This window comes from Hyperoodon ampullatus (genome assembly GCF_949752795.1).
Source record: "Hyperoodon ampullatus genome assembly, chromosome: 5".
Lineage (NCBI taxonomy): Eukaryota > Metazoa > Chordata > Mammalia > Artiodactyla > Ziphiidae > Hyperoodon > Hyperoodon ampullatus.
Genome location: NC_136918.1, coordinates 61,341,516 through 61,485,694, shown reverse-complemented (window position 1 = coordinate 61,485,694; position 144,179 = coordinate 61,341,516). Strand labels below are relative to the sequence as shown.

At 39.4% G+C, this 144,179-nt stretch overlaps 1 protein-coding gene across 2 annotated transcripts; it reads right to left on the bottom strand.

Moving 5' to 3' along the window:
• Positions 1 to 36,480: 36,480 nt before the first annotated feature.
• Positions 36,481 to 111,838, bottom strand: GOLIM4 (golgi integral membrane protein 4; the record flags this gene model as incomplete). Of its 2 annotated transcripts, XM_079704210.1 has the most annotated exons (16): positions 36,481 to 36,829; positions 37,169 to 37,249; positions 44,431 to 44,499; positions 44,825 to 44,992; positions 47,900 to 48,009; positions 49,849 to 49,928; positions 50,399 to 50,640; positions 52,497 to 52,829; positions 55,053 to 55,211; positions 58,627 to 58,710; positions 59,542 to 59,624; positions 63,933 to 64,083; positions 65,655 to 65,708; positions 67,240 to 67,289; positions 68,566 to 68,640; positions 111,652 to 111,838. In XM_079704210.1, the coding sequence occupies 16 exons, from the start codon at positions 111,836 to 111,838 to the stop codon at positions 36,680 to 36,682; spliced, it is 2,076 nt and encodes a 691-aa protein (XP_079560336.1). In that variant the 3' UTR covers positions 36,481 to 36,679. The 2 variants fall into 2 exon arrangements, with proteins under 2 accessions (XP_079560336.1, XP_079560337.1); XM_079704211.1 differs by lacking the exon at positions 58,627 to 58,710.
• Positions 111,839 to 144,179: the final 32,341 nt, after the last annotated feature.

Sequence of the window (144,179 nt, the reverse complement as noted above, 5' to 3'; positions counted from 1 at the left end):
TAGGAATCTGGGTAAATTCTATTTTTATTACCTACTACATATTTATATTTTCTTTTTTTTCTATAATGAACATATATTAGTGTGTTGCTCAAAAAGAAAAGAAGCCCATGATGGACAAAAGACTATGTGATGTGGTAGAAAGAACTCTAGGTTTGATGTCAGGTGACCTGGGTTCTAAACCCAGATCTTCACTAACTTGAGACAGTAGCTTAACTACCCTGGTCCTCCTTTTCTCATCTATAATATCATAGAACTGAACTAAGTGATCTCTAAGGCCTCTTCCAGTACCACACTCAGTCTTCCCCAGGCTCATGTTTCTTTGGATTCTTTGGTGAAGGTTCTACGTGTTGGTACCCTTATGATTTCAACTCAGGGATATGAGGGAACACAAAAAGAACAACTTCTGCACAGTGGCTGTTGGGACATTCCCAACCTGTAACCCTATCTGAACCCTAATTTGGCTTGATCCTGGGCTTGTGGTAGCAGAATGGAGGGATATAGATCAGACATGACTTTGCATTATTTGGTGGCATTGTCCAAGTATCCTAGAAAGAGAGGGACAGTATATAGTAAAAAGAACATGGATGTTGGTGTTTGAATTCCCACTCAAGCACTTACTAATTCTGAGGAGGATTTTCCTCACCAGTTAAAAAGAGACTGTTCTATGTACTTCAAGAGTTCTTGCGAATTCTCAATTCACTAAAGTAGCAAAAGTGCAGAGTACAAAATAGGCAGACACTCGAAAAAAAATAAGTAATTGTTTCCTTTCCTTCTTCCTTTCACAGATGACACATTCTAGAATCAGGCTGATTCCAGGGAAAATGGGAAAAGGGAAGTAAGTTTTCTTCATAACTGTCCTAGGAGCTAGAGGCAATCTTGTTGTTCTACCTAATGATTATATTAGACAGTTAGTAAATTATAGCTTACAATGAATTTGTTATCATAGCAGTAAAAAAAAAAAAAAAGCAAGTTAAGCAATAATAGACAGGAAACAAGGATTTAATTTTGGGATCCAATTTGGAACACAAGTAAGTGATACAGGAGCCTAATATTTCATTCATCTAATAAAATATCTCCAGGCTTGGTAGTGATTAGATGCAGAGTCATTTCCTGGCCCCTGTAGTAGATAATAGCTCTGACACTGTGTCCTTTAACAAAGCACCAGAGGAACAGCTCAATATACTCCAAGAGGAACAAATCACACCTTGTCCAACCTACATGTGTCCTGGATTCTGCCCAGGAAAGCACTGACATAATCTGATCTTATTTTACTCAAGAATTCTCACGGGATCTTAGGGTAAGAGGTTATTGTTTTATCCTGAAAACTATTTATATTCTTTAGAAAGGGAGTTATGCAAACTCATGTTGATGCATAACTGGGAACAAATTATGAGGCCTCTTAGGAACTCAATGAATCTTAGTTTCTCACAGAGAGGAAACCACTTGATTATCCAGAGATGATCTAAATGTTCTGTTCCCTGATCCCACTCTGACTTGTGACTACCTCCTAATTCCCTAAAGCTGCAGTTTCTTAACTGTGCGCCATCTCAAGCTGGCAGAAGATTTATAGGGGAGCTGTGGAATTTTTACACAGTGATACGGAGCATCTGTCAGACAGCCCATGAATGACAAGCTTGAAGTAATTTTCAGACCACACAACATTCCTTTGGATGACATCATCTTTTAGAAGCTGGGGTTCTGTAGCAAGTACTGCAGAAAAATTAATGAGGAACAGGAAGTGAGGATAGTGGGATCCAGTCTGACTCCAAGGTTTGAGAAGTTGTGCGGTACCCAACAGATGCACACCTCCCATTAGGAGGTAATTGTGGTTATTCAAGAATGATATAAAATAATTTTTTCTTTCAATTTATGTGTATTACTTTTTCATGTGGCTACTAAATTGCTAGGACATAAATACTTACGAAGTTGTTTGGATCTAACTACTTACACATTGAACTCTCAGGTACTTATTTTGGCCTAAGGATGCTGTGGAAAAAAAGAAATACTGAGACACTAAGGGCCCATGAATAGAGAAAGTTTGGTAGCCTCTGCCCTGCAGCCCTCTTCCATCTTGTCAATATGGCTCAGGTCAATATTTTATATTCAAAGCCATATCTATCACAATACGCTGCCCGAGGAGGTGGGTGTTCCCTTTCATCGAAGTAGAGAAAGTTAAAATAAATTTTAGGTCATTAAGATCTTGTCAGCCTACTGAGAATGCCTGCTATAGTTCGTGTTAAATATTTATCACCTGAGGACAGCCATCTGTTCTTTCCAATTCTCATTTGGCCTCTGTCTCCTCTCTTCCTGCCAAAAGTATTAGATGCTTGATGGTTTGATTTCCAAAATCAGGATGCTTTGGGGTTGCCCAGTGTATGTGTTTATTTATAGCAATATTTATTCTGTCTGACCTGCTTTCTGCATTTCTCAAAATAAAACATCCACATCTCATAAATGTACTATTAAATTTCTAATCATGTTGCAAGCTACAAGCACTCTAAAATAATTATTTCTCCTTTCTGCTTAAACTGGAAAGCTGGAAAATAAATATTCAGACTTTATCAGTCACACATGTTAGGCACAGAAACTCCAAGTTATAATTGCATATTAGGAATCTGGAGCTTTTCTCTATTTTCTCAATATTCATTCTTTCTGGGAGAACCCCTCTGGCCTTATTGTTACCACAGGATAATATCTGTGAAGATGGCTCCCATATATCTCTCCCTCTTATCCTGTCTTCTGAATTGCAGCCACACATTCTAACTTGCCTAGATATGCCACAGCCCCCTACCAACTTTCCTCTCATACTGCTCTTCTTTCCTCCTTCCTTTGCAACCAACTCGGGCTCAAAATTTTGGTTACCTTTTCCTCCTTATTTCTCCTTCCCAACAACCAAAGGATTTCAAGTCTTAGCAATCTAACTCTTCATCCGTCCTCTACTCCCACGGCAACTTCCCTGGTTTAGGCTTTTATTTCTTCTTACGCCAGTTCATACTCTACAAAGCAGCTAGATCATTTGCTAGATTCAAATCGGCCCGTGTCGATTTTCCCCTGGCTTTATTGAGATACAATTGACATAAAACAGTAGGTAATTTTAAGATGTACAATATAATGATTTTGATATATGTATTTATTGCAAAACGACTACCACAATAAGGTTAATCCACACATATGTCACCTCACATAGTTACAATTTGATGCGCGCGTGTGTCTCTGTGTGTGTGTGTGTGTGTGTGGTGAGAATTTTTTAAATCTATTGTCTGAGCAATTTTCAGTACAGTATAGATAACTATAGTCACCATGCTATACATTACATCTCCAGGACTTAAGTCATCTTATAACTGGAAGTTTGTACCCTTTAACCTTCACCCATTTCCCCCACCCCTTACCCCCTTGCAACCACCAATCTGTTCTTTGTTTCTAGGAGTTCAGTTTTTTTAGATTCCACATATAAGTGATACCATAAAGTATTTATCTTCCTCTGTATGACATTTTATTTAGCATAGTGCCCTCGGACTTCATCCATGTTGTCACAAATGGCAGGATTTCCTTCTTTTTATGGCTGAAAATACTCCACTGTTTATATATACCACATTTTCTTCATTCATTCATTGACAATGGACCCATAAGTTGTTTCCATGTCTTGGCTACTGTAAATAATGCTGTCATGTCACATTTATATTTTAGATTTTCTTGCCTTGATCTTGCAAGATTTGACCCCTGCTTATCTCACATGTTTCATCTCAAACCTCTTATCATCTCCACTAATAACAGCTCTGGCCTTTTTCCAGCTGCTCAAATATTCATCCTCCCAAACTCAGAGTCCATGTAATGATACTCCCTCTACCTAAAAAATTCCTACTTTGTTCTCCCTCACCTTTTCTTTGTGGGATAGTGTTAGATTTAAACTGACCTTTGCTTAAATTCTATCCTCTTCTATAAGAGTTATGGATGCAAGGCAACGTAAATCAGCTCCCATTCACCCACCACTGCCCCACTCCACCTCCAAGAAAGAAAAAGTGCTCTGTTTAAGTTTTGCTCCAGCTTAGTTCAAATTTGGAGGCCACCACAGCTTAAATATAAAGCTCTCGTGGTATAATGACCCGAGTTAGCCACAACAACGATAAACACAAGTGTAGGTTGATTGTAAAAAAAGAAATCTTAAAAGTACTTAAAGAAAACATGAACAAAATCTTTTACTAAGCTTTTAACGGGAAGATCTGCCTTACCATGCTTTGTAACTTAGCAACCAAAGAAGAAAATAACGACACATTGTCTTAGTGAAATATTTGCTTTGAACATATTCTGCAGTATATATTAAAGTATCACCTTATTTATTCATTCATCACCTTATATTACTGAATCTCTACTGTGTTCTAGGCCTTGTGCTGGCTCCAGAGTCAGTTCATTTTGAGGCAAGGGAGCTGGCCCTCTGTATTCTAGTATCAGTCAGTGTGATTGGCTATGGGTTGCCCCAGGGTTGGAAGGCTCAAGTGTAACCTCCCAGACAAGATGCTCTTATATCTCAAAGGTCAGTATTTGGAGAAGGGTGCAGTTTTGAGTGCTTAACAATCCAAGTTCACAACAGCTGTGGGATGAACACACCAGCCTTGTAAAGGTACATGGGACACTAACAGCTTTCACTACAAGGTGTAAATGAAAAAGCTGAAATCTTGGAAGCCCCGAAATGGTACACTTCTGGGGTAGGCATGGGTGTGATTAACATAAGCATTACTGCAGGAGTAAGCAAGGATGTATTATATTGTGCAGAACTAGTTTTAGCTCATTTTAACACAGTGTGGCAGCAACAGAAGAGATGGCATCCCCAAACTTGGGTGAACTGTTTCTATGGTCGTCTCTCCTTGAGACATTTGGAAGTAAATCTGGGTTCCTTAGGTTGGGTAAGCTCCTGGGGTTCTTGATTCATTGGGAAACAATTAGGGATAATAAACTTTTTGAAAACCTATTACATGAGGGTTCAGATGATTTCATTTAAAAAAAGAGAAAGGGTATGAACATACTTGTACTCTTAAGCTAGAGAAGAGTGCTTACAAAATGTGGACTGCAGAGGAGTTAGTTATGGGCAGGTTGCAGGAGACGCCCTCTAAATTTCTGTTTTTCCCTTCCATGTGGGGTAAGAATTAAAAACCTCGGGAAGGAGAAATAGTATCAAGTACCAGGAAGTGTCAATCTTCAGGCCTAGAAATAGGATAGGAAACGCACATGAAAAGGCTCACTAAGATATTTCTCTCCATTTGAGCCAGGATTGTTTACATGTCAAACAAAAACTAATGAATATTTATGTAATTTAGTAAAGATGACGTTAAATATTTCAAAACTAGAAATCTCAGAACCTCTTCAAAATTCTCAGATTTAGGGCTTCCCTGGTGGCGCAGTGGTTGAGAGTCCGCCTGCCGATGCAGGGGACACGGGTTCGTGCCCAGGTCCGGGAAGATCCCACATGCCGCAGAGCGGCTGGGCCTGTGAGCCATGGCCGCTGAGCCTGCGTGTCCGGAGTCTGTGCTCCGCAATGGGAGAGGCCACAACAGTGAGAGGCCCATGTACCGCAAAAAAAAAAAAAAAAAAAAAAAATCTCAGATTTACCTTTTTTTTTTTTTTAGCACTAATAGTAATATTTGAAGTTTAGTGAAAAATACATAATTTTTCTTAGGTTCATTATTCTTGTTCTTGCTGTTACAAAGCCTTGGTTTTGATGTTTAAAACATGTGGTTATTAGATAACAAATAGCATGAACACTTAGATTTTAAATTTTACTTATTTCTAAATAGATAATAAATTCACGTTGTTTTATGTCAACTGTATCTCAATAAAGCCAGTTCAAAATTCAGAAGGTGCAACATGGTAAAGAGTGAAAGGCAGGGTTATGCCGGAGATGGCTCACGCTGAATCACAGGGCTGCTGTTAAGTATCTCCTCCCAACTCTCCATGTATGGACATCACATTAATGTATTGGAGTGGATGCAGTGGGAGTATTTACACTACAGAAATTGGCAAACACTATAAATCGAATCCCCCAACCCCACCTACTTGTTGAACATTCACCAGAACACCAAGGTGAAAGATCTCCCCCCTCCTCAGTTTTCTACCCAGCCTCCTAATTTTGCTCCCCACATACAACTAATATTATTTGGGATTATTGGGATGTCTTCCCAAACATAATTTGGGCATACCAACAATATATTACATGTAATAAATATATACACTTACTTATTTCTCCTTTTGTAACACAAACAGTAACGTTTCCTACATGCTGTTCTACCACTTGATTTTTCACTTAAAGCACATTGGAATCATATTGTAGTGGTGCATACAGTGTTTCCACTCTTTTTTTATGCTAGCAAGGTAATCCACTCTATGGGTGTACCATAATTTTTATTTAACCCAACATATTGCATCTATAGGCATGTGTATTTTAAATTTTGATGGAGAATGCCAAATCATTTTCCACAAATGTTCCAATTTGCACTCGCCTCAGTGGTGTCTGAAGTCTACATTTATAATTAAAATGCATAGCTATCCTGTCATATAGTCATATAAAGGTGCTGTTCTGTGTTAGAGAGAAATACTGTTTTCTGTTATTCCTCAATAATTACAGGATAGATACAGATTGCTATTGTTTCAGTAAGTAAAAAGCCTTCTTTGACTAAAAATCTCTTTTGCGACTTCTTTATTCTCACTGGTAGGGCTTTGTGCAAAATGGCTTCACTAAAGCCCTTAGGAAAAATATTTATAAGATTCGACACAAGAGAAGTCTTTTTTGTGTTCACTTCTCCAAGTGCTTTTTCTATCTTGTATTTCCACACACACAAAAAAGTATGAAATGATGCAGAGAACTTAAGTTAGGCAGTGATTTATCAGAAGGAGCAGAAACACACATTTAAAATGCTCATTTTAAAGTAAAAGAAGGAACAGGTTTTTTAAAATGACTTTACTGTACATCTGACAAAAGAATCAATATCTGGCTTTTGCAGGAGCAATCCCATAGTGAAAATAAAATCACTCACCCTTGTAGCTTTAAACAACAAGCTTCTATGCCTAGGGAGAAAAGGGCATTTTCTAGAGAAGCTTTAAAAAATAATAAGTGGAAATTACTCATGTTCCATTCTTTTAAAAGTCTTGTTTCTTGAAAATGAAGTAATTAATGCGCCATTCCTAATATCCAAGTCCTTAAATAATTCTTCACAAAGTTTACTAAACAGTCAAGACTGAAGTGCATGTTAGCCAAGAAAATTAAGAGAGAAAGTGGGAGAAAGACTGCACTTCATAAAGTATTATTTAACTTGAGGACCTCAAGTGGGCAAAATGCCAATGGAGTTGTTAGAATAAGCTTTTCAAAAGCTACAGGCAGGTAACCAAAGAAAAGATACACAATATTTTCTTAATTGAAATAAGGTGAAATGCAAAGAGGGAGAAGTCAACATTTCACAACCACCAGTAACCTTTAGCTTGTGTCATCTAAGCCTCTGATTCCACCATACTAGGTGCTTTGAAAATCTACAGTAGCTATTAAGATGAAAAAGTAGACAACGATGAGAAGTTATGCAGTACCCAACAGATGCACACTACATAATGATCAAGGGATCAATCCAAGAAGATATAACAATTGTAAACCTTTATGCACCCAACATATGAGCACCTCAATATATAAAGCAAACACTAACAGCCATAAAAGGGGAAATCGATAGCAACACAATAATAGTAGGGGACTTTAACACCCCATTTCACCAATGGACAGACCATCCAAAATGAAAATAAATAAGGAAATACAAGTTTTAAATGGCACATTAAACAAGATGGACTTAAGTGATATTTATAGGACATTCCATCCAAACACAACAGAATACACTTTCTTCTCAAGTGCTCATGGAACACTCTCCAGGATAGACCATATCTTGGCTCACAAACCAAGTCCTGGTAAATTCAAGAAAACTGAAATTGAATCAAGTATCTTTTCTGACCACAACGCTATGAGACTAGATATCAATTACAGGAAAAAATCTGTAGAGAATACAAACACATGGAGGCTAAACAATATGCTACTAAATAACCAGAGATCACTGAAGAAATCAAAGAGGAAATCAAAAATTACCAAGAAACAAATGACAATGAAAACACAATGACCCAGACCCTATGGGATGCAGGAAAAGCAGTTCTAAGAGAGAAGTTTATAGCAATACAATCCTACCTCAAGAAATAAGAAAAATCTCAAATAAATAACCTAACCTTACACCTAAAGCAATTAGAGAAAGAAGAACAAAAAAAACCCCAAAGTTAGCAGAAGGAAAGAAATCATAAAGATCAGATCAGAAATAAATGAAAAAGAAATGAAGGAAACAATAGCCAAGATCAACAAAACTAAAAGCTGGTTCTTTGAGAAGATAAACAAAATTGATAAACCATTAGCAGACTCATCAAGAAAAAAAGGGAGAAGACTCAAATCAACAGAATTAGAAATGAAAAAGGAGAAGTAACAACTGACACTGCAGAAATACAAAAGATCATGAGAGATTACTATAAGCAACTCTATGCCAATAAAATGGACAACCTGGAAGAAATGGACAAATTCTTAGAAAAGCACAACCTTCCAAGACTGAACCACGAAGAAATAGAAAATATAAACAGACCAATCACAAGCACTGAAACTGAGACTGTGATTAAAAATCTTCCAACAAACAAAAGCCCAGGACCAGATGGCTTCACAGGCAAATTCTATCAAACATTTTGAGAAGAGCTAACACCTATCCTTCTCAAACTCTTCCAAAATATAGCAGAGGGAGGAACACTCCCAAACTCACTCTAAGAGGCCACCATCACCCTGATACCAAAACCAGACAAAGATGTCACAAAGAAAGAAAACTACAGGCCAATATCACCGATGAACATAGAAGCAAAAATCCTGAACAAAATACTAGCAAACAGAATCCAACAGCACATTAAAAGGATCATACACCATGATCAAGTGGGGTTTATCCCAGGAATGCAAGGATTCTTCAATATACACAACTCAATCAATGTGATACACCATATTAGCAGATTGAAGGATAAAAACCATATGATCATCTCAATAGATGCAGAAAAAGCTTTTGACAAAATTCAACACCCATTTATGATAAAAAAAAAAACTCTCCAGGAAGTAGGCATAGAGGGAACTTACCTCAACATAATAAAGGCCATATATGACAAACCCACAGCCAATATCATTCTCACTGATGAAAAACTGAAACCATTTCCTCTAAGATCAGGAACAAGACAAGGTTGCCCACTCTCACCACTCTTATTCAACATAGTTTTGGAAGTTTTAGCCACAGAAATCAGAGAAGAAAAAGAAATAAAAGGAATCCAAATCAGAAAAGAAGAAGCAAAACTGTCACTTTTTGCAGATGACATGATACTATACATAGAAAATCCTAAAGATGCTACCAGAAAACTATTAGAGCTAACCAATGAATTTGGTAGAGTAGCCAGATACAAAAGTAATGGACAGAAATCTTTTGCATTCCTATACAGTAATGATGAAAAACCTGAAAGAGAAATTAAGGAAACACTCCCATTTACCATTACAACAAAAAGAATAAAATACATAGGAATAAACCTGGCTAAGGAGACAAAAGACCTGTATGCAGAAAACTATAAGAAACTGATGAAAGAAATTAGAGATGATACAATCAGATGGAGAGATATACCATGTTCTTGGATTGGAAGAATCAACATTGTGAAAATGACTCTACTACCCAAAGCAATCTACAGATTCAAAGCAATCCCTATGAAACTACCAATGGCATTTTTCACAGAACTACAACAAAAAATTGCATAATTTGTATGGAAACACAAAAGACCCCGAATAGCCAAAGCCATCTTGAGAAAGAAAAGCGGAGCTGGAGGAATCAGGTTCCTGGACTTCAGAGTACACTACAAAGCTACAGTAATCAAGACAGTATGGTACTGGCACAAAAACAGAAATATAGATCAATGGAACAGGATAGAAAGCCCAGAGATAAACCCACACACATATGGTCACCTTATCTTTGATAAAGGGCATGAGAGTATACAATGGAGAAAAGACTGCCTCTTCAATAAGTGGTGCTGGGAAAACTGGACAGCTACATGTAAAAGAATGAAATTAGAACACTCCCTAACACCATACACAAAAATAAACTCAAAATGGATTAAAGACCTAAATGTAAGGCCAGACACTATCAAACTCTTAGAGGAAAACATAGGCAGAACACTCTGTGACATAAATCACAGGAAGATCCTTTGTGACCCACCTCCTAGAGAAAGGGAAATAAAAACAAAAATAAACAAATGGAACCTCATGAAACTTAAAAGATTTTGCACAGCAAAGGAAACCATAAACAAGATGAAAAGACAACCCTCAGAATGGGAGAAAATATTTGCAAATGAAGCAACTGACAAAGGATTAATCTCCAAAATATACAAGCAGCTCATGCAGCTCAATATCAAAAAAACAAACAACCCAATCCAAAAATGGGCAGAAGACCTAAATAGACATTTCTCCAAAGAAGATACACAGATTGCCAACAAACACATGAATGAATGCTCAACATCACTAATCATTAGAGAAATGCAAATCAAAACTACAGTGAGGTATCAACTCACACCAGTCAGAATGGCCATCATCAAAAAATCTGCAAACAATAAATGCTGAAGAGGGTGTGGAGAAAAGGGAACACTCTTGCACTGTTGGTGGGAATGTAAATTGATATAGCCACTTTTTTTTTTTTTTTTTTTTTTGTTACGCGGGCCTCTCACTGTTGTGGCCTCTCCCCTTGCAGAGCACAGGCTCCGGACGCACAGGCTCAGTGGCCATGGCTCACGGGCCCAGCCGCTCTGTGGCATGTGGGATCCTCCCGGACCGGGGCACAAACTCGTGTCCCCTGCACCGGCAGGCGGACTCCCAACCACTGCGCCACCAGGGAAGCCCCTGATATAGCCACTTTTAAGAACAGTATGGAGGTTCCTTAAAATCTAAAAATAGAACTACCATATGACCCAGCAATCCCACTACTGGGCATATACCCTGAGAAAACATAATTCAGGAAGAGTCATGTACCGCAATGTTCATTGCAGCTCTATTTACAATAGCCAGGACATGGAACCAACCTAAGTGTCCATCAACAGATGAATGGATAAAGAAGATGTGGCACATATAAACAATGGAATATTACTCAGCTGTAAAAAGAAATGAAACTGAGTTATTTGTAGTGAGGTGGATGGACCTAGAGTCTGTCATACAGAGTGGAGTAAGTCAGAAAGAGAAAAACAAATACCATATGCTAACACATATATATGGAATCTAAGAAGAAAAATTGTTCCAATGAACCTAGGGGCAGGACAGGAATAAAGACACAGACATAGAGAATGGACTTGAGGACACGGGGAGGAGGAAGAGTAAGCTGGGATGAAGTGAGAGAGTTAACACTGACATTTATACACTACCAAATGTAAAATAGCTAGTGGGAAGCAGCTGCATAGCACAGGGATATCAGCTCGGTGCTTTGTGACCACCTAGAGGGTTGGGATAAGGAGGGTGGGAGGGAGACACAAGAGGGAGGCGATATGGGGATATACGTTTGCATATAGCTGATTCACTTTGTTATACAGCAAAAACTAACACAACATTGTAAAGCAATTATACTCCAATAATGATGTTAAAAAAAGAAGTCTAGTTTGAAGATTTCCCATACATTTCCAGTTGGCATATCAATTAGTACCAACTCTGTGGAAGATAATTTGGCAATATTTGACAAATTTTAAAAACATATGGCCTTGAATGGCAATTCTCCCTTTAGGAATTTATACTACAGATACATGAGTTTTTAATGAAATTATTCATTATGGGATTACTTGTAACAGTGAAAATTTGGAAACCACCTAAATGACTATCAATATGACACTGGTTAAATAAAAATTATGGTAAATCATGAATGGAATATAATGAAAGTATGAAAAATAATGATGTGGCTTTTCATGTACTGATTTGTAAAATCTCCATGATATATCTAGAGGGTTACACCAAAACCAATAATACTGATTGACTGTGCAGAGAGGAAAAGGGGAATAATGTTCAGAAGAGGGAGGAAAAATTTTCACCACATATTCTTTTATACTTCTTGACTTTTGAACCATGTGACTGTAAAACCTATAAATAATTTTTTTATATTCAAAAACATTTGTTTAGTTTTTTAAATAAACCTTTTTTTCTAAAAAAAGTGTGTATAAATATTATATAATTTTATTAAAAAATTGCTCCAAGTTGAGGAATTATTTTGGAATATCTACATTCCCCTGAAGCTACGATTGCTTCGGTTTTAATGAGAGAAGAGCCTCAGGGCAAAGAGAAGCAATTATTAATTCCTCAGAATAAGCACTTACTGGTACCAGTTTAATGTTTTTAAAAATGCCATCTCTTTTCATATGGTCAATAGTTGGGCTTTGCATCACTCTTTACTCAGATCTGTGTGTGTTAAGTGTTTCCCCTTAGTTCATCTCAATATTTACGTTAAAACTCTTTCTAAACCTGTCATTCTACAGTTTTTGTAGATCCCACAAATTATATCACTTACATATTAAATGACAGCCACAAGGCAATCTTTTGGTGGTTTTCAGACAATTAATAGCAGCTCTCAGTTTTATAGAGTGTTTAGCATGTACCAAGCAGGCTCTAGACCTTTTGCTATATTTGTTTGTTTAATCGTTACTATAACCCTATTAAGCAAGTACTGTTATTAACTTTTTCCAGATGAGGAAACTGAAGCACAGAGATGTTCACCAAGGTCCCCAAAATAAGAAGTGATGGAAGGAGGATTCAAACCCTAGATCCTGCTCCAATAATGATGATGGTTATGATAACTAATACCTACAGAGCACTAACTATGTATCAGGCACTGTCCTAAAATTTTTTCCATGGATTAATGATGTTTTGAGGAATTAACCAATTTAATCCTTACACCAGTTCTATGGGTGGGTACTGTTACCTTCCCATTAGATATGAGGGCATTGTCTTAGTTCTGGCTTCTATAACAAAACCATAGACTGGGTAGCTTAAACAATCAATATTTATGTCTTTGCGTTCTAGAGGCTGGGAAGTCCAAGATCAAGGTGGAGGCAAATTTGGTGTCTAGCGAGAGCCTGCTTCTTGGTTCACAGATGGAGGTCTTTTCATTGTGTCCTTACATGGTGTGGTGGGGGTGGGCAGGGCATAAACATTCAGTCCATAGCAGGTATCAAGGCACAGAAATTTATCACATCCTTAACCACTATGATACAGTGTTTCATCACAAACAAACCCATGAAGCAAATAAGTTTATCTCCATCTTTCAGTGAAATTTCCTAGTTCGCATATAGTAATGAGTAATGGAGACAGGGTTTGAACCCAGCCCTGTCAGCCTTCTACAATCCGGGCTCTTCCCATGACACCACTGTGCCCTCCCTAAAGAAAGGTCCTTGGTGCCCACAGCAGACCAATGGGGGTCTTGCACCAACCAGCTGTTTGTTTTTTCCACGTTGTCTAACCTCTCTTAGCTTTAATGGGCACAGCTTTGAAAGGAGCGAGGAGAACCAGAAGGTCTCTACAAACACTGACAACCCCAGTTTTGCCACCTGACTTTCCCACTCCATCCCTTCTCTAAGTTTAGAAATTCTATACAAAAACAATCTCCATTAACTTCATACTCTGACACTATGAGACTCAGGGAAAATGAGTTCTGAGCATTTAAGAGCAAAGTTTGAAGTTACAGAACAGAATTAACATTTGGCCCTGGGTTCAAACCCTGATACACCTGTGTATCAGGTGTACCCTACTCAACACCCCTCCACCACCACGGTCCTGGGCCTCTGCTCATGCTGAAACTTCTGCTTCAGGCCTTCTGCCTCCCTTTCTTCTTTGAGGGCCCAAGTCTGTAGGATTCTCCTAGACCCTTTTAATTGTCTCCTCTGTGAATCCTCCCTGTTCTCTCCTCTCTCCATACTGGAAGCAATCTTTCTTGCATCTGGTTTAATTTTCTCTCTAAACACTAATGGAGGTCAAAAGCATAGAGATCACTGCCATTTCATTTATTTTGGGCTACCATTCTAACCCTTCTTCTGGTCAAAAAAAATTTGCATTATCTCAGGTCATTTGGCCTGCTACTCTGGAAGCCCATCTTAATTTTTTACATGTGAAACCTATAACGAGGTTATTTCCTTAACAAGCAAAATAATCCCACTTCCTCTGACCTTTTCTAAAAGGGCATTTTCCCCCTATTAATATCTTGGTTGTCCTCTGCCACTCTCCAACTTTTCTCTCTCCCCCTCCCTCTCAAACCCTCTCTCTCAATCTCTCTCCCTCCCTCCCTTCCTTCTTCCCTGCTACCTCTCCTCCCTCTCAATCTCTCTCTCTCTCCTTCTTCCTCTCTTTCTTTTTAAATCTGTAAATTCAATTAAATTTAGAAAGTATTTGTTGAAGTCCAGCTAGGTATAGGACTCTATTAGTGGTATTAGAAAAATTTAAAAATTTAGAAATCACCTCTCCCCTCGGGGAATTTAACAATCTGCTTGGAAAGAAATATGCAAAAACTAATTATGACACAATACAGTCTAAGACATGTTTGGGGAACTGGAGATTAATCTTGCAAAACAAATAATACAATACACACACAAAAGCCATCTTAAAAACAAGCTAAAGAAATGTATAAAACATTGAAAAATAATTAGTTCTACTAAAAGAGAACTCAAGATACAAATTAGTTATAATTTGAAAGTTCTTCCAACTTTAATAAAACAGAAAACAGGGCTTCCTTGGTGGCGCAGTGGTTGAGAGTCCGCCTGCCGATGCAGGGGACACGGGTTCGTGCCCCAGTCTGGGAAGATCCCACATGCCGCGGAGGGGCTGGGCCCATGAGCCATGGTCGCTGAGCCTGTGCTCCGCAACAGGAGAGGCCACAACAGTGAGAGGCCCTCGTACCGCAAAAAAAAAAAAAAAACCCAGAAGACAAGTCCATTGGTATTGTTAGTTCAAAGAACTAATCAGATAAATTTATATCTAAAAGATAAAGTGCCTTTCTTCCATAGTTATTTAAGCAAAAAATTAGTGTAACTTTCATTTATGGTATAAAATTTCTTTTTTTTTTAGGTTGGCCAGGAATTAAGCAGAATTTTAATGGACCCCAAGTGCTCTATGACTAAGTTCATAGTATAATGTTTGCTTCACATGGAAGGGCTTCCAAGGGAGCAGTACAGTGAAATGGTGAGAAGGTATTTAGCATCCCAGGGAGTCCAGTAGACATTCTTTTTTTTTTTTTTTTTTAAAGAAGTTTAACATCATTCTTTATCTTTTTTTTTCAACTTTATTGGAGTATAATTGCTTCACAATGGTGTATTAGTTTCTGCTTCAGTAGACATTCTTTACTCTAACAGGCCAAAGACTAGCTTATTATTTCCCCAGGTTTGTATTCTCACATTCTAGAACAGGCAACTTTAAAATCTTTGGAATCTAAGCAATGGTAGAGACTTCAGTGACCCATCTTGGCCAGAGCTATGCTCTCATACGTCATATGAACCCTCACTGAGGCTAGTCTCCTTCCCTGGCAGTGCTAAAGGCAATTTCATTCATTTCTTTGTTTCAAATGAGTTCTTCCATATTTTATAACCACCACCACCACCACAAAAAAACAGGTCTTCATACACCTGTTAATATATTAGGTGAATGACATAATCAGTGTATTGATTTACTTTTGTATTGAAGAAATAGAAATAGTCCAAATGACACTGTCTAGCATTTCTAGCAACTGGTATTATAACGTTTGTGTTGTTGTTTTTTGTTACCAAGATCAGAACATGTCTCAAACATTAGACAGTATGCTTACTGAAATAAATCAAAATAATACAAAAATGTGGTTCAAGCACACACATGTAAACATAAATAATTATACACATATATAAGTGGAGAAAGAAGCATCAGAAGAAGAGAGGTGGCCATTCCACTCACCCCTTACTTTACAAACAAAATCCTACTATCGTATTGGCTTACATTTTTTTCTTAGCATAACCAAAAGCCTACATTTAAAAATATCTCACACATTGCAAAGTTACTTAATACAAAACTTAGTGAGCAACTGCCCTACTGAAAACAATTTTGGAAAATGATTGTCACTATACTGGTGTTATTTACCCGTCATGTCAATAACACATATTTATGATGTTCCAATTCATCAGCTTGGAAATTCCAAACAGCATTTAAGTGAAACATAGCAGAGCTCTCACATTATTAACAACAACAGAAAACATAAATATAACCCTCTCTTTCATCCAGGGTGTCCTTAGGAAGATTTGCAATGCATTTTATTATTATATTCACATAACTATGCAAAAGGAAATTTAAAGAAGAATGTAGAGGTTTGATTTATTTCTACTCCTTTTCAACACTGTCTTCCGATGTGGTTTTGAAATAATGAGTAACACTATATTTTAGTCAATAAAACCAATATTTTGTTTTTACGAAATGAATTTTAGAAAATGTAAAAATACTCTAACAACAGAAAAAATAATACATTGGCTGGGAATCTGTGTGAGTTTCAAAAATTCTGTCAACAGCATAAGTATATTTTAGGACTATGACACAAGAAGAATTTTATTTGGCCTATGAATGTATTTTTATCTCTACATGTCTTATTTTGAGGAACATCAATAGAACAGTTTGCTTCAGCCAGAAACTTTTTTAAAGAAAAATAAAGTTTGGGTTTTTCCCTCTTTATAAATGAAAACTGCTAGCTGCAGAAATTTCATATAATACAGAAAAGCAGAAAGAAAAATAATTGCCCATAAAACCACTATTAGTAATATTTTTGGTATATTTCCTTTTGGCTTTTTTAATGAATAATTTTTGGTTTGGTGTTATTTGTCCCCCATGGTTAGAATAATACAATTTGGTATCTTTTTTTTTTTTTAGTTGTTTTAAGTACAAGGAGAGGGACATTAGAATGATATTTAAAATCCCACCTCAATAAGTTCTGCCTCTGACTTATTTTTGTCACCTTGACAAATCACTTAATTCTCTAAGCCTTAGTTTCTCATCTATAAAATGGGGATAATACTGACATTTGTCTGTTGTGATCTGACCTGAGTATATGTCCTCACAATTGTCAGGTTCTTTTTGGTGAATATTGGTAATCGACCATAATTAGAACTCCTCGCCAACATTCTGGCTGTCAAAAGATCTGTAGCAATGAGAGCAAAGCTCAGACTGATTTCTGTCAAACATACGAATATTTCATGACGACCAGGAATACCAGTTCTCTATCTCTTTAGGTAACCTCCCAGCAGTTTTCTTGGAAGTTACACTCCAAGGCAAAGATGTTAACACTATTCTAAGATGAGGATCGACTATCCTTCTAGTGGGATCAGATGATGACATCTAAAACACTACTCCGGAGATGTTAGGCTGCTGGGCTTTCCAGGTTTAATACATCATTCAGGCAAATTTACAGGTGAATATAAAGTATTTCTAACTGATCAACATAGTTGGAACACCACTCATTTCACCCATGAGAAATAAGCACTAATATTTCTTATGTTAACTAATGAACTCTCTAATAAAAAAATCACATAGTGATATCTGAAACCTGGTATAGATACCCCTGCAGTAGAGATTCCTGGTTAACATCTTTCAAATATTACCAATCACCTCTGGATTGTGTATTTCCGATCTGAATATTGAATTGTTGACCAAATGTCTTTGGATTAGAAGTAAAAACCAATATACACACTTACAGTCCACTGTCTAGGATAAAGTATTTTAAAGAAACTTATGGACAATTAAAAACTATCTCATATACTGTCATAAAGATTGAATGAAATCACTTAATAAATACTTACTGAGCTCCTAAAAATGTGCCAGGCACTATTCTCGGCTTTGAGAATATGGAAACAAAGGAGAAAAATTCCACTGTCCTGGATATTATATTGACAATTAGTGCCTAGGCATTGTGTTATTAATAAACTATCTGTAGAATGAATAAATGATTGATATTTTTGTTTTTTGTTGCTATCATGAATATGTTGATGATATTAATAATTTATTATGCACCTATTGTATACATAGTATGACATATGTATATAGATACATATATAGAGATTATATTTAGTAAGAACATATATATTTATTTTAACATGAGCATTTTTTCTAAACACTATTGTTAATTACTACATAATTACTACATAGTATCCCGAAGTCTGAAGGTGCAGCAATTTGCTTAACTATTCTCCTGTCCTTGGCATTTAAGCTGTATTTAATTTTTTATAATAAAACTAGAATTGTTGGACTTCCCTGGTGGCGCAGTGGTTAAGAATCCGCCTGCAGGGGACATGGGTTCGAGCCCCGGTCCAGGAAGATCCCACGTGCCGCGGAGCAACTAAGCCTGTGAGCCACAACTACTGAGCCCGCGTGCTGCAACTACTAAAGCCCATGAGCCTAGAGCCCATGCTCCACAACAAGAGAAGCCACCGCAATGAGAACCCGCGCACCGCAACAAAGAGTAGCTCCTGCTTGCAGAACTAGAGAAAGCCCGTGCGCAGCAACGAGGACACAACGCAGCCAAAAATAAATAAATACATTTAAAAAATGTTAAAAAAAACTAGTATTGTGAGAAACAATAGATTAATTTACTTTTGTTAGATATCCTATGAAAAGCTACTTAATAAAACTACTATAAGTCTTCTTTCTTACTCTCAACCATATTTGAATTGACATACTATTGATGTCTGAGGGCCAAGCAGCTCACCTCTCTGGAAATGTTGTCATGTGTCCATACTAGATTGATATTGCAAATTTTAGTTTGTAAAAGGATAGCTTTGGCAAAGCCATGATGAGGAGTCACATGCATGGACACTTAGAGAAATTAAAAAATATATATATATATATGGTGAGAAACATCTAAGTATAGGATCCTCTTCTGTTGCTCTTCCTCTTCCTACTCATTCTTTTTTTTTTTCTAGGTAGTGTTTCCTTAGAGAAGATTCCCGAACCCTAACTATCTTTTCCCACAGATGGTCCCTCTAATACCAAAGAGGCTCTGGGTGGTGTAGCTCCAGCAGCAGACCTCCTGTACCACAGCCTGGGTCTGCCACAGAAACCTTTGCCGGGCCACGTTTCAATCAGTGCTCGCAGCCTTTTCTGTCACTTGGTAAGTGTGTTAGAATCATTTTTCAACCTTGGAATATACTGCCTCCAGAAGCTGAAGTGGCCTACCAAGCATCACAAATCCTTCTAAATGGGGAGAGGTGCAACATATAACAATTTGTTCTTTATTTCTGAGAGGATATCGCAACATGCCCCAGGCCACTGCAGTCCTGTAACCTACACTGATGAGGACAAGACCCTGAACCTTCATAGGGTTTATTTCCTCTCTACCTTCCTTTTGAGTCTATTCTAGTTTGGAAAGGCAGATAATACGTTTCATTTATTTGAAGATGCGTATATTTTCCATAATTTAATATCTCTAAAATCATCAAGCAGTTTACAGCAGATATGATAGGAAAGCATTGAAAACAGACTGAAACATGCTAAGAATAATATCCAATTAACCACTGGAGGATTAAAGTCTGAGAATGAGGTCAATTTTGGTTTTTATCTTTCCCGAGAAAGCAAAGTCCTTATATCTCTAATGTGCTAGAAACCATTTTTCCTCTAGGGGGTAGAGAGCCATTAAACTCTCATTATCATCTTATAAAATTGGGAACACTTGCTAGAATTATACGAGGGGTACTTCCAGCAACAGGGAAATCTGCACTTAAATGATCTTATACCCATAAATGAATGGGACTTACAATAAACCATTTTCCTGAAACAACCATAAAAGACCCTTAGAATCAAAAGTCACCATGATGAAAATGTAAGCAAAATAGGCAGACTGTTCTAATGATCTTTAGGGACAGACCTAATTTCCTCCTGAGGTATTGTAACATTATTAAAACGTTAATGGGATATCAGTCATCCTTAGAAACCTTTAATCCCAAAGATTTGTATTACACAATTAAGGTCCTCATTAAAGAATTGAACATCATCCATAGGCATTTAAATTGATATAGAAGTGATAATTCCCTCCTTTGGTTTTTATGTAGTTTCTTTTTAAATCTGAATGAGGATGGGGATGCAGAATCCGTTGTTTCTAAGAAAACATTTAAATCCATTTCACAAACATATGTTTTGTTTCATAAAACGTTTCACAAACAGTGGTCCACCTAGACCCTCAATGTGTTCCAAACATTTTTTGCAAATGCTATACACTATCTCCTTCCTAAGCAAATATTTATTATCACCCTAAAGGATCTAATATGACATATAATTAAGTTGGGTGACCATACATTCATGTTTGCCTGGGACAATATTGGACACTTTAGTCCTGTTCTTTTCTTCAGAGCAACTCTAAAAAGCACCTGCAGGAAGTAGATGTGGTAGAAGAAAATGAAGACACATTTAAGTACATAGGAGAAGGATGTAGTGTGCAACCTTTTTCTGGTTGGAGACATTGTGAAACTGTAGCTCTGGAATTATCTGGCCCACCATCCTCCAGCGACTGGTAGAACCTGGCTTATCACAGGTTTCCCAGCTCAGCGGCACCTTAACAAATATACAGAGTGGATGACAGCTACAGCATCATGTATTGCATGCCTTAACCACCTCGATTCACTTCCTCCTTACATATTGCTGGTCAATGCAAAAAAAATGCACTGCCCAACAGCCAGTGGTGGAGTTGCACTCATACAAGATTTATGGTCACTCAGCCTTCATTTTGGTTCCCCTACGAGTCTTGGCTGGATTTGGGGAAGAAAACATTAAAATCAGGGTAATTCAACTGCCCTAGTTCGGTATGTTTTTGTCTGTAGCAGTAGATGTCCAAGGAAGTATAGTTGGTCTGAGAAGTCGATGGCAGTAGAAAATTCCTCTTTAGAGACAAGAACCCATGACCAGGGTATGCTCAAGGTGACTGTCCTATTTTGTCTTATTTCCTATTTCAGTGTTGTTTTTTTTTTAAGTGGGGTAAAAAACAGAAAGTCCAGACTTTTATCGTGACCATTGTCAGAAGACCTCACACAGGGAAATAAACCCACATGATATAAAAAAGAAAAAAAAGTACAATTCAAATTCTTCAAAAGTTTTTCCAGGGCTTCCCTGGTGGCGCAGTGGTTGGGAGTCCGCCTGCCGATGCAGGGCACACGGGTTCGTGCCCCGGTCCAGGAAGATCCCACATGCCGCGGAGCGGCTGGGCCCATGAGCCATGGCCGCTGAGCCTGCGCGTCCGGAACCTGTGCTCCGCAACGGGAGAGGCCACAACAGTGAGAGGCCCGCGTACCGCAAAAAAAAAAAAAAAAAAGTTTTTCCATTTACTGATTTTTCTGATTAACTTTTAACAGGAAACTCAACTCCAGAATAAATTGTTATATTATTCAAGCAAAAACCACTCATTACATTGAAATAGACATACGATTCCTGTCAATAAGAAAATCAATTACCTTCACAAATAATTTGTTTATTACTACCAAGTTATCCAGTGTTCTCTGGAAACCATTTTCTGTAAAATATTTGGGGCCCAAAAGACTTTCCAATATTGTCCTGCATTATTCTTAAATATTTACATGTACTAGCTTTTCTTGTAACAATAGCTAACACTTATACCAAGCTTCCTGTGTCCAGGCATGGTTCTCAACACTCTTCACGCATCTACTCATTTAATCCTCCTAAAAGTCTTGGGAGGCAGGTACCAGTATTACTGCCTTCATTTACAGATGAGGAAACTGAGATGTAGAGAAGTTGACTCACCTGGCTAGTCAGTAGCAGCCTGTAATGCCCCAACTTACCAAACTGCCCCTCTCTCTTTATAATATAGTATATCTTTATTTAAAAGCTTTTCAAGAAAAGTACTATATCTTTTCTGTTTTCCTTTTGCCAATACCTCATGTCCTTCTTTATGTACTTCAAGCAATCAAGAAGAGATATGATAAATATTTTAATCAATAGTAATCATGTCTCAGATAAATGAAAGACTGAAGTTGTGCTTTGAGCACAGTAAAAGTTCAATAAATATTTGTTGGCTCTTTCTAATAAAGTATATGGAGACTATGCCAATATTTCCTAAAAATAGTAAGTATTATTACTTCCTCATTCTTTAGTCTGATAAAATTCAATTAAAACTAAGCAACGCACTTCCCAAATAAAATTACTTAACTGCCACTTCAAGTACATGAGTACCAAAAATATATTCTGAGCCACATTTTTTTTTTGCGGTACGCGGGCCTCTCACTGTTGTGGCCTCTCCCGTTGCGAAGCACAGGCTCCGGACGCGCAGGCTCAGCGGCCATGGCTCACGGGCCCAGCTGCTCCGCGGCATGTGGGATCTTCCCGGACCGGGGTACGAATCCGTGTCCCCTGCATCGGCAGGCGGACTCTCAACCACTGCGCCACCAGGGAAGCCCTAAGTTTTTTAATAAGCTTAATTTCTGCCAGTTAATGATTTGTTGCTATATAGTGATGTGAACTAGTTCTATATTTTTTCCATTAATATTAACAATAGATTGTTTAATTCCTGCCTAACAGATAAAGCTTTGGGCTTCTCATATTTACAATTCATTTGATAGAAACTTTAGTCAAAGGCAAGTCAGACCTACCCCATTTTTTCTTCAAAATAATGACCTTTCCTTCTTGGTTGTTTTTAAAAGATAATACAAGAGCTTTGGAAACAATTTCAAAAGCTACATTTAATCAGTTTATTAATTAAATGTTAAATTATTGAATAATGAAATTTGGGCAATTATTTTAAACTAAGTTGACAAAAAAATTGCTCAAGTCAGTTCTGACTACATGAAGCCATTTGTAATTATAGAAAACATTTTAACCATTTGTTCTATTTACTTGCACAAGTCCCAGGAATATTTTCAGTTTGAAATAAGGACAAAGAAAAATTATTCATATTTAGATTTTGCTTCTGATACTACTTGGCAAGTGCATTTAAATTCTGAAAATACAACTTAAATATACTTTAAAATAATGACAATGTTAATTGAAACCTAGAACTACTAATTTTTTTTCTTATTTTAGCAATTTCTTGGCTCTCTAAGAGCTACCACTCAAGAGGCTGAGTGCCACTTCCAAGCAACAGGGAGAAATACATGATTTTTCAATTGGTATAAAAGTAATATTTACAGCTGGAATTTTTTTCAAATTTTTCATTTGGGACTTAAGTGTGTATGAATCACTAGAAAAGCTTACTTGCTGTTGGCATCACCTATAGATTTAAAGACATACAGGCACTGTACCCCTGGGGAAATAACACAGAGAAAGTGATGAGAGAAGAGTGTGAGATGCAGGTGACGACTAGTTCTTTACTCTAACCATCAAAATATAAATTACAGTTCATTAATTTTTCATATGTAAGGTAAAGGAAGTATTAAAGAGGTAGTATGATAATTGAATGATCTCAAATTGTGGGCTGGTGATGTCCCTATGTGCAAAAGTTTTGCTCTCTAAAAATTTCTTCTCAAAAATCTGAATTTCCTTTTTTCCCCCTTCTATTCCTCTATTCCAAAATACCTGGACAAAGCCATGAATGAATACATTTTAAAAGCAGGCTATACATCAACAAAACTGAACGAAGAACAATGATATACATCAATATGGATGAAAGTCAGGTGTATAACATTGAACCAAAAAAGCATGTCAAAAAACTAGGATGTACAATCATTTTAATAAACCTCAAAATAAGCAGAACCAAACAATTACCATTTACAGATTCGTAATTCACAACGATACTGTTTTTAAAAAGGCAAAATAGTGATATATGTTCAAAAAAATTGTGGGCTGGGGAATATACAAAAGTAAATGTTGTAGTCCCTCTTAATTCATCAATTCTATATATGGATGAGCTTGTTGAGTTACCTCTTCATTAAAACAGATTGTATGCTTATATCAGGCTCTCAGATATAAACAAAATTAATGCTATACTGTGAAGTTTTTCTGGAATATATTTACTAATGTCTATGGCCATCTTAAATGGCTATTGAGAGCTCTATACTAAATGAGGAAACTCTCTAGAACACAGACATTATATAAAAATTAGTACTGATCTCCAGCCATAGGATGTTTGTTTTTCTAAGCTATCTAAAAACAAAGAAGTACAAGATTCCTTCCAGAAGCCGGTTCCTGGCTTAATGCAAATTTTGTCTTATTTGTTACCCTTATGGTATCAAATTTTTAAAAATAATAAAAAGGTCAAGAAACTATGGGATGTTGGCCATTGGTCAGCTGGTCCTTCACACTAAATCCTGGCTCACAGAATCTTTCCTTTACCAGGCTACCAGGTAAGAAGAATAGGTGGTGGGATGGCAAGGAAAGGGGCCTCAGCCAAGCTTGCCTCTGAACAGGAAGCAAAGTTCAGTTCAAGAGCTGAGAACAGGGAAATGCCAAAGGATTAAAGCCCACATATGACCCTGCTGTGCTATGTGCATATGCACAGGTTTTATTAATTCAGATGTCTGTCCTCAAAAGCAGGAATATTTATAGACGTGGTGCCCAAGGAGTAAAAAGCAGAGGAAAGTATAAAAAGCTGAGGAAAGGAATCGGAATCATGGTCTCCATTCCATTAGCTCTGACCTTGCCCATGTGCCTTCCCACAGCTCTGAGACAATGGAAGCCAAGATACTATGAAGAGGCAGAATAGAAGAGGCTCCCAGGGGTTGTTCAAACCCACACCAAAGTAGGGGTGCAGGACAAAATTCCTAAGTAACCCATTTAAGAAATCAAGGTCTGCAATCCATTGGGATAAAAGTACTACTCCTAGACTTTGCAAAGGGTCAGAATCTTTTTTTTTTTTTTTGCGGTACATGGGCCTCTCACTGTTGTGGCCTCTCCCGTTGTGGAGCACAGGCTCCGGATGCGCAGGCCCAGCGGCCATGGCTCACGGGCCCAGTCGCTCCGCGGCATGTGGGATCCTCCCGGACCGGGGCACGAACCCGTGTCCCCTGCATCGGCAGGCAGACTCTCAACCACTGCGCCACCAGGGAAGCCCAAGGGTCAGAATCTTTGAAATTTAATGCAAATTTTTAAAATTGTTTTATTTTTTTACTTTACTCACAGCTAAAGGCAAACAAGGCGAGCAGGTTTTAGGCAAATCGATCGGCTCCCTCCTTCCTCCTTCTCCAGCCTCAAGGCAGCCAGCATTCTCTGGCTGTTCACCTAGCAGCATCCCAACCGCAAATCACCAGGATTCAGTGACACACATTTAGTTACCTGAGATTTTGGAGGTGGATAACCTACTTCAACCAGACAGAACCCTGTACTAAACCACTCATTCCTCATTGAGGACTTGAAGCCTTCAAGTCCTCCTGTTCAGTTAAGAACATTTCAAATCTTAGTACGCTAGTTAGCAAAAAAAAAAAAAAAAAAAAGAAGAAGAAAACAAGGAGGAAAAGGAAAAAGAACAAGTGAGGATTACCTGGTATATAGTTCATTGAAGTTACAGCAACCTTGTGAGATGTTGGACCAGAAAGATTCTGAGAGACCCGGAGAAGGTTTCCAGTGCCTTCAGACACAGATGTCCCTGACCCGGGCTGTCCTGTGGTGTAACCAAAAGTCAAATGTGTACGTTCATGTCAAACTCAAGCGCATTTTCAAAGTGAGAAGCCAAGATTTCATTTTGCAGTCTCCTCGTGCGTGGCCCCAGGCGTAATTTGAAAATTATCGTTTTCAGGTTCAACACTGACGTTTCTTCCCTTTCTAAATGTACGCTATAGCTAATTTTCCTCCCAATTCAGTTTCATTCTTATTAAGCATGGTTTGTGCTCTTTAGCCCCCTTAGTAATTTTGTCTCACTTCAAAGAACCTATTGCTCCTGCTTTTGGAGGAGGTCGTGGGGAGGATGTGATCTCTGTTTGACCCGGAAGCTGGACCGGAAGTCGGCGGCTCCTCACCCGCTCCCAGTCCTTGGAAAGTACCTTCTGCTCGGCTTTCCCACACGAGGAGCTGTTTTCCAGGACGCAGCTTTGAGAAAGCAATGTGGTGTTGAGACCATCCGGACCGAAAACGTGACTGAACCCAGTTAAAGCCTCTGTATAAACTTTTAAGATTCTGGCCGTCGGGTGCGGAGATTGCTCATTTTGCGGCCGCCAGAGACAAGCCTCCAGTGTAAGTTTCCTTGCTCTTAAATTAAAGCTGCCACCTACCGATCTGGAGTGGCAGTCTTTCCCCACCCTCTGTGTACAGGGGCCAGTTTCAGATTTCACCCCGGGGTGGGGTGGGGGGATTCTCAGAATTGTGAACCAACACCTGCTTTTCTCTCAGGATTAGCAATCTTTTTGATAGTTTTTGCAATCTAAACGCCAGTTTGGAGATTTAAATGTATTGACCTACGGCTAACTTAGCCGCGAAATTTGCATCAGGGTCACTGTTTTCCTCCAGGACTTGGAGAAGTTTCTGGTCTTGGCCTAAACAGACATTAGGCTGAACAGCACATGCTAGTGAATTAGATCTTCTGCCCAAGGTGTGAATTAAGAGCAGGACTGGCTGCCGGTGAGACAACCGCCATCTACCCACCCCCCAGCCCTTGCCCAGAATTACAGAAGTGAGAGCCTGAACGAAGTAGCCGTGTTGCCTGCCTTGTGATTTATTTCTTAGTATCCACTTGTATTTTGCATGATTTATATTTCTATACATATAGCATATTTTCCCATGTCTATAAAGCTTTAGGAAGTGCCCTGGTGAATATGTGAATAAACTCTCGTAGTCGGTTAGGTCCCCAGATGCCCTGGGACGCCTTGGGGGTGAGTGAATGGTGAGGAATTCAACCAGAACTGTTTGTGTGGCCATGCCCTTCCACTGAGACTGTTTGCACGCCTTTTTCTTTAGCTGGGATAATCGTCTCATTTTCCCTTATATACTGTTGGTTTTCCGTAAGGCAAATTCATAGAAGTGAAATATTCCTGGTTATTTTAATGTAAGGATGTGGATGGTACAGATCAACTTAGATCACTGCTCAGTTCTCTTTGGCCAGAACAACTGCTTAATTTATTCTTCTTCCTCCAAGCAGAGTGCCAACCAGAGTGTCTCAAATCATTGGAGATTAAAGAATTCATGCTGGTTTTTAGGCCTTTGGATATTTCACATATTGAAAGCTCTGATAAGACTTTCATCATTCATCATTCAAAGGAAAAAGACGATAAATTCAGGTTTAGCCTTCTGGCCTCCAAACTCAGAAATAGTTCAGGGTGTCCACGTCCTGTCTCTTTTTCAGTGAGTCTTAAATGTAGAGGGAGAGAAACTTAGGAGTTGAGTTTGTCAGATGAGGATTCAGTGATCGCAACCACAGCATGAAGTTTTCTGTTATTATTCCCATTTTGTGAGTGAGCAAATGGAGGCACACAAAGATCAAGAAATTTGTCTATCTTCAGAAAGCTAGAGAATAGTGCAGCCAGTGGTCAAATTCTTATCTGTCTCCTTGCCTGGTGGCAGGAAGAAGCATAGGCACCTGGTTATATTCTCCCAGAGTGTTTTAATTGTGATTTTCTCACCATTAGTGCATCATGATAGCAAGATACTGAGTCATGACCAACACTGCCATGAAATAAAATAAAGTAAGAGAGGCATGAGTTGTTTCTTGAAACTTTTGTTTCATTTATGTAATATAAACACACATATTCATGCACACTGTTTTGTGATATAAACTGTCTCTATTTCTTCCTGTGATCCTACTCAGAAATGAAACTAATTAAACTGCCAAACTACTCTCTTTTGGGGATTCTTTGTTATTCTATAAAGACCCCAGTTTATGGGTTTGAGAAACATTGTTTTGAGGCAAAGCAATTGCATTATGAGTTTTTTTCTCCAAGTGCAGAGATTAATAGAACTATTAACTCATGTAATTCCCCACTATAATATTCTGAAATTCCCCAGTGTGAATCTGCAAAAGACATCTCTACCTCACTATTACAGTATTTATAATTTACTTTAAAATACTTCCGCATGGACAATGTGGTGAGTTTATATATGTGGACATGTGCATATGTAGGGTGAGGGGAGGTTTGTTAACTTAAGAAGTTAACGCTGGTGGTACACTAACTGTGAATGCTCATCTCAGAGATGGTGGATCCGCCCTTGAAAGAATCTAAGCCAGTGACTTCCAACCCTGGCTGTACATTAGGCTGTGAGACTTTTATAAAGAATTTAATAGGTATAATATTTTATTTTTAAAGTTATCATACAATAAGATTGACCTTTTCCTTTGTTGTTGTTGTATAGTTCTATGAGTGTTAATACATGTACAGATTTGTATAAAACTCTCACAATCAGAAAATTGAAGAGTTTCTTTACCCAAAAAACTCCCTTGTGTATATTAAGACCCCTTCAGGGTCCAGTGCCAATCTTGATTTGTTGAGAGGTTTTAAAAAAATACCAATGCCTAGGCTCTGCCCTCAGAGTTTCTGATTAAATTAGAGTGGGGTTGGTATTGGGGTCTTTATTTAAAAGTTTCTTCGGTGGCTCTAATGTGCTTCCAGGGCTGAGAAGCTGGTGCCCTCATCAGTCCACGCTCCCGAGGCTGCTATCACAAGGTCTTCTACTCACTTCAGCTCAAATCTGCAGTATGTGTTTAGTTGGGATCATGGATATTAAAGACTTCTTTTTTTCATTGTAGAAATGAATGGTGCTATAAATATGTGAGTGACCTGGAAGAAGTCTTGCTCAGGCACCTCCCCCCACCCCCCGCAGAGAGGACTGGGCACCTGGTGAGCCCATCACCCGTTGCAGGAGGCCATGGGCCTCGTCAAGGAAGATTGTCAGGCTCAGGATCTGACCAGACGTTTAGCTGAATTCTGTCCCTAGAGTATTATAGGATGTGCATGAGCAAATCCTTTATGCCTCTTGGCTGTCTAGAGTGCCTAAAAGGATAGGTATCTGTGACTTCACTGAGACTTCAGAGAAGTTTGATGTCTGTCTCTTCTTACCTCTAAATGTTTGCTTTTCAAATTTGGTCTGAGACTTGATTTCTTTGTAATTTACCATCCGATAGAGAGATGTTGGGGGAAAACATTACGCTTTCCAACTTCTAACTTTTAAAGCAGTAGTTCTCAGTCTTAGCTGTACATTAGAAATGCCTGGGGAAATTTTAAATCCTGATACCCAGACTACAGCCTACTACAATTAATTCAGAGTCTCTGGGAGTGGGATCCAGGTATCACTATTGATACTTTTGAAATTCCTCAGATATGTAGCTAAGGCTGAGAACCACTGTATTAGAGGCCACTAATATCTAACAAAAATAATCTAATAATTTTGAACAAATAAATTGGCTTAAGTTTATTCAACTCATTAAGTTGAACTCCGTCTTCCCTCACCTGCACATCTGGGCCTGGCTTCCAGCTGAGCAACTGGCTGGATGCTTATTTATACCACGCAGCTGCACATTGCCTTCACCACTGGCCTCTCCGCTTGGAGCCGTAAACACCCTTAGAAGATGTATTAGTTGTCTACTACTGTGTAACCATTTACTCCAAAACCTAAAATGATAACCATTTATTATCTTGTAGTTTGTGTGAGCCAGGCATCTAGGAATGACTTATCTGGGTAGTTCTGGCTCAGGGTTTCTAATGAGGTTACAATCAAGTTGTAATCTGAAGGCTTGACAGGAGCTGGAGGGTCCACTCTAAACTCACTCATGTGGCTGTTGCCAAGAGGCCTCAATTTCTTGCCACATGGGTGTAGGTCTCAACATAAGGCTGTCTGAATACCCTCATGACATGGTAGCTGGCTTCTAAGAGACGGCACAGAGGAAGCTGCGTTGTCTTTTTTGACCAAATTTCTGAGTCACACACCATCAACCCCCTTTAATTTTATTTGCTAGAAGCCAGTAACTAAGTCTAGCCCACGCTCAAGGGAAGGGGAACTAGACTCCACCTTTTGAAGGAAAACTGTCAGATCTTGTGGACAAATCTTAAAACCACCACAGAAGATAATTGGATAGGGCTAAGGGAATATAAAATGTGTTTACATTGCCTTTATGAAAAAAAAAAGTCTAATTCCACTAGGATGCATCAACTTAACAGTAATCAGACACCTACAGAATGCAAAAAACTCTCGGAGTTGAGATCACAAATTTCATGATTGTTAATGTATTAATGGGCAGCCATGGCAATTGGTTCCCATACCTTAAGTCTTAAGAAGGAGAAAGAACACACCAGACCAAAAGAAGTCATCTCATCTTGCTCAAACCCCTGTTTTACAGTGAATCAGTTCTTTAAGAGACATGTACTTTATGGGGAATGCTATGCATGTTGTTAACAGATAAACAGAAATGACGTTTAATTTCAAGCTTCATTAGTGAGAACAAGGGAATAGTGAGAATGGTGAGAACAAGGTCAGCCAAGATGGTAAAGGACAAAAGTACTTCATTTCCAATCACTTAAAATAGTGTACAAATGCAGCAGCTAGGATAATGTTGAGTGCTTGCCAACTTAAAATAGAAGGGATTATAGGAAAGAACTAGAAAGCCTTGATACCAGAAGATCTCAAAGTGCTCTATTTTCTGTTGAAATAATTGTTTTTACAGCAAGCATTTGGATCATCTAGACTAGATATCTACAGTCTATAGGCTGAATCTGGCCTGCTGTTTATGTAAATAAAGTTTTACTGGAACACAGCCATGCTCATTCCTTTACACATTTACCCTGGCTGTTTTCACAGTACAGCAGCAAAGCTGAGTAGTTGCAAAAGAGGTTCTATGGCCCACAACACCAAAAGATTTACTATTTGGCCCTTTACAGAAAAAGTTTGCCAATCTTATAGACTCAAGATGGGGATATATGAGCATTATTAACTTCATTACAATAATCCCAAAGCTTTTATGATAGATTCTCTGGGCTTAAAGACAGATCTAAGAGAAAAAATGATGATCAAGAGACTGGCAAAAAGCATGCCATTATTTATTAAAACTTGCTACATTTAGGGCAATATGACTAAAAGTTAATGAGTGTATTTCCTCTCATCCCATAAGTAAAAATGTAATCTGGAAGTAAGTCAGTACTCTTTAGTATGTAATTGATAGAAAAGAACCTTAAACTAGTTTCATGAAAAAGAAGAAGAGACATTTATTGGCAAATAAAATTAAAGGGAGTCAGAACCTGGGAATTTGAACACCATTCTTCTCTTTCTTTATGATTCTGTCTCTCTCCCTTTCCCACCTTTCCTGCGCTCCCCCCTACACCCCAATCCTGTTCCTCTTTCTCTGTTGGCTTCAGTTTTTCTGCTGCAACTGAGTTTTCTCCATGTCACAAGGAGTGTGACTCCTGGAAGCTCCAAATATATGATTCCTGTCATCACTAGAGTAGCCAAGAGAGCATTTCTCTTATCTAACCTCAGTATAGAAATCCCAGAAGATGAGGTACAATGATTGGTTTGGGGCCCACTCCAGTGGTTACAGGGTTAAGCCTTTCTACAGATGAAGAACAGAAGAGGAAATGATGTGAAGACAAAACGACAAGCAATGGATGGACACAGCCTACTCCATAGTACCAACTGGCCCTGCCATAATAGTTAGTGACAAGACCCAAGGAAATTCTAAGAGGATATTCCATCTCTTCATTGGCTTAGGCATGACTTTTGTAAACCATAATTATTTAATATATTCTGATTTGAAAACCTCTCTAGGGTTCACAACTCCGTTCACTTGTTTCTCAAGAAATTCTTTATTCTTCATGCTATACTTGATGCTTCATAGAAGATAGACATACAATGTTACGTTTTCCTTTGACCATATCTTTCTCAGGGCAAATAATTCTAATTTCTTGGTTCTTCCTCAAGACCCCTATGGCTGAGAGTTCACTCGTTTTTGTTTGTTTGTTTTACTTCTGTAACATTTGTTTTTGCCAAATTTCAAACACATCTTCTTAATATATGAAACTCAGAATGTGATAATGGGTAATAATCCATACAACCCTGGCTATATTTAGAATTAACATTGGAATCAGATTCGCCTGGGAAGAAATCCTAGCTCTGTGACTTACGTGTTGTATGATCTTTAAATAATACTCTCATTTCATAGATGAGGATTATAAGATTTCATTTAGTAAGTATTTACTGAAGTGCTTGGGATATCAACAATTAATAAGAGAAGTAAGTTCTCCACCCTCACAGAACATGTATGTCAAGGAGAGTATAGACATATTGATAGGCTATTTCCGTGTACTGTGGGAGGTACCGTGATATGAAACACAGGATGCTATAAGGGGACATAGAAAAGATATTCAGCCTAGACAGGGGTGGGGGTGAGAAGTAGACACTTCCCAGAATTGGTATTAAGGTGAGACCTAAAGCAATGAGCCAGGGGAAGGAGAGGAGAGTGAATAGTGATTGAACAGTGTTTGGGGGTAGCAAATTTATCATAATACAGGAGAGCATGGTGATTTAAAGGAACTGACCTTTAGTCAAGTATTAGTCAGGAATCTTCAGGTGGTGAGTGGCAGAAATGCATTTCCAACTGGCTCAACTGAAAAAGTAGAATTTACTGGCTCATTAATCAACCTGTGGGTCTACTTGGCTGGCATCAGGGATGGCAAAATATAAAGACTAAAAAAAGTCACAGTTCTCTTCATCTCTGCCCCTGCCTTTTGCTTGTCTTTGCAGGTGAGGTTTATTCTCTACTTCTGTAGATTATTTTCTCCACACAACTGAGAAAATAGATGCCAAGTGATGTGAATTTACAAACGGTAGCTTTGCTATTGAAAAGGAAGGAGAGGCGCTATTTTCCATTTGCTCCAGACTTCAAAAATGTCAGTAATTGTGCAGGGTCTGAGGTTTACCTTACAAGCTAACAAGTTAGCCTGCCACAGTTACATGGATGCTGGTAGAAGACTCTAGACTGCTGGCTCAAAGACATGTAATTCTCATGGCACAGCGGGGCAACGTGTGAGCTTACTGTTCACATCAGTTCCCTCTTGGTCCCCTAGCATCATGGGGACGATGTGGAGCATCCCAAGTAGATGTTGCACCCACAGTGGGCTTGTGTCACCCCTAAGGATCTCTGATCTTAAGAAACTTTCAATCTTAGAGAGGGACTGCTAGCAAACCTGCTCAAATTTCACCCTGTGGGGAGACATTATCTTTATTATGCTAGCCAGGGAACAAAAATGTCCTCTGACCCAGAGGGAGTTACTATCTCTAACGTCTGGCTGTTTGATAGGCAAATATCCTTGAAAAGATAGTCCAGGATAAAAGTTGTCACAGGATGTGTAGAAACACCACGGAGAATTGCCCTCCAACCAAAATCCCAGGGAAGGAATTGAATTGGTGTGTCTTGGGTCACGTGCCCATCTTGGATCAAGCACTTTGTCCCAGGATATGGGGTAATATTATTGGCTCTGGTCAAAATCAACTTCCCACCCAAAGACAGGAGTCAAGGCCGGATACTAAGACATTGGTGCTTGACAAAGATGAGTCATATTTATTATGATTCAGAATTAGAGTACAAATTATAAGGCTGAAGAAGTAAGATGGGTTATGAAGAACTATGTAGTCATATTAAGGAGTTTGGAACTTTTCCTATGTGCAACAGGGATTTATTAAATAATTTTATAATGGGGTAGTGTTAGTGTTATCTTTAGAAATATCACACTAGCACAGATTTTAGGGATAGGAGAGGGTAAATGAGGAGACAAGTTAGGGGACTATTACAATAGTCCAGGTAATAGATAACAAGAACCTGAGCCAGGACAGTAGGGATGAAAAAAATGGGCAAATGTAAAGATATTTTGGTAGCATCGATAGGGAGAGAAGACAGAATCAAGGACAAACTTTGCTTCTGTTTTGGGAAACTTAAGCGAATTGAGATTCAGAACCTAGAAAGAGAAGTAAGTTTTAGGAAGGAAAGAAGGCAAATTCAACTTTGAATATTATAAATTTAAGGTAGGACGGGTCATAGAAAGCTAGGTTGAGGAGATGGATTGGGAGACGTGTCCAAGACATGAGAGAGAAGTAGGCTAGATAGAGAAAAGACTCCAGGACAAAAGCTGGAAAACACTGATATTTTGGGGGTAGGCAGAAGAGATACCTGAAAAAAAAAAAAAAGTTGGGAAAGAGTAGTCAGGATGGTTAGAAGAAAACTAAGAATAGATAATAGAAGGGAAGCCAAAAGAAGATAATTCAAGAGTAGAAATTGACCTTTTTTTTAAAATGCTGTGCAACATGCCATACGACAATGTACCACAAGGTAATGAGAATTAAAAACAAAACAAAGAACTCAAAGCTTCAGGAAATCAAAATTCTTTGGTTGTAAGATAAGGAATTCCATCAAACTTAAAGGAGCACCGAGGGGATAAAGTGGGTCCTTTTTTCACATTTCTCACACTATGAAGGCATTCAATAAGTGTCCATCATTTTCCTTTATAACGGTGAGTCACTGTGACCTCCACATGGCTCAGATTATACTCTTACTCCTAGGTCTTACTCAATCACTCATAAATATCCAGTCATTACATCTGTACTAATATAGCATTTTTGTGCTCCACTGTACTTGGCCTTAAAAAAAGTATTTTTTTCCCTTCTGATTATATATCACTGGTACCAAATCCTTTGACATACGGGTTGCACCAAAAGTCATAGATTAATTGGCAAGGTAAATACACGTGACATTTTATTTCTCCTCATCTCATTAATGTAGATCAGTTCTGGGTGATTAGTTCTCTTCCACACATTAGGTTAAACAGCCCTATAACTTGGTGCCATACAGAGTAGAATGGTTTGTGATTGTTCTGTTTGCTTTCCCTGGGAGGATTCAATAGTTTTTTTGTTTATTTTGTGTGTTTGCACATGACACTCTCTTACATTTCTCTTTTTTCTTCCTCCAGAACTAGCTCAAATAAAATAAAAATTCTTAGCTCTTCCTTTAGAAAAGGGGGGGAAAAAAAACTCATGTGCCAATCCAAGTCGAGAAAGATTGGGAAAGGCATTTTATAATTCATTAATATACACTGGTTCCCCTTAAAATTTTTCCTTTTATGAAAAAGAACTGAATAATGTTACAGGATCAGAAATGAATAAAAAATCACATACTTTCAAAGATTTATCACTTGCTTTTTATAGCTTTATTGACTATTACCAAGTTTCAAATAATTAAATACTGCAATTGGGACATTAAAAATACAAACTAATTTACCAAAATAATTGTATTCTGAATATTATGTACAATATTATACATTTTACATTACATAAAGGGTTTTTATACATAAAGGTAAGATTTGATTCATGATTATCAAAAACCCAAAATACATTTGAACAAAACATTCCTATGCATACATACATAATCACTCAACTGGGATAATCAAAACCATACATGAGTGTGGTTATTAAAAAGTAAAATTACATTCATATGATAATGGTAGAAACTGAAATCTGTTTTTATTGATTTGAAAGTACTATTATAAAACCACACACATAAGAATGATATAACCTAATTCTATTTAGTTAAAAATCTTTATACTGGAGACTGCAATATGTCTCTATCCCATGGGAAATTTTTGATTTTTAATATTTTTATTTTAAGGGACTTGTATAATTCATAATCATTAAAAGTCTATCCATGGGCATAAAGCAGACCCATTCTCAGCACAGAGAAAAGTCATGAGGGTCAACCATACCACCATGTGTATTTCACCATATAGTTTTTGAAAAATACCCTATTCAGTTGTACAATTTGATATGTCTTCATATTCATGCTTGTCATCAGTGATTACGTACAGAGGCACAGAGCTCACGGGGGAAATATATATTACTGTAGAGAATTAGATACTAAAACAAAGCTATCACTGGGTGACTACAGAAAAAAAAGGGGTGCTCACGTGGAAAACGCCACCCATACACACTAAATTAGTTATTAAACAAGGTGTCAGTCCTTCAAAAAGGTTAATACGCTGATGTGTCATACCTTGTTTGAATCCTGAAATATCTAAGTCCAGAATACTGTCAAGTGAGTTTTAGTTCTATCTCGCATTTAAATTTAACTCCTCTCAAGAGGAAGAGCTGTGATTTTAAGTAAAGCCAAACATTTTTTCTAACTGATCTGAAAAGCCTGAAAAAAATGTCTTTATAACAAAAACGTCTTTCTAACTGTATGTCACTCTGTCCATGAATCTTATCCTAGAGATACACAGACTGGTGAAAATTCTATCAGAACTATGCATAAGAACCTCGGAAAGGCAGCAATTAGTAAACTGGCCATTCTCCTTAATGTCTGTACAGCATTTTTCAGTATTCTCTATCCTGCATTTCATCAAAGGCAAACAACAGAATGCTTGGAACGTAGGGGACAGAGAAGGAACAAGTTGAAACATATACAAAATCCATGTCTTCTCCAACATCACATAATCTATGAAAAATGAGATTCAGAGCCTAAGGTCTGCTTTATTGTTTTCATTCTCGTTCATGTTTTGCTTGAATATAAAAAGAAGCTCTAGCCTAGGTTAACAAAATATATTCATATAAATGTATGAGCATTTCTAATACAAAAGTTAAAAAGTCTAAATTCTTAATTTTTGTAGTTAAATATCCTAGAGTTCAGTAGGCAGATTTATTTTTGAGCAGCTTGAAAAGAATCCGTTGGCTGAGCTCTGTCTGTGAAATCGGACACAGCTACATTTCAGCTCTTTGCCGAGATTTCTCAGCAGCAGCAGCTCCGTCCTCCTCCTCCTCTTCTTCTTCCTCGTAGTGCTCCTCTCGGCCTTTGGGGTGGTTGTCATCTCGAACTTCTTGCTCTTCTCCATCATTGTTTTTCTCATCGGCCTTGAAGTTAAAAAGAAAAAAAAGGAAAACTAAGAGAGAGGGCACAGAGTTAGTGGTATAAAAAATTCCCTCTAAAAATACACCCCAAAAAACCAGTATGAAGTTATTCATTTTTGGAGAAAGAAAACAAGTGAAGAAAAATGTTCCAACAGGCGAGAGTGCTACAGTCTTTTCTAATCTTCAGGTTGTCACAAATTTTCCTAGTTCTAGTTTGGCCTGTTAAACTCTGCGGCACTTTAGATGTACCCACTGGTATCTTTCCAACTATACATACGTATCTCCCATACTTGCGCGCACAGGCACACAAGCACAATAGAAATAGGTAGATCCTATGCGTACATTTTCATCATTTTCACCATAGGTCTCTTCAGCATTATGCTCCAATTCCCTTTTTTTCTCCTCAGTCAAATCTTCCTGAACCTAAAACAAACCAGAGACATCAGGTGACACCTTGATCATTTCAACACTTGCAACAACGTGTTTTGATTTCCCAAAAGTTCATTCAAAGCAGCAGAGACAAAAACTAAAAATAAATGTGAAAAGAAAGTCAGAGATTTGACTGGTCTAGTCGCCATGAAGAAATGTATAATACACCTACTACAAAAAAAATCAACGTGATTCAGAATCTAGGACCTTTGTGTTTTGAGTTTCTGATTTGTTTAACACTCCAAGTATATACACCTGAAGAAATTCACCTTATAAAATTGAATGGGAGAACTGTTGGAAGTCTGAAGGCTCTGACAGAATGTAAGTTCTTGTGAAGACAGGAACCATCTGTCTTACTCAACTAACTGCCTTCAATGCCTAGATGCATACTTGGCACACTGCAATTGCTTAATAAATACTGTTGAATGAAATGAGTCAATGAATGAATCAATGAATCAATGCAAAAAATAGCTGCTCTGTAAAGGCACAGATATCAGGCACCACTACCTATATATAATGTAGTAGAAAACTGAGGAAAACCTGTGTATATACGTTTCTATAATTAAGAATAAACTTCTCTGGCTAAAATATCTAGAACACAGAATACAATCATTTCAATTTCTTCATAAAATAGTTATTAAGCTACCTCAAATCCCTACATCTCTTTAGTGTTCTAACACATTTCTGTTTTAAGTAGTTTTCTTCATGTATGCTACTACTGTTATGTGTCATTGATTCCGATTGTTTTTTATCAAAATGCAAATCAAAGAAAGCATCCAAATAGTTTTGCTAAATAATCTCTATTTAATGATCACATTCCACACAAATAGAGGGTAAAATATTTTCTAACTTAACGATTCTGAAAACTATACATATGCCAAAAGGTTTAAGTCATTTGAATACATTTCAAAAAATCGCTGACTACCAATTAAGCATAATGCAGTGTCCTGGTACCAGAAGGAACCCTGATCTCTCTGAGGAGAGCGGCATAAAAGTAAGTCTTCTTGAATAACACACAAAATTACCTAATTTTGGGGGGGTGGGGTGTATGTGTGATAAATATCCCAGATATGGGCAAGGGGAGGAAAGTATGCAGGTGTTATAATTAAGGAATGACTAATTAAGGGCTGCCTCAAGGTGTCCAGTCCAGGTTCAGCAGGATGAACTGCAACCCACCAGCCTCACTTTGGAGGGACCCTGGCCTATTAGGAGCTTACAAAGATGACCCTTCAAAGATGCCCTAACAGAGCCCAGCCTTCATGAACCTCTTCTAAGCAGTCAATTGTTGGCTGGACTCTCAGCCCCTGCACCACACTGGCACCAAATAAATACATGTGGGGACAGGTATAGAGTATACTTTGTATTCATGTGTCCTGGTAGAGCGAGCTATAAACAAGACACCTCTGTCTTACCTGCAGTTTCTATCAGTGGCCAATGACATCTCTTCTGCCCTTAGTCATGGAATCTCATCACAGCATTTCGCAGGACATTGTAACGAAAACAGCGAAGCACTTATTTCAGACTATATTAAGGTCTCACTAATTGAAAATTGCTGAAGTGTCCCCAGTCAATTTCCATGAACAGACATGTCTTCTACAGCCTTAATAATGAAAATATACTAGTGAACACTAAACATGCTTTAGTTGGGGTTGGGAGGGAACTGCCTTGAAACCGTGGTATGGTGAAAAGGACCAGTGTTGGCAAACTTTTGCTGCAAAGGGCCAGAGAGTAAATATCCAGACTTTCTTGGCCATAAGGTCCCTAGCAACTACCCAACTCTAGTGCAGCAGCAGCCTTAGACAACATGTACACAAAAAGGCATGGCTTGTGTTCCAATAAGGCTTCACTTATAAAATAGGCCCAGGCCTGTAGTCTGCCAACCCCCTAACGCAGACCATGGAGTCAGACAGACCTGCGTTAAAACCTTTGCTCCTTAACTCTCCAGGTTGTATGAACAATAAGGTCACTTGTTTTTACTGTGAAGATTTTCAAGCACACACAAAGAAAATAATTCAATAAACTCCTTACAGCCATCACCAAGGTTCAAAGGTTACCTCAGTGTTGCCACACTTGCATCACCTATCACTTTTCTTTATTTTCTGATGAATTATTCTTAAAATTCTAGATATCATGTAATTTCACCCCTACTCATCTTAGAATGTATTTCTAAACACACTGGACTTTTCTTACATAAGCAAAATGCCATTATCACGTCTGATAAATAATTCCATGGTATCATCTAATGTCTAGTCCTTACTTACATTTTCCTGATTGTCTTAAATATGTCTATTTATAGTTGGTTTGTTCCAATCATGATCCAAACAAAGGCCACATCTAACACCAGTTCCACTCCCCTCTTTTTCCCTTAATGCTATCTTGAATTGTTGTCCAGTAAAATGACCCACATTCTGGATTTATTTGCTTCTTTAAGGTATCACTTAACTCATTTTTTTAGCCTCCACATTTCTTATAAAAGGAAGTTAGCTTAAAGGCTTGAATGAATTCAGATTCAATTTGCAAAACAAGGACTTTTCAGAGGTGATGCTGTAGATTTCGTATTTTCATCACATCAGGAGGCATACAATGCTTGTCCCACTTTTAGTGAAGCTAAGGTTGGCCAGTGTGCTCAGATAGCTACAGCCTGATCCCTCCATGGTAAAATCCCCTGACCTCCATCCATCTGGTGATATCATCCATTGATGACTGCTCTTAAATCAACTGTTTTAATTAGGGTTACAAAACTGGTGACTTTCTAATTCCATCATTCCTTCTGTACTGACTAACTTCTATAAAGAAAAACTTGCCCATATCAGCTATTTAGTTACTGTGCTTAGTATATTTAATCATGGTAGCTTTTAGAAGCAGACCTGGGTAGGGTCTAATCATGGTTCTAACAATAACAAGCTGTGTGACCTCTGAAAACTTACCTAACCTCTCTGAAGCTCAAATGTCTTATCTGTCAAAGGGTTAGATTAAAAGCAGTGATTTTTAATTTTCTCTCTGTGTGTGTGTGTGTGTGTGTGTGTGTATGTGTGGGATGGGTAGGGTGAGTCATGGACCCTTTTAACACTTTGGTTAGGAAGTCTTTAGTAAATGGGCATAGGTATACATAATTTTGCATGGAAGTTTCAGGAGGTTCAGACTTCCCAAAGTCTAGCTACAGACCTGACCTGTCATAGGCCTGCTTCTCTAAACAGTGTGCCCCTGAAACATCAGCATCAGCTGGGGGGCTTGTGAAAAACTCCAACTCCTACACCCCACACAGATAGGATCAAAATCTCCAAGGGTAAGGTCTGATGCAGGAATCTGTATTTTTTACACACTTTCCAAGGTGATTCTTAGCCACAGCAAAGCCTGAGAGCCATTCGCTTGAGTGACAATGAATGTCTCTGGCTAGAGAGATAAACACCTGTTTATGAGCTCTGTCTTCTCTTCCCTTGGGATCTACTGTAGGAAATGTAGGTTGTTGACCAGTTGTCAATATAATCTGAGGTGGGAACCACTGATTTAAATTACTTTTTAATTTAGGGATTGCACAAATGAAAATTTTGTAGATTTTCAAATTTATGAATGTACCTTTTCTATTCTAGTAATATATTTCATGTTTGGGGCAAAAGTAATTCAAATCCATCTTAAAGGCACTGCTGAAATGGGACAAAGTGATATGGGGTTTCTCATTTTAAAATATGCTTACACTAAAAACCAGAAGCCAAATGTGACTCTTTTACAATGTAGACACGCCAGTTATGTCTTCCACACTTGACCCTCTTTACTATCCTGCTAAAGCCGACGCAAACATTTTGTTAAATATCTCCCTACACTGCTCCTCATTACTCATTACTGAAATCTAATGTTTTAGGCATTTTAGAAATGGTCCCTATGTGGCATGGGTTAATAAATAGTGAAAACTAAACAAGATAAAACAGATCTTCTGAATCTGAAATGGGCTTTGGCTAGCTACCCAGTCCCCATACGTATTCACGCCTTTCTCTGATGCATCAAAGATGTTACGGGATGAGCCAGGAACCAGAAGGCTGCACCTTAAGTAGTCAAGAATCCTGGAATCCAAAGAAGTAGATGGGATGTGACAATGGAAGGGCCTTCCAACAATGTCCACTATGGTGGTGAACACCCCTGCTTGCCGGCGAATGTTTAATAGGAGAGTTTCTGCTATCTGGACAGCTTCTTGACGTGGTGATTCATAGGCTGACATACCACTAAAGGGAGCCAGGTAACCCTGTACCTGCTCTTATGTGAGTGTTCAGATCAATCTGTTTTCAGTTAGATGGGAGAAACTGAGCACTCGGGTTTTTCAAAGTGGTCATTTAGTCTCCATATATTTTTAAACATTTAAATAATTTTAAAGCACACACAGTACTTTTCAGCAATGTCACAGTTTGTCTCGTTTGCTCATAAGGATATAAAAAATCTGTAAAGTAAGCAACATGAGGATGGGCTCACCATATGAATGTCTTTCATTCTTAAGGATCCCCAACAGTAAACAATGAATGCGTGTGAATAGCCGTCCGCCTTTATGTCTCAGAAGGATAACACTGTTGCACTCAGATAAGAGAAGGCGGGGAGAATGCACACTTGTTTTGGGTCCTCTACTCAGAGTTCAATCAGTCTGATGGGCTGTACCTCTGAACAGGTATAACCCTGGCAAGATGCAACACCTCCCTAGGAGCAAATGTGACAGAAGTCAGGCTGACTGTGGGCTGGAAGGGAGGGGACCCGATGGCAGCAATGGGCCTTACATTCCCAGGGGTCAGCTGGGGCAGTGGAAGGCTCTGAGGCTTAAGGAAGATAAGAATGATGGAAATCACACAGCGTTTTACAGTTTTCAGTGCTCACACACACAGCACTTGTAAACAACACGCTATGTGTTCTCACATATTGCATCCCTCTTTGTTTTTCTTCTTTTGCTGCAGTCTGCTGAGAACTTCATCTCTGTTACTAGTCCTTGCCTGGTATATGGAAGTGCTTCTCCCTCCTCAAGGGAAGAGCTGAGAACAATGGAAAGAGGTGGGAAAATCCAATAACTAATCACCACAGGAACTACCAGAAAAATATAACACAGCCTGAGCAAGGGGCGCTTAGGGGGCAGAGGGGAAAGGTACCCGGGGAAGAAGAGAGGCACGCTGGGCTTCCGCTGAGAGCTCACGTGGCAATCACCCTAAATGAGAGGGCGTGGCGACCTGGAGCCTCTGTGCGAGGGTTAGGTAGTGGGGATGGGGTGCCACAGCTAGGAGCTCTGGGCAGGAAACTAGGGGTCAGGTGCAGGGAGGGGGAAGGGCTCCAGTCAGTCAGCACCCCTGAGGGAGGAGGGACAGTGGCCTGGGGAGCAGCTGCCCGGCGTCGGGCACCAGGCTCTGCCTCGTCACCATCCTCCTTCCCTCCCGCCTCTCTGCCTTTGATTTCTTTCTATCTTTGATCCCTCTTGGATCCCAGGATTTCTCTCTCCACCTTAACTGATAGAATATAGAAGTTAAAAAAAAATAATCAGGGCTTCCCTGGTGGCGCAATGGTTGAGGGTCCGCCTGCCGATGCAGGAGACACGGGTTCGTGCCCCTGTCTGGGAGGGTCCCGCATGCCACGGAGTGGCTGGGCCTGTGGGCCGTGGCCGCTGGGCCTGTGGGCCGTGGCCGCTGGGCCTGCGCGTCCGGAGCCTGTGCTCCGCGACGGGAGAGGCCACAACAGTGAGAGGCCCGCGTACCGCAAAAAAAAATAATAATAATAATCAGTAAATACTGATTAACATTTTATGTGTACCCTTCTGAATTTTTAAAAAGGAGCCAAGGTGAATCTCTTCTCTTTTAATCTCCCAAAGATTCCTGGCTTCTGACATAATGAAACAAAGTAATATTAGTCTAGACATCCTGTTACAAGAGAGGTCCAGATGAATATCTTTCTCTTGCCAAACGTCTTAATATTCAAGGCTGCTAGGTTCTCTAACGCTCTCCTCTGATAACACAGCTCAGGGGCTTCATTAGGATGAACAGCAGGATGAGAAAAAGGAGAGAGAATAAGAAGATCAAGCCAGGTAGACTGCATGTGACTAGAGGTGTATGTTGCCAATGACTGCAAAGAATGATGTTCTTTTCTGTTTTCCCGGTATAAACACACATTTCAGCATCAGCTCTGAAAAGCTGATAAATGCAATCTAAACGAGGCGGCAGACCTCATCAAGGGAACCATGCCCGTGAGCGTAGCAGCTCATGCCTTCTGAGCAGGCTCTCAGGGGTTGGGGGGGTTTGTTCAGGCTGCCATTTGTCCGTCCTCTCCTGCCATTCCCCTTAGGGTCAGAGCCACACATCTGCAAGAGGCCTGGCTGAGGGGTGCCTCTGAACCAGGGCTTTAATCTGCTGGTCCATTTGCTGATCCAGAGAGACTGAACATGGGGCCTTGGCCTCATCCATATCATATTCCCGAGAACTGAGCTTCAGCGGTCCATACAGTACCCCGCCGTGACTAACCAGCTACAACCAACAGCATTCATCAGTCAGTTACATGATTGTGGCACCAAGGTAGATGCTCTGTAAACCTAATTAACAATGATATGCCAAAGGTTTACAATAAGAAGCAAACTAAAGTGAAATGTTAAGAAATTCCACCCAAGTGCATTTTACTCAACAGAGCTCCTTACATATTTTTCCTTTTCTTCTTTGTTAAACTTGATTAAGATACTCAATTCTTAGAAAGGCAGAGGCTATAAAATTTTTTAAGTGTCTGGAGGGTGTTAAGTGTATTCTGATAGACACCACGGGGTGCCCCTGTGACACAGGCACTGTGGCCATGTCTACAGGGAAAGTCTCTGGGGTTAGTCCAGACCCTCAGTGTGCAGAGCTTTGCTCTTGTTTCTTGTGAGGGAAAGAGACAGGAGAAAGTATTCTTACAAAGATCACATAAACATAAGTCCGCCATTTCTGGAAGGCCAAGTGTCTTCTCAATTCCAAATTTCTAGGGAACACCAGAGAGGAGGATTTTATCACCCCATTTTTGTTATCTTCCAACCAAATGTCTCCACGGCCTTGGTCCGTTTCCCCTCGAAACCACCCTTCCTTACCCAGCCTACGGCTCTCTGAACCTTTCCACAGAAGCCCTCGTGGCCGAGGTCTATTCCAGGTGAGCGTGAGGCCCCAACCAGTCTGGCCTCCTGCCCTCCCCCTTCCTACCTCCTCTTCCCCCTCTTCCTGGTACTGGTCATCCACATTGTCCTCCTGCTGGTCTGGATTTCCTGCCATCTGTTGAAACAAAAGGGGAGGCAGTGTTCAGGTTACCGAACACTGGAGATGGGCTGTCCAGTCCTCTGGGACAAAGAACAGGCCATGAACAGTACACTTTCAATGCATCAGCGGCCAGGAAATGATGACTAACCATTCTCAACACAAAACCCAGGATGCTCATCACCCACTCTCTCTGAGGGTGGGCATTTCACATGATGACCCCCAAAAAAGCCCAAAGAGGTGAACCTCCTGTCCATGAGGTTATGGCTACCCTTTGGTGTAAAACCAGGCATTTGTTAAAATACCCAAGTTAAAACCACCCTCCGTCATGGCATCCGCTTACCACCAAATGCTCCTCCACTTCTGCGTTCCCTTGCTTTTGGTGACTTTGTTTCTGCTCTTCATTTTCATCTGGCAAGTTTTCTTCCCTCACTTGCCCGGCTTCCTCAAATTCATCCTCCCCTTGATTATTAGGGTCGTCTGCTGGGTTTATATCCTCTACAGCTGCCCTCTGTAAAATGTGAATGAAAAGCAACCACCACTTCAAATTCCAGGATCAAGTTTAATGTCATTTGAAAGGCCAGACACTGGCAGAAAATGAAATTGTCCTTCACCAGATTGTTCAGATCTATCCTTGCCAAGACTCACAAGTATTCATCCCACTGTCTAAAGATAAAGCCTCTGCTTTATTTGTCAGAGACTGATGCATCAGAATTAAGTTCAAATAGCATTTCTTTCCTGCAAGTGATTCCAAAATAGTTCTCAAAACTCTAATATCACAAGTAATATGAACATAACTAGATTACAAGACAAACAGTTAATGAAAGCCAAAGGACCAAGTAGGAGAAATAATTAGAATGAGAGATTTAGACAGGCAAATAGTAACTTCTTTCACTGGTATGTTGATTTTTTGACAGATGAGTTATCCTTTGCAAAACCAGCTGTTACATGTAAGTGAGTAAAAAGCAGCTGAGGAGAGAGGAAGCCCACACCAGAAAGGACCCAAGAAGAGGGCCCACGAGGAGACAAGAGGAGGCTAATTCACAAGTGGATGATCACGTTCTAGTGTGGATCACATTTCTTTATAATGAACACTACCGTGAAGCTGAGAGAGGCTGCACTGGCAAGAGACAGGAGAAAAGGGACTGGGCTAACCCAGCCTCCGGCAATATATTTTGAAAAATCCCTCCCCCTCCCCGCCCCACCTCTCAAGTAGTAGTTCTGTTATTGTGTTCAGTGAATGCCCTTCACGTTATCAACTTTAGAATTATCTGGATGTCCCACTTATGCTCCCAAAGCACCTTTCAAAATAATACGTGCCCAGGCTTCCGTGATGGTGCAGTGGTTGAGAGTCCGCCTGCCGATGCAGGGGACACGGGTTCGTGCCCTGGTCCGGGAAGATCCCACATGCCACGGAGCGGCTGGGCCCATGAGCCATGGCCGCTGAGCCTGCGCGTCCGGAGCCTGTGCTCCGCAATGGGAGAGGCCACAACAGTGAGAGGCCCGCGTACCGCAAAAAAAAAAAAAAAAAAAAAAAAATACATGCCCTCATAAAGATTCAGATTTTAGAGCCTGAGCCGGGCAGAAATGGCGATGCTTGTAAGAGCTTCCCTGATCACACCAGGGTCATCAATAAGGCACTTCACTGAAGCAGCAAATGCTTCCCAGAGACGGTGAAGCCTCAGAGTGAGATTTAATCTCCAGACCACAAAATTCTACTTCAATTCACCTCAGAGCCTTGACCATGTACAAGAGCTCGCTGCAGTCTCAGCTGAGGTATTATCTGCACATCCCTGGCTATGTACATTGTTCAAAAGCAAAATGACACTTTTCTTGGGAATATAGAATGACAAATCATAATCTTCACATTAAACTCCAATTACTCCACAATCTTGTTATATGGATCACTTTTTGTACGTTATCAATAAACCGTGTGGAAATATAGGAAAAATGTAACACATTTTCTTCAGAAAAAAAGTACAAGATGTCTTTTGCAAAAGTACGTGAAAATGTACACATTAGTTCTAACTCTAACCAAGTAGTAAAAAAAGGTTTAATAGGCACGGTTGTTACATTCAAAAAATACTTAGATGATCAATTAAATCTCAGTAAAGCTGGACAAAAATGTTTTTACTTTAAAAATAAATGGATAAAGTATGAGACAAAGAGAGGGACAAGCAGGCTAATAATTTCTAATTAAGAGAAGGCATGGTAGAAAGGGCAGCGTTTCCCAGTGTGTTATCTAGAGCAAGTCAACTGATGAAAGGAGAGTAAAGGATTATGCAGTCAGGTAAGAAATCGAAACACACAGCGTTTCCCAAAGTCAGTGACTGGAATACCCACCCTTCCTCCGTCCCCTCCATCGCTCTCAGGACGCTCTCAGGTGTTTGCACACTCGCTTTCTTGCTCTCTCATGGACACTCTCTTGCTCTTTCACATCCTCTGGCTCTCTCACACTCTCCTGCTATCTATAGCTCTTGCTCTTTCCTGAAAATATTTCAGGGCTAGGGTTCCCTGGAGCATACTCTGAGAAATGCCAGTTCAGGGGCTGGTGGGTAAATGTGTTCTGCCACCTCTCAGTGTAAGTTATGTGCAAAAGCTGTTTCCATCAGGGCAGCTTCAAGCATCTATCAGGAAGACCTTCTCAATGTTTATCAAGGAAGAATATGGACAGGGCCCATAGGATAGCACAGACTGAATTTTATTAACATGGTGGTGGATTTCCTAGCAAAAGATGACAGGAGAGCTAGGATTTTACGCTGTGAAAATCACCTACACAGAACTGAATTGGGAGTCTTGGTCCTTTCTGAGTAAACAAAAAGAACATTTCTGGTTACTATCTCTCTACCTGCTAATATTCTAATTTTTCTATAGCATCATGGTGTCTGGGAAATTTTTTTCTTTCATTTCTCAAGCCTCACATTCTTATCTGTGTATTTATTAAAATAGTCACTGGGCTGTTGGGAGATTACAGAGAGTCACATGACACACATTCACACCCTAGCAGACTGCTCAACATGCTCCATAGTGGTTAATCTCCTTTCTCTGGTTCTCTCTCCAACTCCCAGACTTGCTTTTTTTTTTTTTTTTTTTCTTTTTCATCTTTCAGAACTACTACATATTTCAATGCCTCTTTTTTGCTTTTCTATTTTAATTTGACTAATCTAAAAGTCCCCAGAGGGAAACTCCTTGGATGTTTTCCCAGAGCAACCTTTAACCCATTCTCATCACACACACACCCCATGGTTTCCAGTTAACAACATTGCTCATATCATATAGTTGTGTAAGCCACCTTCCTTCTGTGCTGATGAAATAACAGACATATCTGGAGCCACAGTCACAGTGTCAGGTAAACCTTCACGTTTCCTTTCTGCCTTGTGAGTTCCCAAGTGTCACAACCGGAAGAGAGGACACTTACATCTGCCTCGGATTCTGGGTCAGCTTCGTGGGGCCCTTGTTCTTGAAGCTCATGTCCATTTTCTGGGTCTTCTTCTGCCTCGTCTTGGTGCTGGTTGTCTCTCTCATAGGCTAGCAAATCAAAGGGACTGATATCAGCCCAAACAAACCAGACAGGATTCTCCCTTTCAAAGCAAAGCAAAGTCACCAGCGGGCTTTCCTGCAGACCACTTCACCCACTCTCTCCTCCTGCTAGGTTAGCTCAACATAAGGTATATGTTTTAGCTTTTCTGGAAAAGTTATGCCCTTTCCCCAGGCCTTGTGTCTACAGAGATAGTGTGGAAAGGCCTTGTGTCTACAGAGACAGTGTGGGTAAGTGACACCAGTCTAACTCTCCAAAAACAAATGTTTACAACAAAAGTGGCAATTTTCCCCCATTATGCCAAAAACAACGATCAAAACTTTCTTGATAAAATAAAGCCCAGTCAATTTGGACATCGCTAAAATTATCAACTAATTTTTGGTAATGTCAGAGAAAATGGCAAGGCACTGAAAGAAGAAACTGATGCTATTTCAGGAAAGGAAGGAAATAACAACCTCATTTGTGGAGCTAAAAAAACAAATTCAGCCAGTCGTCCTGTGTTCTCTGAGGTGGCGGTAATGATGATGCCACAAGCATTGCATGTTTATACTCACACACACATTTACTTGCTACGTTTTGAAAAAAATTATTTCAATTAAGAGAATTTATTGATAAGAGCACACAAAGAGAGGAACAAATAACTTCTTTCGGTAAGATGCAAGAGGAAAGTTTAAGTATAGGGAGAGTATTCAGCCTGCAGAAAATAAAGACGCAGGTGACTTTCCAACAGGTTTCAAGTGCACCAAGGGATCCATTAAATAAAAGAGAGAACAAATGGTTCTCTAGTCTTACTGATAATGGAACAAAAAAGCTTAAAGTGCTGCATGGGGGGACATAAGGAAAACAATTTCTTGACTATAAGGGCTATAAAATATCAGAACAGGCTGTAGAGGGAGTTTGGGTAATCACTTTCCTTTAGATTCTTTAGGAAAGGATACAGAGCTAAGTGTTAGTGTTGCCAGGGAAACGGTTACTGTCTAGTCCTATTATCACAGTAAGCGGTATTTGATAAATGACACATAGATGCGCCCTGCAAATGAAAGCTACTATTGACTTAATTTGAAAAACTTTCAAGGCAATAATCTAAATACCTCCAAGGTAAGAAGAAAATGTAGAAGTTTCCCAAAGTATAATAGTCCTATGACAATGTGTTAGAAATAAGTATTTAGCATACAAAAAGCTTAAACTACCATTTCCTCTCTAAAATGTCAGAGAACAAACAGATTATCTTGCGTGATTTAGGCTACCAATGTGAACTGTTTGGGAGGATTAAGAAAAGCATACCAACAATAACAAAAGACAGATGGTAGTACGTACAGGTATCCTCCACTTTTTGAAAGTTCGTTCTACATCACTTCACTTTTACGAAAGACCTACATTAGTACCTGTTTTGGGTAACGGAAAGAATTCGGAAGAGGATTTCCAATTTTATGGGAAAAGGTGAAAAGCAAAAATAGCGACTAGTGTTGGTTCTGCAGCGAGAGAGTCTCTGCTCTGCACCCAGAGCAGAGCAGTGAGAGTGGCATCGTCCATCCAGCTCCTTCCCCAGGACCTACACTCAGCGGCTCAGCATCAGCCCCCAGAGCTCTGAACTGTGCCTGTGAGCATCTGTGCTCTACCTCGATTTGCTCTGTGTATCCCTTAGCAGGATGTGTCCTATGGTAATTGCTTCTTTGCTTTACACCATTTCAGTTTACAAAAGGTTTCACAGGAACGCTCTGCTTTCAGAGAGCGGGAGAAACATGTATGCAGATACACATTTAAGTCTGAGTTGATATATATTACCAAGCAGTTTTATTACAACATCCATCATCTAAGAAGCTCACCACCTCCTTCCTCTTCCTGGATGCCCTGGTCCTCTGCTCCCTGAACAATATCATTATCTACAGCATCATAACGAGCTTGCTGCCTGCAAGAGAGACAAACAATCATCACCTCAGGGACACAAATTAAGTAGCACAGTTTGACATAAGCCATTTATCTTTAAAGAGAGCTATCAATGAATTTTTCGACACTTTTTGAAAAGCCATAAAAATATTTCTTAAACTTATCCAATTAGGTTTAATAAAGATTCCAGATATACTTTCAAAACATGCCTTATAAAAGATAAAATACCTTTCAAATGAGAAAATAAAATGAAGTTAGCACAAAACCTGATAGGTTATTTTGAGACATACACTGTCATTTTTAAGCAGGGGAAAAAAAATGTTGATTATTCTGAAAATTCAATGTTTGGAATGTAGTTTTCAGGTAGTGGTTCTGCCTCAGCTACATGAGCAACAGGAGCCCCTCAAGTTCACGGGTAACAAATACAGGAAGCCGTCTCTATCCTGCTTGTGAACGCCAGAGGCGGGCTGCCTAGGCCCATCAGGAGGCTACCGTGTCTGCTCCGGGCGCTGCGGCCGGCCCTCGGCGAGCCCAGCCTGCCTCTGCTGGGCCGTCTCCCTGGCAAGGAGCTGCGGCTGGTGCTGGTGCAGCAAGGGCCCCTGCAGCCTCTGCTGGGGTGGGGCCTCGTGGCGCTCCTTCAGCCGCTGGACCTCCTCCACCCGCCGCGCTGCCAGCCTCTGCTGCTCCTCATATGGCAACTGGAATTTGGCGACCGGCTTGCCCGAAGGATACACCTGCGGAACAGAGAGTCGCTTCAGAGCAAGAGCTCTTGGGTCCCCTGGGTCCTCCCTTCGTCCCTTTCGCACGACACGTGTAGAAGGCGGGGCTGGTTTGTGAACACCTGTCAGGTCAACTGTCATAATGGTCCAAAGCCACCCGCGGCTGGACTCCACTCCTGTCTCCCAACCTCTGAATCACCCTTGGCTTCTTTCAGCAACTGGTCTTCTCCACTTGTTGGCATTAAGGCAGATTTTTAATGTGCTCCCTCTCAAATGGAGGAGGATGCAACAGAAGAAATGTTTCAACCCTAAATAAATTTATGCTCAGAAGGCTCTGGTATATGTGGGCATGTAATAACCTCAGACTAAATGGGGCGATCTGTGAGGTGAGGCTGAGGCCAAGGCTTTTCCATGAAGCACTGAAGACCTAGGAAAGCTAATTAACTCTCGCAACGCATATACTAATCTCCAGCTAAGCGGAGCCAAAACAAGTCAAATTTCAGATTAGGGTGGAAAAGCAGAGAACCGTTTTTCTTCAAAGAAACCAAAAATGGATGAGAAGAGAGAACTTTCTGATTAAAGGAAAACCTGATACAGGAATTCTTAAACTCTGCTTCCATTAAGCTGTCTACCACTCCCTCCTCCACCCCCCACAACTAATACAAGTCCACACAGTTCTCACCAAAGGAAAGAGGGTGCATGGTTGAGGGAAATTAAACCTAGTGGGGAATTACCTTTGAGGAAAGCTATGAAGGACCCAAGACTGGGAGAGAGGCTTCTTCATGCCACCTTTCCAACAATTTAAGAGTGCACCCGCAAGGGCCTTCACACCTGCCCAGCCAAAGCCTCTAGCGGCTTGAAGTCTTGGAAAGTTTGAGGCCAAACAAAGCTTCAGAGCTATAAATAAAAGGTGATCAGCATCCACGTAAGGGCCAGGTAGCCTACCGTCAGGTATCACCTTCGAGGTTGCGTAAGGAAGGTACACCTGGCTGCATTCAGGGTTGCTTTCAGTTCTTTTAAAAGTATCATTTATAACAATAATGGATGTTTTTATGAGTCTTACTTATGTGAGAGGGGAGTGCTCAGTGGTGGAGCCTGAGCAGAGACTGGTTAAACACACTCACTCACCTAGTGGCACGTCCTTAAGTCAGCTTTCTGATGACTTGCTAACCACCCTGAAGGTGAGCGTGCAAAAGCCAACATAGGATTTGACAGTAAGTGAACAGGGAGAAAAGTACCCTTGATCATAGGAAATGAGTCACTTCTCGGCCTCAAGATCCCACAGGGCTCGAGCACAGACTGGAAGGTGCGGGATGAGGTGCCCGTCTACTCTCCTACTCTGTTAAAGGGGTGTGGCTGAGTCTCTCTCACTGCGCACTCTTGACAAAGACAATACATACACACACGCACAGCACCTTCTCTTTTCCCCAACCATCTTTGTGGGATAAGGTAGCTAGGCTACTAACATCACAATAGAACATTTAAATAGGTACATGTAACATTTAGCAAGATCACCCCAATTTTATTTTATAGACTGTTATACATGAGGGCTTTTTCCCTAACACAGCTGACCCTTGAACAGCGTGGGAGGCTGGGGCGCTGACCCTCTGTGCAGTGGAGAATCTTCTTACAACTTTCAGTCGGCCCCCTGTATACAGGGTTCCTCCATAGCCTCCCTCCCTATAGGGGCTCCTCTGGGCAGTTCCCCACATGCAGGTTCTACTAACCACGGATCTTGTCGTGTTTACTACTGAAAAAATCCCGGTATGAGTGGACCCGTGAGGTTCAAACCTGCCCTGCTCAAGGGTCAACTGCACGTAGACACAAAGGCGCACCCCTTATCCCAGGCAACTGACTGGACGACCTCATACCCCAGCGTGAGCCTGCGCTTCCAGAAGCCTGGCTTCCTTTTGCTCACGCCGCTCCGGCCACTCCCGACGCCGCTGCTCCTCCGGCGATGGGTCGTGCTCCTCCGCGAGGTGCTCGGCCTGCCCGACCTGCTCCATCGCCTCCTCCTCCAGGGCCCTCCTGTGCTCCTCCTCCGCCGGCCGCCCCTCGGGCTCCCCGCGGCCCGCTTCTCGCCGGGTCAGTTCTGCGGGCGCCTGGAATCCTGCCTCCTTCTGGGTGGGAGGGTAAGGTTCTGTTTCCTCCGTTCTTCCAGGGACTGCTTCATGGTTCTGCCACACTTGGCTATCTCGGGACACCTAGGCCAAGCACATCACTGGAAATGACACTCTTCTATTTCGAAAGCAGTGATAGAATCTCTTTATTACCATGTCTACGGGGTTACAACATAAGCAAAATCCTGGAGTCTAGAAATATAGAGTCCTGACTGAAAAGTATGGCTGTAGTGGAGTCACTTAACTCTTCTCACTGTGTGATCTCACCTACAAAATAGAGACAACGTAAGCAAAACTTCATCGTGGAAAGAGTACCATAAATAACCTAAAAGTAAAGCCTATAAGTGACCACATCTTAGTAGACCCTACCCTCAAAAGCAATCTAACTCCTGTTCTCCCTTAGAATAAAAAGGGAAAAACCCTCATACTTCAAGTGATCAAATACTTACATAATTTTCTTCAAGGTAAATTTTGTTTTCAATAATTATTTGAAAAGAAAAGGATAAGATCAAATAGAGGATGAGCTAGCTTTGCTTTCTGTTAGCAAATATAAAAAAAAGAATGCCATTACTAATGGACACCCATGTTGGCTATAATAGTGCCCATTAAATCAGGTACAATTAAACATTTTTGACATATTAAAGTGGTATTTCTTTGTAAACCAGAGGAAGTCTTTTGTTGAGTATTTTATATTATTAATAGAAAACTGAAGAAAAAAAAAAGATGTGTCTTTTCACAGAGAACTCCTCTTCTAAAACTGGTTAATTTAAATCAGTTTTCTCTGCAAGTTTCAGAGATTTGTATATGGTCTTCATTACTTAGAAAAGAGGGGCAAAAGAGAGATGGTATAATATCAGTAGGAAAATGTGTCACTGTCCTTCCTCCCACTAACCTTCTTTAGCAGAAAGAATACTTTCTTTGGTCGGGTTGCTGTCCCATAATTGAAATAAATGTGAAAAGCCCTGTTCTTAAATTAGCAGAAACATAACTTAGAAACTGAATTGTATACATAAACAAATAAGCCAAGGAAAAAAGTCCTTTCTCAGACATCTGAGGACGGCTTTTGGAGGTGTACATTTTACCAAGTCCTTGCATACCTGGCAAGTTTGAATTGATACTGCCCTGGCTTTACAGGAAATATTTCTCTGAAGGGCCCTAAGTGCTTTCCAACACCTGTCACTTACCTCCACAACATCCCCGTGAGGAAGGTTAGAGCAGATGACTATTATCTCCACCTCCCAGATGGAAGAACTAAAAAGTCTGAGTCTTTAAAAGATTAATCCAGTAAACTGGTAGTTAAACTTAGAGAATAGAACCAATTTCCACACCAGGGCTCTGGTTGTGTTTTCTTAAGTTAGGAGCAACATAAGACCCAGACAAAGAACAAGCATCCAGGAGGATACAGAATCTGTCTGTGAAGGAATGCTTTGCTCAGACTGAAGATTCTGCTCAGACTGAAGATTCAGCTCAGACTGAAGATTCAAACAAAGTCCACTCACTTCAACTTAATTATTCCCATAAGGTGATAAGAAGGTGAGTTGGGGAAAGTCTTCTCGAACATTCACTGTTTAAAACGACTTTGTTGGGGGAAAGATAATCATACTTGCCATTTTTATTACAGGTGTGATTGCATAAATAACTCTAAGAATTAATCATATGGGCAACACCACTTTTGATGTTTCACTTGGGAGATATTCTTAAGCAACAAGGCTTAATTTTATGAAGAACAGGAATACAAAATATGGATTCTGTGACTGGCACTTATACTCTTGTAGTTTTATGCAGGCTATATAATACAAACTTTGACATATTTTGTATGGACCAAGTGCAGCACCAAGTTCAAATATATTATCAGCTTTAATACTTAAGTGGGCTGATTGTCATATAATATCCTCATGGTCATTTAACCTTCTCACTCTACCCCCAACGCCCCCCCCAAAAAAAACCCCTAAAATATTCAGACATGACAGCTCCTTTCAAACAAATATACCCACACGAAGAAAGACAAAACTAGTTCAGTCTTTTCCAGGAAACAGAACAGCAGTTCCCAAAGTGTGCGTCCCCAGACCAGCCAAATCATCTAGAAATGCAAATCCTCAGGCCTCACCCCAAATTAACTGAACTGTAAACTGTGGGCTGGGGCCCAGTTATTCCTGTTTTAACAGCCCTGCTAGGGACTCTGATATATGCTAAAATGTGAGAACCGGTGTTCTGCAGTTAGAGCTGGCAATATTTAGAGCAGTTCACCTGAGGACAGCTTGACAGGGAAAGCGACCCGACCACAGATAACCAGTTCATGCCTCTTACCTCCCGAGGCTCTCCGGGTAACCTGTCCCTTGTTGCGCTGTCACCTTGTGGAGAATGTGCCACCTGGGTAACATTTTGCTGCTCTGTTTGTTCTGGTTTTCGAAAGCTTGGAATCCTATTCAGAGTATCTTTCAGTTGTTTATATTCTGCAACTTGAGTCTGCATACAAATTGCACAATTGGATGCAAATTGCACAATTTGAGGAGGGAAAAGGATATCATTCATAGACGGTTCACTGGAAGACTAGACAAAAACATTATACCTAAATGCAAGAAAGGAAAAATATGCAGAGTGTTTCCATGCATTAGCTATACTTACTTGGACATGCTCAACCGTTTTTAAGCACATGCAAATTAGAGTTAAAGGGAACAGAGAAAAAGTATCTAAGACAGATGTTAGTTTCCCATGCTACATTAAACTAAGTCAGGATTTTTATATATAAATTTCTAGTCTAAATATCATTATTAAAAGTAAGACAGCTATGCAATCAGTTTTATGACATTAAACTCTATTTTAAAATTGCACAATTATATAAATATAAGTGCAGATTATCTTTTACCAATATGGTCTGAGTAACAGTTTTCAGCAGAAAAGAACCATAGGCTTCAAATAAGTAACTGAATATATATGTAAAATCACTCAGGCCACCCTCTTCTTCTAGTCAATACGTGCTCACACAGGGTCCCTTCCTCTCTAGAACGCTTCCTGTATTGTGCTCTGCAGTTTTGGAAAGCAATAGCATAGGCATGAAATGAGGCTGGATTTTTATTCTTCAATTCTGAATGTCCTTTTCTTCTAGAGCAACAAAGGCACTAATGAAGGCATAGGTCTAGAATATACTCATACACTCATATGTGTGTACCTGTGTGTATATGTGATAGGGTGTGTGTGTGTGTGTGTGTGTGTGTGTGTATGATATTTTTAATACAAGAAGCTAGAAAAACGGAAAAAATCAAACACTTTAAGTAGGAAAACCAAGAGACTATACTTAGCTCATCATATGCACCAACACTGTAACCCTAAAACAGAAATACTGTGTGTGTAAACACACACTTACATGAACACAAAGAACCCAGAAATCTCTTCTGAAAGAAAGGGCCTGCTGGCCAGGGCCGCAGCCCTCAGTGTGTACAGCAGACGGGGAGTCGAGGCTGGTGAGTCGTGCTCCTGCGGCCACAGCTGTGCACCTGTACAGTGCTCTCCCACCCCCTTTCTGCCTTTTTCTAATTCACACAGAGGTGAAGAAGTCTGCTTGCTAAATCTGTCTCAGGGGAGTGCTTCTTTATCATTTGAACAAAGGCATGCCAAACGGCTAACACTGACCCTTAGCCCAGAAATCTACCAAAACATTTGCAAACCAACTTTGGAGGTCAAAGAAAAAAAGATGACATCCACACAATGATACTTTTAATAAGATAAATATTCTAGTCTTTTTTCTTTCTCCTCCTCCTAGATACATAACCTTTGAAGGCAGTAATGCTGTGGTTCTCAAATACTAGCGTGCATTAAGAATCATGTTAAATTATGGAAGGATCATGTTAAAAATGCAGGCTCCTGGACCCCCCACTCCAGAATGATGATTCTGGAGCAAGGTCCAGGTAACTGTGATACAGGGAGTCTCCACAAATTCCAGCTGAAGAGTTAAGTGTGACTTTGATGTCCAGATGACCTAAGCTTCCAGCTTGGTCAATGATTGGCAATGATTTGGGGCCAGCTACAGTACTCCTTTAACCTTACTTTATTTAGATATAAAAAGGATACACTTTTATATAACTCAGTAGGTTGTAAATAGTAAATAAAATTCTGTACATAAAGTTATTATGATGATCCCTGATAAACTGTAAACTCTCAAATTCTACTCTGTTCCTGCTTTCTCCCACCCTTAATTATTACATTTAAAAATCAGGTTGTCGGGCTTCCCTGGTGGCTCAGTGGTTGAGAGTCCGCCTGCCGATGCAGGGGACACGGGTTCGTGCCCAGGTCCGGGAAGATCCCACATGCCGCTGAGTGGCTGGGCCCGTGAGCCATGGCCGCTGAGCCTGCGCGTCCGGGGCCTGTGCTCCACAATGGGAGAGGCCACAACAGTGAGAGGCCCGTATCGCAAAAAAAAAAAAAAAAAAAAAAAAATCACGTTGTCAAGACAGAATCTCATAAGGTGATTTACACGAGAGACGTAGATGCCTGAAATAGCAGTTGTTTTCTGAGCAGATCTGGGGAAAGTTTTAATACGGGGGTAAAAGAGCAGGAGAAACTTGGAGGCCCCACCCAAAAGAACCAAAAAGCTATTGAAAGAAATAGAAAATTATATGTAAGTTAAATTAAAAAACTTTTTCTGTTGCAAAACCTTGTCGGCAGTACTCCCAGGACGCTTACGACAGAATCTGATTTTGGTCATTAAATGAACTATTTTACTTATATTTTTCTGAATTTTCAAATTGTTGCTTAGTCTAATATTTATGGCTATTATAGTACATAGAGTATTCAAATTGGTTTGTCACATTTTTCAGTATGAAAAGCAGCCTCACAGAAAATAATAATACTTGGTAAAAATTTTATAAAGAAGGTTTTGAATGTAATAATATCCTCTAAAGTCAATTTAATTTATACCCATGGAAAAAATTACCACACAGCTACCGTTTTGTAGGAAGATAATCAATGACCACCTTGAAAAAGGGTCCCAGAGACACAGATGCTACAGCCTCTGAGATGAATCAGGGCCCAGCATATGATTCTATTAATAATTTTATAAAGACAAAAGATAATACATGGTCTCCTGGTAAGCACAGATAGTTGGTTTTCCTTTGCCCTTTTCTTTTAATTCTTCCAAGAGAAGAAAAGTGAAGACTGGTGATTAAGAAGACATAGCAACTAAACTAGCCATTCTTATTTCTTTGCTTCGACTAGAAAGCTGTAAAACACTCAATGTGATATTGCTTTAATAAGCTCTCCAACACTTGTATTTGTTCATTTGTTCATTCAGTAAGTGTCTACTGAGGGCCTGCCTTGTGCCGAGGACTGTTCTAGGCTTTGAACAAATGAAGGTTATGACTCTCGTTTTCCTTCTCTATTGACTTGAGAGCTCTTCTTATTTCCTGCAATTTGACCAAACAACACATAAGCCTAGTCCCAAAAGCAGTGTGTGCAGGCTGTAAAGCTGGGAGCAAGGGAGGGAGGAATAAAATGTAGAGCTTGACAATTTATTTAGGTAGCTAGCATCATAAAATCCTACAGATCATATAGCAAGCGTCAATACAGGTCATACGGTGGCAAAAGACCACATATGTGGGCTAATTTCTGTGACTGAAACAAGTATTAGACTACTGCATGCAGGGGCTGGAGGAAGGTAGAAAAAGTAATATGCACCACACTGCCAGTGCAAAAAAAAAAAAAAATCAAAGTTTTATTTAATATTCTCTTGATCGAGTTTTGAAAGCATGCATGATCTTCAGGATCAGGAAAGCTCTGTCCTAAGGAACTCAGTGAAGCCTGGCCTTTAAGAGACTACACGCACAGAGGAATTCAGAAATGTTAAGCAGACTTAAAAAGAACCCAGAGAGGCCGCTACCCTTCTAACCTGTGCAGCAGCTAGTGCACTCTTGTGGTCTTCCAAAGTCACTACAAGTTGTTCATGCTCGGAGAGTAAATTCTTATGCTGTTGCTACACAGAAAAGAATTTTACAGGTTGAGTTTTAACATTCTAGGACAAACTCCTCTTGGGCAGACAGCGGCATGAGCACCCAGATGATGCTTGCTTGCTGGTTTGTTTGCTTTTGCAGTATTTGTTAAGTTCCAAAATCTTTGTAGAGGGAAGACTATGATTAATGTAGTATTCCACAATCTAAAATGCTACCCAAATATCACAATCACTTACAGTGAAATAACACACAAAGAAAAATACCTCTCATTATTAATAAACCTTTGTAAATAAAAAGCTTATTAATCTAACAAACCTGCAACATTACAGCCATACTGGAAATAAGTGAAAAATACTATTAATAATATTTGAATTAACATTTTTATTATTAAAACGTTATAACAATAGTGCAGATTATTTGAAAAATAGATGGGGAAATATATAATCCCACTATCCTTAAATAATTCACAAACGATTTTATATGTTTCCTTTCGGTCTTCTCTACATAATTGTATATAGCTATCATAACAGCCTGTATTCTACTTCATGTACTTATTTTTCACTTAAGATATTAAAGGTATTTCTATATTGCCAAAAAAAAAAAAAGCTTATTAAGATTGAACCACGTAGCAAAAGAATCATTTCAGTACTAATGGAAATGTTGGGATTTCCAGATCATCGTTTAGCTTATGATACAGAAGTGGTAAAAGTATTGGGCCTGGTCCGGTTTATGCAAAGCCCAAAATAACAGTGTGTGCATTGTAAAGCATGTCAAATAGGGAACGACTTTTAAGGTCACTCTACAAAGTAAAGCAGGCAAACACTAAACAGTCAAATGCTGGGGTTTTTTTTTACCTTGACATCTTGCAGCTGTGTGTGCATGTCCTGATGCGCTCTCCTCAGCTGTCTGTTCTCTTCTCTCAAATTGTACACGGATTCTATTTTAGAAAAAGGGAAATCATGCGTAAAGCCCTGGGCCTTTTGGGCTCTTGATTCTATTATTTTCACATCTAAAGCCTCACATAACTTTTTCTAGGATTGTTTTGAACTTTGACAGTACAATATTCCAAATCAACAAAACCTATACCATTTTGGGACGTGGCATAGATTCAGCTGGACAACCCAATACAATCTGGTTCAGTGGTTTATATACATTTAAACAAGCTACACATAGTAGAAGTTAAGGATTTTTAATTATTCCTGTGCTAAAAATGAAATGTTTCTGTTAATAAGCAAACCCTTAGGAATGAAATGTAATGGGTAGGGGTCATCTAAGATTTTGATCTCTTCACAAATTAAAAACAGGGCTATCAAAAAGCAAAACCACATTTCTCATAGCATGAATAATTTCCACAGTCCCCAAAAGGTATTTTAGTTACAAAAACAACTCAAGAAATAAATAAGAGACAGAGAGACACCCCATCTGCTCAAAAATTCTAAATGTATTTTCTTTCTCCCACCATTGAGTTCTTGACTGATCCAAATTCTCCCTCCAATAGCTATAGGACATTTCTTTCCAGGGCTACCATGTGAGACTGTAGCAATCAGAGTGAAGTCTTAAAACCTCCTGAACCACAAGCTCCACTGTTCGGGGAACAACCTCTTGCTAATTTTCCCACATTTTCAGTACCTGGATGTTGTGAACTGGCAGCATTTGGGCCAAATCCAACGCACATTTTTTTCGGCCCCTGCAGTGTTGGCCTACACATAGTGTCTTCCACATGTGAAGAGCTGTCACCATTTAAAAATCAAGAATCTGGGTCTAATAAGAATCTGGCAACATGAGGCCAGTTCTCATGTGACAGCACTCAGCAGAAGTTAAATGGTGGCTGCGTGACCATAATGACTCACTTCCAATGGGAGATACTGTTGAGAGTGAAAGGCGTGCTGTTAAGAATTATGCTGGGACAGCAGCAGGTGTGGACCTGCACTATGTTGGGCAAACCATCCCCGAAGTGGCAGCCACTTGCTGCAGGCAGAACTTTATGTCTCCAGGGTGGCCCTCAGCACAGAAGGAAAGTTCCAGTCACCATCCCGCCTCACACTTTCTGTCCACTTTCACTCCACTAGAGTCCCTGCTTGATCCCTGGGCACTGGCTTCGTGATTGGGTTTGGGGAGAGATCAAGAACAAGGTGGGAAATGTGGCCAGTGGTTGGGTTGTCCACCTATGTGTCATACCGGATTTTCTCAAAGGTCAAAACAGGACACTGTGGGGGCTTCCCTGGTGGCGCAGTGGTTGAGAGTCCGCCTGCCAATGCAGGGGACACGGGTTCGTGCCCCGGTCTGGGAAGATCCCACATGCCGCGGAGCGGCTGGGCCCGTGAGCTATGGCTGCTGAGCCTGCACGTCCGGAGCCTGTGCTCCGCAACAGGAGAGGCCACAACAGTGAGAGGCCCGCGTACCACACACACACAAAAAAAACAGGACACTGTGGCAATTGAAGAGGACCACAAGTGTGTCATCAGCTGGATGGGCCCTCAGTCTACACACAGGCACACATGCACTTGAAATACCCGAACTTGGCTGACTTTTAAAGGGATTCAATTTATAACCTTAATGACGGTGTCTCCTGTGCCTTTGCTGTGTGACCCTGAGCAAGTTACCTAACTTTAGCAGGCTTCAATTTCTTCACTTGTTAAATTAGACTAAATATAATGCCTACCTTGCAGGTTGTTATGAGACTTAAATAAGATACCTGTACAAAGAATTTCCCCCAGTACTGGCACATGGAAAACATTTTTTAAGTGTCAGCTATTATTATAACGATAATGGGAAGAATAATCATCTAAGTTTATATGCTATCAGCTCATAGCTATCCATATTCTAAATTCTAAACTCCCTCCTCGTGTCACAGTAATCTGCCAAAGACTACTCGGACTACACAAATCATAGGTTTGCTGTTACAGACCCGCGTCTATCACGACGCATCTATCTTTAATTTACTATCGGGGACCATAATCAAACAAACCTGCTGATGAGAAAATCACTTATCAAAGTGTCATCAAAGGCACTGTCACATTAAGTTGTTTGAAGTCTCTCTGAGAAACTTCTTCCAAAAATTAATTGATATCACAAATACCATTCTCTCTCTCTCGCCCTCTGTCTCCATCTCTGTCTCTCTCCATCGCTCCCTCACTCACCAAGGTATTGGTAGATTCTCTCTTCTGATGACAAGAGCCCTATCACTTACTGTATTTCTCCTTTTGTTCTGGGTTCCAGGAAGCTCAGACCAGGCCATCAGGCTTGAATTATCTGAGTATGCAGAACTCACAGACAAGTATCCTCCTATTTTCCATGGTTCTGATTTCTTGTTAAAATTTTACTATACATGGACTTGGTTTCAAAGAAAGGAGTAACTATAGAGTAGACACAAGATAATATGCCTTTTAGGGCTATTACTAAAATTGAATGGACTAAATTATGTAAAGCATGCCAAGGTCAGACACCTAGAAAATTTTACTTCTCACTCCTTAATAGATCTCCTTCATATCAATATAATTAAATATATTTCCTCAGCTTGGCTCAGGTTTGAAAATGCTAAACAGTGGGTCCTACAAGTCAAATGTTCTCCTTCACCACACAAAGGTGTGTAGCATCCCCAGGGTGGCAAGTGCTGTCTGCACACTGGAGTCTTCTGGTTCTCTCTTCCTTTTACCACCTTTGTAAGGGCTTTCAGTGTTTAGTCTCTTCCTTTCTCTATTTTGTTATCTTACTGACTCCTCACCACCTGGCTCACCACCAACAAGCCAAGGCCCCTACATGTCTACATCTCTTGGGTATCATCCGCTGATATCTGGCTCCATCAAGACCACCTCAACCCTTTGTAAACTGCCTCAGTGGCTATTTAACTCCCAGGTGCCTTTTTTGGAATACCTACAGACAAAGTATTCCTATTATTTTGGAATACTGTTATTAGCCTATTATTTTGGAACACTTCGAGACAAAGCATTGCAAAAAAAAAAGTAAAGAAAAGTCCAAAGGACCCTTCACACGGTTTCTTTCTATGATGACATTTTATATAAAACCAGGAAATTGTTCTTCACCCGTGTTTTTGCAAAGCACCAGGATTTCACCCGTGTTTTTGCAAAGCACCAGGATTTCACCCGTGTTTTTGCAAAGCACCAGGATTTCACCCGTGTTTTTGCAAAGCACCAGGATTTCACCCATATTTTTGCAAGCACCAGGATTTCACCCGTGTTTTTGCAAGCACCAGGATTTCACCCGTGTTTCTGCAAGCACCATGTACGTTTTTAAACCAAATCTCACACTTCAGACTTATTTAGTACCTGGATAGGTGATTGTAGAATATGCTATTGCCCTTTTCCAGAACTCACATGTACTCAGAAGTGATCTATTTTGTTCCATATTACTATGAAATTACCTGATGCTGATGCTGATGGTGGTTAATATACATTGAAGGTCTACCATGTACCAGTAACTGTTCTAGGTGCTCTGCATAATGTAATCCTCACACCAACTCTACAAGGTTGATACTTTTTATGAATATCCCGCTTTTACAAATGAGGACGGTTTACACTACACAACTTGCCTGTGGTCATATATAAACTAGTCATTGAAGAGGCCAAGATTCACCAGGGCAGTCTGACTCCAGAGCCTGAGCTTTTTGAAGCTACTATTAGGGATCAACAGGGAGTCTTTATGCCTCTGTGGAGATTTGGAAATGCATCACTGTAACTGGGGAGCACTGATGGCATTTTGTGGGTGGGGTCAGAGATGCTAAATGTCTCACAACACACTTAAAAAGAGAACTGTCTTGCCCAACATGGCCAATGTGCCCCGTTGAGAAACACTAAGTATTCTATTCTGTTTCCCTAAACAAACCCAAAGAGGTAAGTGTGAAACTTCATAAAGAAGTAAGAAGTGGGCCTCCCTGGTGGCGCAGTGGTTGAGAGTCCGCCTGCCGATGCAGGGGATACGGGTTCGTGCCCCGGTCTGGGAGGATCCCATATGCCATGGAGCGGCTGGGCCCGTGAGCCATGGCTGCTGAGCCTGCGCATCCAGAGCCTGTGCTCCGCAACGGGAGAGGCCACAACAGTGAGAGGCCCGCATACCACAAAAAAAAAAAAAAAAAAAAAAAGAAGTAAGAAGTAACTGGTAAAGGACCACAGGTAAGGTAATCAATCACCAAGCAACAAACAAAATAAAACAAAAGTCTATTGTTCTATTCAAACGTTAATATGAGTATTCATTTGCATGCACACTGACTAATTAGGTTTCCGAATACCTTTTAGCTTAGAAAGCTCTTGTTCTTTCTCTTGCTGCAGCTGCAGGTATCGCTGCTTGTGGTCATTAAATGTCCTACTGAAGTCTTCTCCTTGCCTGCGGTGTTCCTCTTCCAAGTCGCTGTGCTGTTTCTTTAGCTCCTCATGTTGACTCTGCAAAGATGAAAACTTTAGCAGGGATGTACATTCTCTAAATTATATCAGAATCTGTCTCTTGATAGCGTAGCCTTTCTCCTGCCAGAAAGTAAGCACAAATGAAGAAGTAGGCTTTGTTTTCCTCAGACTGCTTTGAATTTGTGCAGCTCCCTTCCATTTCCCTTCCATTCCAAATGAATAGTTTGGGATCATGGCCAAAAATAATTTTCTCCTGAATTTTTAAGATTAACGGGAACAACAAGAAGTTGGAAGTTTGCATGAGAGATGGAAAAGGAAGGGATTTGGGAAAATTCCCAGGGACTCAAGTTACTGTGGAAACAGGGTAAAGCTAAGGAAAAAATTACCCCTCCGTGGATACTCTAGACTGCCTCTTTCAATCTGATGTTTTCCCAGAAACATTTTTTATTTCCTTTCTTTGATTTTCAGCCTTCCTGGTAACCCAGTTTAAAGAAGGGGGGGAAAAAGACTTTTTTCCATTTGGGGGAAGTAATAAATCTATTGTTTATAGAATGATTCTTACTTATATTACTCCTGATTATAATACTGTAATCACAATCTAGATAAATTCTACAGTCTCCAAATGCTTAATGTGAAAGGGTGGTCTGCTTAATTCATGTATTGCTTTCTTGATAATAGCAAAGATGCTGGTTTCAACAAAAAGCATATGCCCTACTGATATAGGAGAAAAGACAACACCAAACAAAAAGCTGGGGGGTAGGGGATGGAGACAGTGGCGTGGTTTTTTTCCCTGCTGTGCAGGGTGGCATAATGTCTGCCGCTCACCTCTTCTGGCCTGAACAGAAATAATGCATCTCTCTCTCTCTCTTTTTTTTTAATTTTTTTTTTTTTTTTTTTTTTTTTTTTTTTTTTTTTTTGCGATACGCGGGCCTCTCACTGTTGTGGCCTCTCCCGTTGCGGAGCACAGGCTCCGGACGCGCAGGCTCAGCAGCCATGGCTCACGGACCCAGCCGCTCCACGGCATGTGGGATCTTCCCGGGCCAGGGCACGAACCCATGTCCCCCGCATCGGCAGGTGGACTCTCAACCACTGAGCCACCAGGGAAGCCCTCTCTCTCTCTCTTTTTTTCAATTTTCCCGACACAATAATGAGTTTTATCCAAGAACCAAGGAAGGAGAATCTTTAAACATATATTGTGCTCCTGCGGTAGGCAGAACACTTATTAACACATTAGTAACAGGAAGGCAGCATTTTAATACTTCTACTCCCTCCAGGGCGACTAAGATAAAAGAAAATGTCTAAGAAAAACCACTCTGAGAAATTAGATTTAAAAAACAAACAAAAATCCTTAAAGGATAGAGAACAAAATTAAAAATTGGGTGACCAGAGAGCCTGATTTATAAAAAATGTGTAATGAGCTAAATATACGTTCCTTGTAATCAGGTGATAAACATGATGGAGCATTACAATTATATATCACTTTTAGCCAGAAATGACTTTAATATACCATATCACAATACAAATCAACTTTCTGTAAACTTTCCCTGATCACTTAAGTTACTTGGTTAATCCTTTGATTCACTCATGAAGAACAACTTCAAATTACTCACCTTTAACATCTGATGTTGGACATTCAACGCGCTGTACCTGCTATTAGAATCTTGCTGTAAATTGAAAAGCAAACAGTTAACACAAAAATAACAAATTTGGCTCTTTTGCTAACCAGAGCTTAAAGGTCTTAATGGAAGGATTTCACTCATTTCACTTGTGTTAAGTGAAAATGAACTCTAAGCTCGAAACAGGACAATTCTGAGGCCATCTCTTTACTTAATAGCAGAAATGAAGTTTTCACATTCCTTTAAGTTTGCTAGACTTTAATAATGAAAAATCAGGACATGGAATTATGAAACAGCAGCTTGACAGGGCCCTTGGAGGTGATTTACTTCCACTCTCATGTTGAGAAGAAAAACTGAGGCCAGAGGCACAGGGGAACTTGTCCTGAGATGCAGCACAGCATATGGCTGATATATTGTGCCCGGTGCTCCTAAAAGGAGATAAACCAGGCCTCACAAGCTTCGCATGGCTTCCGGGAAGGGAGAGAAAAGGCACTTTCCTGCCTTGAGCCTCAGCGGGTAAGAAATTCTACATACGTGACTTTACCTCAGTTAGACTCCAACTCACAGAGTGAGAAACAGAAAGGCTAAGGAACAGGCCAGGGCAAACATTTCCTTTAGTAGCAGAGCCAGGACCAAAACTTGAGCCTACACCTATGGCTGAAGCACGCGATCCAGGAGTGTGTCTCTTTGTGCCAGTGGAGCCTCCCCAGGCTGCTGTGTTGTTCTATCTTATGTGCCCCACTCCTTGCTTTACCCGTCACTGGTACAAGCACAGCCTCAATTCTTTCTTTCTTTCATATTCTTGCAACTTCTAAAATGAACTGCATTTTTGCTTTATCATTTTATTTTATCACTTTACCATCTTAATTTGTAATAAATTACATTACAAAATGCACAACAGAACACACACAATTCTGGCTAGGGCTTTTAAAAGCAGGTAAGAGTTGAAAGCCGACAGCCTCCTAGCTATTCAAGGAACAGACTCTTCTCAGTTTTAATACCCCAAAACGCCAATGCTTTATTCAACCAATGCTTACCTATTTTTCTTAAAGTAAGAGAAAAATTTGTTTTTCTCCAGTTAATTTGGGCTTAAAAACTTTTTCAACTGCCAATATCATTTATGTATTCATTCGTTCCACAAATGTTTTTGAACATGGGAACTCTAGGCCAGGTACCATGTCAGACATTACACAGCAATGTCTATGCAAGTGACAGTAACATTGTGAAAAGGCAAATTAAAATAAATATCACATTCTATACAAAAGAGAGACTACAAATGGATAAATAAGTGAATAAAAATAATCTCTTCATGGTTGAACATTAAGGCTATTTCCAATTTATCACTATCACAGTAATGTGATAAACAAAGGAAGGTAGGTTTTAAAAGAACAGCTTTTAGGTCTTCCTCTGAGAATCTCTTGGAAAGGAGAGAGGGAGGGAGGGAGGGAAGGAGGGAGGCAGGGAAATGTACTTCAGCCCTTCAGTCCTAATGATCAACAGAGTAAAAGGTTTTGCGACTATATTTCCCCCTCTTGCAAGTTTCGTGAAATAAAAAATTAAGGGAGAAAAAAAAACTCACCCTTCCCTTATTTAGTGTTTCTTGTGCTTCTAATTTATAAACCAGAAAATCTAGAAAATACAAAATGGAGAAAATAGAGTATAAGTGAATTCACTGTGGCATTTTTAGACATCTAAAAGAACATAGGCGAACTTTACTCAGACCTAAAAAATGTTTCAGGTTTAAGACAATCTACTTGGTGACTTATATACTTTGTCTTTTAATGCTTTAGAAAGAGTTGAAAAAAAAGTTACATAATTTTCCTCTTTACCTTTAAGTTGTGAATCTTGTATCAATAAAATACACACTATAACCAACTGATTAAAAGTGCATTTAGAATATGTACTCGGTGATGAACTGTCCTTGAAATTAAGGAGAAAAAAAACATGAAGTGCACCTAAGGACAGAGATGATTTATTGCCAGCCACTAGATGGCACACGAAAATCATTCAGGACCTGAAAAGGAAATCAAGCCGTGGAAACCATCTTTAATGCTCTTAAAGCTGTATTATCCACTAGATGGCTCTATAAAATCACTCTGCTTTTGAAGACAAGGGAAATCCAAATCCTATCAAAGCATTTTAATGATCTGAAACATCTCAGTAAAACATCCCAGCCCACACTGCCCTCCTCTGTTCTCCCTCCTTCTACCTCACACAAGGTAATCAGACAGAACACCTCACTTCAATCTCAAGATTTACCAAAAAGATGAATAAATAAAAATAGAATGCAGGTAATTTCAAACCACAACCTGTATAAGCTCCATGCCTTATAGAAAAACTCTGACAAAAATCAACAGCATTGCCTAATACCTGTGCTAAATGTTAATTTTTCAAACCTAACCAATCAGTTGTGCCAATAAAGCCTTTACCACAAGATGAAAACAGGTGTATAACCTAAAAGACATTGTACAATAAGATCAATTCATTACATTCTAAATGTACATGTATACGTATATGTTTATATAACGTTTGTCATATTCTGGACAATGCATGCTGTTACCTTCCTGGATGCCTGTGGACGGAAGTTTCAGGTGTTAGTAACATACGCATTGATAATATTCAAAGAAAAACTGTGTGTTATTTCCGAAGCAATACATATAACCAATATATGAATGACCTCAAAGTGGCACCAACTGAATGAAAGATTCTAAATCTAGTCTTGAGCGGGAATTATTTTGTCGCACAATGTATAGCATGTTGCTTGGTATCTCCTTCTCCATCCACTAAATATAACTGACTTTGGGTGATCTGAAAAATTTCTTAGCAAAAAAATAGTAAAACAAGTACGTGATGCTTCAAAGAAGAGTATGATAAAAACAGAACACAAATTACATTATTTATTTACCTTCCTTCGCTTTCTTATGTTCAAGTCTTTCCTTTTGCAAGGATTTCTCTAATCTTGATCTGTGTTCATACACAACTGGAAAAAAAAAGTTAAAACTTATCTTCAAAGACTTAGAAATTCTAAGGTAAAATTAACATCAATTTTCAAAACAGGAAGACAGTTTAGAGTCCTTTCACAATTAAAATTAAAACGTATGCATTTTAAGTTCCACATTCTTGGTAAAAGATGGAAACAATAACAGGCATAATTCTGGGCTGACTCCTATGCAGTCTGCCCCTCTGTAAAACCAACACTCTGGAAGAGGCTTCCACCTTCTTGTCCTCATGCCTCTGGAACATGAGTCTGTGTGAGGTTCCAGGTCTCTTCCCGGACAAGCGTGTCGATGCTCATGACTTCAGCCAACATCTACACAGCATTTACCCTCACATCTGTGTGTCCAGCTCCCACCTCTCTCTCAGGTGCTAGGAGAGGATTTCCACCCAGATATCCCATAAGTACTGCCAAGTCAACATGAGCTGAGTGAGTCTCAGTGAAAGATGCCTGGGTGGGTGAGGAAACCTCAGCAGCATACTAAGGTTTGCTGAAAGAAGAGGTGGATTCCGCCATGTCAGGAAAAACTTAGGTAAGATAGCTACAGAGGTGAAGGAGGGAGAGACTCTCCCCACTAAAGAACCTATACAAGTGCCCACAAAGGAACAAGTCAGGTTTACATCTGCCATGGCAGGAAACCCAAGGCAAACTGAGGTCCTGCTGTAGGACCTTCCTGCACTTTACCAACCCCACCTCCCCCATCTACTCTGAAGTAGTTCGAGTTGCCTGCTGAGTGCAGGAAAGAGAGCAGATGTGTTAGGTGGAAAATAGGCAGAAGCCAATCGGGACTCTCTCCCCCACTACAGGCTTCACATCTACAGCAAACGGGAGCTGCAAGAGTGGGAAAAGCTCTACCTTTAAATGAAAAAAACTTGTATTACTACACTGGACTAGACCAGACATGATCCTTACTAAACCAAGACTGTGTTTATGGATAAAAGTTACTGAAAGATTTTTTTCTTTTTTTGATCTGAGAGAAGCTGTAAAGTAGTGAAGTCTGTCTTAGATTTCATGCAGGGACAGAAAACCCAGCTCCGCAGAGTGGTTGGAATAGGGGAGGGGAGGAGAGAACAAAGTTACGTTTCTGACGCGCCCTTTAATCCTGTTTGTTCAGCATTACGGTCACAAATGATCTCATTCCCTGCAAGCTCAGCCAAGCCTGTCACTTGGTTCTTTTACCAACCCTAGCTCCCCATGACTGCCTAAGATACAATTCAATCACCAGTCACTGACTGTCCGTCCAGTGCATACAACTGCCCGACACTGCTGGCCGCCTAAAGTTGCCATGGTCGCAGCAACTCCCCTCCCTGACATCGGCTTGTTGCTGCTGGACCCCCTGCCCCGTCCCTCCCACCGCCCCTTCCCCACTGCCACCCCTGCCAGTTACCAGCTATCTCTGTCCTCCTTCCAACACGCCCATCATCTCCAGGGTCCTTCCCCTTCTCCCAACACTGCATCCCTCATCTTGGTGTCCCATAGAAACCTGCCATTCCCAGGGCTCCATCTACGACTCCCGCAGCCCCCAGCTCTCCTCACACCTCTGCTAACATCTCAGTCCAGAACTCCTAGAAGGCCTGCCACCAGCCAAACTGGTATGGTGTCGTCCCCTGATGGCATGCCTGCTCCAAACTCATCTTTCCCCTCAATTCAGCCTCCCACTAGTCATCGAAATAATGACCTGCTCCATTCCCTTTCTCCACTTGGGTTCCTATTCTATTCACCAGATGATCCCTCCCCCTCCCCCAGTGCTATTATTACAAAGGGATCTAATCTAACTCCACAATTATTGAGCTGCTGTGATGTACCTGGCACCATATTATGAGTAGAAATGCAAAATGAATAGACATGGGCCTTGGCCTCAAGAAGCTCTAGGCCGACACAGGAGATAAATTAGGTAATTTTAAATAATTAGAGCTAAATGCATTTGGCATAATAAAAGCCCAGTGAAAGAGAGGGGTGAGCTCTGGATGGGAGAGGAGTGAGGGGAGATTCTCAGAGGCGACAATCTCTTGGCTGGCTTTGGGAGTGAAGAACAGTTTGGTAGATGGGAGCACCAAAGGAGAAAGGCACTGCTGGAAGACATCATAGGGACAAAGACACAGAGGTGTTGAAATTGTACTAAAGCCAGCTGTGCTCCAAAAAGCTTGGTTCCAAATCCATTGTTGAGAAATTAGACTTTTTTCAACCACATAGGTGTACAGTATATAAGTCTATCGGCCAATTCCTCAAAGCCTATTAAAACCAAGAGGTTCCTTGGTACTAACACTACCATCTTGAATGACATTTGGAACGAGGGAGGGAAAACAAAGACTAGAGCTGGGGAACCTCACCAAGCCAGACCAAGAACTGCCTGCCCATAGTCTGAGAATTTCCGTCAGGTAGTGGAGGCTCACAGGGGAACAGATAAATTACGGTGTTATCATGATATACACAGGCAAGAACAGGATGCCATGGGAACACCTAAGCTCCCCAGCTGGAAGGAAAAACACTCCCTCATCTCCAATCCACTGGCCACAGTTCCCACGGTCTGGGAAGAAGGCCACAGGAACATAAACATGCCGGGTAACAGGGAATCTGGGTGCACTCATTGGACATATTACAGACAATTTCGGCAAGCATGTACATCACTTTCAAAGAAGGGTCAACAGGCAAAGTCGTCAAGATCTTGCTCTAATGGAGTCAAAAGTGGCAGCAGGGGTCCTGAGTCTAGGGGGCTCCTGAAGGGAGGTCAGGACCATTACGGGGAGACAATCCAGCCTAGCAACACCCAAGATAACAACAACAACAAAACCCAGCAGCAGCACAGCCAAGAAAACATATGTGGGGGACCACTCCCCACCATCCCCTGCCACCTCAGACTCTAGAGGTTAACTCTTATCATGGAAGGGTAAGGATGGCGGCAAACGCTGTAGTTACAACTTATAATCCTGTGAAATTCTTCCTGACTTAATAAAATATGGCAGCAGTCACTCAACATCACGTGGCACTTGGTGACGGCGGAACGCTTACCTTTGGTTTAGGCAGCAGAAAACTCATCTGCAGGATTTCATCTTCGATAAGGGTGGAGGGTCCACTAGATTCCACCTAGCAGAGAGGGGGTGTGGGGACTGGGGTGAGGAGCGCTCTATGTGGGGGGCAGGGGAGACGGTGCTCCGTGCTTTACTCTCTTCCCTGCGATTCAGCCAGGAGGTTAATGTGCCACCGGCTGGTCCAAAGTCCCCACCGACCAAACCGTCTTTGAGAGTTGTATGTATAATGGGGATTTACACATTCGACATCTTAAGAGCAGCGTGTCTCAAGAGCTAGAAGATCCTAGGATACACAGTTAGGAACTTTCCTAAATCACCAAAAGAGATGCTATACAATGTCCACAAAGAGGAGAGCATGTTTATGGATTACAGTCCACATCCAAAGGTCTTGGGAAATCTGAGACTATTCACAAATCCATAAGATGGCATCACTCATAGCATGACCTAAGGCATGAATAATGTGCTTTTGCAAATTGTGAGGAACTGTGAGGTAACTGTACTATTAATGTTATCTTACTCAGAACTGGTCATTACGACAGCCACCAGCTTCTAGTCCTGATATATAACCTAAGAATTCAGAAATGGTTTGAGGGTTGAGAACATCACCGAGGAGGAAGGTGAGAGAATGGAGCAGCAGTGACTGACGGAAAGCTGGAGAAGTGCTCAGAAAAAGGAAAAAAAAAAAAAAAAAAAAAACCCAAACCAAAAAGGAACCTTGAACTATAGGCTGAGGAAACCACGTTAGGTAAAGGAAAGTGAGAGTAAAAATTAACCCTTAGAATTGGAAACTCTAGAAGGAATGGGAGAAGGAAAGAGGCAGGCGGTACGTAAAGGTCGAGAGCACAGACTCTGGTGTCTGGGTCAAGTCCCAGATCCATTCCTTATGGGGAGAGTTGCTGAATTCTTTGTGCTTCAGTTTCCTTATATGGTACATGGGAATAAAAACAGTGCCCATCCCTTTGGGTGGATGTCAGGGCTAAATGAGTTAATTGACGTGAAGTGCTTCAAACACGGCAGGGCACAGAGTAAATGCCAGAAAAATACTAAAATATTTTTTCAGCTATCTGTGATGGCTTCCAAGTGCCAGAGGATGAATCAGGTGATTCCCTGAGCTCTTTCAACCCTACAATTAAGTCTAATAATAACAAAGTAATACACATATACATTGAGAGAGAGACTTGAAACAACAATGAAATACTGATCTCAGTTTCCTGTTACTTAAAAAAAAATTCCCTTAAAAAGGGAGGAGGGTTGTGAATAATCATTCTAATAACTTATTAAAAATTATAAGCCTATCTTCTAATAAAAATTGAAGAACAGCAAAATGGACCAGATAGAATCTTTGTGTTCTTGTGGCTCTTGTAGAAAATTTCCCTATCAATTAAACACACACACACACACACACACACACACACACACACACAACCCTTAATTCTTTAGCATGCATTCTCCAGGCTTTGGGGCTGGTGATTTATCTAGATAGGTTTACTGTTTTGCTTAGAAGGAGGATTGCTAATCAATCCCTGTCACCTATCTCTTTTTCTATTTATACTCTGAAGTCAAGGGCATCAGTCAAGATGAAACCAAACTGCTAGAACCTTTGCAACAAAAAAGGTATATAATTAATATTCTCAAAGCACCCATCAGGTTCAAGAAAAAATAAGTATAAAAATAATGGTTCAATCTCGGCATTCAAGATCGTTAATGCAGACCAACACTACAACAGGGACAGGATGTGAATCATAAGAACTCGTGAGAGAAAGATGAAAACCCACAATACTCCTCATCTCCCCTGCTTACTGACAAGGAGTTTAATATTTTCCATGCAGTCAAGGGTGGAAAGAGTTTTTATTCCCCCTTAACTCACTCAAGAGTTTAAAAATATGCCAGCTTCCGACAGCAGTTTTCCACTTTAACTCTGACTTCCATCCGAAAGGCACAGAGAAATTAGGTGCATGAATCCATTAAGGGGTAAAATATATATCTATGACATTTCATCTATGACAAACTGCTCCAATTCAGAATTAGAAAACAACAGTTTAAAATGAGACAGAAGGGCTTCCCTGGTGGCGCAGTGGTTGAGAGTCTGCCTGCCAATGCAGGGGACATGGGTTCGAGCCCTGGTCTGGGAAGATCCCACATGCCGCAGAGCAACTGGGCCCATGAGCCACAACTACTGAGCCTGCATTTCTGGAGCCTGTGCTCCGCAACGAGAGAGGCCGCGACAGTGAGAGGCCCGCGCACCGCGATGAAGAGTGGCCCCCGCTCACCACAACTAGAGAAAGCCCTCGCACAGAAATGAAGACCCAACACAGCCAAATAAATTAATTAATTAATTAAAAAAAAATAAAATAAATAAAATAAAATGAGACAGAAAACACTGCTAAGTGTTTTAACACCTCAAGCCAAGAGAGGGCAAGGTTTCTTTGGCAGAAGCAACGGCCTGTGAAATTTTGCTTTCAGTCCCGACGACAACACAGGGTTTTATCTTTATTTAAAAAAAACACACAACCGAGTCTTGGTATGAAAGGCACACAATTCAACTTGTGAAAACACTGATTTGCGAGTACCTTTATCATTTTACAGGTGATAAAAATTAAAATGAACAAATTTGTGTTTTGATAATTGTGGCTGAAGATACTTAAGTAGGAGAGCAAGAGTGATGACAAAAAAGGAAAATAAATTGAAATCACTATAGTTCTCAGAAGATAATACTCTTGAGGTTTTGCTTTATTTTGGTTTTTTAGGCCTAAAATCGTAGATATTTATTATGTCTTTACGAACAGTTCTCAACTGTGGTTCGAACTGGCCAGAAGTAGGCTGGAGGCCAGCCACTTGCCCACCCACCTCCTCCGCTGCACAATGAGCTGGTAATTAACATGAAGACAACGTCATAGATACAGTTTTCCATTATCTTTCCTTCCTTCTTTCATCATTTCACCTCATAAGAAGTCTGAGAAAGAAGACCAAAGACCTTCTTAGAAAACAACCCACATAAAACAAGTAAAAAGACAAAAGAAGGGGGACACCTATTGCCATTTTGAGGATCACACCGGATCCCCCTGCAGCCCCCGTGAGTGGGCAAAGGCGCCCCTAAGGCTCTTCTTTGGTGTCTCCACCCTGCTCTTTACACAAAGTCTGCCCCATCCTCCTGACTCATGGAGCGTTTTTCTCACAGGTGACTCCTAAACCATTAAGTCCAGCTTTGGCTTCTCACCCCGTTCTGGTTTTACAACTTCCAGTACAATTCAACCTTTCCAGTCTGCTCGACCATTGATGGCTGAATTGAATTATGGTTAGTTCCCTTGGTCACACTGCAGGCCTGTGGGCAAAACCTCCCAATGGCTTCCCGTCACGCCTTGAGCAAAACCCACAGCCCTCACGAGGCTTCACCCCGTCGTCCATCCTGCGCCAGCCACAGCGGCCTCCTCAGTATTCCCCGAACATGCGAGGCGAGCTCTCACGTCAGCACCTCACACTGCCTCTTCCTGGCAGCCCCGGTGCTCCTCCCCCAGGCATCTGTGCGACTAGCTCCCTCACTGCCCTCAGATCTTGACTAGAAAGACACCTTCTCATTAGATCCTTTCCTGGACAACCTAAGACGGCCACCTGCTTCCCACCCTCAACACTTCCAGGCTCCCTCCCCACTTCATTTTTCTCCTTAGTCCTTAACTCTTTCTACTAAATGTTTTACTTTTGGGGGCCTTATTTATTGCCTTTCTATCTCATTAGAATATAAGCTCAGTCAGGGCAAGAATTTCTGGTTTGATTTATTTCAGTGTTGTATCCCTGGTACAGTGAGTTACAGGCATTCAACAGATAATGAATGCATGAATGGATGAATGAATGAACTATGTGTACCATGAAGGCTGGGATGGGCTAGCTCCTCTTTCCTTCTCTTCTATATTCCCAGCCCTCACTACCACTTCAGTTCCAATCCCCCAGCTCCTCATATCTAGTGGTATTCAATAATACTTGAGAAATAAATGAATGCATTTAGAAGATATTTCATTCTCTTCCTCATTTGCCTGCCATCCTTTAAGTGCCAGCATTTTTAACTGAATTTCCGTATTTGTTGGCTCATTAGTACTCACATAGCCCAGAGAATAGACAGATAACAGAATAGAGATTAAATATAAATTTATCTGTTGATGTATAGGCTCATAAGATTAGCATTAGTTAAATCACAGCCCTGAAATATAGAAGTTTTCAGAATGCTGAGAGAAAAAAAGGACAGTCTGATTAGCTATTTTTCTACTTCATGGCAATTGCTGTATTTTTTTTTTTTTTGCGGTACGCGGGCCTCTCACTGTTGTGACCTCTCCCGTTGTGGAGCACAGGCTCCGGACGCGCGGGCTCAGCGGCCATGGCTCACGGGCCCAGCCGCTCCTCGGCATGTGGGATCTTCCCGGACCGGAGCAAGAACCCGTGTCCCCTGCATCGGCAGGCAGACTCCCAACCACTGTGCCACCAGGGAAGCCCCTGCTGTATTTTTTTTTTTTTTTTACTGCACAATAAAGTTCCTATAATAGTTCACAAAGTGTCTATTTTTAAGTTTGCTAATGCATACAGTTTATAAAGTCATTTAAATGGATTTTACCCATGATTTGAATTGGTGCCTAACTGCCTTTCTTATTTTGGATAAAACTATACGAAGGCTTTCCCTCATGACACTATCTAATTGAGATTTGGCTTTTTCAAGCAAGTATTATATTAGCTGACTTAAGATACATGTCTTCACACAAGTCTTCTTCTTGGCATTCTTTCAAGTGGTGAGCTACTAATAATCATTCTTGTCATTAGAGGAAATCTATTCACTCCTCATGAAATAATTCTACTCTTAGCTGCTCAGAGCTATCATAGCACCAGCAGTATTCCAGGCCCCTTGGGAGACACTCAGGTACAGGCATTACTCTTATAAAAAGCTTCTAATCAACAAATTTGGGTTGTGAGAGGAGGCTAAGTCAGTTAAAACAGTAAGAAGACAATTAGAGATCACCAAAGGTTAGGTAAGCCAGGATGACAGAATGGCCTGCTGAGCCAGCAGATTTTTACATATAATCTCTTGGTAAGCTAAGAGAAAAATTATCCTCCTGTCCCATGAAAATACGGGACTGAACAAAGTAAAAGTTACATACTCAAAGGCATTAATAAGTACATATGTGTATATATTAGAAACTTATGAATTCACAATAATAGAAGTAAAAGTTATTCTAAAATCAGATGTATATAAGTAGACCCTCTAGAGTAACATGCTTATCTAGCAATCAGATTTCAGCTGGACTGCATCACAGCATTTCAAGAAATAATGCATGAGAGAGAGGATTAGGTTTCTGTTCACCCAAAACTGATGCAATGGTATATAAGAATGCTCTTCAGATGGGCTAAAATAGGCAAAAGCACATTGGTTCTATAGTGGAACTAAGAATTTATGCATAAACTTTTCAAAATCGATGTGCTTGAACCAAACATAACAGACATTTAATTTTCTTAAGTTATCTGATTTCTTCATGGAAACCTGCCTCTATGGACACTTCAAGTAATGCCAGCATCTTTGCTGGCATTTTTTAGAGAAAAACCTAAAATCCAGGACTCAAGTATCAATGCTGTTGTATAAACCTGTATCGCAGAGAATACACACAACTCAGGGAGCATGAGCTGGGCTGCAACTGGCTTCTCCTTCAAACCAATGAAGCAGTACACAAGCAACCCCATTTTCATCCAAACTGCCAGTGTCAAGTTTTCACTTCAAAATGTGAAGGTATGCAACATATCTTGGAAAAGGCTTCATAAAAAACCTGGCTTATAAAGAGATACTATGTAAGGCCTCTTCTCTATTGCATCCTGAATATTACATTCTACAAATCAAACAAATATTCACTGAGCATTTATTATATGCCAGGCATTGTTCTGATATTTGAGAATATATTGTGAGCACAACAGTAGAAAATATTGCCTTTGGGGAACTCATATTCTGCAGTAAGATGTAAATGATAAACATAATTAAGAGTACACTAGAAGTTAGTGAATGCCACGGGGAGAAAAGAACGGAGTATAAGAGATTGGAGTTGTGGGAAGGATGGATCAGGTTTCACTTTTAAATAGGGTGGTCAAGACAGGATTCACTGAGAAGGAGACGTTTGAGCCAACACTTGAAAAACGTGGTGAAGGAGTTAGTACTACAGATGCCTCAGGGCAAGTGTTCCAGATAGAAAGAACAGGAAGTGCAAAAGCCCTACAGTGCAACCATACCTGGGATGTTCTAAGAAAAGCAGCGAGGCCAGAATAACTGAGGCAGAGTGAGCCTAGGTCAAAGGGTGAAGGTGGGGAAGGGGGCAGATGGCGATGGGTCTTGTAGGACCTCATGAAGACTTGGCTTTTACTCTGAGAGAAATGGGGAGCCACTGGAGCGTTTTGAGCAGGAACATGTGATGTTAATTTATATTTTAAAATAATGATCACTCTGACCACATGGGTGCAAGATGCAAGCTGGAAAGCTAGTTAGTAGCAGGCATCTGCAGTCACGCAAGCCCGAGTATAACGGGAGAATAGGACCGTGTGCAAGCTGCAGCTGATTCTGAATTTAAACTGAAGGTAAAACCAGTGCATGTAATCAGCTGAGATGGGGAAGGCCACCGTGGACTAGGTTTATGAGGAAGATCGGGAGTAAGACTTCATTGACTACAGAGTGATTTACTCAGCCTGCAGGAGACAATCTGGATTCCATTTGTGTGGATTTTTCCTTCCAATGGAGGAGAATAACCCAGACAGTGGACAGAGAACATGTAAGAGCACTGAGGCAAAACCAAAATCAACCTGTTTGTAGTATTCCTCAAACTTCCCTGAAAATAAGAGTAACCTGGAGTGCTTGTTCATCACACAGATTCCTGGGGCCCCACTGGAAGCTACTGAATCAGAATTTCCAGGGAAGAGCCTTGATAATCTGAATATTTAGCAAGTGTGCCTCGAACCCACCCAACTCCTCCTCCCCATGACCTTTCAAAAGGGGGGTTCTGGAAACACTCTGTTTAGCACAGAGTCGACAGAAAGGTAGGTAATCAGGGAGGGGAGAGAATGAATGGGATAGGGCTACAAGTGACTTGATCAGATCTGCGTAGAGAAAATAACTTTATGGGTAGTACGGAAGACGAAGTAGAGCATCTGAGAGACAGCAGAGGGTGATGGATCAGTTAAGAGGTCACCTCAATGACTTCCATATTGCCCCAATATAAGATGATCTCCAGTTTTGCCAATAAGATAATCCAATTTAAAAAAACGTTGATTTCTTTTCCAACAGGAATCTACAAAATTTTAGAGAAGTGAAAATGAGTGCGGAGTGAAAAAGAATATGAACAAACACTTAAGGATATCCTAATGGTGGTTAACTATTTGAAAAAGTGGTCAGCTGGGTTAAGTCATCAGGGAAATCAAGTTAAAATCATAACGTAATACCACTATTCTCCCATCAAAATGACTAAAATAAAAAAGACAGAAAGTACCGAGCTGGCAAGAATATGGAGAAAGGCGCCCTCCTACCTTGTTGATGGGTGTGGAGCTTGGTACAACCACTTCAGAAACCTGTTTGCCATCACCCGTTGGAGCTGATGAGGGGTATCCTGTGTGGTCTATAATCCCACTCCCACATAGGTACCCAAGCAAATGCTGGCATGCAGTCACCAGAAGTCACCGAGGAGACTCGGAAGAACGAGACTCTCCACAACCCTCCCCAACTGGAAACAACAGAAACATCTATCACCGGAGAATGGATAAGGTGTGGCTGTTCATAAAATGAAATACCACTCAGCAGTGTGGGGAAACCGAATGAAGCAACACGTGAGTTTCACAAACATAATGTTGAGACAAGAAGCCAGACAGCAAAGTGGCGCTTACTGAATGAGTCTACTTACAGAAATTTCAAAAATAAGCGAAACTAGTCCATGGCGAGAGGAGGAAGGACCTGTTCACACCGTGCCTACTGGCAGTGGGAGGTGGACAGGCAGTTCCTGGAAGAGCGCAGGAGGGCGTGTTTTTGGGTGCTGGTAACTGTCTGATTCCTGGTCTGATTCCACACTGTCTGCTTTGTGAGAATTCACTGAGCTCCATACTTAAGATTCATGTACTTTTCTGAATGTACAAGTGTTTACATAAGATCATGGGCCTTGTTATTTTCAGTTACATAAGTGAAATTAATAGTGAAATATAAAACATTTAGATAGGTCACTTCTGCCCCTCCATCCGCGTCTCCCCAATTTGATTCAAACTCTTCACAGGCATGTCTGACATCTGCGTCTGCATCACCTCAGGTCAGCATTTTAGTCCTCTGACAGTTTTCTGAAGCATACCCATCTTCACTGGAATACAGCAATAGTGGGATCTCTGTCTGATGTGGTCACTGGAAATGTCCTAAGTCACATATATTTGGTAAAAATTAGGAGAGCTGACATCTCCATTTGTCTTGGAGGTGCAGATTCATGCTTTCGGTAGCCCTAACTCCTGAATGTATTGGAGGTGTTTTTGTTTTGTTTGTTTTTGCTGGGGGGGGGTTAGTGAAAAGGCTTATTTATAAAGATATTTTGCATTTACCATTGTGAGATCACATTCCTGGGAATAAATACCCACGCTATCTTAAATGCTGTCACATCCTTTAAAACCAAAAAAGAAGATTTTTGTCAGGTGCCCTTCATAAATATCTAGTCGCATTAAACGAGGCCATTTTGGCCAATGTGTCTCCCTCACACAGTGCTCTGTGGTTTAAAATGAAGCAATTGGGAGAGCTCCCAGAAATAGCAGAGGCTTTATGCTCACTCCAGTACAACGAGACCCCCTCTTTTCTGAGGAGTACTTTTGCAGGGGGAAGGGAATCTAGCTTTATAATATTCAAGTATATGCCGTAATCATTGATGGAGGGAGGGGAATGCACAGAAGCAAAATGTATTTAAGCAATAAATGCAAAATGCCTCAGTGACTGACTCAAAGTACATTACGGAAGTGGATCCGAGGATGGTGCAAAGATTTCTGGCTTATGAAAGGAGGGTCCAGGACCAAGGAGGACAGTGGGAGCTCTGTGGGCGGGGGCGGGGCATCACGTACCCTGCATCCCACGTTGGACACGTTTAATGCTTGAGAGGGATACCAAGATAGCGCAGGGAAGTAGCAAGAGTAATCTAAGAAACACTCAAGTTGCTAGTAGCTAGAAGGTCACTACTGGGAAGGTCTATTTCATTATCACTTACAAGTCTAAGAAGACCCAAAACAAGGACCCCTTTGAGGTAAACCCCAGCCTACCCTCCACAGCCACCTCGTACGCTTCCTGACATTTTTTTTTTTTTTTTTTTTTTTTGCGGTAGGCGGGCCTCTCACTGTTGTGGCCTCTCCCCCTGCGGAGCACAGGCTCCGGAGCACAGGCTCAGTGGCCATGGCTCACGGGCCCAGCCGCTCTGCGGCATGGGGGATCTTCCCAGACTGGGGCACGAACCCGTGTCCCCTGCATCGGCAGGCGGACTCTCAACCACTGCGCCACCAGGGAAGCCCCCTGACATTTTTTTTTGTCCCACAACTAAACTGCTTAACTACTTATATACCAGTTACCACTGAGGGAACTTAAGAAGATAAGATACTGTGGGGACAAAGTCAACACCAAAGGTCTAAAACCTGCTTCACCAGTTTGATTAGAATTCTTAGTGATATCCTGCATTCTCTTTCCATTTTTGGACATTTTAAGCTCTCCTTTGAGATAGGACTATAATTAGGTATGGTTTCTTTTCTTTCCTTATATTTGCTACAGAACAATGAATATTTTCAGTATGCTAAGATCATATGTGACTCTAAATAAGAATATCTCCTGCATTGAAATCCTGGGCACTGCCTGATTCGGGGCAAGGGTCATATTTTAATCTCCACTCACTGCATAGCCCGTCAAAGCCCTTAAGAGTAGAAGGCTGTCGGGCTTCCCTGGTGGTACAGTGGTTGGGAGTCCGCCTGCTGATGCAGGGGACATGGGTTCGTGCCCCGGTCCGGGAGGATCCCACATGCCGCGGAGAGGCTGGGCCTGTGAGCCATGGCCGCTGAGCCTGCGCGTCCGGGGCCTGTGCTCCGCAGCGGTAGAGGCCGCAACAGTGAGAGGCTCACGTACCACAAAAAAAAAAAAAAAAAAAAAAGTAGAAGGCTGAGCTCACTGATTGAGACCCTCCAAGTTCAAATAAAAACATTATCTTTTCTTCATGCTTTAAGAAAGGGTGTATTACGTATCAGGACGTGTGGATTTTAGGGTGACAGCAGGAGACTTCTGATGATGATGTGACATGAGGAGGGCACAGAGGGTTTTGTGAAGCTCTGGTGAGTAGCCCTTGAGGTACTGCAATTGTATCGGCCTCCATCACGTAAACACAGTCACCCACGATGTGAAACCCGACATGTGAGATCAGTGTCCACCTTCACTGTGGTCTCCAGAGGCTTCTCCAGGCAGTATGGATGCCCCACGTCTATTCTTCCATGGGGGCCTAAGCAAATCTCTATCCGTAGTCTTATTATAATACTTTACATACAGATTTGTCACTCCTATGACTTTGTGGAATTACTTATGAGAGAGTCAAATCTGTGCAAATTGTCACCTAGACTTGGGTCTGGTACAAAGTGGATACCTCTGCTGATGGTTTATTAAATGACTGAACCAAGATATCAGCACGTGACGTTAACAATGTACTCTTCATACCAATTATTTCACAAAATTTACATATAAAACTTGTAATTGGTTACATATCAAGATGGATTCCTAAGAGTCCAGCTTTAAGAAACTTTAAATTTGATACAGCTGACTTATACCAATATAAGCATAGGAATTCACTGGCAACCTCTAAAGGTTATGTATGAAAGGTAGAGACAATATATCTAATATCTATATTGTTTAAATTGACAAAGCACATGGGGATCTTTGAAAGCACAGTAAAATCAACAGACAGTCCAGATCTGTAGAAAGGTGCATACATAACTGGATGCTAAAAGAAAGAAAAAAATCTTTGATGATACCAGTATTCTAATTAGAGTTAAACTTACAGTTTTTTTCAACCCATTCCATAGTTAGTATTCACACTAAATCCACTGAAAATGACTTATGAAGAACTGAGATGGATTAGCCTGGAAGAAGAAAAAAAGAGAGAGAAGGAAAAAAGAGACAGACTGACAGAGAAATAGACAGAAACAGATGGAGCCAAGAGACAATTTAATGAGAATTTTTCAAGTAATTTAGGGGAAATAACACTGGCCTGAGCCAAGATTCCTGAGCTCCATGCCACCAGACACTAACCAGTTCTGTGCTCACATTTAAGAAACTTCACCTTTCCAATTCTGTTTCCTCAGCAATAAAATGAGGTAGTTGGACATTTGAGTCATCAAGGTCCTTCCAATGCTAAAATTCTGAATATGCATATTTAAAGCAAAGGAGAAGAGTAGGTGGCATCAGCAATACATTAATCATTTCAAAGTGGATTTGTATATTCTCAGTAAAATAAACTTGGGGACTTCCCTGGCCGTCCAGTGGTTATGATTTCACCTTCCAATGCAGGGGGCGTGGATTTGATCCCTGGTCGGGGAGCTAAGATCCCACATGTCTCATGGCCAAAAAACCAAAACATAAAACAGAATCAATATTGTAACAAAATTCAATAAAGACTTTAAAAATGGTCCATATCAAAAAAAATCTTTAAAAAATATAAATAAATTTGAATAAGAAAGATTCAATTTAGCAGAATGCTGGGAAAGTCTCTGATTTTTTAGGAAAAAGTTTTTGACAAAAGAATACTATTTCAGATTTATCTGTCACCTATGATTTTCAATAAGTTGAAAACTATTATGTATAAACTAAGACCCTGTGTCATACTTAAGGTGTTCTATGGTGGGGCTCTCCTTTTCTATAGGTACAACTCTAAAAGATATAGACACATTATCCTTCTTTGATACTGAATGAACTTTGATACTGAATGATTAATAAAAGCAGTAAAGTGCATACAATTACAATTGCTACTCCCATTGCAAACAGGTCTAAGGAGCATGCTTGCTCTTTTCCCTGCCCGATTCATGTTTCAATTTGCTCTTTCCCATACTAGGGCATAACCAAGCATATCTGGTGAACAGCCTGGACACAGAGGTGAGAGAATGCAAATATCAGGTATTCTTCAGAATAGGCAGATTTCTGCATGTGTCTACTTGCACATATCTGCAGGCAACATTTCCTGGTGGAACAGGCCAAAGGCTAGAAGTCCAGAGATTTGGGTTTAATTTTTAATCTGAAAGGTATTTATTTAATGTCATACGTTTCATCACTGGTAAAATAAAGGGGCTTAGCAACTGATTTCTGAGGCTTCCTCCAGCTCTAAGATTCTCTGATTCTCTGATGTGGTTTAACAAGCAAGGACACAGAATCAGAACTGTGGAATGACCTGGATAAATGTTTAAGATCTTACAGCATAATAGCGATGCTCAGAAAGAATGCGGGCCTGACTAGACTAGGGGGACCCAGCGGGGTTATAAAAGAAGACCACAAGAGGAGGGGCAACATCTTTTTTGGCTGAAGGGCTTAAGTCCCTTTTCTTCTGCAAAGTATCTGAAAATGATTAAAATTATTTTGACAGCTGCAAGTAATTGGGAGGTGGGTGAAAACAGGAAGTGCAGGCACAGAATAACCTCACTGGTTCCAGATTCCGACAATTCAATATTTATAGTAATTTAGACAAGAGTAGCTGACATTTATTATTATACTACATTTTGATTTTCAAGTAATATAGAATAAAACTAATTATAACCATAACTTAAAACAAGATTCATTAGCATACTAGACACTTCACCTCTGATGCTATGCTATTTCCCCACTGACAAAGTGTAACTCAGAATTTCTCTGGAAGAGCAAACAGTTATTCCACTAAAGATCTCGGTTCTATTCTTTATCACCTTGTAGATAAACCTGTCACTAAGAGGTTAAATACATTTTCAGATGAGTGTTCATATATTCAGGGGAAAAAAGTGTCCTTTAAAAACCACTTTTGGTAGCAAAACTATGCTTTTATAGTCCTTTACAGTTTATATACAAAGAGCTTTTTTTACACCCAATTCACGTGTAATTTGTGGGGGAACAAGGTGCTAATTAGAAATTACTCCTATCTATTCATTAGACGATCCAGTGACCTTTCTTTAGCCATTAGCTCAGTACTGAAAAGGCATTTACTTAAGAAGCATTAAACTTTTTAGTGATTTAGTGTACTCCTGTTCCATTATTCTGAATTTCTGGGGAGATACTTCATAAGAAAAGGAATCCATTTATTACGGTAATTTTGTGACTGTCATTCAAGAGATTGTGAGAAAGAAATTATTATCTTTAAATTCACCTTTAAATCATTGATACAACATGCCCACCACCCCACCATAAAGCTGTACGAATTTAAGTATATAGATAAAAGAAAGGGGTTTTTTTTTTCTGTAATTACTGATAAATATGAATTATTGTAGGAGAATTGGGACAGTTTTTAGTTAATATTCATACTTGGTTCTTTCATCTTTGCTTTAGAATCTTGGGAACTCACTAGGTAAATTTTTTAACATTTTAAAGAACCCACTTTTGAGTTCTACTTTTAATGAAGATAATTTTGTGCTACTCTGTTACTTACTCAATGACGAAATAAAAACTACAGTACTTACAAGTAGTCTATCTTACAAGTAGTCTATCCCTTCAACACCACAAATTCATGAATTAGGAATTGTAGCTCTTGATCCAAAACAATAAACCTAGAACTACACATTAGGCATAAATACATTTAGCAGTATATGTAGGCAAACAAAAAAATAGCACTAAACAGTTATTAAAGTTTTTCTTCTGAGGCTATCAAACACACACACACACACACACACACACACAAGCACATGATATAAAAAACCAAAAACCAAAAAACCCCCCCAAAACAAAAAAACCCTCTGATCTAAACATTGTTGTCAATGTACTGTCAGAACTCAGTAAATCATCCCCATACTAAAAGCATGAGAGAAAACAACACAGGCATTTGAGGGGGAAAAAAACGCCCTGACCGATTCCTGTAAGGCAGAAAGGACAATTCTACATTATCAACATGCAAAATATACATGATATTTATCTGAGGTGCAAAAAGGGAGTATTTCCATCATTTTGTCTTTCAGAGTTCATGAATTTGAAAAGAACATAGATAAAAATCTAACAAGAGCACATTAATATTTTCTGGCCTGGTTTTTCACTAGGAATATATAAAAATAAAATTTTAATTCCTTAATTTCATAACTAAGAAATAAAAGATGAGCTTAATTTCTCACTCTGAATTTAAAAAGTACCACTATATATGATGAAAATATGTATCTGATAATACTGTATTATAGAATTGAAAGAATTTTCACAAGATTTTCCTTACAAAGTCAATTATCAGAAATTAACCCATGTAAGATAAGGAAAATATTGATAATTCATGGCTGCATTTTTCTGTTAGGCTTACATTCCTTATTGTGATGGAAAAACCTGAAAGCAAGCCAACAAAAAATTACTGTGATTAAAACTTTTCTTTCAATAGTCCAAGTCAGAAAATAAGCGGAAAAAAACCTCTTAAAATTTGGCTTCTGAATGGTTCTATTTTTCAGAGAAACTTTTTTCCGGAATTCTGAAAGCAGGTACCTGATTTACTGTTTTACATATCAACTTCTTGCAGAATAAAAACCGTTTAAAAATAATCTGTTATTTTTTTTCTGTTTCCCCAATGCAATACTGATTAAGGACAGATTTTTTAAGCCACAAAGAAAAGTTTCATTTCTGTTCTTTTCATCCATTTGTAAATTTCTCTAAAACTTAAAGTGGAAATATGACTAGATAAAGCAAAACATAAAGCTAAACAGATTTTTTTTTTTTTTTTTTTTTTTTGGCGGTACACGGGCCTCTCACTGTTGTGGCCTCTCCCATTGCGGAGCACAGGCTCCGGACACGCAGGCTCAGCAGCCATGGCTCACGGGCCCAGCCGCTCCACGGCATGTGGGATCTTCCCGGATGGGGGCACGAACCCGTGTCCCCTGCATCAGCAGGCGGACTCTCAACCACAGCACCACCAGGGAAGCCCAAGCTATACAGATTTTAAAAAGCGTTTAACCAGTCAAAGAAAACTGCACATCCATTTGCCTTTGATTCTATAAATAAAAGACTAAACACTAAAACTTTAGAGATTGTGCTGGTTGTTAAGAATTATGAGTGACTTTTTGTCTCAAAATTTTTCTGCATTTTTCAAATTTCTACACAAACATAAACTACTCTTAAGTTTATATCATAATAATTAATTATGTTAATGCTCATTTTACCATAACTTAAGTGGAATTTTTTTTATTGTATTCATGTTCTAAAAGAAAGGGAAAGATCAAAATCTACTGATAAGTTCATTGCCATGTCCAAGGGACAATATACATTTAGTTGAATCTTCTTCATATCTGATCTACATTTTCATCCCTAGAGGAGAACTGTTGTTTTTAATGATGGCCATTCTTAACAATGAAGTAAAGCAACTAATACAGTTTGAAATGCTTTTCAATAATATAACATGAAACAAAAAGTATCTTCTTTAACTGATTTCTCTTTTACCAGAAAAAAAACTTGGTACAGAGCTTTCAATACAACCTCAAATTCAATAGAATGATTTAAATACAGAGACCAGAAAACACATGGGTGGAGAAGGTAATATGTTTTTTATTTAACACTGACAACTGAATTCACCAGAATATTCTATCTCCTGACTATTCCACTTAATTGAATTTTATTGCTTTGATGTTCACAGTCTCTGAGTAAAATGAATTAACGATTGAAGCAGCAGCCTTTCAAAGATCATTCCAAAATATGCTTCATGAGAGAAATAAAAATGCCTGTTAAAAGCATCATGTCTTTTAATATGCTAAAATTACTTTCCCTAATGGAGATCTTAAAAGGGTGTCATTAGAAAATAAAAATAGGACATAAAGCTCTAAGTTGGTGTTATATGAAAACTTTGATGTAATGTAGCTAGTTTTCAACTATGAAGCCTTTGTATAGAAAGATGAAGTTACTAACTCACCAACAGTAAGGCGAGTATTTTAATTTGTTTTTCTAGAAGTCGTAATTTATCAACTAATTAAAGTGGGGTGGAGTTGACTACCTTTTTCAAAACATCTACCGTGTACCAGGCACAGAATAGATGTTTTCATTAGACTCATAACTTCAGAGAGCAAGTATAATCTTTGTTCAAATAGGCAATGAAACAGGCTGAGTGGCTGGGTAACCTGTCAAAGATCATCCAAGTATTTAATTATGGAGTCCAGATTGGAACCCCGGTCTACACTCATTCCAAGTTTTGGGAAAGTGCATAGTTTCTTCATCTTCTTGAGTTGGGTGTTCACACTGCAGCTTCATTAAAGTCTCTGATGTAATCGTCTGCCTCATCAAATACAGATTCAAAGGACCTCTAAAAACACATTATAAAACTCAAAATGAATTATTTTTAATATTCTCTTCTAATGATAAAATTAATCAATAATGGCCTAATTTTCAACTCATGGAAACCACCTTCATTTTCATTAGGGTTATTAAAGAAGTAATTTAAAAAAAGAAAAACAGTTTCTGCAGCCTGCCTAGACAGAGGCACATGGCTTTATAACCTGAAAGGGAAAGCTTATTTATTCAATGTAACACCTTTCTGATTAAGGATTAAAACCATACTCTGAAAAAATTGAGGTCAGGGAGTTCCCCCGACTTCTTTACATTTAATAAGTTCGCTCCTCTTAGTGAGTGGAGGTTTTTCCACCCTAAATTGTTAAATCTACTTTTAAGACCAGTTCTTAAAGAAAAAAAAAAAAAAATCAACACTGAAAACAGCAGCTTTCTCTTCATCCTACAGGCCAGGAGCTGGCATTACAGACTCAAGGTGGACCCAGAGAATGGTGCCCAGGGCACATCTGCCACACATGCTTACCGCAGCCTCCTGTGTCAGCAGAGGGATGATGGCCAGTGGCACAGACTTAAGCATGACCTAATGAAGCCTTCCAGCTCACATCATCAGAGTTTCTCAATGCCCTGGCACACCTAGAGAAAACAGGAGTTGTGCTAAATTGGAAAGAAAACTGAATTTAGAGTGGGCAGAATTTCATTCAAATTCCTTCTCTCAGATACCACCTTTGTCATTCTGAACACAAAACCTTTCTGAGCCTCACTCTTCTGTTCCATAATGTAAGTATTAGGGCCTATTTCTATGTATGGTACAAAATAGGTACTCAGTGAATTTCAGCTGAATTTAAAGCAAGGAAAGGGCAGAACCTTGGCAGGACTCTCAAGGCATGAATGGTGAATAAATGCAAGAGATGCAACATTCAGAAGGGAGCAACCTGGAGTGAAGAAACCGGTCATGGTGAGAAGTTCCTGACGGTCAGGAAACCCCCCAAGAGGAAACAAGGAAATAGGGCAGCAGGAAGAGGCCTAAACTGAAATGAGATTCTCCGGGGCACACCAGACAGTCCAGCAGGCCAGGGAGATGACCCATTTTGCTTGATGACTAGAAGAGAATGCTGATTTCACTGATTTTGCTACTGAATGAGTCACAAGGGTGGATAAACTGAGAAAATATGGGAGGGAGTGGAAAAATGTTAAGTAATTACATGGATGCTGTAGAACTTAATTAAAAAATTCCTTGCTCTGAATGTTTTGTTAACTCTGAGTATGTACAGGGACTGATACATCCCCCCATGAAAGCCCCACGGCCTTATACTTCTCAAGGGCTGAGCTGCCTCTGAATTCCACTGTTGTAAACCCCAGGCAGGGAGTGAAATAACCATGTAGCAGCTGATACCTGCTTCAGGGTATCAAATCTCTAAAGGATACCTAGAGAGTGAGTTTAATTTTACAGTCAATCTTGGACTGTGAATTTTCCATAGGGCCAAGGTACTGGTACCAGTCTGCCATGAAACTCAATCTTGGATTGCTCCCCAAGTTGTGATGACAATCTTAGGAAAGAAAGCTGTCTGCAGGACTGGTCCTCCGAGTCTAGCTCTACACCACTGGGTATAAGCTAGGACATCCTTGCCAAAGTGGCATGCATATGGATGCTGCTTACCAAGGCATTTGTTGCCAGGCACCAGGTGGTAGAGTATGAAGCCCATTCAACCTGCAGGGGATGACTGGGGAAGGAAGACAGGACGGAAGAAAATCCATGCCAGTAACGTTCTAGGCCTTTAACATATGTACTCTTTACATCGACACTGTAAGATACAACTTTTTAAAAGTCAGGCTCAGAAAGATACAACAATTTGTTTAAGGACGTAAAACTAAAATTTGGCAGACTTATGAGTCAGTCTGACTTCAAAGCCAACTGTGATATATTGAACAGAGACAAAAAGTTCAACACCAAACCTAAGTAAAACAGCATCTTGTCTATTAAGAGAAGTTGTTAAAACACAGGTGAGTACCAGAAAGATGAAAAAATGAGCCACAAAGAGCTAAACTAAAAAGCAAACCTCCCTCAAAACTTAATTACTTGAAAACTCTTTCATAGTCTCATTTATTCTTATTATACATAATCCTATCAAGCGTGGTTACTGGGCTTTCAAGTCCACAGAAAAATTAGATGAAGCAACTTTTAAGGCGAGGGAGACAGAATGACCACCATAAGAAGCTGATAACAGTGAAGAATACTATCAATACAAGAATACAATTGTTACTTGGAGAACGAATTGCAAAGATACACTGATTGAAGGCCATTTAAAGTATGGGCAACTGCTCTATGTATGATGACAACCACACATTATGAAACATGATTTCCTTTATTTTTAGTCATTTCAGCAAGGTGATCTTTAAAAATACATAACTAAACAATTTACCATATCTATAATACTCGTGTAGACCAGGCTTCCTGACTTTTTAGTTGTTCAGGAAATATGGTTTCTTTCCTTCTTACATTCTGAGAATGCTAAAAGAAACACAATATTACAGGACAAAATAACATACTGACCCTAAGACATCAAGAGGGCCTTCTATTGTGAAGCCTCCTCCAATTCTCACCCTGCCTCTCGCACTGCATTTTTTTCCCTCTTCTTTATTTTACTCATTCTTTACTTTACTTGTTATTTCACTTGTTCTCATATGGCACATACCCTTCCTTACTTAAAGGACTCCTTGGGGGTAAAGACCATTTTGGGGTAAGATTATTTCGTTTGTAACTTCAGAGTATCTAGCACAGTGCCTTCTACATAAGGTAAACTCAGCAAATATTACTTAAATTAATGAAATTTATGTTCAGTACACTCGATTTTAGAATACAGGGATTCCTGTAGAAACAACTTCCATATGAAATGGTTGACAAGGTGACCTATGTGTTCATTCATCACAAAATGATCTACTACATTTCAGGCATTGTTCTAAGCCCAAGGATTAAAATAGTGGACATGAAATACCCATTTTCTGAATTCAAGGTCTCATACTCTCATAGAGGAAGACAAACAAGATACAATTAACAAGGAGATACAATATGGGATTTCAGATAGTCAACAGTGCAAATAAGATAATAATGTAGGATAATGGGATAGAGAGTACTTAGGTGAATGAACTATCATCATTTTTCAGCTAATTCCCTTATATCAAGGAAGAGATGCAGCTATGACTTCTAAAGATTGTTCAGAGGTTAAAAATATGAAAGATGCAGGCTTCTCAAAAGTAACCGGTGGGGCTTCCCTGGTGGCGCAGTGGTTGGGAGTCCGCCTGCCGGTGCAGGGGATGCGGGTTCGTGTCCCGATCCGGGGGGATCCCACATGCCACGGAGCGGCTGGGCCCGTGGGCCATGGCCGCTGGGCCTGTGTGTCCGGAGCCTGTGCTCCACAACGGGAGAGACCACAGCAGTGAGAGGCCCGCATACAGCCAAAAAAAAAAAAAAAAAAAGTAACCAGTGAAATTCCCATGGGCTGCTGTAGTAGCCAGCCTTCCAGATGGTTCCCTATGACCCCCACACCGCCTGGTACTTATACTCTTGTGCACTCCCCTCCTACACTGTACCAGGGTTGGTCTGCGTGATTGATAGCATCCAGCGCAGGTGGATTCAATTATAAAAGCCTGGCTTCTGTGTTGGGCTCTTCCTCTGTTAGATCCCTCACTCTGTGGGGGGTGCCACGTCATGAGGACACTCAGGCAATCTAGGAGGGGCGTTCTGTACTGGAAAACAGAGGTACCTGACCAACAGTGAGAAACTGAAGCTCGCCAGCAACCACGTGAACGAGTTTGGAAGTGGATCCTCCCCCAGCCCATCCTGAGTCGACTGTAGCCCAGCCAACAGCTTGAGTACACCTCATGAGAGACCCTGAGCCAGAACTGTCCAGCTAAGCTGCTCTTAATGACCCTCAGGAAACTATGTGAAACAGTTAATGGTTACGTATGTTTGTTACTTGAAAGTGCTAAGTTCAGGGGTAATTTGTTACGCAGCAATAGACAGCTAACACTGCTGCCTTTGTAGGAGTTGGCATCTGAGCTGAGGCCTGAATAAAAGGGAGTCAGTCAATGATGAAGAGATCGTAGGGAAGAAGATTCCAGGTAGAGAGAATAGCAGGTTTAAAGACTCTGACAAGGCTGTGAGCTTGGGGTGTCACTGCAACAGCTAAAAGGCCCATGTGGTTGGAAACTTGTTGGTGAAGCACAACCAAGTGGTAAGAGAAAAGTGAAATTTTCCTTAAAGAGAGATAGGAAATAACATTACCTACCCTATATTTTACAATGAATAATCTTTATAAACTACTGAGCTACTATGTGGGAGGTAAGGGTGGAAGCAAGAAAACCAGGTAGAAGCTTACTGCAACTAGCCCAGTCAAGAGATGACAGGTAATCAGACTAGGATGTTAGAAACAGAACATCACAGATTGGTAAGATTCAGGAAATGTATTTTCAAAGTGGAGGCAACACAACTATATAAAAAGCATCCACATAGTCTACACCATGCCAATAGGTTTTTGAGTCACCTGGATAACACCAGAACAGACATAGAAAGAGAGGAAATTAGATATGATCGAATGAGACACAACTCAAAATTCAAGACATAATTCTTGGTGTGATGGTTAAAAATTGTAATTTCTTGCAGTTAAAATGCTGTGGGGCCTGGTAAGACTCTTCCCTTTACAAAATAATTAAGCTGTCAGTAGAAATGTTCTCTTTGGCATCTGGTCCAATTGGTGCCAACCAGAGTGTTTAAAAAAGAAAAGTATTTAGGGCTTCCCTGGTGGCGCAGTGGTTGAGAGTCCACCTGCCGATGCAGGGGACACGGGTTCGTGCCCCGGTCCGGGAAGATCACCCATGCCGCGGAGCAGCTGGACCTGTGAGCCATGGCCGCTGGGCCTGCGCGTCCGGAGCCTTTGCTCTGCAACGGGAGAGGCCACAACAGTGAGAGGCCCGCGTACCGCAAAAAAACAAAACAAACAAAAACAAACAAACAAAAAAGTATTTAAGCAATCAACTAGCAGAGTTTAAAAAAATTAATAAAACAGAGATAAGGAAAACCAAAAATAAAGTCAGATTTTCTTTCCACATCAACATATTACTAAAGGGACAAAGTTAAAGACAGGAAGTATTTCTTTAAGTTAAAGAACAAATACATGGTAACTGGCCAATTATTCACTGGTTTCATAGAGTATTAGAGTTTTACTTACTGGGGCTTAACAAGAATCTACATGTTCCTACTCTGAAAATTTTCTGAGAAGGCATTGTTCACAAAAAGTACAGAAGTGAATTTGTTGAAAAAACCTGCCTTTCTTACTGCTTCTTCCATTGTATGCACAAAAAGCATGTCAGGACGACTCACAGGAAATACTTATTTCCAAATGAAGGCCATATTTTTTGTACCTGGGGACCAGGCTTCGGCTCCCCTTTTTTGGTAAAAAAAAAAAGTTCTGATATTCTCAAGCTGAGACATGAAGAATCAAGCTTTAAAAAGTAAAAATATAAACAAATTGTTATTAGGATTATCTTACTATAGAAGACCAATATAATTCTTAACTTACTAGTCATACACACACATATATACTATATATATATACATATATATACATCTTACATTAAATGGAAGGAATTAATAAATATGCAACTTGAAAAATAAGGGTGTTTTAAAGAAATGCTTAAAATTAGATAAATCTTTAAAAAGACAGAAAGACTGACAAAAAGACAGGGCACCCATCTCTCTAAATTTTCCATATTTTTTTCCCAAGACCTTGGGCATAAAAATATATAGCTGCTTTAGTAGGTGCTAGAACCTTGAAGTAAATACTAATGGCATAATTTTTAAATTTTATTTATTTTTGGCTGCCTTGGGTCTTCGTTGCTGCACGCGGGCTTTCTCTAGTTGTGGCGAGCAGGGGCTACTCTTCATTGCGCTGGCTTCTCTTTTTGCGGAGCCCAGGCTCTAGGCACACGGGCTTCAGTAGTTGCAGCGCATGGGCTCAGTAGTTGTGGCTCGCAGGCTCTAGAGTGCAGGCTCAGCAGTTGTGGCGCACGGGCTTAGTTGCTCCATGGCATGTGGGATCTTCCTGAACCAGGGCTCGAACCCGTGTCCCCTGCATTGGCAGGTGGATTCTTAACCACTGCGCCACCAGGGAAGCCCTGGCATAATTTTTTCATTTAATTAAATTAATTTAATTGATTTTTAAAGAAAAGAATCCCAGTGAATATATAATGAATATTTTTAAAAAGCCAAGCATCAGTTGCATATCCATGAGAAGTCTACAAAAAAATTTAAATGTCCAAGCCTATCCATGGGTCCACGTTCTATATTGTTCTAGTTTTTTCTTAACCCACATAAATCAGTGTATTAAATTAAATCCTATATTTGATCACATCTGCTTTTGCTGCTAAAATCAGCATATTAAATGTTGAAATACTTCAGTGGAGAAGTTCTACTTATTCTATGTCACTGAAAGAGCAGTCATAAAAATCCGACAGAAAAGCCTTCAGCTTTAAAGGATACTTCATTTACGTTCTATCTCTTAATGGCAGCACCTGTAAAATTATTATAGCCCCCCAAGAGAGCCTGTGAACAGCAGGTGCTTCAGAAAAAGTTTGTTGATTAAAAGAACATATATACTCGTTGCCTTTTGTTTATAATTTATGCTACGTGCCTTTTCATTATGAACTCATTCCTTTTGCCAAGAAAACTCACATATGACTAAAATTATGTTAACCTTTTTAAAAGTCTATGTCAAATCACTGTAAAATAATTCTTCAAATGAAGGAAGCTTCCTTCTTTTAACTCACACTGTACCAATTTTGAAATTGACTATAGTACATGGGGTCATCACTCCTAATTTTTCACCCCTCACTACTGTAATTATATACTCACACCCTGCCACCCAGGCAGTCGTGCCTAGCTGTGCACAGAGTGTTCTTCCACAGCCCAATCCATCAATGTTGACATTGACCACGTGTCTTACCTGGTCAATGGGATAACAGAAATGACAGTGAGCCAGCTCCAAGCTTGTCTAGGCCTAGATCCAGACAAATCAGTCTCAGGCAAGCCCAGTCCACAATGGTCAAATCACAAACAAACTACAGACCTGTGACCATGAATATGCTTGTTCTTTTAAGGACTGAGATTTTGAAATTGTTACAAAACAAAAATATATCAATGCTCAGTGTCTTTATATGGCTACTCATGTAACATTAGTTGCATCAAACCACACCTCCTTGGATTACCTATCCTAAATTAATAATAGTAATTTTCTTTGACTATCTTCTATTCCAGAAAACAGAATCAGTAACCTTTTTAATAAAGGAATTTTTAAAGAAAAAGTTGTCATGGAAAGACATTCTATGAAGTCTAATTTTCAGAAATAAACTACGATATACCAAATAAGCTATATTTTAACAAACTCAAGTTATAATTTTGTAACCTCAGATGTGTCTACAAGTTACCAAGCAGTTCTCTAAGTGAACTGAAAGTAACCCATCTCCCTAACCATCTGAAATACTCCAGAACGGCTCATCTGGTTTTTTGAGCAGTTCCTGAATAGCTTCCCTTCAAAACCTCACAGGTGTGAATTAAGTAGTGTTAGGAGGGGGAACCAGTATAAATTAGTAAAAATCTTGAATTAAAGAAGAGTTTAGTAAGTACAGTTTTGTTAATTTTGAATACTAATACTTTTAGGGTCTGTCTGAATCACAAGATGGGAATCATCTGTTAATTCTGTGGCTAGGAGGATGTCTTTCCTTTTTATGCTAAGTGATTTAGAAATCTATTCTTTTAAAAAGTAGGGCAGATTTTTGTTTACACAAATATTTTATTAATTTTTTTCTGTCATAATTTGCATGAAGACAAACTGTAGCCTAACACAATTCAATTAAGACAAGTTATAAAAGTAATGAGATTTTCATGAATCAATTCCAAGAACATCATTGCCTTTTTAGCCATTTATATATAATAAAGCAAAACTAATATACAGTGTGAAACCTGTATATTAATAATTTGCTGAGCATGAGTCACTACAAATAATTCTTATTTTCATTATTGTTCACTAAAGCTAGCATCACAGAATATAAAAACAATATTTTAGCTTAGAAAGATTCTTAAGGCTAGTTCAACCACCCACCAGATATTTGAGTTAACTCTATAACATTGCTCCCAGATGCTCAGTTATCCTCTGGACCCTTCCAGTGAGAGGCAGTATTCCCAAATCAGGGGGACTGTGAACCTGTTTCAGTAAGTTAGCAAAAGGCCGTAATCAGGCCTATTGTAATTTCCACTTTTTAAATAAAATAATTACTTTAAAAATGACCCTTTTACACAACACAAATGGGAAAAGAATGTATCAAAAGAGCACGAATGATGGTGGATAGAGAACAGACAAGTCAGCTCACATCTGGACGGACCCTTGGGCAGCTTATCCTTATCCTTGGCTGAGCAATGACACCAATACTTGCATTTTGAATGTTAGGTTTTAGTTGTTTTTATTTTTGCTCATATTTTTATTTTATTTTATTTTATTTATTTATTTATTTTTTGTAGTACATGAGCCTCTCACTGTTGTGGCCTCTCCCATTGCGGAGCACAGGCTCTGGACACGCAGGTTCAGTGGCCATGGCTCACGGCCCGGCCGCTCCTCAGCATGTGGGATCTTCCTGGACCAGGGCACGGACCCGTGTCCCCTGCATCGGCAGGTGGACTCTCAACCACTGCGCCACCAGGGAAGCCCTTGCTCATATTTTTAAATTTGCACTGATAATAGTCCAGTGCATACAGACAGGATGCATAAGGATATTAAATTAGCACTAGTAGAAGGGAAATAATAAAATAACAATTTTGCAAATGCACTCAAAATAGTCCTGAAGTTGCATTATCTTACTCAAAACAGTCATCAAGCACATCAAGAAGACGCTAGCCCTTAAAAAAAAGAAGTCAAAAGGAACTAGAACATTCATAGCAGCAGATCTATGACTCAAATGCTTATCAATAGTAGAATGGATAAATTGTGATAGACATATAAGATGGCACACCAAAAGAAGTGAACAATCTATAACAACATGTAATAGCTTGGATGAATCTCACAAACAATGTTAAGAAAAAGAAGTCAGGGGACTTCCCTGGTGGCGCAGTGGTTAAGACTGCACGCTCCCAATGCAGGGGGCCCAGGTTCGATCCTTGGTCACGGAACTAGATCCCACGTGCATGCCGCAACTAAGAGTTTGCATGCCACAACTAAGGAGCCCACATGCTGCAACTAAGGAGCCTGCGAGCCACAACTAAGGAGCCCGCCTGCCGCAACTAAGACCCAGCACAACCAAATAAATAAATTAAATAAATAAATATTAAAAAAAATAGAAGTCAGAAACAAGATTATATACTGTTTGATTTCATTTATGTAAAGTAAAAAAACAGGCAAAATTCACAGCAATTATCCTTAGGGGGTGGAGGGCAGTTAGTGACTGAAAGGGGCTCAAGGAAACTTCCGGGGTGCTGGTATTGTTATGTGTTTTGATCAGGTTGCTGATTATACAAAGGTGTTTGTGAAAATTCATCAAACTGCCTTGCTTACAATTTGTACACTTTTATGTATGTATGTCACAATTCATAATAACTAAAACGTAAAAAAAAGAAAGTAAACGTTAGACTTGATTGGGCTATTCACGTGCCCAGTGTTTTATCTGTGAAGTGTTTGATTTCTTTCTTCTCATGTCAAATATAGGAACTCAATATATTAAGTCTAAAAGTAATTTTGTCTAGTTTTAGAGCTACAATATGTAACTAATTTTAGACATTTTAATATGCATCTGTGTCGAAAATCAAATACAATGTTATTTTGAATGTGTTGAAAATTGTTTTCTTAGACAAATAATTCAGAGACAACTAAATGGTCAGTGTCACTTAAAATGAGAAAAATAATTTTAGTCTTTATATATCATGAATATTAATTATATTATCTTTAAAATTACCTTTATTATATGATCATTGATAATACACAAAGCTAAATTTTCATTTACATAAAATCATTTCTGTATCATGTGCCATGCAAAAATGAGGAAAAATAAACTCCTATAGGGGTTTATGAGATTGTCTGGTATAATGAAAAGGTTTTGAGAACTAGAAGGAAAGTTGGGCAAGAGTATAGTAATAGAGAAAAAGAATGGTTAGAACCGTGGATATCAGCTGACAAATTCCAGACTTTCCACCAACAAGCTGTGTGAGCTCTGTCAGGTCAACACTGTCCAACAGAAATACACCGTGAACCACATTTGTAATTGTTAGATTTCTAGCAGCCACATTTTAAAAGGTAGGAAGTATGTGTGCACTGCAATACACCAGTAAGATCTAATGTGACCCAAGACTTCATCGAAATGTAGTGCCGCCAAGGCAATAAAGTTGTGTTTAACAGAAAAATATTTCACAATGCTTTGGCTAAAAAATTTAAGTTTAAATTAGTTAAAATATGAAATTCCATTCCTCAGTCACACACTAACTGCACTTTAAGTGCTTCTGCCACACAGGACCAGTGGCTACCACACTGGACAGCATAGTTGTCAAGTCATTCGATCTCTCTGAGGTTCGCTTTCTTCATTGATAAACCAAAGGAGGTATTCGAGAGGAAGAATTCCCAGCGGAAATGTCTGCCAACCGAAGCCCACATGCCCCACTCAAAACAAAAGCCACGCAGGAATGCAGCGCAGTGTCGAGGGATCCTATGACTTCTCAGACAAAGTTGGAAATCCGGATGCTCACATAAAATATCTTTCTTTTTCCATGTAGACAACTACCGTGAAATTTTTCCGAGCACTGTGTGGGCCAAATGAAAACATAGCCATATGCTGCTCTTTGCAACCTGTGTTCTACAAAGCTTCTTTCCTGTTTTTCCAATCTGTGATTTATTTAGGAGTGATTTGGCTTCTACATCTGGAAACTAAAAAACACAGCTGGAGAATCAGTTGAGTGGTGAGCTTCAAAGCCCCCCTGTGAAGTCAAGGTGAAGCTACAGAGCCTGTAGTGAAAGTTAGCAGGATCCCGGTGTGGGCCCGTGCCATGTCTACACCCCAGGTTGCGGAGGAGTCTGAGAAAGAATCATCTGAAGGTTAGGGACAGCCCAAGCCCCTAATTTTGGATCAAGGACAATGTGCCGGAGAAAGATGGAAAGGGCGGTGAAGCCAAGTTCACCACACTGACTATCACTCTTATTACCCTGGGATCCAATCCTGTGGAGCCTGCCTCCATCCTTCAGGGCATGAGATGCAGAGAGGGACACGGTGAACATGCTGGTGACAGTAGAAAGCTGCAGAGGTGAAGCAGCAAGTGGTAGCATGAGCAGTCAGCAGCACCTTCCGAGGACACAGAGATGGGAAGTGGTGGGGGATGGCAGTGGACCCCAAGGAGGCCAGTTCTCAAGTCTAGCTGAGTCACCATCTGGGAATATTCTTAACTCTGAGAAGGCAAAGTAAAAAACTCTGTTTTGAAATAGGTACTGTCAAAACCTGCTTTTAGTTCCAGGGTGAGGGAGCCTTGGAAACTGAGGATTAGTAAGAGTCCTGAGTTAGGATTCAAGCAATTTGAGCATTAATCCCAAGTGTGTCACTGTCTTGCTGTGTGACTTCTGTTTCCCCAAATTCAAAATGGTAATAATATTGTATATTGCTTTACTCAACAGCACAGGTTTTCAGGACCAAATGATATCATGAATACAAAGCAATTTGAAAAGCATAAATGTCTCATGTGATAGCAAGGCATTTTTATTTATTATTTACTAAGCAATTACTAGTGGATTCTAGGAATGCAATTTATTAGATGTCATTTAAATCTCTAATCAGGATTCTTACATTTGAGGGAGGTGGAGTGGGTTTGGGCTTTAGAGGAATAGCAGTCAGCACTTATGACTCCATTACAAACCTGGCCACTTTCTAGAGGGTTCATGGCGTGGAACCAGGGGAGGTCAAATTCCAAGATGTACCTAAAAAAACCTGAGAAGGGGGAATTTGCCCGAAAGCAGGGGTTCTTAACCTTTTTCAGGTCACTGATGCTTTGAGGATCTGACAAAAGCTATAGCGTCTGTCTTGGGAAAAGGCACTTATACAAAACTGACATAAATTTTCAGAAAATTCATAGACCCCACAGATCCTAAATTGAAAATGCCACCCTCAGGGAAGAGAGGGTCACAGACAAGACACACGACGTGGTCTCAGACTGAGCTGTTGCCAGGTAGGAGGCAGTTTTGAGAACAGCTGGAGGCCTGAAATAAAAACAAAGCAGTCTTTCTTTAAAGGCTCGGTCTCTGCTCAAAGTATTGCTACCGTGGGACCCTCAGATGAACACTTCTCGGGGGCTAAAAAAGGGGTCTCACGTGTATTCACAAATAACATCATTCTAGCTAACTGGGTTAGAAGCTACTGCTTCCTTGGGCAGTCTTAACAGAAAAGAGCATCTGCTAGCTTAATCCATATGGACCCTGACCAACCCAGGGAGCAAAAGGTAAATGAGAAAAAGACAATATGCAGCCCGTTAAGTGTCCCTAAGAACCACACTGCACATGTTAGAACTATACTGTAGAACACGTAGGGAATTTTCCCATTTTGGTTTTTGGGACAGAAAACAGAGACCACATGTCCCAAGGGACTTACAGTCACTGAGAGTATCACCAAGAGAAGTCCCCAGCAACCTAGCCTAACAGAGAGGATCACGGCAGCAATCTGGCACCCACACAGATAGGAGAGCAGGAAGAGAATCACTGATTTCCTAGAAATTCAACAGCAACTTCTCACTGACAAGAACAGAACTCTCCCTGATTTGTGAATCAAGTATGGCCTCAAACATTTTGACAAAATATTCTCTATCCACTTCCTGATCTAATCTCTTACAGAAATATGTTTAGGAAAGTACAATGGAAGTCAAATGGAAAACAGAAATATTCATCTCGTGTATCTCTAATTATTAAAGTTTGTTTGGAAGAGTGAGGCCATACTGTGAATTTGAAATTACAATTGTTCATAAAACATTTAATGACTTTTTCATAATATGCTCATATGCTCTATTTTTTATTTTATCAACATCACAAAAGAATACCTCATGTATTGCAATATTTAAAACCTGACTTTCAAAATAGGGATGAATGAACAAGTTGAAATTACTAATGCTCTTTCTTTAAATCAAAGATATTTATCTTTCTAAGACCAGTTGAACTCCATTAAAAATATATCTTCTGATTATCAAATAATGAGGTCTTCACCAAGGACTGCAGGCTATATGAAGTCAGAAGAAACATTCAGAAGCACATGAAAATACTATATGAACAAACACACTGCACTGCATTCCTATCTACTTGCCAAAGAAATACAGTCATTTGTAAGAGTAGGAAATTTTCACAAATTGTCAATGGATTTTGAAACTCCCCAAGGACAGGATGGCTTCCACTTTGGAACTTCCCCTAACAGCCTCCTAGTTAGGTTTATACTTCAGAGAGATACTTGGAAATCTCTTTTAATTTTAATTCTTCCAGGTCAGATGGTTTAAACAGCAGATAATTTCCCTCTGTAGTTCCATGACTTCAAATGCCACTTCTTACTAATATATGTCAAATTAAATGGTAAATCACATTTTAATATATAGTAGAACATTTTTACAAAAGTATTATGTTGGATATTCCAAGAATATAATTTAGAACAGTGCCTGGCTCGGTCTCTGCTCAAAGTATTGCTACCGTGGGACCCTTTGAGCAAGTGCTCGAAGAATGCCAACAATGACCATGTCCTTCTCCCCTTGTGGGAGGCAGCTACTAAGATGGCCCCAGGTGATCCTTACTTTCTGTTATTCTTGCCCTTGAGCACAGGCTGGACTTGGTGATTAGATTCTAATGAATAGAATATGGCAGAAAGTGATGAGTTATCACCTTCAAGATTAGGTTATTAAAATATTTTCACTTTCATCTTGGATTCATACACGCTCCCTCTCTCTAGCTTTCTCTTGGATCTCTTGCCCTGAGGGAAGCCAGCTATTATGTTGTAAGTTCCAGGTTGGAGTCATGGGCCTTCAGAAAGGCCTGGATGAGTGAGATTGGAATTGGATCTTCTGAGGCCTGCCAACAACCACATCAGTGAATTCTGAAGCAGATCCTTCAGTTCCGGTCAAATTTTGAGATGACTACAACCCTGATCAGCAGTTTGACTGCAACATAGTGAGACAGAGATGTTCAGATAATCACCCAGCTAAGTCGATTCCTTTCCAGCAAAAACTGTGAGATAATATTTGTCATTCTAAGCCGATTCAGTTTGGGGGTAATTTGCTATGCAGCAGGATAACTAATCCAGATTTTAGAAGTGGGGTGCTGCCATGACAAAAACCTAAAAGGTTGTAGAGGCTTTGGAACCATGTAGTGGGCCTAAGAAGAGTGCCAGTGACAGTGTAAAGTGCCTTGGACACATTGTTCACAGAATTTTGAACTTTGAAGAGATTTCTATTAAGGGCATGAATGAAGGTGAGGAAAATCTTACTGGAAACTAGAAATTACATAGTGGCAAAAGGTTTATGTGTTAGTAGTACACATAAACTACTTATGTGTACTTACGTGACCTGCAGACCCATGCATTTATATGAGACGTTTAAAAAGTGCCAAATGAACTGGGTGATTTAGTTGAGGAGCTTTCCCAGCAAAGTACTGAAGATGCTACCTGGTTCCTCCTTGCTGTTTATAGCAAACTACGAGAATATAAATCGGGACAGGGACTACCATACAAAAAAGGAGGCAGGACCTGAAGGTTTTGAAAATCCTCAGTCTCTCTAGACAGCAAACAATGCTAAAGTTAAGAAACAGTTTCCAAGCAAAGATCATTTCTAGGGAACTGTCTGAGAAAACATGGTCTAAAATGAGATCAACGGTGTAGCTTCTGAAATCCTTTTGGTAAGCCCTGGGAAACGTGGCATCTCAGAGTACTATTCAATCAGACCACAGGATCTCCTACAACTTTAAGGGTGTGACTCACAGATACTCTCAACAGGCCTTTGGTAAGTTAAAGGGCATTGTCTCTCCCTTGCCTCTGCAGAAACTCAAGGTAGAGAAGGAATCATCTCCAAGATGGGTGTGGTTTTTTGTCTAACAGAGTAAACCTCAACAAGTTTCACAGGAGACCCACAAAAATTTTGAGAGGATTTTACCAGCAGATACACTGCCAGTTTGGACTGGAAGGAATGGAGATGGTCCTAAATGAAAAAAGGCCATAGATCCCCAAAATTCTACAGGCAGGAAGCAGACTGAGAAAACTCAGCTGCCAACACACGCTACCTTTCATGAAAAAAGGGAGGATGACTCCGTAGTCCATAGGCTAGAATCAAGAACCATGGAGAATTATTCCCAGGCCTGGACCTAGTTGAGGAACATTTGCCTAACTGGATTTCAGAATTTTCATGGACCAGCAACTCCTACACACCTTGCACTTTCTGCTATTTTGAATAGGAATATGTAGGTATCATATGCCTGCCCCACTGTTGTATGTTGCTTATGTTGAGGTTTAGTTTCACAGATCTACCAATGAAGAGGAACTAAACTTGAGAAGTTGTACTTGAGGAACTACATCCAAGGAGCCATACCCACACCCAGATAAAACTTAGATGACTTCTGGATTTTGAGCCGATACTCACCTATCTAGTAAAGAGGATATATTTTTCATCTTCTAATAAAAGTGATGTTTGACATCAGTACTATTTAACATGTTTTACAGAATCAAACCTTTAAAAAGGATATAATGTCTTTTTAAAAATTACCTCTAAATGTTTGTTAATAGGTTGAGAGATTATTGCAGTAGGAAGCATAGATTTACAATATTAAATCTCACTAACGTAAAACTTGATAAACTTCTACACTAACCAATCAAGCAATTTATCAGCTGCCCAATATTAATCTACACTTAGAATACTTATTTTATAGTATCATAGCTATTGTATAGAGCATACAAGCAATGTCAAAGTTCTCTTACATACCTTGATTTGTAGAATTTTTTTTTTTACAAAAATTCCACTTAAAGAAGGGCTTTAAATGAGAGGTGAAATGGGAAATAGAATGTTTGACTCTCCTAAAATGATTATATATTTTTCTTAAGTTCACTTACTCTCAAAGGAAAGGACATGGTGTCATTCAAATGTTCTAAAATGCCTCATCCTTCAGAAGACAGCACATCTTTCACTTTTCTATTCACTACGTATCATATTGTGACATTTTATATGTGAAAAATAGCTAAAGCAATATTTTTTTAAATGTCATACTATTATAACGAGCAATTTATTTCATGCCCATGTCCCTCCAGGCTATGAGCCTATTTAGTGAGCCTTATTAGTGTAGGGCAATGGCTGGCATGTCCTCTGGAAAAGCACCCACAGGCCAATAAAAATAAAGAACACAAGTGTGCCATTCAGAAATACATAGCATTGTTTAAAAATAGCAACACCCATGCTGCTCAGACCAAGAGGAGGGTGCTGCCGGTCTGCAGACGCAGCCGAGCGCAGTGAGGAGTGCTTCGCTGTTCTGGAAATCAGCGTATGTAGGCTCTGGGCTTAGCTTGAGACATATGCTAAGTGATTCATCCTCTTCAGGATTGTTTTCTTAACTGTAAAATTCAGTGTCTGTATCACCAAGTGATGCGTTCCTGAACGTCAGACATGCAGGTACTCATAACACGAGTTCTTATGTTATACATGCAAAACCTGTATAGGTACAATGGGTGGCCAAATGCTCACTTTTTACCCTAACATAAACTTCTAAAAAGGAAACTACACTACTACTTTGTAAATGAAAAATCTGACTCAACTTGCCATTAATGGGTAGTAACCGTAAAATTTAAATACAATAAAACAACAAAACAATTATTAAAGTCTAGCTGTCAGGCTGTTGGCTGCCTGAAGTCTGCTCTCTGAAAACAAATGAGCAACTATATCTAGGAGAGAGGCTCTAGTATCAAACTGAGAGTTTCTCCTTGACTTGTCAAGGAAACACTGAAAGGGAATTCAAAAGGGCAGAAGTTTCTCATGTGATTTGATGTTATTTTATGCAGCATCTGCAGATCACCTAAAATCAACTCCAGTATCAACTAAAATCACCTTTTTCAACAGCACCAAATGTCCTACACTCTGGAAATGCTGCATCAAATAATCACACCTGTTACTTCTGATTCTAAATTTTATCTTGAATCCTCACATGACCCACCTAACCCACTTTCTCAAAACCTTTAATATTGTCACAGAGACACTAAAATAATTTTGAGGGCAATGGAGTACTGTGGAAAGAACACAGGCTAGGAAATCACATTGGGGTTCCAAGTGCAGATTCATTCACTAGATTCGACCTTGACGCTGGCAACTTAATTTACCCCTCAGAGCCACAGACTACTCCTTCACACCAAAGTGCTCAGTCAGGGTTAAGTGAGAAAATGCATGTAAGTGCTTAAGCCCAGCACCTGAATGTGGCAGACACTCAATAAATGGTATGTATTTAACATAATTTAATTCTTTCAAGGAAATTTTCAAATTTCTATCAAAATAAATTCGTTTCAAATAAGAATGGCTCGAAAGAAAAAATACAGTTGGCCATTTTTATTTTACAGTAAAGTTATACGTACCTTTCACTTCCAAACAAAGCTACAAAACCCATAAACCACTGACTGGCAAAAGTAGCAAAAACATTTTGTCCTCAGTGATAAAATAAGAACACTTATTTGTCAAAATGAAAAACACAGCAACTCTTAGCTGCTACCGTGCAAGGCGTTCTCAAGTCCTTTCTTACCAAAAAAGGGTCAATATGGTAGAAAAGACAGAGTGAGAGTGTCTTTAATCAAGTAAAAGTTTCAGCCAAGGTGGGCATATGGCGCTGAAAAGAGCCACATTTAGACCACGGATAATGACTCTATTACCTACTAGATGTAATACACATTGGGCAAAATAAAAAGTAGCCCAATATTAATCCTGCAACAGCATTCCTGGTTACCTAGTAAACGTCATAGTGATGCGCTCTGGGATTTGTGCCAGTCACATTAGATGTATTATTTCTAGTGCATGCAAGTGTGCAAAATAGACATTGCTATCCCCGGCGAACTAGGAAGAAAGCGAAGTTCAGAGGGGTTGCCTGCCTGCTCAAGGTCACTCCATTGGTAAACACCAGAGTTGCATTCAAACAGTATCTGGTGCCAAACCCACTCCCCCTTCACTAGTCCCTGTTTCTTTCTTTTTAGGACATGCAGATGCAGGCAAGAATCATCCCCAATGCTTTGAAATGCCATAAACTGATGTTAGTCCCCTTCTCTCTCTCTCACGTCTTCTAGTTTCTCTCAAATCATTTGCATTTTGGTCCTCCCGGCTTCAGTCCTCATTCTCAAACTCCAATTCACTCATTCCTTAAGTCTCTAAAACCTGGTCTTGTGTCCCAGTCTTGGTAAGGCAGGAGGGCATTTTAAAAGGTCAAGGTAAGTTTTCCAATCTACTTGGATGTAGTGAACTGTATAACATGCCTGGGTCTTCTACCTCAGACTTAAACAAAAGGCTCAGATACTGAGCAATTCTCTTCCCTGGTGAACCAATATTGGCGAGTTCCAATTTACAGGGACGACTAAGGCAGGTACAATGTGTGGAATCACACATATTTGTGCATGTCACATATATTTAACAGAATGTTTAACTGAGTCATATTTTCAAAAGTTATCTAGAAGCTTTTATCTTTTATTCAGGAAATAAATCTTAAGGCAGGGTTTTACATAAAGAGTTTTTATGTCTGTTCCATTTTTAAAATAGAACAGAATTAAACAAAAACAGCTTGATAAATTTCACCTTTTAACTGCACGATGTATGTACTTCAGTGAAAATGTCCATTTAATAGACAACATCTAATTGATGTTTGTATGTCCTAACTTTGCACTTGAAAACGAGTATCCCTACTACGCATTGCCTGTACCCGTGGGGCTAAATTACTGAGGTCTGTGAACCACTCTGTTGTACATGAAGTTCCCCAGTATTCCAAAATGCAAGTATCACCCTTCTAAGCACTGTACACCCGCTAACACTATTGATCCTATGACAAACTATTATAAACACCATTATCCTGATTATTACATATGATGAAAGCAAATCACAGAGATGTTAAGTAACCCAAGATCACCCAGCTGGTAAAAAATATATATATATACAGCAAGACATCAAATCCAAGAGCTCTGACTCCTCAGCCCACATCCACTACATTTCACTGCTCACCATATATAAGCACATTCATTGGCAGAGAGCCAATGAATATATAGGTATAGACCTATATATTTATTGATCACCTACTACAGTATATGCCAAGCACTTAGCACTGGAGATGAAAGAATTTTTTAAAAGCCTGGTCCTGAGCTGAAGGAGAACTTTTTTTTTTTTTTTTTTAAAGCAAATTCAGGGTAGGTTGAAAACAAAGAAGAAACCAGATACAATATGTTTTCATGCTCAGGCAAATGGGCCATTCTATGTCTCAGGGGAACATAATGCAAAGGACAACTAACTTGAATAAACATGTCACCCTAGAAGCACCAAACGTGTTTGTTTTAAATAACTGTAATACACTTATCTGGAATAGGAGCATAGAAGACATCATATGAACCCTTTCTTGATGGTTTCTGGTCATCACTGGGAAGACCAAGAGCACTTCAATAATGTAATACAATGTTTTAAGAATGAGGGACTGTTTGCCCCCCCCAAAATTTAAATAGTTACATCCCTCTCCCAGATCTTATTGCACAAGGTTACTGCCTACCTCTGGCAATCACACCCTCTCCTAATCTGACATGATATAAAGAGAGTTAATTAGTAACCAGACTTGAATTCTAAATTTAAATTGTCAGGGAGGGTCCCTTCTCCAGAGTAAAGTACTTGGATTTATTCCAGTCTGCCTATTTTCTTTGATGTTCATTTAGGTACAACTAAAAAGGAGTTAATTATAAAAACCAATTCTGCCAATTTCAAAATTTTACCCATGGCAACCCTGGGAAGAGAAAATGATCAAATATCTCAAACAGGGACTGCTATGATAACAACAGCTAATGTTGAATGAGTGGTGCCTACTATGTGCTAGGAGCTTCATAGGTATTAATTATTTTATCCTCACAGTATTTTATAAAATAGGTCACTCTAATCTCCATTATATAAATAAGAAAAATGAGGCCCAAGATCACACAAAAAGTTGCAGGGCTAGAATTTGAATCACATGCTTGGGGTAAAAGAAAAAGGCCTCAAATGTCTTTGCAGCCAAGCCAGTGAAGTAAATGTGTGAATCAGCTCAGTCTTAAGATTACAGAGCTGTGGTTCTCGACCTCCGCTGCACATTGCAATCACCTGGGGAGATTGCCAGGTGGGTTCCACCCCACAGATTGCGACTTAATTGGACTGGGAGCTGCCCCCAGGTGATTCTAATGGGCAGTCAAAGCTGAGAACCACTGTTTATAGACACAGAAAATGGAGCATGGCCCCAAAAGCATTTTTGCTTTTTTGTTTGTTTGTTTGTTTTTTTGGCTGCTTGGCAAGGAACATGGGATCTTAGTTTCCTGACCAGGGATCTAACCCGCGCCCCCTGCAGTGGAAGCTCCAAGACTTAACCACTGGATCGCCAGGGAAGTCCCAAAAGCAGTTTTTAAAAAAAAAAATTTTAAGTTAACTGAACACTGAGCTGGTCAAAGGTTGTTACTACTGCCTCTGCCACCAGAGGTAACCTCTGCCCCACTCCACAATAAAATTAAGGAACACTATGGATGGAAGATAGAGAGGCTGGAAGACACAGACATTTGTTTTTAGTGGACGGAGCATTGCCAAAGTCTGGAACATTCCCCATGTAACCCCTGCCATTTCCTATTTATGGAACTGTTCTACTCCAAAATACACTTGGAGTTAGACATAACCTACTTTCAGAATAATGTCTGGTGACAACCCATTATTAAACTGAAGATGACCTAAATATGTTCATTTAACAAATGTATACTTTCAGATTACATGGCCAAATTACTTAACATTTTTCAAGAGGCAGTTTTTAAAAAAAGAAGGCCACTCATAATTAACTCTGATTTTAACCCAAGTCAGGTCAAGAGATCTCACATAACTAAACAAGTCTTTAGAATGGAGAGTTTAATGTCCTAAAAACAAATCTATATGTGTACACAGCACCGCTGAGTAAAATGTCATTTGTCATTGGAAAAGGGAAGCAAAAGCTGCGTACCATCAGAAAATCTTCATTAAATGGCCTGCAGATGTGAAATCTAAAATAAATGCTACAGAACAGAATTGTGAAAAAAGAAGACTTGTAAAAAAAAAAAAAAAAAAAGGAAGAAGAAGAAACCGTAGCCTGCTTGGGAAATAATTCTTCACACATAATCATACTGCAACTGTGCAGCACCACAATTCAAAAGGAAATGGCAAAAGACTAAATTAAGAAATGGACTGTAAGGCCACTCGTTCAAACTAGTTACAACATTTTTTTTTTCATCTCCTGCAGCAAAGCAAATGTTGTGTATTTTAATGGTCTTGTATTAACACTTACCACCCCTCTCCCCCACTACCACCACCAAAAGAAGGCAAATAAAAGGGGAAAAAAAACTGAGATGGATTTTCTAAATGGAATACTGCAAATAAAGGCCATGACTCAGAAATCAGGGCCTCCTCAGTCAGTGAGTTCCAACACTGGGAGTTTAGGCAAATGTGCTACTTGGGCAAAATACTTCAGTTATTACTTGTTTTTTTTCAAAAAGCAGACAAGGAAGTGAAGTCTGAGAAAGCAGACAAAAGTGCTTGGGACTAGTTTTCTCACCACAGTTAAAATTTGTTTGTTGACTGAATAAATATATACATTGAACCCCTCCTGAGTGTCAGGCACTGTTCAGTGCTGAGGATGTATTGTTGAATGTGACAGCACCTGCTCTCATGAGTCTCCTGAAGTAAGAGAACAAGGCACCAACCTTACATAATCCACCATATACACCCTTCCAGTCACGTGTGTGAAAATCCAGTCCTGCCACTGTACTACTGGATGGCAAGTTTTCCCCTTGGTCTAACTGCCTCTGGTATCTTCTAAGTAAACAAGTAAATAACTAAATATCCATATTTTGCATACCAACAATAACTCATGGGTACATTTCAACAAGTTTTAAAGAAAAAATTTTTTAAAGTAAGACTGAATCAAAAAACAGATTTTCCTTTTGAACAAAGCCCAGCTCACGTATTTTCATTGCCTGTGGCTATACAGCTTCAGTAAGCTAAAAATACTTCCTTTGTTTCTAAGTTGGGAAAAGCAAATAAGACCAAGAATCAGCTGTGTATCCTTTTCTCTCATCTTACTTTTTTTTTTTACTAGAAAACATTCAAAATAGCTAAAGCAACGAAAAGGTATCTGTTTTATATTTGTATAAATATACAATGACAGAAACTATCCATGCAGCTTGTATCTTCCTAGTAATATGAAATAAGCTATATTTGCATGATCAGCAAGGACTGTCAACATTTCACTACTCAGAGCCCTTTACTATTTTTTTTTTTTGGTGGGGAGAGGACTGCATAAGTGTTGAAAACTAACCACAAGTACAAGAAAAAGCTTTCAAAAAATAAGTAAAAGATGACTCTGCTCTTAACAAGGCCACATGGTGCTTACTTTGCAGTCATGCATCATTTATGTTCCTGAAATTTACGTTAAATGGGATTCTAAAATAGAAGGATAGGAGCTTTCCGTCTTTCTGCAGGTGTTGCTCATGTTGTGTTTGCTGCGTGTCTGGCAAAGTGAAAAACCTGGTTTCTCCTCTTGCACCTCTCCGGGACAAACTGAAAGTTACTCAGTTTAATAAAACTTTTTTTTTCTTTTTCCAAAAACATACCTGCAGGATGGTGAACAGTAGCGTGGACTTTTCCAACACATCCAACATCTCTAAAGTCACACTACTGAGTTAACAGAGATCTGCAACTAGCAGGTCTAGGCTCCATTCGACTGGGCCATTAGTTTGGACCACAGGGTCATGGCTTAATTTCCCTTGAAGAAACAGCAGTTTGAGAAATCTCGGCCAAACTCCCCATTTCTTAGGCTACTGACAACGTCAACTGGAAAGCAAATGCCTAGAAACCAGGAAACCATGCCCCTCCGGATGGGCTGGCAGGAGCGGAGGCAGGGATCCTGGTTTGCCTGCCCGGATTGCAGCTGGGCCTTTGACAAGGGCTGGGGTAAAAGACTCAGTGTGTACCCGCCCTTCCATCGCCCAGTGGGACCTGTGCTGGCGCTGCCAATTTCAAATGTAACCACCGGAGGAAGCGGGAGGATGCGGATGTGTCATCTCTGACACTCCGGGGTCCGGCGGGGCTTGCCTCTGATGTCCCTGAAGGTCAGAGGTGGTGCCCGCGGTGCCAACAGCTCATCAAAACCACTTTTCCAGCCGGGGCGGGAGGCGCGGGGCAAAGTTGGCCACCGGCCGCGCGCGTCCCGTTAACCGTACCTTGTAACTGGGCGGAAAGGGACTCCTGGTGCTGCTGGTACTTGAGTGCCACCGCTTCGGCTTTCCGCAGCTGTGTCTGCAGCTCGTAGTAGAGCATCGCGCCATAGAGAAAGCCGAACACCACGGTCAGCAGCAGCAGCGTCTGGAAGATCCGCTTCTGCTTTCGGGAGCACATCCCGTTTCCCATAGTCCCGTCGGGACCCCGCGCCGCGGCCGTCCTCGCCGCCGCCGTCCCTTCCTCCCCTCGGCCCGAGCGGGCGCCTCAGCAGCGGCCGCCGCAGGAGGTGGCCGGACGCAGCATGAGGAGGAGACGCGAGACACAAAAGCTGGGCCGGAGGGGAAGTGGCGCCCGCTCAGCCTCCGCGCGCCGCGGGGCGTGCAGCCATCGACGCCGCCGGGGCAGCCGCCGCCGCCAAACTTTGGCGAGGCTGGCTCTCCGCGAGTGCCTGGGCCCGGGAGGGGGCCCTCCGCATACTTCTGAGCGGGCTGTCCTCGCGCCGGTCCGCAGATGCCGCCTGCCTTGTTCCCTCCTCCCCACTTTTTGGCCCGGCTGCCCCCGGCGGCGCTCGGAGTCCCGCCTCTGCCGCTCCCCGCCCCCTCGCGGCGGCTCCCACTGTGCGACTTTGTTGCCACCAAAAGGAGGGGGCGCGCGCCCAACAAAGGGAGCCGGGCACCAGGCGGCGCCTCGGCGCGCGGCCCGCGGGGGTGAGTAGCTGGGTGGGGGCCGGCTGCCCCGGCCGGGTTTGGGGGACGGCGGGCCGGTGTCACTGACGGGGCTGCGGAGCCTCGGCCGCCGCCGCCGCCTCCCACCTAACTTACGTGTCACCCACGGCCCCGCTATTCTGGCCAACGGGATTCCGGGAGGAAGTCCCACTCGGGCTCCCCGCTCATTGGGCCCGTCAGAGCCGCCGCTCCCTCCCTTCGGGGAGGCAGTGCCGGGCTCGATTGGACGCCTGCTTTGTCCGTCCGACCCCGGGGCCGCGCCTTCCCTCGAGCGCGGGGGCCGGCGAGGGGCTCCGTGGGTTGCGCGGTCGGCTGGCGCCGGGGTACGCCCACGTGGAGTGCAGGTGGCGGGGAGAGGCCGCGGAGCCAGCGGCTTGGAGGTCGGAGTGAGCGGGAGACGCGTCTCGGGTGACGGCTGGGAGAGATACGGGTGTGTGTATGTGTGTGTGTGTAATCCTGCCCTTAGAACGCACGTGGGGAGAGGAGTACAGTGTATAAAGTGGGAGAGAGTGGATAGGAACAGCTGTGTACACTCCACCAAGCACCCTTTCTTTCCCTGTCCAGTGGGCAGAAGCGGCAGGCACACGGGATAGCTACATGGTCAGCACAATTTTCTTGTGAACCGGAGATGCCTTGCATACTGAGTCTTGCCCCATCCAGTGTACTATCACGGATGCGTGTGTCCCCATAGATGGCAAGACACAGGTCCGGAGACTCGAGCGCGCTAGCATGCTAGACTTACTGCTCAACTGTACACGTGGGTTGGGGAAATCAGCTTGTCTTTGGCAGAGGGGAAAGAAATGATCTCATATGTTACCCCTGGCTGCAAATAAAATAATTTTCAAACAAATCTTACAGGCTGAAATGAGTATGCATTTATTTTGTCATATGTATTTGTTTTATTGTTGGCAAAAATACATCAGTTACACTGCTAAGTTACATTTTAAAGGCCAACAAAGGTTCCCTATGTAAAAACAAGTAAAACAAACATAATAACTACAAACCTCTTCAAAGAAAATCCATAGTACATTTGTTCTTTCTATGTACTTGAGGGAAAAAAATTGAGGTTATGCATAAATTATAATTTTGCTTCTCTTGACCTAAATTCTAAAAAAGTAAATTATTTCTCAAATGCCTCAGTCATGTCATGGAATTTATCACATACTGCATACTTTTTAAGATACTTCAACCAGATTTTAGTTATCACTATCAATAATGGCCAGTGAGTACTCAAAATGAGGGTAGATCTGTTTAGCCACAAATACAACTTAAAGACAGCCCCTGGTGCAGAAATTTTTTCGTGTTAAAAGCCATAAAACTAACCAAATTTACAACCTAGCTAGCCTGTGACATTTATTCTACCATAAAAACTAAGTGTGCCTGGCATGTGCTTTTCCCTAATAAATAACTTACGTTATATTTTTTAAATGCTTTCATTTACTGTTCATCACAGCCAGGTTAAGTATTTGGCCCACATATTGGTAAATAAAGAAAGCAAAGCTTATCAAAGTACTGTGATAGCTCTAGGACCTTCTAGAAAGATAGGAGCGCAACAGGATTATAACCCAGGTCAGAATCCTCTTTCGATCTCTTTCTCCTATAGAAGTCAGGTTCTCATTCTTTTTAAGCAAGTTATATAAACAAATTATATCTGGTCCATTAGCGTGAGAACCTAATTTAAAGAGAAAAAGGTCTGAAGTTTTAGGTTTTGTCCTGTCATGTAAATATTACGTAACGTTACTTGTTATTGGATTTACCACTGTTTAAATTTCACTCTTTCAATGTAACTAAAGACTGGAAACTGAGACTGGATAATTCCTGTGACCTTGTCAGAATTCCTCATAACTAAAAATTCCTCACCATTGTCAGTGTACAATTTGCTAAACAAACTCTTCCTCCAAAAAAAACTACCAAAACTGCTCTGGAAGAAATTAAGTTTTATAGCAACAATCCTTGCCCATACATGAATAGATAATTATCCTAGCCACAGAAGAAAAAGAAGTTGTCTAGAGGATTGGGAAATTATTGCTCATATATTACACAGTATGCAGTATTTGGTTGTTTTTCAAAATCTTTGGAAAATTCCTATGCTTCCAGAATACATGATTACTCATTTTAAACCTCTGATTTCTTCCCAAAGTCTGATTTCAGACTCCGAAGGTATTCTTTGCCTAAAGCTGCTGGCTGACTCTACAGAATATAATAAATGTAGGTCATAAAACACAACTCAATACTGAAGTCATAAAATTTGAAAGAGAACAAAAATTATTACCTGAACTTATCCATTATTTCAAATTCAAGAAGGGTATGTAGAAGTACATAAAATCACTAATGGCAGCGTCTTCATAGTATTACTTTTTCAGGTTGGAGTGTGCTGCTAGTTTCTTGAAAATATCAGTGTAGAGCTTTTCAAAGGCCAACATTGGGGAAGCTATTCAACGTCTATAAATTGAATTTACATAACATTGCCTTTGGGCAGAACTTGTAATAGATGAGCTATTCATTCTGGTCTTGCTAGCTCTGTTGTAAGTTCTATCTTATTTTTGTTTCTAGCATTTAAAAAATAGTATTATATAATTATATTTCTATATGCCATATATTTAACAATATAGTATGTAAAATTTAAAAATTGTAAATCTTGAGGAATTTCTCCAGTTTAATGTTTTATTCCTAAGACAGACAGGAAGAAATTAAAGAGATTCAAAATTTTACATTTGAGAAGGGCTAAGGCAACATTTGGGAACCTTAGTAGTCTCTCCAGTTTTAGTAAATTTGTCATTCTAACAAAATTTGTTCATTTTCCAAATAGGGGAAGGCAAGAAAATTATAGTCAAGAGATACAGCTAATTTATAAAAATAAATGACTTTAAATTAATAATGTTCAGGATCCTAGAGCAAAATTTTCATTTAAATCTCTTTACAAATTGAATTCAATATTTTTTTAATTTGCAAGAGAAATCAACACTTAAGATGATGAATTTTAAATAATATTTTAAAAATATATAACTAGGTGTGGTGATGGATGTTAACTAGACATTGTAGTGCTCATTTCAAATAAATGCATATATAAAATCATTATATTGTACCTCTGAAACTAATATGATGCTGTATGTCAATTATACTCAATTAAAAATAAGTAAATAAAATTTTAAATGGCGTTTCGGTATTAATAAACGAGTTTTAACCTTTTCATGTGAAAATTGCTGAAATCAACTATCTTTTTTTCTCTATAGGAAACTTCACTCTTTATCTCTGCCTTTTGGCTATCACCTAATTAGCACACAGGCTTCCTGCATGCCATCTATACCTGCCTGTTTCCGAGGGGTAAAGGAAGCTACATTCAAGGTATCCTGTCTTTTTGAGGATTCTGTGAGAGATGTTTTTATAACTCCTTTTTACAAGATTTTGCTAATGACCTGGTGGTAGTTGTTAGCAGATTAACAAGGTAACCCTGTGGCTAAACGCTTAACAAAGCAATTGAAACCCCACTCAATGTGTCTTGGTGCCTTGCTTTGGTCTGTCTCTAAGCTGCCACGTGGGTAACTTTGAACTATTTAAGGAGTTAGAGGAGAGTAAAGGGGAAAGTAGATGATTAGATGAAAAGTAAAATGCTTTTCAATAACAGAAACCACACCATCAGCACCACTGGTAAATACTTTGTGAACACACTCTGATAATGGAGGAAATGATTTAGAAGGTTCTACTTGCCACCGGATGTGTAGCTAAAGACACAGAAATTATCATTTCAAACTTCTTTAACCTTCTAAAGCAGGACCATCCAGGATACCCTAAAGTCTTCCAAATTCTAAGATGGCACAAGAAATTATTTTGAATTTGTTGCTTAATGTTTATTATAGCTAACATATTAATTTTAGAAAATAGTTTTGTTCCATAGAATGTTAGAATGAATGGAAGGGGACCGTAAGTGAGACTCAGAAGTGAAGCGAACTTCCCAAATCTTCTGCTCCCTGGTTCAGGCAGCTTTTCACTAGCTCACTGCCTTCAGTAACTCAGACACTTCAGATAAGCAGATGGACCACAGAAAAGATCAGTGGCCAATGAAACATACATCTTTAAATGTTCCCCTCTAAACGTATAGTTTGTTGGAGTCCTTTGTATTAAAGAGGTGTTTGGTTTATCCATGACCATTTTATAGAATTGGTATTTTAATTTTATATGTTATCTGTAGGTATTTATAGTAATTTCTTTCTTTCTTTTTTTTTTTTTTTTTTTGGCGGTACGCGGGCCTCTCACTGTTGTGGCCTCTCCCGCTGCGGAGCACAGGCTCAACGGCCATGGCTCACGGGCCCAGCCGCTCTGTGGCATGTGGGATCTTCCCGGACCAGGGCACGAACCCGTGTCCCCTGCATCAGCAGACGGACTCTCAACTACTGTGCCACCAGGGAAGCCCTATAGTAATTTCTTAATCGTCATGAGACATGGCTGGTCATATTTATGATGTATCTAATGCTGAGTCCTGGGTCAGATATTCTATATTCAGTTTCAGAACTGTTCCTAAAGGAAATCATAACCTGCCTCATAAGCATTCTTTATGCTCTAGTTTCCAGGAACATTTTGAGTAAAAACAAAGGGACTATCAATGTTTTTACCTAGAAATAAAGTAGAGCAAATTTTCAAATAAATAAGAAGAATCGAGTTACCTCAGGATTAAGTTCAGCTCAAATTAAAATTGTGAAATAGAAACATTTGTCTCGTGTTATTCTGCTCCTTCTCATTCTATTCTCTAGTTCAACTCCAACTCCTGGCACCCAACATCCTAATGATCGCCTTTAGTTTCCCAGAATCCTTGCCTTTGACTGTGCCCTTCACTCCTCACCACCCACCCATGTACATATAATACATTGGACTTTCCTTCTTGAAGACAAAGTATACGAATCTAAAATAATCCTTCCACAGTCTTGAGAGAAAGTTCAAGATGGCTGTGTAGAAGATCCTGAATTCACTTCCTCCCATGGACACACATATGGAACAAGTCCCTCTGAAAAAGACCTGAAAACTAGCTGAACAGCTCCTCCACAACAAAGGATAAAAGAGCCACATCGAGACAGGTAGGAGAGGGAGAGATACATTCTCACCAGAAACCCCACTCTCTGCACAGAGAGCCCCAATCTAGGGATCTCACAAATACAGAGCTTTTCCCTGAGAAATGAAGTGCTCATGCACCACATCAGGCACCCTAACCCCTGGGACCTGCACCGGAGAGAAGAGCCCCCCAAACGTCTGGCTGTGAAAACCAATGGGGCTTACATCCAGGAGACCCAAAGGGCTTTAGGGAACTGAGATTCTGCTCTTAAAGGGCTTGTGTGCAAACTAATGTTCCCAGGGACCCAACGCAAAAGCAACAGCTTGAAAAGCTTGTAGGCTGAATGTGAAGGAGGTTCATTTGCTAATCTTAAAGCATTAGGGTCAGGGGCCTGACCCCCAGCTCTCTCTTTTTGCACTCTCCCTCTACCTTGCTAGCACCACAGGCACGTGCAATCACAGCCCTCTCCAGCTTCCCCACTAAAGCCTGAGGGTGTGCCCCATGCCTGTGCTCTCCCACTCCCTTGCAAAAAACAGTGGATGCTCCCCAACCCTGTGCTCTCTCACTGCCTCGATAAAGCTGGTGGGCATGCCTTGACCCTGCACTCCCCTGCTGCCTCGCTAAAGCTGTAGGCAAACGTGATTCACACAGGAAACGATCCTTGATTGCCTGGCTCTGGTAGCTGGAGCTTGCATTTCTGAGCCCCACAGGACTGAAACAATTGGAGAGACAGTTCTTGGCAGGCTACGGGCACTGCACAGACATCAGACTGAAACACACCCCAAGTCTGCCTGTGAAAAAGTCCTGTTTACTTGTCCCAGAGCGTCAGCTTGTGGGTCAGGCTTCATGTTTGCCACACATCTGGAGGCTACAGAGGAGCTCTCAGGAATGAGTCTGGAGGAGCCATCTTTGCGTTCTCCCTTGGCCTCACTACAGCTCACTAGTACGTCCCAGAAAGGAATGTATACACTCATCTAGAGCCCCAGTTTTTGCAACTGTAACCCATGGGACACTTCCAGATCACCTGGTCTGGAGGCCAGCAGGGCTTACAAATGAGGTACCATTCATAAGACTGTATATGTTGGCATACTTTAAAAAATGCTGCCTGAGTGTCTGGCTTCCAACAGGCTAACTGAGACTTCTCCTTTTCACACATGCTCAACAAATGGGACCTATCAAGAATAAATTAGGCTGCTCAGACAATCAAAATGTTTGAGAGAAAGCCAAGAGCTAGGACAAGGTTGAGCTAGAAAGGTTCATCTCCTATACAAGGCCAATCCTTAAGACTGGGAAAGGTAGTTGTTGCACCTAATACATAAAAACCAACACAGGGTCAAGCAAAATGAGGAAACAGAGGAATATGTTCCAAAAGAAAGAATAAGATAAAACCTCAGAAAAAGGACTGAAATGGAGATAAGTAATCTACCTGATAAAGAGTTCAAAGTACTGGTCATAAAAATGCTCACCAAACTGAGGGTTAGAATGGATGAACACAGTGAGAACTTCAACAAGGAGACAGAAAATGTAAGGAAGTACCAAACAGAAGTCACAAAACTGAAGAAAACAACAACCGAACTGAAAAAATAACACTAGAGGGCTTCAACAGCTGACTAGATGAAGCAAAGAACAGAACAGCAACCTGGAAGACAGGGCAGTGGAACTCACTTAAACAGAGCAGCACCCTCCCCCAAAAAGAAAGAAATTTAAAAATTGAAGATAGCCTAATGGACCTATGGGACAGCATCAAGTGGAATAACATTTGCATTATAGGGGTCGGAGAAGGAGATGAGAGAGAGAGAAAAGGGGCAGAAAACTTATTTGAAAAAAATAATGGTTGAAAACTTCCTTAACCTGGGGAAGGAAAGAGGCGTGCTGGTCTAGAAATCACAGAGAGTTCCAAATAAGATGAAACCAAAGAAATCCACACCAAGACACATTATAATTAAGATACCATAAGTTAATGATAAAGATAAAAATACTTACTATATCCAAGGAAACCCCCATAAGACTATCAGCAGATTTTTCAGCAGAAACTTTGCAGGCCAGAAGAGAGTAGCATGATATATTTAAAGTGCTGAAATAAAAAATCTTCCAAGCAGATACCTTACCCAGCAAATTTATCATCCAGAATTGAAGGAGAGACAAGAGTTTTTCAGACAAGCAAAGCTAAAGGAGTTAATCATCACTAAACTGACCTTACAAGAAATTTTAAAGGGGATTCTTTAAGCTGAAAAGAAAGGGCACTAATTCATAACAAGAAAACATGTGAAAGTAAAATTCTCACTGGTAAAGGTAAATATATAGTAAAGGTAGTAGATTAATCATATAAAGCTAGTATGAAGTTTAAAAGAGAAAAGTTGTAACAATAACAATAACTACAATAATTAGTTAAGGGATATACAGTGAAATGTGACATCAAAAACAAAGTATGTTGGAAGAGAGGAAAAATGTGGAGTTTTAGAATATGTTCAAACTTGCTATCAACTTATGAAAGACTGATAGATATATATAGATATATATCTCAGTATACACACACACACACACACACACACACACACAAGCACAGGCTGTCATATGTGAGCCTCAAAGAAAAAAACCTGTACACAAAAAAGCAATTAGAAAGGAATCTTAGCATAACACTAAAGAAAGTCATCCAACTACAAAGGAACAGAGCAAAAGAAGAAGAGCAAAACAGAGAGGAGCTTCAAAATAGAAAACAGTTAACAAAATGGCAATAAGTACATAACTATCAATAATTACTTTAAATATAAATGGACCACATGCTCCAATCAAAGCACAAAGTGTCTGAATGATTAAAAAACAAAAAGAGATCCGTCTAAATGCTGCCTACAAGAGACTCATTTCAGATGTAAGGACACACAGACTCAAAGTGAACAGATGGAAAAAGATGTTTTATGCAAATGGAAACTAAAAGAAAGCTGGGGTAGCTATAATTACATCAGACAAAATAGAGTTTAAAAGAAAGGCTGTACTGAAAGACAAAGATGGGCAATGCATAATGATAAAGGGGTCAATTGAATAAGAAGATATAACATATGTAAATATTTATACACATAAAATCAAAGCACCTAAATATTCAAAGTAAATATTAACAAACCTAAAGGGCAAAATAGACAGCAATACAATAAGAATAGAGGACTTTAATACCCCCTTATATTGATGGATAGATCATCCAGGCTGAAAATCTATAAGGAAACATTTGCCTTAAATGACACATTAGACCAGATGAATTTAATAGATGTATAGAGAACATTTCATCCAAAAGCAGCAAAGTGCATATTCTTCTCAAATGTACATGGAATACTCTTTAGGATAGATTATATTTTAGGCCACAAAACAAGTCTCAATAGATTTAAGAAGATCATTTCAAGCATTTTTCCAACCATAATAATATGAAAGCAGAAACCAATTACAAGGAGAAAACTGCAAAAAATCATAAATATGTGGAGATTAAACAATATGCTACTGAACAACCAATAGGTCAATGAAGAAATCAAAGGAGAAATTAAAAAAAAATACCTTAAGACAAATGAATATGGAAATACAACATACTAAAATCTATGTAATGCAGCAAAAGCAGTTCTAAGAGGGAAGTTCATAGTGATACAGACCTACCTCAGCTAACAAAAATCTCAAATAAACGAACAACTTTATACCTAAAGGAACTAGAAAAAGAAAAACAAGTGAAGCCCAAAGTTAGTAGAAGGAAGGACATAATAAAGATTAGAGCAGAAATAAATTGAACAGAAACTAAAAAGACAATTTAAAAAAAATCAGTAAAACGAAAAGCTGTTTCTTCGAAAAGATAAACAAAATTGACAAACCTTTAGCTAGACTCACTAAGAAAAAAAAATAGGACCAAAATAAATAAAATCAGAAATGAAAGAGGAGAAATTACAAATGATACCACAATAAACAAAGGATCATAAGAAACTACTACAAGCAACTATATGGCATTAAAATGGACAACCTAGAAGAAATGGATAAATTCCTAGAAACATACAATCTTCCAAGACTGAATCATGAAGAAATAGAAGATCTGAATAGATTGATTACTAGTATGGAGAATGAAGCAGTAATAAAAAACCTTTCAAAAAACAAAGTCCAGGACTAGGCAGTTTCACTGATGAATTCTACCAAACATTCAAAAAAGATTTAATACCTATCCTTCTCAAATTCTTTGAAAAAATTGAATAGGAGGAAGTGTTTCCAAACTCATTTTACAAGGCCAGCATTACTCTGATACCTAAAATGGACAGGGACACCACAAAGAAGGAAAATTATAGGCCAATATGCCTGATGAACATAGATGTAAACATCTTCAACAAAATACTAGCAAACTGAATTCAACAATACATAAAAAGGATCATACATCATGATCAAGTGGGATTTATTCCAGGGATGCAAGGATGATTCAGCATCTGCAAATCAATCAACATGATACAAAATGAAGGATAAAAATCATATGATCATCTCAATAGATGCAGAAAAAGCATTTGACAAAATTCAAAACACATTTATGGTTAAAAAAATCACTCTCAATAAAGTAGGTATAGAGGGAACGTTCCTAAACATATACATGACAAGCCCACAGCTAACATCATACTGAAAGGTGAAAAGCTTTCAGCTCTAAAATCCAGAACAAGAGAAGTGTGCCCACTCTTTCCACTTTTACTCAACATAATGTTGGAAGTCCTAGTCACAGCAATTAGGTTAGAAAAGGAAATAAAAGGCATCCATACTGGAAAGGAAGAGGTAAAAGTGTCACTATTTTTGGATGACATGATTTTATATGTAGAAAACCCTGAAGACTCTACCAAAAAAAACTGTTAGAACTAATAAACAAATCCAGCTAAGTTATAGGGAACAAAATCAGTATACAAATATTGGTTGCATTTCTATACTCTAAAATGAGTTATCAGAAAGAGAAATTAAGAAAATAGTACCATTTACAGTTGCACTGAATTCCTACAAATAAATTTAACCAAAAAGATAAAAAGATAAAAGTAGATAAAAAATAAAGATAAAAGATAAAAATGTTAACGATGTTAACATTTAACATTGTTAAAATGTCTGTATTACCCAAAGCTATCTACAGATTCATTGCAGTCCCTATCAAAATTCCATGGCACTTTTTACAGAAATAGAGCAATTGTAAAATTTGTATAGACTACAAAAGATCCGATATAGCCAAAGCAATCTGGAGAAACAAGAACAAAGCTGGAGGCACCATGATCCCTGATTTCAAACTATATTGCAAAGCTATAGTAATCAAAGCAGTATGGTATTGGCATATAAACAGATACATAGATCAATGGAACAGAATAGAGACCTCAGACATAAACCCATGCATATATGATCAATTAATTTGTGACAAAGGACTAAGGATACACAATGGGGAAAAACAGTTTCTTAAGTAATGGTGTTGGGAAAATTGGACAGCAACACACAAAAGTATGAAACTAGATCACTATCTTACACCATATACAGGAATTAGGTCAAAATGGATTAAAGATTCGCATGTAAGACCCGAAACCATAAACCTTCTAGAAGAAAACATAAGTGACATTGGTCTTGGTGGTGATTTTTTGGGTATGACTCCAAAAGCAAAGGCAACATAAGCAAAAATAAACAAGTGGAACTACATCAAACTAAAAAGTTTCTGCCCAGTAAAGGAGACCATCAACAAAAGAAAAAGGCAACCTATGGAATGGGAAAAAGTATTTGCCAATCACATATATGATAAGAGGTTAATATTGAAAATATATAAGGAACTCATACAAATCAAGGGCAGAAGAAAATCCAATTAAAAAATGGGCAGAGGACCAGAACAGACACTTTTCCAAAGAAGACATACAGATGGGCAACAAGCACATGAAAAGATGCTGAACATCACTAATCATCAGAGAAGTGCACATCAAAATCACAATAAGATACCATCTTACGCCTGTTAGAATGGCTTTATCAAAAAGACAACAAAGGAGGATGTGGAGAAAAGGGACACTTGTGTACTGTTGGTGGAATGTAAATTGGTGCAGCCACTATGGAAAACAGTTTGGAGGTTCCTCAAAAAGTTAAAAATAGAACTACCATATGATCCAGCAATTCTACTCATGGATATTTGTCCAAAGGAAATAAAAACATTAACTCAAAATATCTCTGCAACCCCACTATATTTGCAGTATTATTTATAATAGCCGAGATATGAAAATAATCTAAGTGTTCATTGATAGACGAATGGATAAAGAAGATGTGGTATAATATACAATGGAATACTACTAAGCCCTAACAAAGAATGAAATCTTGCCATTTGTGACAACATTGATGGACATTGAGGGTATTAGGCTAAGTGAAATAAACCAGACAGAGAAAGACAAATATCACGTGATTTCACTTACACGTGGACTCTAAGAAATAAAACAAATGAACAAACAAAACAGAAAAAACACCCAAACTCATGATATAGAGAACAGATTTGTAGCTGCCAGAGCAGAAGTGGGTGGCAGGTGGGGCAAATGAGTAAAGAGGATGAAGAGGTACAAACTTGCAGTTATAAAATAAATAAGTCATGGGGATATAATGTACAGTATGATGACTGTAGTCAATATTGTTTTATTTATTTGAAAATCACAAAGGAAATAAATCTTAAACGTTCTCATCAAACGAAGAAAAAAAGTTTGTAACTTTGTATGGTGATGGATGATAATTAGACTTATTGCAGTGATCATTTCACAGTATATATAAATATAAAATCATGTTGTACACTTGAACCTAATATAATATTATATGTCAATTAAACCTCAATTATTTACATGAAATTAACATTGTTTATTAATTTAAAATATCAATAAAACTAAAAGTCAAGCAAACAAAACAAAGCGACAATAATAATTTCTGAAAAAAATTTTCACTAACAACTCCTTCATTTAGCACAGCAACTATTTCCACTTTTGCGTATTACCATCTATTTCTGATCGGCATAGTTATATTTTATTTAATTAAAATTATAAAACAGCATATTGTTTTATATAATGCTTTTTAATTACCACTACATTTATAATATTTTGGTTTCCTATATAGTCTTAATCATTATACTTTTAAATGTCTACCTATCTATCCTATTCAATGATGTAACGTACTTAGCTGGTCTCCTATATTTGGACATTTGGATAGCTTTTTAAAAAAATAATTAACTGAATATTTTATAAATGCTGTATATGGTTTTTTGTTTGTTTTTACATCTGCTAATTATATTTTTTAAGGATAAATTCCCAGGAATGCTATTTCTGAAGCAAAGTGTATAAACAACTTCGTAGTCTGAATAGTTATACTAATTTTTATGTGCGTTAGCAGAATTTTTCATTCAACATCACATAATTTCAGAAAATATGTTAATTAAGTTTTGGCTTGTGTGATGTATTTGTTATTCTAGCACAAGTGATAAGTAAATTTAGGCTTATGAGATGGGGAAGAGTTGGATTAAAGGAATGCCAGAAAAAAGGCGATGTGTGACTAGGTATTGTATTATGATGATGAGAGTTCCCTGTTGAAAGCATGAGAAAAACATTCATGGACTAGGGACAGAATGATAGTCACAAACAGGTATAGGCAAAATGTAAATGGCAAGAAAAAAAATGAAGCAAAAAACAGTTTCAATTAACATTAGGTTTCTTTTTAGTAAGCACATTGTCGATCTTAGATGGAGAATGATGCCTGGAAGCCAAAGATGGCTCCATCTTCAACAGAAGATCAGGATGAGGGTTTGAAAAGAAATGGGACAAGAAACCTCAAGTTTTAAAAATGCAAAAAAAAAGAAACAAATTCTTTCTCAAAATGCCCATTACTTTCCTTTCCTTTTCCTCAGGTAATTACTTAATCAAAGGAAAGCAAATTGGATATATTAATTAATAGAAAGATGTTAAAGAATGAATTATTAACTTATTATTCCTCCCAAGAATTTTGTGGGGAAAATGTGTTAAAGGACTGAACTCTAAAGGCATAATCCTAGACAACTTGATAAAAAGAGGAGTGATAATTGTGGTTAGAAAAGTTTGGCTTTTCACTATTTAGTTCCTGATTTTCCTGCCCAATTATGAAGGAGCTTAGGAAAAATTAAAAGGTGACTCAAGATGCCTAACGCCTGGATACAAATCCCATTTAAGTCACAAACTATCTATAAGATCAAGGGTAAGTCAGGAACCATTAATTCTCTCATTTGTCAAATGGAAGAGATAATCATATCTGTCCTATCTAGCTTAGAGGAAATTGCTTCAGAGAGAATAAACCCACAGGATTCAAGAGATTAGCAAAACTTTAGCCTTCATTTAGATAAAATTGAAAGCTGTAGTGGTACTTGTCATTGTCCACCTAAATTTGTTTGTACATTTCTGGAAAACTATAGTTGATTTTTAAAATTAGCTTCAGCTACCCAGTTAAAACTGATAGTTTTCTGATTATAATTAGCGATTGAATTTCTTTCCTTTAATTGTTGAGAGGGGGTAAATTATGACTTCAAAACAGAGGAGTTTTCTTGTAATATACCAATTTCAACCAGATTTCTAATTCTTGGTTTGTAACTTATGGACTAACATTTTCATTATGCTTTAAATCTCAATAATTTTTGAAGTAGTTACTGTGTGCAAGGCACAATGCAGTGAGGGCAGCAGAAGGTGAAGATTTGATGATGAATGAATCTTGGACCCTTCTGTGAAGAGCTTGCAGATGTGGTGGTTATTTTTTTAAAGGCTAAACTGAAGCTCTGGTTGGAAATTAAATTTCTCAAGGAGACAGCAAAGCAAGGAAAGAAGAGGCCTCATGATGTAATCAAGATATTTCTAATGAATGCCTCTTAGACAAGGCAACTGGGACAGGTTAATCAGTAGAGTCAGTTACAGCTGGGAAAAATAAGTGATGCATAAACATCTTAAAACACATAAATCTACTTTCCTTTAATTCTCTCTTGACGCAGGGTCAAGGTTTTTGCTTTGTGTGTGGATCTGTTGTTTGTTGGAGCTCACCTTTGTCTGTTAAGCCATAGCGCATCATTCAGATTCCAGTTTTAGCTTTGTTGAGTGGTGCAAGAACTTAAAGACACGTGCATGGTAAGGTCACTCAATGTAAAATATGTCTAGATTTGAAAAATATTTTTCTTGGCCTTGTTTTTCACCTAATTTGACTGCAATTTTTCTTTAAGCTACCAACCATTATGAAGCTTTTCCAAACCACTCATATTAATTTTCATAGAAACAACTCTTTTTTTACTCTCATATCTCATTAGTTTATATAACATTTGATTAAATTTCATAATAAAAACAGCAAGTGTAATTGCATAAACAATTTTTAGAATAAACTATTTGTCTCTACTGACTGAGCATATAGGTCAGTAAGTATACACAGATGGATTGGAGGTTCAATTTTTTGTGCCAGGAGCCTTCAGCCCTGAAGTGTGGTGGGGAAGGAACCCATTTACAGAGAGGAGAAGAGCCTCCTCTAATCCTGTGAATTAGTTACCTGGAGTTAAGGGCTTCTACTGTACATTCAAAGGCTAGTGAGATAAAAGGAGGAATAGGTGATTAAGAACAAGGTATGTGAGAGAAGTAACAGTGAAAGCAAAGGTGTTGGGAAGAGGGTACTTTGAAGAGAGAGGGGAGTCTTTCTGATTGAGTTACAGAGAGGTCAAGTAAAGTTAACTGATTAGGGGTGGGGTGGAAGATTGCAGTACTTGGGGCATAAATGGGTGATAGATAATTAAGAGAAGAGAAGTAGTAGGAGTGGACTCTGCTTTTGTTATGTTTGGCTGAGAAGGAAGATAGATTGGGTGGAGTTTGAGGAAGAAACTAGGTTGAGAAGAAGTTTGGTTTTGGAGTTTGGGGTTTTGTTTTTGGATTAGCATACACTTAAAAATTTTAGAAAGGAGCTAGTAGAGAGGAGTAGGTTAAGAATGTAAAGGGCTACATTTAAATATATTAGAATATATGGAACATGATTTCTTAAGGCAGTGCCCTATTATAGATCGTTTTGCATTTTAGAGGCTCAATAAATTATGGAGTGAATGGTCTTCAGAGTTACCAAAAAGAAGAAAATTGAAAACACTGCCTGGCTAATAGAAAAAGAAATTTGCTTGAGGACGTCAGGTAGTGTGTGCTTATATTAATTCACTTGGATTAAATGTGTACACCTGAAAAAATGGGCATGGTTGTCTGATAATATCTCAAGTAGAGAATCTATAAAAATGTCTATTTATTTAAGAAAAGAGACTAACTCTGCTTTGAAAAGAGTAATTGGTCCATTGAAACCTGTTAGGTATCACTATCAGATATTATGTTTACTAAGAAGCTTATGGCATATGCAAATATTTTATAATGTTAAATGGAAAAGGTAGAATATAAAATTGTACAAACCATATGATTATAACCATGTTAAAATACTTATAGAAAAGGTAATTTGTTTTATCTTACTACTTTTAAGTGATTAAATGAAGCAGTGGGGTGGGGGGGGGGGAGCAGATATTTTTACTTACTCCTGAAAACCTATTTATTCTTTTCAGGATAATTATGCTTTTGACTCATTTGCAGTTTTTAACATTATTGAGCATATCCCCGATCATAAGATCTGTTTCTCTACAAGGAGTGAGTTGATAGCACAACATGCAAAAAGAGGGCAAAATCCCTAGCACTAGGCTACGGGGCCACACATTTCCCCTCCCTCTTCTCTCACCCAATAGCAATCAGTTAAGTGCACTCTCCCACTGAGTGACTTCAAATGTGACTTCAGTATCCCTCTCAACATTTGCCTCTAACAATGATGCCTAACACTGTGCCTGGTACATAGTAAACATTGAATATATTTTTATTGAGTGAGTGAATAAACTTGGCACACAAGATGGAATCTATTTTCGATCTCTGCCATGCGTCAAAGTAAATAACAGAGGGATTCACAAGATAAATGTTAAAGAGTGACATAGGAAAGAGAAAAAATTCGAGAAAAAAATGTAAGATAAAATTTATCTGATTTTAATTGCAGAACAACTTTCTGAGTAGGGAAGCATTAGAAGAAATCACAAAGGAAAACAAATAAATAGATTGGATTACTCAAAAATCAAAACTGTTGTATTTTAAACAATTTTTAAAAACTTAAAAGCAAACAGAATATTTGCATAGATTCAATAGATTGCGTAAATGACATAGATTTAACAACTTTAAGTTATATAATTATATGTATATTGTTAAAAAACACTAGGATAATTTAAAATTGCAAAGTTTATAAATAGGAGGTAAACAACCAGTAGATATGTAAGAAAATATTTAATCTCAGTGATCAAAGAAATAAAAACAATGCTAATAATCTCATAACTAATAAAATAAGTTTTAAAAAATGTTTACATTAAGATTGGCTTATTGTGGTAAGAATATTTTTGAAAGCAATACAGATAGATCAAGCACTGTAGAATATGCCTTCATGCCTTTTGATTTAGTAATTTCCCTTCTAGGAATATGTCCGTGGAAAGCAATCTAGAACACATGAGAACATTTCTGCATACAAAGATAATCATTACAAAGCTAGTTATTGTAGAGAAAAATAGAAACAATTTAAACACTGAACTATTTGTAATCATTACAAAGCTAGTTATTGTAGAGAAAAATGGAAACAATCTAAACACTGAACTATTGGGAAATAGTTAAATTCTGATATAAATGGTATATGAAAATATTAACCAGCCATTAAAACTTGTTCTAACTTGGAATCCTCAGAAAGGGACCTTGAAAAAAGGATTTGTGTGCAAGAGTGTTATTAGGAAGAATTCCATTGAAAAATCAATATAATTTCAGGAAGGATGGCAAACATGCAGCCCCATAGAAAGTAATTTTGCTCAATCTGCTTTATTCAGACTACCAATTTAAATTTTAACGTCATCCAGAAACACCCTCACAGGCACACCCAGAAATAATATTTAATCAAAATCTGTGCACCAATATCTGGTCCAATTGTGTTAACACATAAAATTAACCATCACATGGAAGATGAAGAAGAAAGGAATCAAAGACAGTTCTCTGTGTTCTACCTTAGATCCTTGTGTGAACAGTGGGTCCATAATTTCTGAAGAGAGTATGGAAAGAAGGACAGACTTGAGGTACCGGTGAGAAGTTTAGTGCTGGACATGTTTTGTGGAGCGTATATGGGGCATCCAATTGTAAATATACTGCTTTGGATTTGGGTTGGAGATACAGAATTGACAGTGGTCAGTATATAAGCTTTAGAAGGAGAGGATGAAATTCCCCAGAGGAAGTGTGTATAAAAAGAAAGGGTAGAGGGTGAAGGATGGAACCCTGGAGGATTATAAATATGAAAGGACAGGAGAAAGTCAAAGTCACAGAGGCAAGATAACAGAATGAGACCAGGAACCCAAGGCAGGAGTTTCAAGAATGAAGAAGAGGAAAACTATCATCCACTGCCAAGAGGTCAAATATGGTAAATACTGAAAAAAGTCCAACAAAAATAGCAAATAGGAGGTTTGTGTTATCTCCAGGGAGAAAACCTTACAGAGGTGGGATGGATTGAGAAGTGCCAATGCATGCAGAGGAGGTAGAGACATGAAACATACACTTACGCTGTCAGCAGCTTAGACTGATGGAAAGTGAAGAGATGACTCAGGATGGAAATAGGTTAAAGAATATTTTTCTAAAATGCTGAAGGGAAGATCAGGGATGGGAAGAGGAAAGACAGGGAACAAGGTCCCTGAAGAAGAATGAGATCAGAAAGAAATAAGATCCAGAGCACATGGAAAGTTTGGTTTCAGACATGCTGGTATTACTGCCCATTCTTTTCTGGTCCAAATAAACACATGGAAGTTTGTCATTACAATATTAAATTGCATTCTATCATAGATGATGAATAAAACTTTCTGTAGTTTAGATGTTACCTTTATATATAAGCTTAGGACTGTGCTTAGTTTCATGATTTCAAAAAATATCTTTATCCAAATGGAATAATATATTTGAAATTACTGTGTAAACTCTAAAGAACTATATAACTGCCAGCGGTAAAGTCACTGGGAGTGATCTGAAAGAAATGTAATTTCTGTTCTTTATTCTCTACCTAAATAATAATAATATGTCCCAGGGCATATGTTTCTTTTGTAAGAGGTTCACAAAATTCCACTTTCTTGCCTTTCTTTCTTTTAATCTTTTTTTTCTTTTTAAAATACCTCCCAAAGATCTCCTTTGCTTTCTATCTTATGGTCCAGTTTTTTCCTGCACTGCTCTAATGATCTTTTCATAGTTCTCTATTTTGCTAATTTCTGCCCCCTTGAATCAATCCTGGACCTGTAGCCTAAATTTAATTTTCCTCAAACACTGATTGCTACTTCACTATTCTAGTCAAAATCCTTCAATAGCTCCCCAATTTCCCTGCATTAAACGCAGAATAAAGTCTGTATTTCTTAGCCTGGAATTCAAGGCACTCCATAATCTGGTCTCCACTTTTCTCTTCAACCTTCTCTCTAACTTCTACCTAGTACCTACCTATCTTCCACCCCCTTCAAATTGATATGTTTTGTTTCTTGAAGTCATCTAGATGGACCATATATTTTTATAAGGGTTGTGTATTTCCCAACTTACAGAAGCACCGTTCACACTGCAACATGGTTGGTGCCCACTAGCGTTGTACAGCTTACAACCTGCGTAAATGGAAGTGACGGCCCCTGTCTCAGAGAAGAAGTACTATTCCAACCTCTGAACTCCAATTATATCATGACCTGCAGCTGGATTTCCCTCTCTATTCTTCTGCAAACCTACATATAGAGAAATTATAACTAGTTCAAATTCAAACCCAGTATTCAAAATCTTCCATCAGCTAACTTCTCTGTAACCACCTTACCTTATCTTCAACATGAATTCTCCATTATGAATGGGCTGTTGTCTACCATCAGGTCTCTACATATAGAATGCCCACCTCTGAGCCATTTCATTCTTTTTCCTTGAACCCTCACTCTTTCCCACCCTCTTCCAACAATTCAAAGACAATCCATCTTTCATGAAATAAAATAGTTTTCACCATCTCTGTAAACCTTCAATGATTGTTCTACTCCACAATCATCCTTGCTTTCCTGAATTAGTATTAAGGTTATAATATGTGCTGTAATATTTAGCACTTGGTTAAAATCACATCTTCCATTCATTCATTTGTCATGCATCAAATTTTGTCAACCACCAACTAGACTATGATTCTTCAGTGGTTGAAACTTTGGCTTTTATAACATTTATATCTCTTGAGCATAATATACAGTCATATAATATTTGCTTGTTGATTTGATATTTTCACTAAAATTTAAAAATGATAAAGCTAACCCTTATGTTAGTCTGTAAGATTCTTAAAAAGTTAATTTGTAATTTGCAGTGTAATTTCGTAGGGTTTTTTTTTTTTTACTGTCCAGCATGCTTCTTTTGTCTTTGAGTTCCATTAGGAAACTATGCTTTTATTTCTGTATCTGGTATGACTTTATGAAACCCAAGAAGAGCCAATGGTTTTCTTTCCTGGAGTTTGTGACCTGAGGCTGCTGGTACCTTTCTTGACTGCCAAGGGGAAAATATCTCCTTAAATAATGAAGACAAAGAAATATAGAAAGAGTAGAGAGATGGAGAGAGAGAACTGTAATGAAATTCTTTGAGCCCGTAAATCCTTTTATATTTGAGGTCTGCTGCATCCCTGGATTGGCCGTTTATATGAGTCAATAAATTCCCTGTTTAGAAACTAAGCCACTTTGAATTGGGAGGGTTTCTGTTATTTTGCAACTGAGAGACCTGACTCTTACATTTGTAATATATAAACTTAAGAATGCTAAAGTATGGGCTTCATTAGGAAAATGGGAGTCATGCCAGAATATTGAAGAGGATCAAAGTATTGTAAAATACACCTACTATTAAAAAAAATTGAAGCTAGTGTATAATGAAGAAACTTGGGGAAGGAAGTGTATGAATTATACTTGAACTATAACATTTATACATCTCTTTTTGGTCATAATGTTTTCTTAAGTATCTCTATCAACATCTGTCAACAAAACTTATTTCTAGCAAACTATATCCAAGTAGGTGAAGGGGTTTGAATTAGTAGTTTCTTATAGATATTTTAACCATTGGTATTTGTACCAAGAATACCAATTTGGCTATTGGTATTCTTCAGAGATTAACCCTTTGCCCAAAACATAGAAAAATCATTGCTATGACTGAGTTTGAATTATTTTACAACATGTTTATAACCTTTTATTATCCATTTAATTCAAGGGTAGTGATGATTACATTTATTTGAACTAGCCATAGGCTTGAAGGTAGAGTGCATTCTTTGGGTTGTATTATGCAAGGTATTTTTAGAGAATAGATGATCTTATTCCTTTGTCCTTTATCCAGTTATACTTGGCACTCAGAAGCCTAGCTTTTGCATTGCATGTACATGCTTAAAGAGGAGCTTAGAGAAGTTCTCTTTTCACCAAACTGTGGGCAGAAAATGACATACTGTGCAGCACGTGCCAAGTAAAGAAGCAAATTTCCCACAGAATCACGAGACAGCCCCATCTGTAACTCTGGGGTGGCTGTGGTCTCATGCCAAGTCTTTGCTCTGGAGGAGTTAAATAGGACTCTTTCCCAGAACTTCTGAGAATAGTCATGTCACTTGAAGGTCCCACTGGCCTAGACTCATAGGAATCCTTTCTACCTAGCAGCTGCCTGGCTTGCTGCAGTTCACTTAGGAGAGGCCATGTTGCTCTTTGACAAAGCAGTTTCTTAATCTGGAAGACTAGGACCCACTTGGATAATCCTGAGATTAGTAACAATTTAAATTACGTTGTTTTTACCCTATTGGTAGAGTTGTGAAAACTTCTTATGCATTTTAGAAAGATTTCCACTTAAAATGTGTTGAAATAGAAAATTTTGTGTGGAAATTATAGTTGTCCGATATCTGAGAAAAAAATAGCTGGGCTAATTTTCTCTCCTTGGTGATTGATGAGATACAAATCACCAGATAGGCATTTCTATATTGAATTTGTATTGCAAGCTGAAAAACTAAACCAGTTTTAAATTTGGTAATCTTCAGGGAGCAATTATGTCATTTTGAGGTGAGGCAGGAAATGACCTATTTTACATACTTCTAATTCTAATCTTCTGTTGTGACTGACCAGAGACTGGCCAGTTCACCTAGGAATAAACTGGGGCACTGAGAAAAAGCAGTAGAATGTGTGAAATTTTAGAGACAAGGGCCTGAGAGAAAATGCTGTTTCTTAGGGTGGCCCTTGAGGGAATAGTGCTTTTATTGTTGCAAGCATGCCTAAAGGGCTTCTTCCTTTTGTTTATTTCTTTTAGGGCCTACATACTCATCTGTGTTAGTATTAATAAATTACTCTTTGCTTAAGCACTTCATGTAAGAGCCTATTTTCCCCATAGCCTGGAACAATGCCACCACTATCACAAGATGAAACAAGCATGAAAGATTGAGGAGTGCCTTGGTGAAGCAACATTCTGCTTTATTTTCTTTGCTCTTCAGATAATGACTCTGGGGAAGGAAGAGAAACTCCAGAACTACTTTGTTCTCTTCAAAGACTGAGCCTCAGGAGAAAAAGTAAGAAGACAAGACACCTTTCAGGCTGAAGGGCCACAAAACACGCCAGCCCTGTGCCTTTTTTTATTATATTGATGATACTGAGTTCAAAAATTACTTACTTTAAAAAAAAACAGCTATGGGTAGTCGATAGAAGAAAACTAATGGTAGTGTTTAAATCAAACTTTAGTTTGTTCATATACATTCTCAGTTACGTTACCCCTTGAAGAGTGCACAATTTTAATGCACAGGAGGAAAAAATAGCAAATGAAAAACCTCTAGACTCTCATCACGCAATCAAATAAATAAAAGAGCATGTCTTCATAATTGTTGGACATACACAGATGAGTAAAGAATTGCTGAGATTTACTGTTAGTTGGTGTGCTAGTTTCCAGTAAAAAATAAACAAAACAAATATGAACCCTTGCACTGTCAGTAAGTACAATGTGGAGTGAAACTAAGTGGCTGGTGATGTAGTTTTAGAGGAGCACCTAGACCATGGAAGGGAGAAAAGGAAAGAGAAGGGGAGGATTTTCTTCAGGAGCATAATCTTTCCAGGTCAGTCCCTCTTCTCCAAGCTCAGTGAGGTCTAGGCTCTTGTCCTAACCATGGGCTATTCAGGTTTTGGCTTGCCCACCTCCAACCAACTGCATACTCTGTGACCTTGAACAAGCAATTTCACCTTTCCTGCTCTTGGTTACACACCCGTTGTTATGGACTGAATGTGTGTATCCCCTCAAATTCATAAGTTGAGCCCATAACCCCCCTCGTGACTGTATTTGGAGATAGGGACTATGAGGAGGCTCATTCAGGTCATCAGGTTGAGGTCCTAATCTGATAGTGTTGGTGCCCTTATAAGAAGAAGAAGAGACAACAGAGTCATCTCTCTCTGCCCTGCAAGGACATAGTGAGAAGGCAGCCTTTTGGAAATGAGACGTGGGCTCTCACCAGAACTGGATCTGTAGGTGCCTTGATCTTGGACTTCCCAGTCTCCAGGACTATGAGAAATGTTTGTTGTTTAAGCGACCAGTTTATGGTAGTTTGTTATAGCAGCCTGAAATGACTAAGACGACTGTAAAATGAGAAAAATGAGGTATATAGATCACCTCTTATACCTTTTCAACCCTAACATTTTATAACTGAAGTTAGAGGTTTGAAACAGTAATTAGATATCATATTTTGCCTCTTAGCTGAATGTATATGTGTGTGTATGTGTATATACATATGTCTCTAGATCCTTCTAGATCCTGTTGTGATTCCTTGTGATTTCTCTAAATGTCCATATTCTCTTACACACACTTGCCATCTCTGAGTAGAATGTTCAGGCTCTCAAATTGTCTCTTGTTGTTCAATCATATCTTTCCCATATTCAAACCACATTTGCCCACTTCAGTTTCAGCTGGACCAGTCAACCCTATGAGAAGTGCCATGGAAGTGTTAAAGAAAAGGATCTAGAGGCCAGAATATATGATAGCAGAAAAGCTTCAGAAGTATGGATGATCTTAGGGTAAGTAATAAATATAATTGAGATATTTTAAGGTAGATATAATTATAACTAAAATGCTATTCATGCTGCTGTATTTTCCTCACAGTTTTTTGATGCCCGTTAGGCGTATGAGCCTCATTAACTAGAATTCCCTCAGAGTCCATGAAACAAATCTCTTCTTGCTGATTAGGTAGTTTATTTTGAATTATTGCTGGCAAGGCTTGGAGCTATGGTTACTCTTCTTTGAATCTTGAAGAGACTAAAGAAATCCAATATGAGTTTTTTAAAACGAAATTTATACCATGAATTAACATGAAAAAATGTTAGTTGTAATATTAAAACTTTTATATGTGATATTAAAAACTTAATATTCTTAATAAAACCTATAATATATTATAGGACTTAATATAAGTCCTGTAATAGCAGAATTAAGTATTTTATTATCAAAAGTATTAAAAAAAACAGCTACAAAGCCTTTTTTGAAATAGGTAGGAATATAAACTTTTGTGTATTTATTTACACCAACACATATTATCATTGTTTTAGTATTTGTTCTTGTGTTCTTTTTTTAACTTTGGGGGGAAAAAGTGAAAGATAAGTTATTGACCCTAGAGCTGGAAAGTCCGAGAGTTGGGCCAGTAGATTGAGGTGGTCAGTGTATGTATCCAGAGCCCCGGCTCTGTGACTCTTTCTGTACTCCGGTATCATCTTTATTTAGAGGATGAACCTTTGTGTTGGGAATTTTCATATAGAGTAGCTACATGACTGGTTTCTGAAAGATGACTGTATGTCACTTCATAAAGTTTTAATAGGACAGTACTTGTGCTTGCATGGAAAACTCTTGGCTACTTACTTTATGAGAGTGGGAGAGTCATGTGTTCTGGATGCCAAGGGAGAAGTCTTTCCAGTGGCTGGCTGATTCCAAAAGAAATCAGATGACGACCCTTGACATATTTACTGAGGAGATTTTTGCACCATCCTCATGCAGGTACCAGTGGTTTGAACTTTCAAATATTTAGCTGCCTGACTTCAGAGATGTTTGATATAAGACAGTTTATTCTGTTCTGTTCTATTACTCGTTTTCCCAATGTAACACCAATAGCTACTTTCCCTTCCTGTTATTGATATACTGATATTATTACCTATATGTATACCACTTAATGAGTCAACATGAACATCCATTTTATCTCCTTTTGGAAGAAAAAAGGATCAATTATCAACCATCTCACTTAATTGCAATCCATGATTGGTGGGCTTTGGCTAAACTCCATGAGGAGCATGACCACGTCTGTTTTGTTGAATGAGGGATGAATAAATTCACAAATCTCTCATATACTTTGATTCCCTCTTAGATCTCCAACAGTTTCTCCTGCCAGTCCTCTGAAATCCCACCAACAAATTTTTTTTATTTAATATTTACCAGTTTGACCAGAGGGAACAGAGACAACACCCATTCTCTTTAATCCATCTGATCCTACTTATATTATTATATACTTACAATAATACCTTTGTTTATATTTAAAGTACAGATTATAAAGCACATTCACATACTTCTCATAGAATCCTCATAACCACCTCAAGGTTAGCTTATGTGGTCAAATTGTGCCCTCCCTTAGCATCTGATTTACCTTTGCAGAATTTAGTAATTGCCTATTTAATATCTATCTGTGTGCCTTGCACAGTGCTTGGCAGACAGTATCTGTTGAATCAGTACTTGCCAAAGGAATGGATGACTTGATGAATGAATGAAAGTTTCTATCCCTATTTCGTAGTTGAGAAAACTGAGAATCGGAACATCTGAGTAACTTGCCTAAATTCAGAGTTCAAAATAGGTTGAGTCAGGGCTCAAACTCTTTTGGACTTCAAGCCCTTTCTTTTTCCCAATCCAGCTGCTAGACTGCAGAGAAAATACAAAGACAAATTTATCAAACAAATAGAATTGATAGAAGCCAAATAGGAAGTATGATTGTATGTTAGTTTCCTGGAGCTGAGGAAACAAAGTACCACAAACTAGGTGGCTTAAAACAATAGAAATTTATTTCCTCACAGTTCTGGGGGCCATAAGTACGAATCAAGGTGTCAGACGGCTTGGGTCTTTCTTGGGAGCTCAGAGGGAGGATCTGTTCTAGGGCTCTCCTCGCTTCTGGTGGTTGACAGCAGTCCTTGGCGTTCCTTGGTTTGCAGCTGTATCTCTCCAATTTCTGCCTTTGTCTTTACACGGCTTTCTATTCTATGCGTCTGGTATCCTTTGTTCTTCTTATAAGGACACCAGTGGTTGGATTTAGAGCCCACTCTAATCCAGTATCACCTCATCTTAACTTGTATCTTAATTACATCTCCAAAGACCCTATTTCCAAGTTAGATCACATACACAGGTACCAGGGGTTAGGACGTCAGCATGTCTTTCAGGAGAACACAATTCAAACCACAACAGATGATTTTTTAAAAAAGGACCAATATGTGAATAATTTAAATATGGTTGAATTATTTCCACAAGTAACACTTGCTATAGGACTAAGGTTATAACTTTATTAAATCACTTAATACAACATTTCCTCAAGTGTGTTTTTTAAACTAGTCTGTGGGATAATAGGAGGTACTGCTTAGCGGGGGAAAGGGGTCTTATCATTAAATAGTTTTAAGAAACGGTAGGTCAAAGAAAGTTAAATGGCCTTACAGGCTATTTACAGCACTCCTCGGAGCCTTTAATATGCCAGAGTACATTGGGAAGATGTAGTACATTTCCCAAACTGATATAATGACAGACCATTTTTTAACTTGAGTGCTGTCCCAGGGAACACCCTTTATGAGACCCTGACTTCACAGGTAACATTATTTTGTAACTATCTGTTTACAAATTTGTCTCAGTAGGTTGTAAGCTTCTGAAAGGCAGAATCCATCTTTCACTAATTTTTGAATCCTCAGAACATGCTTAGCATCTGACAGCTATAGGACCATGTGGTTGTACAGGACAGCGGTCCCCAGCGTTTTTGGCACCAGGGACTGGTTTCGTGGAAGACAATTTTTCCACGGACCTGGGGGTGAGGGGGATGGTTTCTGGATGATTCAAGCACATTACATTCATTGTGCACTTTATTTCTATTATTATTACATTGTAATATATAATGAAATAACTATACAACTCACCATAATGCAGAGTCAGTGGGAGCCCTGAGCTTGTTTTCACTTGCCACTCACTGATAGGGTTTTGATATGAGTCTGCAAGCAATTGATTTATTATGGTCTCTGTGCAGTCAAACCTCTCTGCTAATGATAATCTGTATTTGCAGCCGCTCCCCAGCACTAGCATCACTGCCTCAGCTCCACCTCAGATCATCAGGCATTAGATTCTCATAAGGAGCACGCAACCTAGATCTCTCGCATGCTCAGTTCACAGTAGGGTTCGCGCTCCTGTGAGAATGTGATGCTGCACTGATCTGACAGGAGGCTGAGCTCAGGCGGTAATGCGAGCGATGGGGAGCGGCTGTAAATACAGGTGAAGCTTCGCTCACTCACCCGCCGCTCACCTCCTGCTGTGCGGCCTGGTTCCTAACAGGACCGGCACTGGTCTGTGGCCTGGGGCTTGGGGACCCCTGGTGTAGGATACAAATAGATGATGCTTACTGGACTTGTGTAACCCAACCACACTGGACACATAGAGTGGTATTTTACCAGTGAAGATTTCTTTTAGCTATGTCACAAATCCTGGCCACTCTTCCCTGACCATAAAGGGGTTACTTTTTCTCAGATAATAAGAAATTTGGGAGGAGGCAGTCCAGAAGTGATGTACAGCTGCTCAAAAGGAATCATCAAAGACACAGATCATCTTGTTTCAGTCTTCTGTAATAGGAGGTTTCCTCTCAGTGTTGCAGGATGGCTGCTTCATAGCCAGCCTCCACTTCTGGGCGCCAGGCAGGAAGGAAAAGTCTGTTTTCCTTCTCTCTCTCCTTCCTTCCTTCCTTCTCTCCTTCCCTCCCTCCTTCCTTCCTCCCTCCCTTCCTTCCTTCCTTCCTTCCTTCCTTCTTTCTTGCTCTTCCTCCGTCTCCCTCCTTCCTCCCCCACCCCTCTCTTTCCCTTTTTGTTCTTTTAACATTTAAGAAAACAGTAGCTTTCCTAGAAACCGCACCAAGAATTTCAGCCTATATTTTACTGTCCAGCCTATATTTTATTGTCCAGCATCTGGTCACACAGTCTCCCCCAGGTGCAAGGGAGTTTTAAGTAGGTGTCCTTTTAGGCTCATTGGCCAGCCCCCCAAAATGGGATCCCATTGGCAAAGAAGAAGGAGAGAAGGGCTTTTCAGTAGCAAGGTCTTGAATCCCGTGCAATGTAGATTTGTTTGTCACTGTTGTTATTGTTAACAGTACTGGAGTTGTGACTGGTGCTGACCTATTTATAGAAAAGAAAAAGTTTTTTTAATTTAAATATTTTTATATTTTAAATTCCATAAAGAAGAAATTTATTTCAATAATCACTTAAGCTGTTAGGTTATATAACTGCTAGTAATAAACTATTTTGATGGGAGAGAAAAATGTGTTGGAGAGTGTCCCAGGAATTCTGGACGCAGAATAGTAGGCTAATTGAGTGCTTATGCAGTCATTGGATAAACTCACAATTCAACTGAACAAGAAATTAAATATATAACCTCAAAATATTTCATGATTCATTGCATTGGGAAACTAGTATTAACTTGTTGCATCCTATTGATTCAGCATGATAAATAGAGCATTTTAATGGGGACTTTGATTCCATAATGATTCAGTTTCCAACATCTGTAGAAATTTTATATCAGCCAGCAGAACAGCTAACAATCTTGAGCCATGCTGGTATGATGTTTGCTTTTCAAAGTTGGTGCCCTTTCCCTCTTAGATACAGCCATACTCAATTAAAATCATGCAATGTTGGCTAAGTAACAGGGCAGCAACCAAGACTGAAACTGTGGAGAAAAATTCCAAAGCATGTCTGAATAATAGGAAGCAGGAACTCAAAAATAGAAACTGCTTTCTGCTGTAATCACACCAGTGCAGCCGTTAGAGATTTTTCCATTGATTTTGGGAGTGTAGGAGACACAAATTAAAAATAAATAACTGTAGCAGCATTGCCATGACTTTTTCTGTCACATTTAATTAATTGGAAGTTTGGACAACTTAGGACTTTGATATAGCTGCTTTATTTGTCTTTCATTCTATTCTTAGGCTTCCTGTTCCTATTTAGAAGGTAGCTCTCCTTCAGTTTGTTTTAATCTTAATATCAAGACAGTTAATCAAGGAATTGCTCATCAATGATTGCATCATTAAACATGATGTTCTAACACCTCTGACTTCTCAAACATGAAGCAAGTGGGACTGACCTCACTCTCCCTCAGATGTCCGCTCATAAAACCCTGTTTTTAGGGAAGGAATGCAGAAGATTTTAGCTCTGTCACATCTCCCAAAGATTATGGGATTGAAGAGAGTATAACCCCCCACCGCCACCGAAACTCATTAAGACCAGACCCAGAGGTTTAGTCAAACCTCAGCCTCAGACTCTGTGGCCAAATTCCCTGATAGGCACACGGTACGTTTTCACTGCGTTTCACTTCTTTAGGTTCTAAATGAAGCCCTGTGTATTGTGCTGAGGACATGCTAGGCCTTAGGCTCCTAAGTAGCTTCTCAGGGCCCTTTCTTCCTGCCTGAGGGCCTTTGCACAGGCTGTTTTTTTTGCCTAGAACATTCCTCTCTCCCCTATTTCCTTTTGTCCTACATTCCCTTCAGGTCTTGTTTTAAATTTCACCGGCATACTAGGTGAGTTTTTCTCAGTTATGAACTCCCAAATACACTTCTACTTTACTTAGCATATTTATAATTATTAATAATTTCTCAATTATTTGGGTAGTATCTTACCTTCTTCCTTGGGTGCAATGTAATAGAAGCAGGTCTGAGATATATGAAAGGAATAGAGCACTGTGGAGCTGACCCAACATTGGGCTTGCATTTCTATTTTAACCCTAATAACAATGTATTATAATAACCTCTGTACATGATGCTTTTTTCTATCAAACTGTTTGTGCCCCAGTACTGAATACTTGTTCTCCTATGCAAGTATTCCCATAACATAGGAGCTGACAATCTAGAGTCTAGTCATCTACTCATGAAAAGTAATTAACTTTTCAAGCCATCATACGCCAAATACCAAACAAATCAGCAAATGTGGTAGAGCTGTACTATCCATTCTGTTGGCCTCTAGCCACAAATGAGATGGAGAAGCAATTTATTTTGATAGTCATTTTAGTTCCTAGAGATGGCATAAAGTCTGTAAATATAAATTTAAATGCTACACAGTTTATAAAGCATGTCATAATGAAATTCTGCATATTGGCTAAAGCAGTGCCTCAAAATACTGAAGATACAGATGCAGAATTAAAACTGGAGGGCTGAAATATTATAACAGGATGTGGAAGAAAAGCAAGACATGATATTAGTGGAAGTTGACTATTTTTAGGACTTGCTTGGGGCATAGTCATGTCTCTCAACAATATATAGAAGTTTGTAAAATATTATTAACTTCTAAATCTTATACTATGTGAATGAATTGCTTATTCAAAAATAAAACTAAGAATAGGGGGGAAATTGTAATATTAATATGCTTTATTTTTAACTTTTGGTTAACTAATAACTTTTTTTAACTAATAACTTTATTTTTAACTTTTGGTTAACACCTTTTTAAGTTGGTTATATAAACATTATTATATTCTTAGAAGATGATGTTTGAAATTATAAACGTACTTTTAAAAATATATATATTTTGAAGATTGGCTTCAGGAAGCTAAGATAGAAATAAGTGGTGTAGATGACAATGGGGATGATGGAACCATAACCAGTACACATTTGTATAAATTGTGAAGACCTTGCTGAGAGCAGAGTTTTAGAACTACTTCCCAGAAAACTGGTTTCATGAAGTTCTTCCATGATTATGTAGCAATTCTGATTTTTGTTATCATTGTTCCATAATTAAGAGGCTGTGGTTTTCCAAGAGTTTTTCCCTTTGATCCATCTGATGTGCAGAATGTTTTGATTATTCTCCACCCTCAAAACAGCTTCCCACCCAATTATTTTTTATTACAAAGGCATTTAACATTTTAGAAATCTCCCTATGACTGAAATGTTAAGACTATGTCTGCTTTTATTGTGAAAATAATGGATGAGCATGTTCCAGTCAATCTTTCTGTTTTAAAGTTTGGTGGATGTTTAATGCATTCAATGAATGCTACCGATTGCATTAATGCAGTCCATTTACAAAATAGCTGCACTTTATAGTCAATATATCAATATTAGTTACCAGATAAATCCTCCAAATCCTCCAAATGAGGAAGTTGAGGTTCCTTTTGTAATATTGCAAAAGCACATTTCTCTCAGGAGTCATAATGACTTAAAATAATTTTAAAAGTATACCTGTTTGTTTCCAGTTTCTATAGAAAAATTGGTTGATTCCTTACAAATTATAAGTTGAATGGGAAGCTTCCTCTTCTTAGGTTGAGAATTGATTTATGAGAAATTGTTGAATCTCTTAGATTTGCATTTGTGTATTTGAAACGTGGCTCTTAACTGGTTTGGCTCTTCATGTCACATGGGTTTTATTAAGGAATAAGGAATATATTTGTCATGCCAAATCCTCCCGCTACCCCGCCGTTTTTATTTTGGCTGCACTACACGGCATGTGGGATCTTAGATCTCTGACCAGGGATTGAACCATGCCCCCTGAAGTGGAAGCATGGAATCTTAAACACTGTACCACCAGGAAAGTCCCCAAATCCCCCTTTTGTAATGACAACATGCAGGGGGCAAGAAATCATATGCAATTGCATTTGATTAGCTCTAAAGTGTGGAGGTTCATGACCACTAAAATAGTTCTTAATAATACAGTTTAAATGAAAATACAAAGAGTGGACACATCTTCCAAAATATTGTGTGTTACAGTACAATATGGTTTATTGGCCACTATTAACCTGGCATTTCTCTTAATAATGACATTTGTGTTTTGGCAGTAATAGGTTAGAATGTGATCATTGGTATTTATTATTGTGACCCCAAAAATGTGTAAGATTTTTAAATACCCTCTGACTTATCAAAGAGAGATTAAATTATTTATATTTTCCAAGGCACTTTAGTGTCTAGAAAATTGTAATTCTTTGACAATATTTACTCTCTATATAATATAGACAATAATCCTCTATATATTAGAATACCTTATTCCTAGGATATGTTAAAAAAAGAAACCCTGCGGCTTCCCTGGTGGCGCAGTGGTTGAGAGTCTGCCTGCCGATGCAGGGGACGCGGGTTCGTGCCCCAGTCCGGGGTGATCCTGCGTGCCGCGGAGCGGCTGGGCCCGTGAACCGTGGCCGCTGGGCCTGCGCGTCCGCAGCCTGTGCTCTGCGACGGGAGAGGCCACAGCGGTGAGAGGCCCATGTACCGCAAAGAAAAGAATAAAAAAAAAAAAAAAGAAACCCTGGAATTTGCAGTCATTTTCCATTTCAAGTACTTCTTTACAGCCTGCTGAAATTCCTGACATACTAATTATTATAGAATATGACTAACTTATTTTCCTTTTATTCATATATTCTGTGGGAAACAAAGTGAAAGTGAAAAGATTTGAATAGTTTTCTATTTAGGAGAACCCGAAAAGATGAAATATTGT